The sequence below is a fragment of the Dromiciops gliroides genome, chromosome 1, assembly GCF_019393635.1.
Source record: "Dromiciops gliroides isolate mDroGli1 chromosome 1, mDroGli1.pri, whole genome shotgun sequence".
NCBI lineage: Eukaryota > Metazoa > Chordata > Mammalia > Microbiotheria > Microbiotheriidae > Dromiciops > Dromiciops gliroides.
Window position 1 is genome coordinate 630,595,620 of NC_057861.1, and position 120,775 is coordinate 630,716,394.

Genomic DNA, 120,775 nt, shown 5'->3' on the forward strand with positions numbered 1-120,775 from the left:
TAAATAAGATTCCGAGTCAATTTTGGAGTAGCTAAATAGTGCAGTGGATAGAACACTAGGCTTGGAATCAGGAAGCCCTAAGTTCAAATCCAGTCTCAAACACTGGATTGCTGTGTGATCCTGGGTAAGTCACTTAACCCTGTTTGACTCAGTTTCCTCCTCTGTAAAATGAGCTGGAGAAGGAAATGGCAAACCACTCTAGTATCTTTGCCAAGAAAACCTCCAAATGGGGGTCACAAAGAGTCAGACACGACCCAACAACAGTCAATTTCACATAAGAGAAAGAATTTTATTTCTGGGAAGGAAGGAAGGAAAGTCAGGCCAATGAATAGGCTCCAGATCTGTAGGCTTCTCCACTAGGACCCCTGAGATGATAGACTTTTCTTGGTCTTCCCTTAGCTAAAAGCTTGAGTAAAATCACTTTCCATTTCAGCCACCTGGCAACAGAAACACAGGCTGATTGCATCCCTTCTGCTTTATTCAGTCCTAAACTCTGCAGCTTCTAATGCCAAATGCTCCTTTTGACCCAGCACGAGGTCACCAAGGCAGCCTCTTCCAGGAGGGCAGCTGGCAACTTTTGATTTTCAATCATTTGGTATCAAAGCTAACACCCCAATCCCCTCTGATCAGAGCATTTGTCTGGGCTCTTTCCCTCTGGAGAAGAGCAGTTTAATTCTGCTTCATGGCCTTTTCTATTTTCTCCTTCTTCCAGTTCCCAAGATCAATCGATTGAGCTCTCTATCTCTCTATATTTCTTTCTTTTTTTTCTTTGCAGGGCAATGAGGGTTAAGTGACTTGCCCAGGGTCACACAGCTAGAAAGTGTCAAGTGTCTGAGGCCGGATTTGAACTCAGGTCCTCCTGAATCCAGGACTGATGCTTTATCCACTGCACTACCTAGCTGCTCTCTTCCCCTCCCCCAGATGTTTCTGTCTTTTGGACAGAGCATGTTATACCCCACCCGGAGTTTAGAGTGTACTTTTTGTCTCCTCTTATTACAATGTAAACTCCTTAAGAGCAGGAACTGTTTCTTTTTTCTCTGCTCACTTCCCCAGTGGCAACAGCAATGTCTGGCCACACTGTAGGTGCTTAATAAATGCTCGGTTCTGTCACCTCCAAGCCTCCCCTTCCCCAAACCCCGCCGGGCCCCCCCCCCCCATCCCATCCCTGTCCCCATCGTCCCCCCCACACACACACACACACTCAGAATTAAAAAGCGGTTCCCACGGGGTTTGGCCCAGGACAGATTCCTTCCTTGTGTGGGGGCCTCTGGGTGCCCTTGACTAGATAAGGGCCCAGGAGTCCCCAACCCAAAGATAGGTAGATGTCTTATCTTAGCACAATGGCATAGTTCTCCTCCCTACCTCACTGCCTGATAAACGCCCCATCTGTTTATCTGGGTGACCTCGTCAGGGCCCACATCCTTGATAAAAAACCGTTGTCTCACAAGGGACATGAGCATTTTTTTGCTACCAAGCGTCAGGGTCCAGGGTCCCTCCTCACTCCACAGCTTCATCACATTCTCCCGGAGGTGAGCGATCTCCTCCACCCTCTGATGGCAGCAGCAGCAGCAGAGAGAAAGAGATTAGGAGATTAGCATGCATGCTGATAGGGCCACCCTGACTAGGCAGGGAGAAGGGGCGGTTGATGGATTAATTAAAGGAATGCCAGGAAACAAACAAAAAGTGGCCAAGATTAGGAAGAAAACCAAACAAACAGTCATTTATCTTCCCCTGAGTAAACTGCTGGACCAGCTGAAAGCCTCTTATCACAGGAGAACATTCTTCTTAGCCAAGATAGCTAAGGTGAGATGCTGACAGACAAGGTGAATGTGCACTCTGGGGCCAATGGGACTGTGAAAGTGGAGGCTAGTTAACCTGGCCACCCCGGCTCAGACCACCCCAGGGGAGGCACAAGGGGGACTGGGGGCCCTGGTTTGTTCTTTCTCCTCAGGGAACCCAGGTGAGAGGACCAAACAAGAAATCCCTGGCCTGCGGCAGGGAGCTCCCATTTGGTCTCCAAGACCAAGGAGCCCCCATCTTCTTACTTCCCTGGGGTACTATGAACCTTGGGCAAACAGGGTTCTGGTGGGTGGTGGGGAGGTTCCAGTTACCAGTTTGGTTTCAGTGTTAAATTTCAGGTTCTGTATGGTCTTGTTGTCTTGTATGTTGTTTTCCATCTTCATTATCTGATTCTGAAACTAGAAAATACCCACCTGAGCTATGATATGAAAAACTCCAAACCCACCCTCAACCAAAGAGCTAAACAGGCACTGCCTGGGTCTTCCAGGGGCACTCTGGGTAAGCTTCTTCCTCTACCTAGACTTCTGCAAAATGAAAGCAAAAATACCAAGTGGAAAACCCTGGGGTCCTGTTGACTTCCTCCTCACTTGGGAAGGTGGGGGTAGAGGTAGGGGTCAGACTGGCTCAGGGGCCTCCAGGATGTAGAATCAGCATGGAGATGAGTGAATCATTCATTTTACGATCCGCTCATCTAGACTCTTGGCATCTGTATGCTCTTCCCACAGGTTAAGTGGCACGCATGACCAGCCAGACCTCCCCTCCTGAACCTGTCTCCTCGACACATTAGGATCTCTTTGTTCTGCAGCCCTCCCTTGGCAGCTGGAGGCCTGATATTGAGGGCCTGAGTGACTGCAGGCCGAGGAGCCTGCTGAAGGCTAGCACTGAGGGTGCTGGGCCCTCTGAAGGGTGCCGTGTCATGTACCGTGGCCAGCTTGCCCTGTATCTCAGCTATCTTCCTGCTGGGATTGTCTTCCTTGAGCAACTGCAAGGCAGACAGCACTACTGCCAACTCCTGCTTCACTATCCCCATCTCATGTTCCCTGTGGACAAAGAAGGAAAGATCAGCTGATCAAACCCAGGGACAGGCCCAGCGCAGACGGGCCAAGCCACACACATCCTACACCTCCCCTCTGCAAGGAGCTGTTCCTGCTCCATCTCAGTGGGGCTGGATTGAAGGGAACAGTCTTGGCTGGAGGGGGAACCAGGCCTGAGGGAGAGTTGCTGCGTCATGTGAGACCAGGAAGAACGCCAGGCAAGGGGCAGCCTTTGTTCTAGGTCCTGGAGGCTGAGCCCAAAACACAGGCAGCCTTAGAGAGAGAGTTCCTTGTTCTGGACTCTTACTGTTACCTCATCAGCATCAGGCTCTAATAGCCTTTACAATCTGACCAATTCCATTTTGATGTGAGAGGTAGTGGTGGAGTGAGCTCTTCGGATAAAGTGAGATGCTCAAGAGCTACAATTGGAGCTCTCCCAAAGGCTCTCACGTCTCCAGTGTCCCATAGCAACCAGGGAGCGGAGGTGGGAGTCTGGAGTCGTGGGTCTATTGGTGACTCACCATGCAGCCCTAGACAAGAGGTTCCAAATTTGGGGGACTCGGTTTCCTCAGTGGGGATGACAATTCCCCCCCTGCCTGTCTGCCTTTCTGAGCTGTAGGATATGAAGCCTTAGAAAGATACAAAGCACTGTTTGAATATAAAGAAGCTTCATGATGGGTTCCGGTTCTCAGGACTCAGTTTAACATCATACCCAAGCCTTTGAGAGGACCGTGGAAGGGGGCCGTCATTTGTTCACCACCACAACCCCAAGAGACAAAAAGCCATGAGTAGACAAAGATAAAAGTGACCCAGGGAATGCTTCCAGTTACTTAAACCTGAGGCAGTTCCCCTTCCATGGCCTGTCCCACTGGAGACCTTTGATGGAGAACAGATCTGGTTGGCTGCAGAGAGGAAACAGCCCTGTACTGATGCTCATCTTTTCTAAGTCAGCATTTCTCAGCTCCTCCATTAGTCTGGACAGAGCAATGGGTTGGGGAGAAAGGACCAAAAAAAAGCAGAGACCTTCTAAGTTTCTCCCCTCTGAAATCAACACTGGACAAGCTAGGAAAGTCTGAGTCAGCCCTCTTTGTGCTGGGAAAGGGGTGGTGCCCAGACAATTGAGAATGGGCAACAGAGGCTAAGCCTGAGTAAGAAGCTGGTTTGGACCCGATGCCACCTCCTACCATCAGCAGTGGTGGGTACACATGCTCATTAGGTGACTGAGGCTGAGTGGGGGTGGTAGAGAGCACCCTGGGAGCCAGGATTTGGACTCCAAACAAGCTGGAGAGAAAATTCAGGGTCATGTACTCACAGGTGAGCTCCAACAGCAGCCAAAACCTCCAAGGAGCAGGAGGAGTCTCTCTTTTCTCCCACTAGAGAACTGTGGGACTACACAACCCAGGGGCTTCCCTGAGTCCAGGGCAGGGATCTGGAAGCTTCCCTTTTGGGGGGGAGGGGCAATAAGGGTTAAGTGACTTGCCCAGGGTCACACAGCTAGTAAGTGTCAAGTATCTGAGGACAGATTTGAACTCAGGTTCTCCTGAATCCAGGGCCAGTGCTTTATCCACTGTGCCACCTAGCTGCCCCACCCCAACCTTTTTTTTTTTTCCTTTGGAAACTTCCTTACCGGACTCGACTCTCAGTGATGATCCTCTGATCAAAGTCACTTCTATGGAGGAGGCACTTGTCATTCACATCTCCTATCTGAAACACAGGAGGAAGAGATCCAGTCAGGGCAGGCCCATAGTCAGTGACAGGCTGCTCTGAGAGGGAGAATTAGCTCAATTTCTAGCTGGAGACACCAAAGTTTGGAGCTCAGGGAGACCCCAGCTATTTTCACATCTCTTCTGAAAATCTCCAGCTCTTAGACATAGTTACTATCTTGCCCACTATCTCCTGACTTGGTTCCCTTTCCAACATTTCTCTCTAGCCCCTGATTCCTCCACTATCACCTCAAGTGTCTGCCTACAGGATAGAAGTACTTTGTAGAGGCAGCATCAGGATTTTTTTTTTCCAGCAGGGACAAATACAGCTGAGGGCAGCGTATCTCAATGGTGGAAGACCAGACAACACAGTCCGACCAGGGGTGTACCAGGAGTATGCGACTGTAGGTCCATCAGAGCAATCTGAGCCCAGAGCCCGCAGGTGTTGTTGGATAAAGTGTGGCATCCTGAGTAACTTACGATGGCCGTCACTCAGGGATAATCCCACCGCACCCCAGTCAGCACCTAGAACCATTTACAGTCATAGATGCTCATGGAAATGAACTGAGGAGTGGAGGAAAAGAGAGAAATGTGGGAGGGGGAGATAGCATCATGAAACCATTAGATTTAGAGCTAGAAGAAGCTTGAGGTCATCTAGTCCAAGCCCTCTCCCCTTCTTTTTTTTTTTTTTTTTTGGTGAGGCAATTGGGGTTACGTGACTTGCCCAGGGTCACACAGCTAGTAAGTGTTAAGCATCTGAGGCTGGATTGAAACTCAGGTCCTCCTGAATCCATGGCCAGTGCTCTATCCACTGTACCACCTAACTGCCCACCCCCCCCCTTCATTTTAAAGATGAGAAAACTGAGCACCAGAAAGGGAAAAATGACTCAAGGTCCTCCAGGTTACAAACTGCAGAGCCAGGATTTACTTTAACTCAGGTCTCCTGACTCCAAATGCAGCGTTCTTTAGTAAGCGGAGAGGGAGAGGGGCAAAAAAGAGGAGAGAGAAGGATGAAGGAGGATTATGAGAGTAAGTAGTGGAGGGAAGGGGTAGCTAGGTGGCACAGTGGATAAAGCACCAGCCCTGGATTCAGGAGAACCTGAGTTTAAATCCAGCCTTAGCCACTTGACACTTACTAGCTGTGTGACCCTGGGCAAGTCACTTAACCCTCATTGCCCCCCCCCCAAAAGTAGTGTAGGGAGATGAGAAAGAGGAGTGAAGACAGGGGACGGGAGGTGATATGGAACAATGATGGAGGAGAGAGGAAAACAAAAGTGTAAAAGTAGCAAAAGAGACACAAATGGCAAGGGGTGGGGAGCCAGGGAGAAAGGGGGAAATGGCAGAGAAGGCCTTGATCCCTTCATCTCCACAAGCTGGCTCTCCTTGAAGGTCAGGCCCAAAGCCACTCAGAGGGGGAGGGAATGTTGGCAAGGGACCACTTCAATGTTCCAGCACCAACCTGCCTGAGGAAGCTTTCCACCTTCTCCTGTAGCTCTTTCAGGTGCACTATGGTCTCATTCTGCCACTGAATGAATTTCTCTAGGGCTTTCTTCTCTTCCTCTGACCACTCCTTCCTTGCCTGAAAAATACCCCCCAACACACACACACACACACACACACACACACACACACACACACACACACACACCCCTCGGGTGAGAGGCAGGGTTCTGGAGGTGTGAAGAACTGGTTTTTGTTTCAGACACAGGGTGGAGTGGTAGATGGGCCCCCAACATGGGCTCAAGTTCAGGGGCCAGGAAGGTACCCCTGGTATTTAGACCACCTCAGTAAAGGGTCTTTCCCCACACAAAATTAGAAAGTTGAAAAGCATTTCTGGGGGTGCTGCCACCCCACCACCTCAATATATATGCAGGTGAGACACCAAAGGGTCCTTCCCATTTCCAGTTGGCTATAAAGAACATCCTTGAATTCATCTCACTTGGACATACAAGTCTTAAGGGCAGGTTTTCTCCTTTTCCCCTCCCTACTGTGAATGGTGATTTATTACATAATCACCCATTTGGAGAAGCATTTGCCACTAAATGTAGGCATTGAAATGGGTAGGGGAAATTGATCAAGTCTGCATGTTTTAAAATGCCTAGAATTCAAGGAAATAGCCCTCATTCAAATTTCTGTATCAAGGGGTCCTTATTTAGGGGGAATATACACAGCAACCCAAAGAACAGTATCCCCTGTTAACTTGACTGACTCAGGGGCATCCATTAAGACTAAAGAGCCAACAGGAGGGGGCAGAGCAGTATCTGCAAAAGATAATTTCCTATTCACCCAAGTGTCAGTAGGGGCATCCCAGTAGACTCCCAAGTCCCTTCCAAGACACTTACCTCAGACATTTTCAGGTTCAAGGTCTGTTCCTGAAGGTCAAATTTCCAGCTCAGAGCTACAAAGTGGTCACTCAGGTCTCTGACCTCCCTGACCAACTGACCAATGGATTCCTCCAAGACCTGACTCTTTTCTTGGATCTGGAATAATATTTGACATGATTGAGCCAAGTCATTTCCCCAAAGGCATCCAGCCACATGGTGATGGGGAATTTATATCGGTTGAGAGAATAGAGGTAGGAGAAGGTGGGAGCGGTTACAGAGCATGACAAAGGCTCTTGGCTCTAGAACTGTCAGGTACCCCTCAGAAGCCATTCAATCTAACACTCTCGCTTTACAGATGGGGAACCTGAGGCTCAGATTACTGAAGAGATTTGCCCAAGGTCATATAGGTATTAAAAATCAAAGGCAGGTGGGGCAGCTAGATGGCGCAGTGGTTAAAGCACCGGCCCTGGATTCAGGAGTACCTGAGTTCAAATCTGGCCTCAGATACTTGACACTTACTAGCTGTGTGACCCTGGGCAAGTCACTTAACCCCAATTGCCTCACTAAAAAAAAAAAAATCAAAGGCAGGGGCAGCTAGGTGGTGCAGTGGATAGAGCACTGGCCCTGGAGTCAGGGAATTCAAATCCAGCCTCAGACACTTAACACTTACTAGCTGTGTGACCTTGGGCAAGTCACTTAACCCCAATTGCCTCACTAAAAAAAAAAAAAAAATCAAAGGCAGGATTTGAACCCAGGTCCTTGAACTCCAGAGCTAGCACTCTTTCCACTGTACTATATCATCTCCTATAGCTTCCTGGGTAAAGCTTTGCACCCCAAAGTTCAGTCAGCATGCTCTCTGATACAGTCTTGCCTGAGCTCTGGAGAAAATAGCATCATAGATTTAGGACTGGAAGAGACTTTGGATCAAGTTCAACCCCCTCATTTTACAGAAAAAGAAACTGAGGCCCAGGAAAGGTTTGAAATTTTGCCCAAAGTTCCACAGTTAGTAAATGGTAGAGGCAGGATTCAAACTCAGCTCCTTTGATGTGTTATTACTTTCTATGTGGCTATCTAAGAGGCCTGCCCTCCTCTTCTTTCTCTACCAGCCTCAGACCAGGAAGGAAGGCCAAAGTTCTAAGATTACTGTGATTGAGCAAGAGAGCAGATCAAGAAAGCCTTGGTTTGGAGAATGCCCTAGAGCTTGCTCTAATTGCTCACCCATCCATGCTCGATCACTCTCGCTCGCTTTCTCTCTCTCTCTCTCTCTCTCTCTCTCTCTCTCTCTCTCTCTCTCTCTCTCTCACACACACACACACACACACACACACATACAGAGGTTCACCCCAACTCACCTTTTCCAGTTCACTGCGAGCCTCCCGGTGGGCACTATCAAAAGACTCCCTGACAGCTGAGATGTCATTCTGCATTTGGGTGGTAAACTTCTCCACGCTCTCCTTCTCATACTTCTCCTGAGCATCTCTGAAGACAACATCACAGTGACGGGGAATCTGAGCACCCCTGGAAATGGTGTCCAAGGGGAAACTCTGGGACTACTGATATCTGCCAGGATGGTGCTAGGGCCCTGGGCCCTGACGCTGACTCAGCTTTATCATAGGATCACAGATTCAGAGCCAGACAGGCTCTAGAATCCACTGTACCACACTGCCTCTCAGGGTGGTCATCACCATTCAGATTTTTATTAATTCATGGGATCAAAGATTTAAAGCTGTAAGATTTCAAGATTTAAATCAAAGACTTAAGGGCCTCAGAGATCATGTATCCCACCCCTTCATTTTACAGAGAAGGAAACTAAGGCAAAGAGAGGTGAAGTGATTTGCCCAGGGTCACATAGTGTATATCTGAGGAGACATTTGGACCCAGTTCTTCCTGACTCCAAATCCGGGATTCCATCCAGTAAACCACATGGCCTCTAGCATTTCTCTAGAACCTTTCTAGGCTTCTGAGTAAGCTCTCCAAGAAATCAGATAGGAAGAGTCCAAGTCTAGGAGTGAAAGGAACTATCAGAAATTAAGCCACATTATCACCAAGAGTCCCCAAATGGAAGTGCTGGTTCTCAGGACAAGATGAAGGGAAGAAGCAGCCACCAAGCTTACTGAGCCTTTCAACACTTAGCTTAGAAGGGCTGCAGACCTGGGGCAGGCAGGGTGGGAGTGGGAGCAAGAGAGTGCTTGGAACAAAAAGACAGAAAGAGCTGAAAAGATGTTGTAGAGCTCCAGCCCTTGGTATGCCCACATTCTGACTGGTGAGGGCTGACTGATGGCCAGCCCCACCTCGTAGGGATGAGGTTGCTAGGTATCCATTCCCTTCACAGAAGGAGCTTGGAACTCCATCCCACACCCACCTATTCTTCTGCTCTGCCTGGAGGATCCTACTGAGTGATGTTTGGTTCTGTCTCACGAACTCAGTCAGCTGGATGACAGCCTTGTCCAGGGCTCGACACTGGTCTAAGAGACGAGACTCTTCCTGCTGTGTTCAATGGATGGAGCTCAGAGTGGGGACCTAAGGCCCAGTACTTTGGACCAGCTCCCTGGCAACCTCACTAACCTGGCTGCTGTGGAGGCCTCTGCAAAAGCTCCCATCTCCCAGGCCTGCCTTGATGCTTAGGGCATAACTACCCTCCTCCCCAGAGGACACTGGAATTTAGGGATATTGTCTGGGCAGGGACACTTGACCTGGTCCAGATGTGACCTGGTAATGTGGCTTCTGGGGCTCTGCCCTGAGTGTCAGGTACAGATAACAAACCTCTTGCTGGTGCTTCAGGCTTCGGAAATGGTCTTCATTTAGCACCTGGATTTTCTGCCACTTGACCTCCAGTTCTTCCCAGAGGTTCTTCTCAGATTTGAGTCTTGTGTTCTCAGAAACTTTCATTTTCTGCAGCGAGACATTACCATCCCTCCCACTCTGTGAGGAGCCTGAGGACTCCTGTGTCATTAAGACGCTGCTCTCACCCCTGCTGGCCATGTCCCATAGCTTGCTCTTCCTGGGGGAAAGCCTTTGGGTCAGTGCCTTCACTTCTCACCTAGTCCTGTACCTATTGCTTCTCGAATGCCAGCCTATTTAGATCCTGGCTGAGGGGGACATCTCACTGCTTCTAATATTATATTCAGAGGAGTGCCCTCCAACATCACCCCCATGGGCCCAATCTTCCTGGCCCTAGGGTGACCAGACTGCTGTCTGGGGAGGGATTTGGGCAGGTAGCTGGTAGCACTCCTGGTTCCAAACCCAACTCTGGCAAAGATGCGGGTCTAGGGAAGGAGCACGGAAGCCTAGAAGCTGCTCTGGGCTGCTTCTTGGGAATGCCTTCTGATGAGATTGCCAGTCCCCAGGGGTACCCACAGGGCCAGGAGCAGCTCCCACCCACCTTCTCAATGGCCACGAAGTTTTTCTGAAGGTGGCCACAAAGCTTGGCCTCTCTCTTCAGGAATTTGAGACTCATTTCCTCTCCAAGCTGAAGTGCCTGAGCCTACGGGGAAACGCTGCCATGAGTGTCAAGCCCAGGAGAGCAGGAAGTGTAGGGCATCAGTGAGGGCCTTGGGAACCACCTCCTTCTGGGACATCAGAACCCTCGGGCTGGGAGATCATAGGGTCCAGAGATAGAAGGGCTCTTGGAAGGTACCAATAAGACAAGGAGGACTAGGACTCTTAGCTTGCTAGGGGGCATTTAAAAAACCTAAATTAACATCTTGTGTCTATGGAGTGCACACCCAAAGTATAAACTCAAAAGGCAAGAAGAAATGCAGTGAAATCAGAAGCCCTGGGTTTTAATCCCAAATCTGCTCCTCTGGAATCTTGGGCAAATCATTTCCCATCTCTGGGTCTCACTTTTATAATAACCCAATCTGCCCTTGGAGAAGAGGTGAGAAAATACAACTGTAAAATGAGGTGAGTGGCCCATCGCCAAGTTTCTATCAGCTTTTGGTCCTCTGACCAGCATATCCTGATAACAATAACCTAGAATACAGGGATGATCCATGAAACACAAAACAAATTTGGAGCAAGCTAATCATAACCAAGATTAAGAGGGAGTTGTGGGACAACACTACTGGTAAAGACTGAAGCACAGACAATGTTGGCTGCCTATCAGACTAACAAACTGGTGACTCCCACAGCCCAGTCTCTACATGCTCTGTTGTACCATAACCTTTTGGCCTCCAGGGGACAGGCACCTCACCTGTATAACAACCTAGGAGTCCAGTATGCTTCTCCATCCTTCCAGGTAAAAGCCCTTTGTCGCAGTACAGAAACTAAGGTAAGAACTCAATGGGAAACTGGTAGGGAGCAGGGGGAAGAAGGGATCCCAAAAGCTTGAGCACTGGATCCCTTGGCATCCCTTGACCTGAGATCTGAGGATATAAAAGCTAGAAAAATGGCCTTAAAGATCAATGGAGGGGCAGCTAGGTGGCACAATGGAAGGAGCACTGGCCCTGGATTCAGGAGGATCTGAGTTCAAATCCAGCCTCAGACATTTGACACTTATTAGCTGTGTGACCCTAGGCAAGTCACTTAACCCCAATTGCCTCACCAAAAAAAAAAAAAAAAAAAAGATCAATGGAGCACTGGCCCTGGATTCAGGAAGAGCTGAGTTCAAGTCCGGCCTCAGACACTTGACACTTACTAGCTGTGTGACCCTGGGCAAGTCACTTAACCCTCATTGCCCCCCCCACAAAAAAGAGCAATCAACCTTTTTCACAGTATAGCAACTTAGTACTAGAACTGAAGTGTAGTCTTCCTGACTCCCAAGTTCAGAGCTCTTTCCTCCTCAGATCAGTATGTGCTAACTGTATGATACTCACCATCAAAAAGCAAAATGCAGGAGTGACAGTGACAGGATCAGGAGGGAAATGGGAGCAGATGCCATTGTTTGATGTGGTAAAGGGAAGGGACGATGCCTATTCCCTATCTTGCTGAGCCTGAGTGCTATATCTATCTTGCCTCTACTTCTCTAAACAGTGCCTGGCTATAATGCTAGCCTTCATTGTCCAGGGTCAAGGGGGCACTGCTACATGCTAGGAATGCTATGCGCCAAGTCCAAAATCATGCTGGGCCTGGAGTCAGGAAGACTCATCTTCCTGAGTTCAAATCTGGCCTCCGGTACTTCCTAGCTCTGTGACCCTAAGTAAATCACTTAACCCTGTTTATCTCAGTTTGCTCATCTGTAAAATGAGCTGGAGAAGGAAATGGCAAACCACTCCATTATATCAGACAAGAAAAGCCCAAAAGGGGCCATAGAGAGTTGGACGCGACTGAGAAACAACTAAACAACAGGAACAACAAAGTCCAGAAATCAGAACAGCTTCTTGAGAAAGTCTCAGATCTGGGCCCAGGACTGAGGCCCCTTTAGAAAAGTGAGCAGCTCAGCAGCCCCTCCCAATATGCAACACTGACACAGTTGCTGGGTCTCACTGTCCATCCCCAGGGCTTCACCGACTTCTCAAAGGGCAATGAGAAAGGAACACCACTGATACTTGGCAGCTGAACTATCGGTAAACAAGAGCTGTATCTTTTAGAATCATCGGGGACAGCTGAAAGCTCACCCCGTTGCATAGTTCTTTAGACAAAGCCTAGATCTGGCTACCTGAAGTCCAGGATCACTATTTGCAGAACTGAAGAGGCCGTATTACAAAAACTCACCTCTCTGTTCTCTATCACACTCCTCTCTAGGGGAAGCTCGAGCAGAACAGGTTGCTTCTCATTGCCCAAGGTCCCCTGTAAAGAACACTAAGCAGAAACAACTCCCCCAGATCTAGAGCGAGTTGGGCTCCTTGGCTTCCCCTATATCTGGCACTTCTTCTGTAAAACTATTCCCATTTCGGGGCAGCTAGGTGGCACAGTGGATAGAGTACCGGCCCTGGAGTCAGGAGGACCTGAGTTCAAATTTGGCCTCAAACACTTGACACTTACTAGCTGTGTGACCCTGGGCAAGTCACCAAAAAAAACCCCAAAACAAAATTATTCCCATTTCACAGGTGGGGAAAATAATGTACAGAGAGCTTATATGATTTGGCAAGTTTATGATAAGACCGAAAAGATATCCTTTTGGCTTGGCACCTGGGACCACAATTCAATTCAATTCAAGAAGCATTCCTTAAGTTCTCACATCTGGCAGGCTGTTGTGTCAGGTCCTAGAGATACAAGGACAAAATAAAGTCTCTGCTGCAGGAGATTGCTTGAGGTATAAGAAACCCAGGGCAAGGGCCAGTGAGACCCAGCAGTTCTGTGGTTTCCCAACCAATTTTGGGGGGGATTGGGAAAGGCTTTTCCTCCAATCTGGTCCTTGAACTGACCTTTGGAGGGAGCCACAGATTGGAAGAGGCAGGAGAACCTCAAATGCCCAGGGGACAGCATGTATGCAGAAGCATATAGGGCCAGTGGTTACTTGACTAATTTGACTGATGTATGTGACAATGGGGATTAATGCAAAATGAGTATGGAATGAGCCAGACTGTGCAGCTTTAAAAGTCAAATAAAGGAATTTTTATTCTTTCTTAGAGGAAACAGGGAACCAGTGAAACTCCTTATCCAGGCAATAGAACTGTGCTTTAGGAAAATCAGTTGATAGCCATATGGATGACTGGAGAGGGAAAGAGAGTTGAGTCAGGGAAACTAACTAGGAGGTAACTGAAATAGTCCAGGTGAAAAGAAAGGAGGACCTAAAATTGGGTACTAGTTGTGAAGAAAGGAGAGATGAAAGAGTTAAAGAGAAATGGCCATTAATTGGATGAGAATGAGAGAATAGTGGAGAGCAACCTCAAGCTTAAGAACCGCAGTGCGTGCTTAGATAGTGGTCTTGGCCCACTGAAAAAGTTAGGAGTGGTAAGTTGAGAGGGGAAGGCAATGAGTACTATTTTGGACACAGTGTGTTCAAAATGTCTATGGAATATCCAGGTGTAACTATCCAACAGGCATTTGGGACTAGAAAATGAGAGAAATGAGGTCTGAATATTTAGATGGGGGAGTGATCTGCATTGAGAAAACAGTTCACCCCATTTGAGCTGAGGACATGAGCAAGAGAGTGTTCAGGCCAGGGATATAGGAGTATAACCAAGAAGAAAGCACTGTCATGAAAACCCCCAAAGCAGAGGGTATCAAGGAGGAAGGACACCAGATAACTGAAGTCTGGAGGAACTAGCAAACTTCTTAGAGAAGCACGTCTAGTTTTGGTCACTACACATTGGAATGCTAATGAAGAAATCGGGCGCTTTGAGAAGGCACACTAAAATGGTGAAAGCTGTAAGAGAATTGGTTCTTAAAAGGAAAAAACTACAGGCACTGGAAAGGGTTGAAAGCTGTTGCTTTTACGAGTATATGATGGGTTTTTGTGAGGTAAAGACAATAGTATTTGTGTCTCCATGTTCTCGGGGAGAGTTGAGTCAATAAGACCATGTTTCAACTAAAGCAGGTGAGATTTTGGTTGAATATAAGAAATATATTTTTTTCAAGGCAATGAGGGGTTAAGTGACTTGCCCAGGGTCACACAGCTACTAAATGTCAAGTGTCTGAGGCTGGATTTGAACTCAGGTACTCCTGAATTCAGGGCTGGTACTTTATCCACTGTGCCACCTAGCTGCCCCCAGAAATATTTTTTTAATGGTCAAAAGGATCAAATAATAAAGGAGATCTCCATCCTTTAAGAGCTTTAAGAAGAGAAGACAACACAATTATGTATCCTGAATAATAGCTGACATTCAGTCACCTTAAGGTGAGTTTGGGGGAGAGGGATGGGACTGGCTGCTCTAAGCCCCTTCTAGCTTGGGCATTTTATGAACTTTATAATCAAACAATCACAGAATCTTAAGGCCTGGAAGCTGCCTTCCGGATCATATAGTAAGCCATACCTGAATAGGAATCCCTTCAACAATATATAAACAGGTGGCCTAAAGCTATTCCTTATAGCCAATCATAAAAATAGAAAGAAAAAAAGGACGAGTGGTTTAGGAATATCAACACACTAAACACGTCTGACAGTATCTACAATATTCCACACCCATAGTCCCCCACCTCTGCAATGGAGGAAGGTGCATTTTCTCAACTATTCTCCAGGGGCCAGTTTGGTCATTATAATTACACAGTGTTCAATTTCATTTTATTGCTCTTTCCATTTACATTTTTGTAGCTAACAGGTATATTGTTTCCTTGGCTCTGTTTACTTCACTCTGAATCAATTCCTGTAAGTCTTCTCATAATCCTCTGGATTTTTTCATATTCATTATTCACACAGTATAGTAATATTCATTTACATTCATGGACTAGTTCATCTAGTCATGCCCCAAATAGTGGGCACTTGCTCTGTTTCCAATTCTTTGGTACCACAAAAAGTGCTGCTATGAATATTTAAGTACATACTCCTCATCTCTTTTTTCTCAAGTTGTCTGTAATCTTCCCTGTGGTGCCCCACTTCTATAAATCTGGCTCTCCTCAACTTCTGGGTTCAAAGCAGTCATCTCCTCAGGCTAATCAATTCCCTAAGGAGTGCTTGAGAAGAGAGAGGCTTCTGACTGACCTGTATCCCAGCAATGTCCCGACTAGTTCGGCAGGCATTCTCTTCCTGGCTCTGCCGCAGGGCATTGCAGGCTGTTTCCCGCCCCTCAGATTCTTCCTTTAGGTCCCCATTCAGCCTGTCCAACCTATGGGCAACAAGCATGGTGTATAGAAGAAAGAGCATTTGGGTGGATAGGATAAAGCAGCAGCCCTGGATTCAGGAGGACCTGAGTTCAAATCCAGCCTCAGACACTTGACACTTACTAGCTGTGTGACCCTGGGCAAGTCACTTAATCCTCATTGCCCCTGGGGGGCGGGGGGGGGGGGAGCTTTTGGGTGAGGAAATCCCAGAGGCCTGACTCTGATACTTACTGGCTCTGAAAGTACAGACAGGAGTGACAGCTAGGTGGCCCAGTGGATAGAGCACTGGCCCTGGAGTGAGAAGGACCTGAGTTCAAATTCGACCTCAGGCACTTGACACTTACTAGCTGTGTGACCCTGGGCAAGTCACTTAACCCCAATTGCCTCACATAAAAACAAAATAAAAGCTTTAAAAAAAATGGTTCATGAAAGCACAGACAAACACTTTAACTCTCTGAACCTGTTTCCTCATCTGTAAAATGGGGCTGGCACTACTTCCACTACTTGCCTCAGGGTTGTTTAAAAGGAAAATGCTCACTAGTCCTGAGGTGGGATAGTAAATATAAGATTGATAGGGTTAACAAGTTTTCAGTCTTTCAAGGAACACGTCTTCCCCACTGCCTTATCCATTTGGGCTTGGCAACCCTAAACAAGAGGCCTGTCTATAAACAGGGCCATTCCACACAAAAGCTAGGGGTTTCAGTGTGGGTAATCTATGGGTCTTTCTCTGATTGGGATGGATAAGGACAGAACTTGGATGGATCCAAACCTCCAATGTTGTAGAGTCTACGGGCATCACGTTAACCCTGAATACAAAGATAAAAAAGAAAACCAGGCCCCAGCCTGCTTTAAAGGACTTGTCTCTATGGCATAAGCCAGCATCAAGATCCATTAGAGAAAAGGCAAAGCTTTGCCCTCCTTCTCTGGCATCCAGTGATGAGATCAACTGCAAGCACTCAAATTTCCTAGAGCCTCTTCCCTATTATCACCCACCTGGACTATTACAATAGCCTCTGACCAGGTTGTTGAGCCTCCATTCTCTGCCCTTCCAATTTACCCTGAACTCACTGCCAGACTGCTTCCGTATCCACTATTCTTTTTTTTTTTTAATTTTTTTGCAGGGCAGTGGGGGTTAAGTGACTTGCCCAGGGTCACACGGCTAGTAAGTGTCAAGTGTCTGAGGCCAGATTTGAACTCAGGTACTCTTGAATCCAGGGCTGGTGCTTTATCCACTGCGCCACCTAGCCGCCCCCAAATCCACTATTCTAGTCATGTCCCTCCTTAATTCAGAACCCCTGAATGTATCCTCTTTACCTATGGGATCCTTAGTCTGGTATTCATGGCCTTCCTCAGTCTGGATCCAATTAACCTTTCCAACCTCAACTGTCTTTTACACTTATTCTCCACATCCTAATTCAACTGGTGAAGGTTCTTATTTCTCTTTCCCTTGTTGTGGTTCGGTCATTTTTCAGTCATGCCCCCACTTAACCCTCATTGCCCTGCCCTCACCCCCCCCAAAAAAAAGAGTTACTTGTATACTCATCTTCCCTTCATCACCTATTGTAGGCTCCTTGACAATTGGGTCTCTTCTGTATTAATTTTGGAATCCTGAGCAGCTAGCAGAATGCCTTGCATATAGTTGGAGCTTCATAACTATTTAAATGAAACTCAATCTGGTTATCACCCGACTATTTTATCCTTATCTCACACAACTCCCTTTTGTGCAAGTCTGCTTTCAGTGCAACTATAACACACTTATCCACAAAAAGAAGACCAAAGATAGAGAAGGCATGGTCCTTGGTCTCAAAGAGCTAATGGTCTAGCTGGAGAGATATAATGTAAAATGTGAAAAGTAAAACAATAAGTGATTTATGTACCAGTTCAAGTCGACACTAGATGAAATGCTCACTGCAAGGACATACACAGAAAATGATGGAATGAGGCAGACAGGTCCGTAACTACTATAGGAACTCAGAGGGGAGAGAGCTCATGATGGATCAGCAGATCGATATATCAGATAGGGAAAGGGCGCAGAGAAGGGAAAGAGGAGGACAGAGACATACATACCTGAGGCTTAGTTCTGCCTCAAAGTTCTTCTTCTCTGTATCCTGGAGAGCCTGTTTCCGTCTAATTTGGGCTAGCGCCTCTCGGACCTCCACCAACCTGAGATATAAATGATCCTCTACTCCTGAGCAGCCCTGACTCCCTCTTCCCACCTGGCAGGTGGCAGAGGTCTGAGAGTGAGATTGGGCAGGGCTCTACCCATTTGGAGACAGAAAGGCCCAAGACTTTCCTTGCAGAGTTTGAATGTCACTGGCTATTCTAGAGAAACCAGCCAGAGGCCTTCATCTTGGGCAATGAAAACCTCTGAACCAGCTGGGGACCCGAAGACCTCTCCCTTCCTCCCAGACTCGTCAGTAGGATGGATGTGTCAGTAGATGACATTACTTAGGCCACAACTTTTCTTAGAGGATAGACCATCTGAGGGGCGGCTAGGTGGCGCAGTGGATAAAGCAGGAGGACTTGAGTTCAAATTCGGCCTCAGACACTTGACACTTACTAGCTGTGTGACCCTGGGCAAGTCACTTAACCCTCATTGCCCCCCCCCACAAAAAAAATCAAACAAATGAGTAATCAGAGTCCATCTGTTTCTAATAAAACTCAGAATGCAATGAAAATCAACTTATCTTTATCTAGAAATAAAATCCATTATAAGAGAATAGACCATCTGAGCAGGCCGATAGGGGAAGCCCTGGAATACTTTCTCCCTTCTGGCTTTCTCCCTTCTTCAAGGGAGCATCTCTGCTGTCAGAGGGTAGCTACTGGAAATGTCCCTGAACCAAAAACAGTAGGTTCTGCCCCACTATCCTTCTTGGGTGCCAAAATCCTTGGCCTGGAGCTGTTTAGGAACATCATGTTGCTCCCAAATCTACTCCAATGCCTACATGGAATGGTCGAGTAAATGATTTCTGGACATGAGGAGAACACGTACCTTTTCTCCATTGACTCCATCTGGCTCCGACTTGTAGCACTGGAGAGCTACAAAGAGAAGGATTTGGGCTTTGGCATTTTTTTTTCACTTTATTTAGCCAGGCATTCTACTATGATCCATGGTGACTGACAGCTGGATGATGGGACCAGAGCTTTATATCCCAGACAGCTAGGAGTGCCTGAGGTGGGAACAACTCATGGGGAAGATGGGCTCTAAGGTTGGACAAGTCACTTAATCTGACCCTGGGGAAGATATGATGCCAGTGAGCCAGAGTTTCCTCATTTGTACAATGAAGGGGTTGGAGTAGATGAGCTCAAAACTTCCATTGAATTCTAAAGTTTGATTTCTATCACCATTTATTGACTGGAAGGGCCAGGGATAGGTATAAAGTAGTATGAAGAGAAAGCAGGATTCCCAAGAGGGTAAGTTCACTTTAGGAAGGCCTGAAAGGAGGGCACAGAAGTGAGAGGAAGGAAGCAATTTACTTTCCAGCAAAACATTCTACAACATGCCAAAATCCTGGGGCTGTGATGGCAAAGGAAGGACCAACAAGAGATAAACAAAAAAGAGATGGCTCCAGGACATGCTGTGGCCAGTTTGCCAGCCCACAGTGGCTCACACAAAAAGCAAGCATCTTCAAAAGGAGTTGACAGTGGGCAGCAAGCTCACCTCACAAGCTTCCTTCTCAGGTATCCGGGTAAGCTGCTTCACCTCATCACGGATCAGCTCCAACTCTGAGTCTTGAATCTGTATCCGGGCCCGGATCTGGAGCAGCTCCCGCAACAAGCTCAGGACAGCTTGGTCTGAACGTTCCTTGTGTCCTCGAAGGCAGACCACCTCAGCCTGCAGATCTGCCACCCTTTGATATAGCAGCAGAGTGGTCAGACCATAGGTCAGGGAGAGAGACACTCAGAGGTAGGGGAACAAAGCTGAGGAGACAGGCTGATAATCCTGTTATTTACCCATAAGTAGACCTAACCAGGAAGGGAAAACATGGCCATTAAAACCATAGTGCCTAGGGGCAGCTAGGTGGTGCAGTGGATAGAGCACCGGCCCTAGATTCAGGAGTACCTGAGTTCAAATCTGGCCTCAGACACTTAACACTTACTAGCTGTGTGACCCTGGGCAAGTCATTTAACCCCAATTGCCTCACCAAAAAAAATAATAATAATAATAAATGAATGAATAAAATTTAAAAAAAAATTTTAAAAACCATAGTGCCCCACATCTACCCAGAAAAGGTATGAGGGACATATCAGGAGTGTACCACTTTGCAGAATCCCACATCCTAAAGGGAAAGGGTAATTTTGTGCTCAGACACCTCAAGGAAGTTGAAAAGTGATTCTGGATTCACAAAGCTGTCCTATCTGGAGTTAGATTTAAGGGAAATTGGGGCAGCTAGATGGCACAGTGGATAAATCACTGGCCCTGGATTCAGAAGGACTTGAGTTCAAATCTGACCTCAGACACTTGAAACTTACTAGCTATGTGACCCTGGGTAAGTCACTTAACCCTCATTGCCCTGCAAAAAAAAAAGAAAGAAAGAAAAGAAAAGAAAGAGAAATCATACACTAAGTGATGAAACATACTTCAGGTACCTACCACTGTTCTAGCTGCTTCCAGCGTTTTGGAGTGTCTTGCTCAGGGGCCAGGTTGGAAGACCCTCGGAGACTATACTCAGAACAATCAGAGATCTCATCTAGGATCAAGGGTTCTGAGACCTTCAGATTATCTTCAAGGAGGAGCCCCAGGTCCTCCAGAGTGATTGAGCTGCTCATAGTGGCAATGAGGACTCAGGTCTGGCTCTGTGCTGATAGTCAATGCTATGGTAAGAGAGAAATACAAACAAGGTCTCGAATTCAGGAATACAACAAATGGGTTAGCGTACCTCATCCCCTTGCTCTTCCTGATTCACTGTAAGACCTTGGGTCTAGTGGGTTTCCTCCCCAATCAATGCAGGTCTTCCAGAAAAAGGCTGATTTATCACTTATTGGATATGTTGGAGTGAGATTCATTTTCAGATATAATTTGGACCAGATGGCTCCTACGGTCAATTCCTAATATGAAATTCTGTAATTGATAGGGAGATTCCTGAAAGCCAAGACGTATTCTGAACTTTGTAGCCCCCGTGGAAAGAAAGCAGCTCACTCTAGCCTGCTAAGACTAAACTCTCAGAAAAGGGATCCCCTCAAACCATTGCCTTCAACTCTAATAAAAAAAAAAAGAATAAGAGCACTTTTTATGGTTTACAGAGCATTTTTTGTACCTGCGTTATCTTATCTGATCTTATAAGTGTGTGAAATAGGTAGTGCGTTATCTTTATTTTCAGATGAGGAAAACTGAGGTTTAGAAATTAACTTGTGTCAGGTTACCTAGGCTGGGGCTCAAGACTAACGCTTGATACCAAATTCTATTCCCAAAGTTGGATCATAGTTGCTGCTGACTCCCAGTTGGCACTGGATACAGAAGACCTAATTAAACCTGGACTCTGGTGTTTACTGCTTAAAAGACATTAGGTGGGGCAGCTAGATGGCGCAGTGGTAAAGCACCAGCCCTGGAGTCAGGAGTACCTGAGTTCAAATTTGGCCTCAGAAACTTAACACTTACTAGCTGTGTGACCCTGGGCAAGTCACTTAACCCCAACTGCCTCACTAAAAAAAAAAAAAAAAAGACATTAGGCAAGATACTTAGCCTCCCTTTATAAAACTAAATGTCTTCTAAGGTCCCTCCCAGCTCCAGATTTAGTATCTCTAGACCAAAGCTTCTTCAACTGTGGGTCGAGACCCCATATGGGGTCACATAACAGTGTGAGGGTTGTGAAAAATTTGGCAATGTGTGATCTGTATGCCTACTTTATATACCTATATACCTGGGGTTGTATAAAAATTTCTTGGGCAAAAAAGGGTGGGTGGAAAAAGTTTAAGAAGCCCTGCTCTAGACTAAAGGTAACCTTTAGCCCTCCCTACTAAGTTCCAGATACTGAACTGAATTCCATCTAAAATATTTAAAGACAAAGAGCAGAAAGCTGAAACTTCGTTGGCACGTCTTCTTCATCCAGGCTTTAGACTCTTGAAGCTTGATCCACAATACCCAATGCCTTTCATACCCTACATAGATGGCGCTGGGTCAATTGGTCTTTCCTTGTAGCTTCCTAGCCTCACGCTGGGTGCCTCTTTGCTCTGAACCAGCTGCACTCTAGGGTAAACTGTGAGGGAGGGGAGGGAACCCTAGCACTTTAAAAGAAATACCCCATTCTCCCCCTCCCACTGCATCCCTCAGGGGTTTACCAGGTCTGGGGGGGAGGGGAGGGGAGGATGGCTGAGGCAGCTGGGAGAGCCTGCTGTTGACAGATAAGTTAGTGTCCTTACATCTTGCCTTCACAGGAAACCTATCTAAGTAGTGGGAACTGATGTGAACTTGTTCCGGAACCTTACCTTCAACTAGAAACTTATGACCTCACTGCCCAACTGTCACTCTTAGAACCAAACCTCCTTCAGCCTTTCTCTAGCCTTGCACAGAATAAAAAACAAAAACTGGTAGACAAGTCAAGGACCAGAGCCAAGAGCTCTAACACATTGGCTGTCCCTTTTTGGGAAGTAGATAAAGAAACATGGTGTAATCCAGTCTTACCCAGCTTTCTCCTCCCTTCCCCTCCCTCCAGGTCTCACAACTGAAAGGAAAGATACAGGAATGGAAAAATAGGTCTACTTCCATCACACCTAAAGTAGCAGTCAAGTCAAGCCTAGCTGTGGGAAATATACCCACAGTTTTTAGTGTCTAAACTGGAGACGTTATATCATGTAATGGAAATAGTGCAGATAGCTGTGCCTATTCTCTCAGCCCCTCTGTAGGAACCTATGGGATCAATTTAATAGAGACTTAGACTTACCTGATTTGATACCCAGGCCACCCTTGGAAAGGATCCTGGGATAGGGGAGGCATGAAGTGCCTACTTGATCAAAGGGTCCTGCTGAGTTATGCTTATTGCCAACTGTCTAGAAGGTTGAATGCTCAGGACAAACTCTTATTGTCCGAGATCATTAACCATAGGGCCATGGAAACCAACTTAGAGATTCCCTGTCAGGTGAAGCTTCCCAACTTCCAGCTACCTTTGCAAATTCATGATCCAAAATCACTATTGTTTAGAAAGCTAGCCTTCCCCTAAGAGCTAGAGGAAAAGGTAGAAATTTTAGGACTTGAAGTAACAAGTTAATCGATGTCACCAATATCAAGGTAGGCCTTAGTATCAGCCACTTCCATGGCGAAGGAACCTTAATATAACCAATAGGAATGAGAGAGAATAGGGCCTCTGGTGAGTAGCAAGAGAAACTTGGGGTGGGAGGAGGGAGCTATTCCTTAATTATCAATAGTTATATTGTGAATAGATGGTTCAGCAATTGCATCAAGGACTAACTTCCAACAGGAGGGAACTAAATTTGCTCCCACATTATAGGATTAGTTCTAAAAACAAAATCCTACCTGTGAATTGTTAGATCTTAGACTGAAGTGGGTGAATCAAGAGGACAAGACCTCCAATTTTTTAGAGGCTTTTTACAAGCCTCATGATCAAAGAAAGGTGTTATGTGGAAGGCAGTTTGATAAAAATAGATGCCCAACCCCGAGAAGGTATGTTTTGGTCCCATCTCTGTCCCTAAATCACTTCCTGCCTTGAAGCTATAGATTACTCTGCAGACAGGCACAGAAATCCTTGATTCCTTGCACCTCAGTTGTGGTGAGTACAAGAATGTTTGAAAGGTCTATGAGGGAAACACTAAGCAAAGGGAACACAGATTTGAAGCAAAGGGAACACAGATTTGAATTGAGACTGGTTGGATGAGTCTGTTCTTCCAAGTGTCTCCACTTGGTGGAAGCAGTAAGCTTGGAGATGAAAGTACTATCACAATACCACAAAAGTAAAAATTAACTTTTTATTGAAGTTCAGAAACATCTCATGGTTCACGGGTCTTATAATTACGACTTCAATGCTCCCCAAAGATACATTTTTTTAGTTCCTCAGTAAAATTACTATTTTATCATTAAGAATGAAAATTGTGCTGCAGCATAAAATTCATCAGCTGCTCTCTTTACTGAGAAGCTGGCGCACAGCTCTTACCAATTGCACCAAGTACAAAGAATGCAATCATCTGCTGTGTTACAGATGTCTCCTCTCCCCCAAGCTGATCCTGGAGGCTGAGGACAAGTGCAGGCTACCTGACTACCTGACGTAACAGGCTGAGACTTGGTTATCAGAGTCCCAGGACTTCAGTAATAATGGTTTTACTCAAGGCACAGGTTTTCCTGTGCTGTTACTGAACAAATACCTTATTCTGGTGGTCTGTTCAGTAGGACTGATGCTAATGTTCACAACTGTAAAAAAAACCCCAATCACTCATCTTCACGCCTCACCTCCCACAGGAAATGGGGAGAAATTCTAGCCTCGGGCATTCACAGGTCATTCTCCTATGAGAAATGCATCTATCCTGCTAACAGGGAAGCACTGAGCTATTAGCCCAAAGTGCTTGGCATTTATGAGTACTTTGTTCATCCTTCCCCAAACTCATCGGAGCTTCACCATATTCCCAGAAAGCAGGTGCTATGATCCTAATCTTACAGATGTGGCTCAGCAAGGGTACATGACATGCCCAGGGTCACAAGGCTACTAGTTGTGTTCTCCAGTGTCTCTACTATGCCAGGATGCCTCCTCTAAAACAATGGAAATGACTGCTTGTGGCCTCAGGACATTTGTCTCTGACCAGGATACTATTTCCTCTGTTCATCTAGAGCAAGAGGAAGAAATGATCGGAAAGCCCCCTGCTGCAGATGTGATTTTTCCATGAGGCTCAGAATGGGTTCCTCTGCAGACAAGATGCCTCACGTGACCAGAAGGGTTGCAGGAGGTGACGAGGACCCTGGGGAGGAGGGAATTTATTTTTCCTTTCTTCCTTTCTGCTGAGTGTTTTACAGCACTGGCAAAAGAAATCTGAGGCCCAAGTCGCATTGACAACTCAGAACTAAAGCCATGCCCACTCCCTAGGCTGGGCTTCAAAAGGCAGCTTGCCCTGGAGTTAGAACACAGTGAGGCCAGTCAGAGAGAGGCTCAGGAGGGTCATGACTCCCTTCTAGTGACGGGGCCTGTCACGTGGCCACTGTACGGATGTTTCTTAGATTCTGCAGAAGCGGCGGGGACAAGAGGGCACTCACTGTGAGCATGTTTGGGAGTCAAGAGCTGCCGTCAGTCTTGTTCATCAGGGCTAATGATAATGCTCACAGCTGCAAAGGTTAAAGCAATCTCACCTGTCCACAGACCCCTGATCAGAGGACTATGGGTCAGCACATCAACTTCAAAAACTGGATATCATGCCCCAGGCAGCTTTGGCTCAAGGTCACAGTCCAGACTGAGAAGGAAAAACACCCAGCACCAGAAGTTTGACTTCAATCCCTTTATTTCTTATATTCATACATAATCTGACCCCTGCCCACCTCCAGACTTCCCACTTCCTTCTTGGCACATGATCTGGGTGAGGGTTTAAAGGGTTGCAGTGACATGCTTTTCAGGAAGGTGCAAAGTCCAGGGTCCCTTGCTCTTCACTCATTATTTCAAGAGAGAAAATAAAACAGCAACATCAAACTGCCCAAAGTGCTTCTTTCCCACAACAAATAGTAGCAGGACCATGGGAGCACTTAAAACATTTTTTAAAGGACTACCTGAAGCTCGGGGAACTAATCTGTTTAGGTGTCAGTGACAGAAGGAATCCTCAAACCCAAACTTCATCAAAGGAGGTCTCTCTCCCTACAGATAAACAGTAACACACACAAGGGTGAGTATGGGGAAGAAGAGAGTCAGCCCCAGGAGGCTGTGGCAGTGGGGGAGGCTGCAGAGAGCTGCCAGCCAGGTTTGGACCAAAGTGGCAAGAATACACACCAAGGCCAATGAGCAGTGGGTGGAAGGCAGGTAGAAAGAACCTGGTACCACCCAAGACATTATGGGCAAAGCTGCTCTTCACCTACTAATGAAGGAATTACTAACCAGATACGTGTAAGAAGCCCCCAGGGACCTCCAACCAGTTGTTAAAAGATATGACAAAGCTGTTCCCTTAAGATGAACCACAGGCCACAGGCCCTACAGAGCTGTCAAGGGGATAGCATGAACGATGAGTGAGGGAATCAAAGATAGGCCTCTCAGATCCTGCTTTTAAAAAGCTCAGTATAAGGGGGCAGCTAGGTGGTGCAGTGGATAAAGCACTGGCCCTGGATTCAGGAGGACCTGAGTTCAAATCCAACCTCAGACACTTGACACTTACTAGCTGTGTGACCCTGGACAAGTCACTTAACCCTCACTGCTACACACACACACACACACACACACACACACACACACACACACACACACGCGCGCGCGCGCACAAAAAGAAGCTCAGTATAACTCCCAGCAAGCATATGCAGAACAAAGTATGCTTTGCATTTATGCCCAGCTCTAAAAGACAGGAAAAACAAGTACACATTAAGAGGAGTCATATGTCAATACCTGAAGGAGTCATCACATGGCTACCTTTCCTTGACATAAATACAGTGTGTCAAACCCCTAAGAAACTGTGCTTAAAAGGAATATTTCTGACTGGCCAACTTTTTGAAGACTCAAACTTGCACAGCTGGGAAGGTGGAGCAGAGGAAGGTTCAGGGAGGATGGAGTGATGCCACAACCACCAACACAGGATGGCAGGAGACGTTGTGACCACCACCAAGGAGAGCTTCCACGCTCTATGACTCCACAGCGAGGATGCTCTGATTCTCGTGCTCACTGACCAGAGACGTTGGGGGCGGGGGAGGGGGGGGGCGGCGGCGATGGGAGGAGGAACAAGGCCCGCCAACCTCAGACCATAGGGACAGACGTGGAAGCTGCAGAGCCACAGCAGATTACCCATCTGTCTAGTGTTGCCCAGTCAGAAGCCACTTCAGTAAGGATGGGACATGTCTCACATTCCCACTGTTGCCTTGTTTGGCTCTGAAGTCTGCCCTTGGAGGAGGGAGAGAACAGATTCGAGGTCCCCTAGACCCACAAGAAGCCAATGCTACAAGAAAGGTGGCAGGAACACCTTGAGCTGCTCCCTAAAGGGCAGGGAAGGTTTTTCATAAGCCCAGTGCCAGGAAAAATTTAGGATTGTCAGAGTGTGTGGCTCTCCTTGTCCTCAGGCCACCTGCCCGACCTGATTCAAACTCAACCATCAGCCTGGAGACTGGGTAGTCAGGCCTCCTCATGCCATGCTGAGACAGGAGCGGCACAGGCTGGTGATGGGGAATATACAGGGGGGGGAGAAGCAGCAGCATCTACTGCGGCCTCAGGTCTCTTTCAGGAAATCCCGAGAAATTCCTGAGCGTGGTGTTGGGCTGTGCTAAACGAATAAGCCTGCTGTGGCCACAGCAGGTGTGACAGACTCTAGGAGTCTCCTCAGTGCAGCAGGACTAGCCCCCCCGCATCCCCTCAACATGGGTATGCTTGGACACATGCTCCCTCACCCATTTGTTCTCAGACAAGGAGCACAGCTAGAAAGGAAAGTTAAACTCATTTGATCCTTTCAGGTAAGGAAACGTAAAAGGATAGAATAAAAATTGAATCCAATGGCAACAAACCAGAGAGAAAAATATTAAAATGTAAACAAATCTACCCACAATGTACGTCAAATTAAAACACTGAACTGGAACCTGGAGCAGCCAGGTTTGCGCTTGGAAGTCTGGGAAGACTTTTCACTTCCACGGCCTCCAGAGAAACAAGGCCTCAGATGAGAGTGCTAAAGAACATGAGGAGGCAGAGGGTTTCCAATGGGCAGTAACGCTTGCCCTGCAGAGACGTGATACCAATCCCCTCACGTCTGGGCCAAGGACAGCTCTTCCAACCCTCCTTTTCCTAATCTGTATCTTGCAAGGTCTTTTCTCGTCACCATCCCAACCACCTGTAAGGAGAGAATTAAACGAGATAAGTCAAACGACCAAATGTTAGAACCCAACTTCTGTATCATGTCCAAGGACTAGTGACATATTTTTTTTCTTCTATCTTTTTGTGGGGCAAGGAGGGTTAAGTGACTTGCCCAGGGTCACACAGCTAGTAAGTATCAAGTGTCTGAGTCCAGATTTGAACTCAGGTCCTCCTGAATCCAGGGCCGGTGCTTTATCCACTGTGCCACCTAGTTGCCTAGAACCCAACTTCTGATCATGTCACTAGAATATCTGCAGTGAAATGTTTGGTCATCTCTCCCTCTGAACTGCATAATGAAATGGTACAGAAGACCCAACAGAGTCAACAGTTTTTGCTCTCTCACTCTTGGCTCTAACAAGAGAACCAGATGCTTGGTTTTATAGTACAATTGCCGCACTGGACACACTTGTGTTCTGGTGAAACAGAGTGGCCACCCTCAATAACAAAAACAGGCAGGGCCTTTATAGACAACAGCCTGTGAGGTTAAGGGAGCCAGATCTATCTGAAATCTGTTCCTGTTGCAGTCACTTTTATGCCAAAGGAAAAAGTCAGGAGACAGGATTTAAGGAAAGAGGTAAGAGAAACTTCACTATTCTAGTCAGTGATGACCTAACACTATATTAATGTAGAGTGAGCATTTTTTCCCCAAGAACCCAAACTCACCTGATTATGATTATCTACCACCACCAAATGCCTGAGTCCCAGTGCTCGGAACAGCTTGAATACTCTTGGAAGGGATGCCTCCTGGAAATCAAACTTTTATTTAGTCTTTAGGTCATCTTGCCAATTCTCGGTTTTCCCTAAGAGTAAACTGGCTGCCCACAGGAGGCATTTAACTGCAGAGAGACAACTTGTACAGAGCTCATCGGGTCCTGGATGTCACAGCCCTGCCTGGTCAACTCTGAAGGAAAGTCATGAAGCATTGCTGACCCCTGACAGAACTGACATAGAAGACTTCAGAGGGTTACCTCACCTCCTCGTTCTCTCATGTTGGAGCAGGCTGGGCATTTCCCACAGCCACAGAACTAATATAGAACCTAAGTTCTAAATGGGAAGCCATCTCCTCTACAGAAATTGGTTTTCCACATTAGCTCGATTCTTGGAGTTCAAAAAACATTTATTAATGTCCACTAAATATAAGGTACTATGCTAAGGACTGAGGATACAAGGGCAAAAATCAAAGTTCCTGCCCTTGAGGAGTTTAAAGTCTCCTGGGTTGACCAACTGCAGCTTTTTCTTCCTGAGGGAATGCTCTCTGGACTAGTTTTGGTTTTTAAAAAAAATTGGGGGGGTGGGGTGGGGAAATGAGGGTTAAGTGACTTGCCCAGGGTCACACAGCTAGTACATGCCAAGTGTCTGAGGCCAGATTTGAACTCAGGTCCTCCTGAGTCCGGGGCTGGTGCTTTATCCACTGAGCCACCTAGCTGCTCTCTGGACTAGTTTTAATGTCTGGAAATGGATTCAAAAGAGGCCTTTGTTATTGACTTTATTAACGTACTGAATTTGAAATATTCTCTCAGTCATTTAAGTTTTCCCTTATGTGACTGGAGTAGACACTGACTGTATACTTTGTGAAAGGCAGCAGAGTCCAGATGGCTCCTGTTTCAGCCTCTCAGGAAGTTCTCCATGGTCTGAGAGATGTAATCACTATGTACTCACTACCTACAGAGGGGTCCTTTCGTTTCTCAGTCTCTTGCACTGGTCAGAGGAGTTCTGGTGGCAAACCCTTCCCATCTTGGAGCATCCTGGCCAATTACCTGAGGCACTGTGTATGGGGAGGGGTTCATGAACTCTGTGAGGTCCATCATGCATTCCCGTTCATCCTGAGACACATGAATTGACTGGATGGGCGGGAATCGGGGGTAGGCGTCTCGAAAGTCCTTTAGTTTCAGTCTCCTCTGGACCAGGTTCAGACTGGCCCTTTCCACAAACACCTAAAATGGAGGACAGAGAAAAGGAAAAAGCACCCTTTGATCTCACAGGATCTCCCTTAGACACTGCACCTGGGACAGCACTTAGTTCTTGTTTTTAATTTTATTTTCAGTTCCAAATTCTCTCCTTCCTTTTCCCCCCACCCACTGAGAAGGCAAGAAAAACAAAGCCCATTACAAATATGTATGGTTATACACAACAAATTACTGTATGTCATGTCCCACTCCCTTTCCCCTCCAAAAAAAAAAAAAGAAGGAAAAGAACATAAGCTTCCATCTGCATTGAGTCCATCACTTCTGTCTCTGGAGGTGAGTAACACATTTCATTAGGAGTCCTTTGGAACTGTGGTGGGTCACTTTGCTGATCAGTTACAAAGTCTTTCACAGCTGATTATTTTTACAATATTGTTATTGTACAAGTTATTCTCCTAGTTCTGCTCCCTTCATTCTGCATCTGTTTATACAAGTCTTCCCAGGTTTCTCTGAAATTGTCCTTTTCATCATTTGTTACCACACAATAATATTCCATCACATTCATATACCATAACTCATTCAGACATTCTCCAGTTGACAGAGACCTCCTCAGTTTTCAATTTTTTGCCAGCACAACAACACTGTTATAAATATTTTGGTACACATGGGTCCTTTCCCACTTTTTCAGAGCTGTAGACCCACTAGTGGTATCACTAGGGCAAAGAGCCTTTTGGGCATCATTCCAAATTGCTCTCCAGAACAGTAGTGATGGGACACTTTGCAGGGGATACTCAGAATCTTGGCATTTCTGTTGCTTGTGTTGTAGTCTTTGAAATTTGAACTCTAGATGGAAAGGCAAAAACTACCACCAAATGTAAGGGAAACTACCACAGCAGAGAATGGGGGATCATCTGCAAGGTCTGGGCATGTCTACACAAGGCCTTAGGGCTCTGACGGCCTTTTAAAAAAGTTGGGGTTTTTTGTTTGTTTGGGTGGAGTTTTTTTGGTGGGGCAATGAGGGTTAAGTGACTTGCCCAGGGTCACACAGCTAGTAAGTGTCAAGTGTCTGAATGTGGATTTGAACTCAGGTCCTCCTGAATCCAGGGCTGATGCTTTATCCACTACACCACCTAGCTGCCCCCAAAAAGTCTTTATGAATTAGCATACCTTATGCTTCAAGAGGACAATCAACTGGGAGCGCAGGATCAAGCCCTGTAGTCTTGCTGGCTGCAAAAAAGATAATGCCTTTTAGTCCACATGTGATGCTCCGAAGCATGACTTAGAGCCTGGATGATTTTCAAACTTCTGTTTCAGGAAGCAATGCACCCAGGCTTTAGGAACTTAAAGGAATGGCCCTGACATCTTTCATGATCTCCTCTCCCACTCCTGGTACATGAGCCACGGCAGAATAGTTAAAGGCTATGGTAATGAGCTGTCTGGGAAAATACAGAAATGAAAACCCTGGTTTCAGCTTCCGATCAACCTCTGTCTGTCTGCCATAATTAGCTGAGGCTGCCTGTTCCCTTTCCCACCAGGAGGTAGCCAAACTGTGAAGAGAAGACAGTTTGTCTGACTACTCATCCAATATAAACTTGTCTTCTCTCTAGGGGGAAGGGGTTGAAGAGAGATGGTTATTTATAAGGTTGGATGCCATTTCTTTCTCTTTTCCCTCTCCATGGTAAAATCTGTCCTCTACCTGGGCATCGTCAAAGGACTCCACCACTGGGAAGCCATTGTGATTGGAGGAAGTGTCACTGAGGACATCCACTATAACTCCAACTTTCTCTTTTCTCCGGAGACAGGTAACGGGTGTGCTCATCACCTCTCTGTTAGGAAAGCAAATATAAGAAGGAAGAGCAGGGATACTTAGCATGCAGCTGTGGGAAAAGCCATTACTTAGACCGGTGCTTTCTCAATAACACCTCAATTTCAGAATATTTAGGGGAAAAAGACACTCCTTTTAGTTACTGTCAAGTTATTGAATGGTAATTTATAGACCAGTTTCAATCTACAGCTATAGACTCAGTAACTCTCAGTTGGACAACAATGACGTTTTCAGTATTTCTCTGAATTCTAAGTGGCTGGAAACAGGACTGCAAATCCCTCCTAGAAATGTCATGTCTCCCACTCCCCACTGTAAAGAGGCAGATTCTGCAACACCAGGACTTAGTAACTCTTTTCTGATAGAAGTCAGAAGAGATAGTGGAAAACACACACACACACACACATTTTTGCTAGCAGAGGTAAGCAACTCACTTCCTTGGGAAGTGTGCATTACCAAGCATGGTCTAGTCACTGATATCTTGGTCATTTTGTTCTAGGCTAAGACCTGTAGAGAAAGCCCAGGAGGCAGATCTTGGGGGTGAGGGTGCCAGAAAGAGGGTCATTACCTGGCAGTAAGTGAATGTGATGTAACTGGAGCTTCCCAGTGGAGGAAGGGGACACTCTGCAGCTGGATATGCATGTCATAAAGGCCCTGGAAAGAACAAGCAGGACAAAGCTTATATACGTCTGAACCTTCTTCCAAAGGGGAAGCCAGACTTAAGAGTCAGCCTCTCGCTGCTGATGACAATCTCTACTCCTGTTCGCTGATGGACTCTGTATTCTTCTTGTTACTCCTCTGAAGTTCCAGCCAAAATCTCACCTTCTGCAAGAAGTCTCTCCTGGTCTTCCTTAATGCTGGTGCATCCCTTCCTCTGAGATGAATACCAATTTATCCTGTCTATGTCTTGTTTATTTACAGTTGTTTGAATGTTCTCCCCCACTGGACTGTAAGCTACTTGAGGCCAAGGACAGTTTCCACCTCCCTTTGTCTCCCCAGGGCTTGGCAGAGTACTGGCACATAACTGGTGCTCAATAAATGCTGGACTGATCGACTGGCTCCATCCCATCCTCTTAATCCTGGCCGTTTACTACACATCATCTTCAGGACAAGAATCACTAGAGTATGTTTAAATATTATTAATCTTTAAGGTACCACAATAATCACCTACTTCACCTGCATTTTACCCTGTGAGGTGAAGGGGTGGGGTGGAATCATCTTTATTCCCACCAAAAAAAACTTAGAAGAGAGAAAGATTCAGTGATTCCTCTGACCAGAGGCAGAAATGAAATGGAGCAGCCTTTGGGTCCATGCACTGCTGCTTCCTAAAGGCTAGTGAAAACTACCAGGGAGCAGACAGGAGGGCCTCTTCATTAGAATATTCGGGATGCCTCAGACACTTAACACTTACTAGCTGTGTGACCCTGGGCAAGTCACTTAACCCTAATTGCCTCACTAAAAAAAAAAAGAATATTCGGGATGAAGACCCTTTCTCCACTAGATCTATCATTTCTACTCCACAGGGAAGGAGAATACACTGCCCTGCTGTGAAAAAGATGCCAATGTTATCTCCTATACTCAGGACACTTGACTCATGAGAATTCCCCAAATTATGAGGGATTGGAAAGGAACGTCTTTCTTCCTTGAGTCATACAACACGGTCCCCAAATGCCAATTCTCCTCGCTTTTCCCCTCCCACGTCAAACCTCAATAAAGAAGTCTCCAACAATTTTTGCCGTCATCAAAACCAACATGATGGGGAAACCGTAAGTCACATTGCTCGTAGCCTCCATCATGATGACAGTCAGGCTCAGAGTCATTCTCACAATGCCACCTGAGGAAAAGAAAAGGGAGTTAGAGCAGCTCTACATTTTCAGGTCAAAATCAGTTCTTCTGGGGGCAGCTAGGTAGTACAGTGGATAAAGCACTGGCCCTGGATTCAGGAGGACCCGAGTTCAAATCCAACCTCAGACACTTGACACGTACTAGCTGTGTGACCTTCGGCAAGTCACTTAACCCTCATTGCTCTGCCCCCTGCTCCCCCCCAATCAATTCTTCTGAATCTTTTTACTCTTCCAGGCCAGCCTTGCAATAGTTTTAGTAAATCAAGTCTCAGGTGTCTCCTCAATATGTGTCTGAGTTAAGCTAAGTTACTCCCTCCTGACCCGTAGAGCTAAGAGCTCCATCCCACCTTCCCTCCTTGGAACGCACTCCTGTTATGGCAAAAGACAGGACTTACCAAGCTGGGCAGCAGCCCCCATCAGGGCATACTTGCCAGGATCGGCCCATATCTACGGTTAGAGGAAACAAACACAAGAGATGTCAGAGCAATGATAACTAAGACCACCAAGTCAAAAACAGAGGCTTCACGACTCTGGCTTCCTAACAACTGGCATGAAAGCAGAATGAATGACAAATCCAAACTTTGGAGCCTCTTGTCTGAGATAAGAAGAATGGATTCCCCAGGCTAGGAGGACTAGATCACACACACACACACACACACACACACACACACACACACACATTTAATTTTTATACTCAAAGTCATGCCCTTTCTGTTTTCCCAGACGTTGATAATTTAAACAGCTCTCCCGGGTAGCTGCAAAAATATTAACCCATATCTATAAAGAAGCATTGCTTACCCAATCTGCTTACCCAGACTGGGCTAACCCAGACCCAGCTAACAGAGGCTTTTAGCCAAAAGATGCCACTGTAAGGAATATGAAGAATACATAGAAACATGGGTAGGCCCAAAACTCAGCTCAAATGTCACTTTCTGCAGGGGAGACCTTTCCTGCTCCTCTCAGATGCTAGACCCTTTCCCTCCAAGGTCATCTTCTGTCTGCTGTGTACGGGTCTAATTATTTATATACCATCTCCCATGCTAGCATATAAATTCCTTGAGATGGGGCAGCTAGGTGGCACAGTGAATAAAGCACTGGCCCTGGATTCAAGAGGATCTGAGTTCAAATCTGAACTCAGATACTAGACACTTACTAGCTGTGTGACCCTGGGCAAGTCACAACCCTCATTGCCTCAGGAAAACTAAATAATAAATAAATAGAGGGCAGGAATCCTTTTTCTTTTCTTTGTATCCCCAGGGGCTGACAAACTGAAGGTATTAAATATTAACTGGCTGAAGGCAGAGATAAAATGATACACACGATGACTTTTTTTGGGTGAGGGGTGTCAGGACAGGGTGGGTAAGGGAAAACCAGATCTGTGAGTTCTTCAGTTTGTGGGGACTCCTGGTATAGACTCCCTCTACTTATGCAAATCTTCAACTAATTTGTATCTGTATTTGCTTGGAGGCCCTGAGAGATGAAGTGATTTGCCCCTATTTATACAGAGGCAAGCCTTGAACCCAGGTTTGTCTGAATTTAAAGGCAGCCTTCTACCCATTGTGCCATAATGCCTCTCCTGTAATTGCCATAACAATAAAAATAAAATCAGCATGGAGAGGCAACAAATGCTGGTCAAATACAAAGGTCAATTTCAGTGCCAGCTGTCAAAGTTAAGGAACACATCCCACATTTCTATGAACATCGATGAACAATCCTGGGGATTACACTTTGTAGGGATGAGAAGCGGGTTGGACATTTGTTGGGAAGTTACTGGTCAAAGACAACAAAACATATTGATTCATTTAAAAAAAAAAAAGATGTCACTCTATGCTATACACCAAGTGTTCATCTGAGATCCCAGTCTTTCTTTGGGTAGTGTAAGAGGACATTTCAAAATGTATATATTTAGGGGGCAGCTAGATGGCACAGTAGATAAAGCACAGGCCCTGGATTCAGGAGGACCTGAATTCAAATCCGGCCTCAGACACTTAACACTTACTTAGCTATGTGACCCTGGGCAAGTCACTTAACCCACACTGCCCACCAAAAAAAAAAAAAAAAAAAAAAAAAAAAAAGGCTGAGCTCTCCAGACCCTGTCAGCTAGTAGGATAAAGTATATACTCACTGCAGCACTGGTAAGGTAGGACAGTGAGATGCCGAAGAGTCTTCCCCAAGCAGCACCAATGAGGAGGGAGGGAATGAAGACTCCAGCAGACACAGTGAGCCCATAAGTCCAACATGCCAGCAGGAAATAGACCAGAGTGAACAGTCCCAGGGTCAAGGGGTTGTAGGAACCTAGGGAGGGCAGGAGATGCAGAAATCAGGGGGCTGTACTATCTGCCTCCCCCGAGATTCCATGGCTCTGATCAGCACTGGCTCTAGCTGTTCCTAACAAAACAAAAAAACCCAAAATACCACACTGCCCCCAAAAAGGAAGCAGTGAAAACTTTTGTGTGAATATTGCTAACCCTGAAAGGGTAAATAGCATGACGAACACTGAAATCCTACTACTTCTTGCTTTTTTTGTTTGTTTGTTTTTATCCTACAACTTCTTGGCTCATCTTAAATCCTGTTCTGATCATCCTGATTAAGAGCTGATGAGAAAGGCTTGATCCCTAACCACATTCTGATAGTTACTTCATCTGCTTTCATGGCAAACCCTAGGGCTTTGTCTAGGATGTTTACTCTTTTTCAGCATTTTTGGGAGGAGAAAGGATGCTAAGACAAATCCCTCTTCCTGTCTTAGAGATAGAAAAGCTGAGGCAGAAGACAGGGGAAGCCATTTATGAAGCAAGAAGTCAGTATTGTAGGAAGACAAACTCAAGCTACCCAAGTTTCAGTCCCCTCCTTTCCTGATGCTTTTCCCTTATTTCAACTACCATATCTTAACATTAACCAAATCCTGATCCATGTTAACAAGTAGTTTTCTTGATTATTCTTGAAAAGTACTGAGTAAATACCAGACAGAGGTAGCCTAAGGATATGGCCACCAAGACTATACTCACAAGCTGTTTTTGAGGTAGGGAAAGTTTCTGCTTACAATGATATGTTCCAGAGTGTGTGGTTAGGGGAGTGGGGGGGGTGTGTGTGAGACTTCTTCCATCACAAAGGCAGCAAGAGGCAGCCTCAGCCCCTGCTCAGTACACAAAAAAGAGCATGACTAAAAGTTAGCACAAAGGGAACTATACCAAGGCTACTTTTCTCTGTTCCTTCCACACTGGTGAACTAGAACTCAGGAAGTTGATACAGAGACCCCAATTAGGAACCTGCCAAGGCTCAGGTAAAAACACAAGCTTTCAAAATGCTTCCAGATGCAGACATCTGGAATTACAGCCTGGCTGCTGGCAGCAACAGAAGAGATTTTCCCAGAGCTTCTAGAGGAATGTCATAGCTGAAAACATATGGGAAACATCCTACAACACTCAGGCTTGCTTTTTGGGATCTTAATGAGGACAAGAGAGGGCTGAAGACGGGTCCTACAAGTAAAGATGAAATTGGGCAGGTGACAGACTTCAAGATCCACTGAATCCTGATGACATTTGCCAGCCACATAGAACTGAAAGAGATGTGGCACTGAGTAAATCACAGGCAGGAAAGCTTAGGCACAGAAAAGAAAGGACTCACCAAGGACACATCTCAGATTGGGACAGAGTCTGGGCTGGGATCGTTTTAACCACTGAATGCCCAACTTGATTTCTCAATGAATATTTCAGGAAAAGTAAATATTTTGTATTTATAAATGGATAGGATTTACATGAAACACTTTACAAGGGAAAAAAAGCAGAGAGATGAGAAGCCGTGTGGCATAGGGGGAAAACTAAACTTTGCAACTAACTTACTTTTCCCTCCCCTGGGCCAGAGTTTTCTCCTCTCTTGTATATGGTCTCCAAGAGCCCTTCCAGCTCTAGTCCTATGAGTCTCTGAATCATTTTGTCCAAAGTCACAGAGCAAGTCAGAGGCAGCTGCCCTGCCATCTTCCCTCCTTCTGCCTCATGTCCACAGTCCTAATGAAGCTCAACAGAGACATCGTGATTTTTCATTAAATGCTCTGTTGTCAGAGAAAACAAGACAAAGTCTCATGACTTCGACTTGGGGAATGCGCTTAGTATTCTGACCAAAATGAAAATTCCAGAAACAATTCACAGAAGGTAAAGTCATTCAGGAAAATGAAATCCTAGTAAATGATGGAAAGACCTAAGAGCCTCCCAAAGCAGATCACTCCCCAGGAAGGAAGGAAGACAGAGTCTGTTAAGCTGACCGAGCCTATCACTCTTTCAATAAACACAAAAATCCAAGCCTGCACTTCTTCCTCCCTGCTCCTGCCCAACTCCATCTCCCTGTGTACCAATGCCTTTCGATGTTTTTACTTTCCTATGTGATGGACAAAACCCCCTATGTTATCAAGTGGAATAACCTGAGTATTTTCACTGTGAGTCACAGTACTGGATCTACCGTGAGGATACCTAAGGACAATGACTCGATTCCCCATGAAGAAGACTGGATTTGAGGACCATTGTAGCAGCCTTCTGTTATGTCCTTCTACTTCTAAGGGCCAGTGCCAAGAATGTGAACATCTGAGAAGGCTTCATATAAAGCCCAACACCCTCCCCTATCCTCCAACTCAGTTCCCACCATGGGAACAAGTGCAGGCCAAATTCTGATTCTAGCTTGATGCCATGTGGATCAAAGTAACAGACCTGGGGGATCGTGAAAAAGGCTGACAACACTCTTCTCTGGGGTGTTGAAGAAGGCTGCAGCCATCGAATTATATTCTCCATCTGCACAGAACAGCTGTGGGATTGAAGGAAAGAAAGGCAAATGAGATCTCTGTTAGAATATCCTAAGTAAACACAGACTTGGTGTCTTGTCTAATAAAGGTCGACCAATAGTTTCCTCAGCAAGAACAAATACAATGTCATCAGATCTTCCTACTTTGAAGATCAGTGAAGAAACAAGGCCCATAGCCAGCATACATCTATACCTTCAACCAAGAATTCAGGAAACTGAATGAGGCTCACATGAATATCCTGAATACTTTTTGGAGGGCTGGGTAAAACCTGATTCCTTACCTAATTCAGTTTCATGAGGCCACATCCTTGAGCCTAGATAAGCCAGGGAGAAAATGGTTTTCTAATAGCTCATAACTATAAGGAGTATCTCTAAATCACTAGTGTCTGATGCTACTTTCAAAAAATTCAATATGGTAAAGGCAGGGATCACAGGCTTAAAGGCAAACTGACCTGGGTTCTATACTTGGCAGAGTTAGCCTGCTGCTGGGCACATTTACTCTCACAAGTGAGAGCTAAGCATGTTCCTGGAGCCTTGAAACACTTACTTTTTCTACTTATTTTAGAAGATCAAAGAGAACAGTACTCTCAGGGTATCGGTATCTATAACGTACTCACTCTAAGCCTTCCCAACCCTGGTTAATGAAGTGATTTCTCATCCAAAACAAAACCAGCCAAATCCTAAGAAGTAAGCTCTTAGAGGAATGCCTTTTGATGGGAAAATGAGTATCTGCCTTATATGAGATAAAAAATAAGAACACATAAGAAGGGAGAGGGAAAGTCCCTGGGAATGTCCACCCTAATTTAGACTCTGTCTCTTGGGGGGATCCCACCAGTGCCATGTTGGATTCCTCTAGCCCATGGCGCAAGCCTCCTACCTGAAGAGGGTAAGACATGGAGTTCCCTTGAAGTGGCTGGCAATCCCGAGAGGAGTAAATCAATACAAATGCAACTGTGGCAGTGACTGCAGCCACAAGCATGGCTTCAATCACCTGGAGGCAAGGACGATGTATGTATCTGTAGAATCAGAACAGCTTAAGGTGAGCCTTTCTATATCAATGCCAGAATCGCACCAATGACAAATAAGAAATCATCACTTGGTCACTCAGAGAAGTATCCCTGAGGGAAACATCATCTTTATGGAGTACAGACGAATGAATCATTCGATGGCCTGGTCTTCCTGCCCTCCCCATCAGTGATATTGACCAAGATAGATCTTTACACAAGCAGAGGATATATGAATGTAAAATGGGTATCTCACAATATCCAAAAGCCAAATATGAATTATTTTGTAATTATCTGTATCTCTTCTTCCCTAAATTAATGAGTATGCTGGGGTGTTGACCACAGGAACTCTACAACAATGCTAAAATATATGGCACACTGTAGCAATCCCCACCAGCCTTCTTAGTCACTGGCCTTTGTTCCCTGAAGAAACTGTGACAATGCAACATTAAGCAGTAACTACACCATTCCCTTTCTCAAAGTTACAGACTGGTTAATATGCAAACTGTGAAAGTCCCCATGCTATACTGCTCGTCTTAATTAATGTAGCCCAAATATCAATAAGGAGATACACTCTCTGAAACTGGTAGGAAACAATTTATCTTCTTATCTGAGTAGTACTGTATTCAACCAGTCCAGGAAGAGAAAGCATCACCACCCTTCTTAAATACATCTAGACAAAAGAAGACTTGTAGGCCCTAGGTTCCCCCTCCTAGGTTGGATTCAGTTCAATATAAAAGAGAAATTGAGAGGGTACTGCTTAGGTGTCATTCCATTTCTCACGGCCTGTCATCCCTCTCCCAGGTCCCTAATTACTCTGTATTGTTCTCCCCCCCCCCAATAAATAAAGCAACCTTAGTTACTAAAGAAGACATAAATGCTAATGAAAAGTAAGATCCAATCTAAGATATATAGTTCAAAACCCATGATCACATGGCAAATCCTGAAATCCCCTTCTCTGTGTCATTCTTTGGATGAATACAATGCCAATGGAGCCTTTTACCTGATTCGAAACATTGTCAGCCAATAATTCAAGGCATTGAACACTGCTCCAAGAATACCACCTATTGCCAGAAAGAGACAAGTAAGAAGAAAGGTCAGCTTTGAAATCTGAATTCCCTATGCTACTAACAATTTGGGAGAGCTGGCTGATTCACATCTTCTCAGTTAAGTAACCATTTCCCAGAAGCTTAGTAAAGAAGGGACTAAGATGGAATAAGACAAACAGCATTCTCTACAGTACCATGTTCTGACAGATAGATTTGTTGAATCTTCCAAGTCCTTTAATTAAATGGAAGATAATTCTTAGCATATGTTAAATTTAGGTGAGGATAAGACTATCCTCCCTCTTAGCAAGGGGGAGAGAGTTCTATATTAACAACAAACACCTACATTCATTTCTCTGAATTTTTATTTTTCTTCAATAAAAATTTAAATACAAAAATGAACAGCCCCAGTGACATAGGAACGTAAATTCTGCTGCCACAAAGATGAATATATAAGTGGCCCTTCTAGAACATAGATCTCAAGCATCAGGAAAAATAAGTGACAGCAGTTGTGGTGTGTTAGTGCACTGCTGAATAACTGACTGGTTCATTCCAGGGTTTTTATGGAGAATCCTTAAAAGCTGCTTCACAAAGCTAACCTGTGTCTCAGACCGTGGCAACCTCCCAGGCTTTAGCACATTCTTATTCAGGCCAAAAGATACAGAAAGAGTCTCCAGAGAATTAACTGGGGTTCCTGCCATTTCAAAAGCCATGTTTAGAAAGGCTCTTTCCATAAATCTTTAACAAAAGTGGGATGGCCTTTGGTAAAAATGAGAAAAAAAGACAGGCTGGGGTGGGAAGGATTAAACTAGATTTTTTTAATGAAGTCAACAGAAATTCTCCTTACCCACCACACCCATGGCAATGAAGATGGGGATCTCATGGATTGTGTATACCATTTTCTGCACAGAGAAAGGAGAGAAAAGTGGTTTACTTATAAGACCTACTGGCGTAAACCTTGAGTATTTATCTCCAAATGTTCTCCCCCACCCCCCCACCCCCCACCTACTGCAACAAAAATGGAAAGCACAATTATCTCCCTAGTTTTCAGAGTCAAGGAGATGCATCAGCTAGCATCTTTGGTGAAGCACAGAACTATGATATCTAAACTCCTGAACTGCTGAGGACATCAAACATACTCCATTTGGTCAATGCGATCCCTGACAGAATGTGAGAAATCTAGCAAGAGGAGAGTCCAACTTTTCATTTTAACAGTTGAAAAACCCGTGATGCAGAAAAGCTTCAGGACTTTTCCATGGCCACAACCTAGTCAGTGGGAGAACTGTGACAAGTATCCAGGTCTCCTGCCCCCTGTTCATCATGCTCTTTTTGCTGCACTGGTGGGTGACAACAGAATCCCATTAAGACACTGGATTTTGCACAGAGGAATGCTCTGCTTCCAGAGTTCTATTTTTAAAAATCTAGAATCTCAAAAGTGGAAGCTCCTACTATCCAGGAGCCCCGGGAGGTAAGGAGACAAGGTGTCTGTGTGATTGAAGGTTTTACATATTAATGGTTACCTCAGTGTCAAATCTTCCAAAATTGATGAGACCGGGGCTAGAGAGATCCCATATGTTTCCATGGTAAATACTCAGAACAAAATTCAGGGTGAATGTGGAAATCATGGAGGCAAAGAACTGTGGGGTAAACAGAAAAACAGGCATGTTGCTAGGAAGCAACACTTCAAACAAAGCAGGCTACTCTCTTGTGTCCAACACACAGAGCAAAGTATTTCTAATTAAGGAGCTAAGTGGATAAGATCAGGAAGAAAGTGAGTCCCAGGAGTTGCCAGTTTAAACAGGGTGAGGTCACAAGAAATTTTGGCACTTCTCTTCAGGTCAGGGGAGGCGTCTTAGAGCTGGTGCTTCAGAAGCTATCCAAAGGAACAAGGAGAAGGGTCTTAGGGAGTTGAGCACAGAGGTGCTTTCTCTCTGAGAGAAGGCTCAGAAAGAAGTATGTGAAAGCCAAATGAAGGGTATACCAAGTCCTGGAAAGCAGAAGAAAGACAGCATGGGCAAATGGGAGGAAAGAGTTCAAGGTGGGCTGCTGAAGGACCCTGAAGCAAACTGTGGTTCTTCTACCTGATCCGAAGAGTAACAAAAGTTACTTAAGGAGAGGCATGATATAGTCATAGGAATGAGAAGAAGAAATATGAAGGTTGCAGCAACTGACTAGAAAGCAAACAATGTTGAAGCCTGATGAGAAAATAGACAACTCTATTTTAAAAGTTAAATGACACAGTAAGTGGAGCCCTGTATAGTTAATGGACACATTCAGGGTACTCCCACCAACTGACAATAAGCCAAGTACATCCTCATTTGTTTCTCCCAGAAATCTGTGGTAACAAGGGACATCAGTTTATGGAACCAAAGCAGGAGTGAAAATGCTCATAAATTAACCCACAACAACCGCTGAAGACAAAAGGTTCCTCAAAAAAAGGAAGCACCAAGAAACACTTCTTAAGGCACTCTGTAAAAGGCGTACTTGTCTTGTTGGAAATGAAAAAGAAGCCCAATAATCCAAGGGAACCCTGGGCTTCCACAGAATCTATTTCACTTACAATTCTCCATGTCAGGAACTGATTCCAGAAGGAAGCACCTTCTTCCAAGCTGAACAGGACACCCCCTGCAAGAACAAAAATCTCCTAATTCCTTGGGCAGACCCCAGTGGAGGTGGCTATTGTTAAGGCAACAAATTCCAAGGGAATTCTAAGATCTACTGCAATTTTCTGGCTCAGACCCAAGGAGTGTGCTATATAGAATATTTCCCAAATAACACTGAAGACAGGGAAATGGACAAAAACTGACCGATGGGAAAAGGCCCATCAATTTGTCCAGGCTTCCCTCACTGAGGGCTCTGGAGAATAGGGTCACATGAAGTCAGGTCAAAAGACATTTATCAAGTGCCTACCATGTAGCAGGCACTATTCTAAGTGCTGGGAATAGGAAAAAAAAGACAAAAGGAGGTTCTTGCTCTCAAGACGCTCAACATTCTACTGGAGGAAATATGCAAACAACTAGGCATAAACAAGATATAAAAAGGATAAATTACAGCATCTAGTTTTTTGTAAAATTTCTGATTTCTTGTCAAAGATAGAGAAAGGAAGGAAGGGAACCCAATATGCATGGAACAACTAATTTTAAAATATTCTTTTTTTTAATTATAAAAGTATTTTATTATTTTCCAGTTACATGTAGAGATAGTTTTCAACATTTGTTTTTATAAGATTTCTAGTTTCGAATTTTTCTCCCTCCCTCCTCTCCCTCCCCTCCCTCCCCTCCCTCCCAATTTTAAAATATTGTTGACTTCTACCATGTAAGTAAGTGGTACACAGGAATGGGTTTTCCACATCACAATGTACTTCACCAAGGAGAAGTTTCTGGGGGTCACTGACAGAAGACCATTTGGCTATCCACAATGCATGACATATCTAGGATGTGACAGGGACTAAACAAAAGGATTTGAACCAAAGATAGAGAATCTTACCTACAGGGGCTCCAAAAGCAGCTGAGACACCAGCTGCTGCTCCAGCTGAAACAAAGTCTCGCTTCTCTGTGTCTCTTCGGAAGTATTCAAAGATCTGACATAATAGGGAAAAGGTTATAGATTATCTCTTCAGGTTTTCTTAGAGCAGCCCTCTCAGGCAAACAAGGAAAGGCAAGGTAGCCAAAGAGTCCCTACCTGCTACCTCACCCAGTCAGTTTCTTGAAAATTTCAGAAATAAACACTCAGTACTGACTGTGAAGTACTCTATCTATGCCTGGGCCTTTTTAAAAGAGGGGTGGGGGGCAGCTAGATGGCACAGTGGATAAGCACCGGCCCTGGATTCAGGAGTACCTGAGTTCGGATCCGGCCTTAGACACTTACTGGCTGTGTGACCCTGGGCAAGTCACTTAACCCCAATTGCCTCACCAAAAAACAAAAAAAACAAACAAAAAAAAAGAGGGGTGGGCCTTCCACAAAGTGATTCTAGGCTGGTGGTCATTTGCTTTACCAGGCATTTTCCCATTTCTAAGTGGCATAAGTCAAAATCAGATCACTACCCCCAAATGCTTCACTTTTTTTTAAAGTAATAAACATCTGCAAAGAAAGTGGAAGGTACCTTCTTATTTTTCTTCTTTGTAGTCAAACTTTATCATAAGTTAACAGTATTTAGTTTCAATTGTTTTGTGGTTGTTCTTTCAATTTACATTGTTGTGGTCATTGTGTATATTGTTTTCCCAGTTCTGCTTGCTTTACTTTGCATCGTTTCCTAAGTCTTCCCATATTTTTCTATATTCATATTTGTTGTCTCTTGGAAGTACAATATTATTCTATTAAATTCATAAACCACAATCTGTTTAGCCATTCCCCAAAGGACAATTATTTTGTTTCCAGATCTTTGATACTATAAAAAATGGAGCTATAAGTATTTTGGGAAGTTAGGTGGTGAAGTTGAGTGCTGGGACTTGAGTCAGGAAGACTCATCTTCCTGAGTTCAAATCTAGTCTCAGACACTTACTAGCTGTGTGACCCTGGACAAGTCACTTAACCCTGTTTGCCTCTGTCTCCTCATCTGTAAAATGAACTGGAGAAGGAAATGGCAAACAACTCCAGCACCTTTGTCAAGAAAACCCTGAATGGAGTCTATATATAGAGTCACATGACTGAAATGATTCAACAATAATATCTGTATGCAAATGAGACAGTTTTTTAATTACTACTTAAGATACCTGTTTAGCAGTGAGATCACTGGGTCAAAGGGTATAGGTATTTTTAGCCACTTTCTTAGCTTAATTCCAAACTGTTTTCCAAAATGTTTGGACCATCTTTGATAGCTAAGATTTACAGGGAGTGTGTGTGTGTATGTGTGTTTGTGTGTGTGTGTGTGTGGTATTATAAATATGATCACTGAAACCCAGGGAGGAAATAAGGCTATCGAGGAGGGGAGGAGAGAGGAAAAAAAATCTGATAGAACGTTGGTGGTCACCTACACTTAAGGGGCAGGATGAAGGTGAGGAAGGGACAATCAGAATGTGAGGAAAGAAGAAGAAATAAACCAAGAAGTAGTTGGGGAACCAAAAGAGATTAAAGTGTTACAGAAAGAAAAAGAAAACATCAAGGAAACAGTATGGTTTTTAAAAAATGCCCCTGAAAAGTTAAGGAAGCTGATGACTGAGAAAAGGTCACCAGATTTCCTAATTAGATCAGTCATAATTAGACAATAATTAGTCACTGGCAACCTCTGAAACAGCCATTTCTATGGAAGGGTAGGGACAGAAGCTAGATTGCATTGGGCTGAGGTACAAGGAAATGGGGCCAATATGGACAAGCCATTCTTTCTAGAAGTCTGGCAGGGAAGGGGAAGAGACAAATAAGATTATAATCTTGAGGGGATCGAAGGGTCAAATAAGGTGTTCTTAAGTTAGAGGAGGCATGAGCAAGGCTGAAGACAGAAGAAAAAGAGCCAAAGACTGGGAGACAAGTCCCACTTTGCTGGAGCACCATCTAGCACTTACTGGGCCTGGCAATCTAAGGTTCTATAGCAGTAACAAGGTCACTGCCAAGGCAGGATAAACACTGCTCCAATAAAACTGACACTGAAAGCCTATACCTACATACCTAATTCTCCTATATGATATACACCAATCAACTTTTCAATCCTTCACATTTTGACAACCAAAGTTACTTCACAAAATGATTCATTTCCATTCGGATTTAAGGAAGACTACTGTTTTTCTTTGGAAACCAATAAAAAGGTATAAATAGAGCCTCCCAAGGGGGACACTGAAAAAACCAGAAGTCAACTAGGTGACAGACCAGGATGCTGAGGGATTTGAAAACAATGTCACAAAGAACAACTGAATGAATTGGGGATATTTAGCCAATGGAAGAAATAGGGTGGAGCAGCATAGGATCACTCTTTTTCCTCATATAGGATAAGTGGATCATTATGGCTTAAAAGAATAGAATTAGAATCAATGGGTAGACATTACAACAAAGCGGATTTTATATGAGTTGAATTAACAATGGATTATACCACCTCATGGGGGTAGTTAGCTACTATTATTAGTGTTCAAGCAGAAGCTGGATGACTATCTATTGGAGATACTGGATTAGAAATAATTCTGAGTGAGGCAGCTAGGTGGCGCAGTGGATAGAGCACCAGCCCTGAAGTCAGGAGGAGCTGAGTTCAAATATGGCCTCAGACACTTAACACTTACTAGCTGTGTGACCCTAGACAAGTCACTTAACCCCAATTGCCTCACCAAAAAAAATAAGATGTAAGAAATAATTCTGAGGTCCCTACCAATTCTGCCAGCCCATGGGATCCCTATTAAACATAATGCTAATCTCCTGCTCCTTCATTTTGCATTTTAGATTATAGGTGAGCTGCTCACCTTGAAGTCTTTCTTCAGTGAGGTTGATCTTCCTTGAGAAATACCAGCTGCAATCACAGCTCCAGAGTGAATCATTGGTCCTTCCTACAACACAGAGGAGCACAGAGTTGAGGACAGGAACTGAGTTTTAGATACATAATGCCTTTGAGTGGCTCTTAGAGGGGTAACAAAATTACACAACAGAACAATATTCATATTTATAACACAGAGGAGCACAGAGTTGAGGACAGGAACTGAGTTTTAGATACATAATGCCTTTAAGTGGCTCTTAGAGGGGTAACAAAATTACACAACAGAACAATATTCATATTTATTCTTCTAAATATTCCTTTACCTTTCCAACAGCCAGCCCTCCAACCACAGATAAAATGACACCACATACTTTAATCGCCAATGTCTAAAATAGAAAGAGAACATCATTAAGTAGAAAGGAAAAAAAAAAGTTAATTCAATCCAAATTAACTAGAGCTGAATAAACACCCCCATTGGTCAAGCACCATTAAAGAAGTAATTTACTTCTCCTGATTGGGAAGACAGATCAAAAAAAGATTCAGATAAAGGGGTTTCCTTCAACATCTAAGCTCCATTCCCATCTTCTTCAGTAACTTTCCTGCAAGGACTTCAGCCTACCCTGATTTCTTCCTCTTCTGAAATTTAATTGCACTCAAGGCTTGAACAACATCATTTAGCACTTAATCCTGTTCTTAGTCTCTCTGGGAAGATGGCGACTATGCTCCATTTTGTCTGACTCATATCTGGTCACCAGAGTCAGCTGATTCTTCCTCCATAATGTCTCTTTTTCTCTTTTTTGTGTGTGTGGGGCAATGAGGGTTAAGTGACTTGCCCAGGGTCACACAGCTAGTAAGTGTAAAATGTCTGAGGCCGGATTTGAACTCAGGTCCTCCTGAATCCAGGGCCAGTGCTCTATCCACTGCACCACCTAGCTGCCCCCACAATGTCTCTTGCATTCAACTCTCTTCTTTTTCAATCTAACTGGCTCTACTCTAGTCCAAGCATTTTCAATCCAAAAAGTGCTGGTTTTGGAGTCAGATGACTTGGGTTCAAATCCTGCCTCTGGCACTTACTACCTGTGTGACCCTGGACAAGCCACTTCACCTCTCTAAGCTTCATTTTACTCATCTGTAGAATGGAGGGGGTTGGACTAAATGGGCTCTAAGGCCCCACCTTCCAGATCTAGATGTAATCCTATCCTTCTTCTGGATTATTGCAGAAAATATTCTGCCTCTGGGCTGTCCCCAGTTCAAATCTTGGATACCACTACAGGATGATTGTCCTAAAAACATCATTTTCGATAAATCACTTCCCCATTCACAACCCTTCATCATTTCCCACTATCTATATGAGCTGTAGTACAAGGTCCTACCATGGTGGGCCCTTCACAATCCGATCCCAACCTGAATTCCCTTTACTCTCCAAGGGACCCTCTCCTATCGCCATGCTATTCTCCTGGCTACCTTCTGTACATGCTCATTCTTGTCTCTATGCCTCTGTTCATACTTTCTCTTTTCTGACTAGCCCTTTATCCTCTTCTCTATGTATGGAAAGTTCTAAACTACTTTCAAAGCCTGGTTCAAGACCCACTCCCCGCCTTTCCCGTGAAACCTTCCCTGGTCCTCTGGCCCACTCTAAACACCTATGGTATTCTCTCACTTTCCACATTAATATTTATTTTCTAATAGAGAGCTTAAATTCTATGCCTTGTTACAAAGTCTTAATCCCCACTATACTAAGGAGTTTAATCCACATTAGATATACAATACATTTTTTGAATTAAAAAATCATTCTTTCATAGTCCTCAATACAGGTATAAGGCACAAAATAGATGTTCAATAAATATATATGGCTATCCAGGTGTTCTCCTAGACTCTCCCCAACCTTTCTACTCAGGTATGTAATGATTGGAATGATGCCACCTACTGGAGACTTACTATAGGAAAGCTTCACCATGAGGAAAATGCCTCAGAGAGCAAGGCCATGTGGCTTTTCCTTGGCATCAGGAAGTGACGTTTGCTCATGGGTGCTGTCTATCAAGGCTACCAGCCAATCAACTTGAGGACCCTCCTATTTTCTGGGAGGAGACAGGAAGGAGGAAAGAGGGCCTGCGCGGAGAGCGCTCTTTCTTTTGGGTTCCTGACTTGATGGTGGTGGTGGCGGCAGAGGACTTCACAGGAAATTTGAGGAAAGATAGGAATGCCAGGCTGTTGGAATTCTGTTCTCAATCTTTCTCTTTCTATTTTTTCAATAAACCCTTAAAAACCTAAACTCGTTTTATCAGTGATTTTAGTCAGTTTCCCCCAAAACTGGGGGAACAGATTAGAATCCACATTTAGAATCTTAAATGACACAGGTATAGAACCTAATCAGGAGACATGTAAGACAGGGACAATCTTATGTTGAAACCCCCCATCCTGGCTGATCCCAAAGAGCCATCTGGTAAATCCAATTAAAGTCTCTACCCCAATAGCATTGTTCTTTTTTTTTTTTCTCCTTAGAATTTTATTTTATTTTTCCAATTACATGCCAGCAAGCAATCTAATGTAGGTTATACATTGCGCTCATAGCATCGTTCTTAAACACTGATAGAACACCCTGGACTAGGAGCAGTCTTTTTGTTGACTGGAACAGCAATGAGAAGAAAGGAAACGGTTCATTTTCATTCATATGCAAAATAAGTGGGTCCTTTGCCAAGCCTCAAAAGTCTGAAGTGGCATTTGCTTTAACAGAATGTGACCAATTTGAGCCATGATTCCTTTAGTCATAAGGAATTCTATAACCTCGGTCTGACAGGTTCTTTAGGGAAACTCGACCTTTTAAAGGCTGTACTTAAATAAGCATAATGGAACATGTTCCTGTCTCCTTGGCTGATAATGGAAGGGAAAAGCCAAGGAAGACGCCTCACTCTTCAGGGTTATCTCAGAGGATAAGGAATATAGACTAAAGAGGAGGCCTATGGGTAGAATCATGGGCTGCCCTAATTCAAAGGTATTAATTTTTTCTCTTTCTTTACTTATTTTTATTTTACTAATACTTTATACAGTATTAATCTCTCCATGAAATTTCAGGATTTTCACTTTGTTGTTTTAATTGGAGATTGTTATTATGTTCTTTTTCTAGTTTGTTTTAGTTGCTCGCACAATTCATTTATCTGCCCTTTCTCTATTTTATTGATGTATGCATTTAGAGATATAAGGTAAGGAAATTTCCTGTTCAGAAAGGAAACAGCATAACGTATAAAGTGAATCAAGTTCTTTCCTTAGGCCATGCCAAGGTCATCCTGTGTGAAACCCTTGCTAGATTAGTTATATTCAAAAGGCTCCAGTGTGGATTCTCAAATATCAAAAACTTGGTATTCTGTGTGAGAGCCTTTCCACAAAAGGTATTACTTTTAATAAAGCAACCAAAACCCCTACTCCACACATCCCAGAAGACTGGTAAAACCAACCACCTCTAGGCACTTTACCTTGAGTCGAACCACATGAGGAATCTTGACACCATTGAGGAAGCATTTAATCTGGGGAATTCCACTGCCAGCAGCAACAGGCTTCAAGAAAAGAAGAAATTGCATAAGGAGTATTTCCAACAAAAGAACTGGTTGACCCAAATGAAACCAGAGTAGGATCACCAAAATCTGTGAAATGTTTTAACTCGTGGTTAACCCAAGAGAGCAAAACTGCTGCCTAAATAACAGGGGAAAAGATACTGGCTTTATAAGAACTAGGGTCTGAATGTCATTAGAATAGTAAATTACTAGAATGTAATCTCTTTGAGGTAATGCTCAGTTTGGCATTTCCAGGGTATAAACGGGAGTCTCAGAGAATTCTGCAGTTATTTGTATACCTCACTCTCATCCCTCACTGACTAGCACAGCATGTGGTATATAGCAGGCCTAATAAATGTTATTAAATGAACAAATACTTAACTTGAAAAAGCTAAATACTAAGATTAATTGCCAGGGGTATGTAATTAAGTGGTGAAAGCACTTAAAACGGAGCCATGAAGCACAGCTTCCAGTCTTCATCCTGCCACTAACAAGGGCAGTCACTTAACCCCTTGGTTCCTCAGTTTTCCCATTTGTGAAATGGGAATCATGTTTGTTCCTCTGTAGTTCAGAAAAACATCAATAAACAAACGTTTATTAAGTGCCCACTATATGCCGGGGAACAAAGACAAAAATGAAACCATTCCAGCCCTCAAGGAATTTGCATTCTATCCAAGAAGACACATACGTAAATAAGCAAACACAAAGTAGACACAAAGTACATTGGTGGGAAGGGGCACATCACCAGAATAACGGGAAGTAAGTACATGGAGTTCCTTGGAGAAAGAGGATTAAAGACTTTCAAGGGCTTATCTCCTCACTAAGGAGAACTTTTTCCATTCTAAAAACACTCAGAAGCTCCTATGTGAAGGATCTGTGATTCTGTCAGAATAGGGAAATTCTAGTGTGGGAACCCCTTCCACCCATGCAGCCTGAAGCCTGTAGATGCCATGGCAGACAAATCTTAGGGCTCAATAATTTGCCAATGTTTGTGGAGCTAAGAAGTGGCAGAGGAAGGATGTAGACTGAGGGCTTCCTCACCCCTTGCTTAGCACATTGTCCACTAGACCACACTGCCTCTCCACTAATGCTAACTTATTATCATCTACCCATTGGCCCTGGAGCCTTCCCAGTCTCACCTAAAGTAGGCGTGGGCAGAGATCCCAGGCTAGCTCGGTGTACTTTTTAAACCATACCTCTATAAAGGCAACAATCACGGAGCCGACGATCACAAAGGCCGAATTCAGTGTTGCCCAGAGTAACAGGGAGAAAGACAAACCCCCCTTTTCTGTAAACTTGTCAATATCTGGAGGACTAGTTAAGAGAATTGGCAATGTCACTGTCTGGACAAGATCCACTTCCCTTCAGCACTGTCTGGTAAACAACACATGCACAGACTCACCTCATTTGACAACCCCTCTCCTCCCCCAGGTCCTGACTTTGTGATTAATCAAGTCAATGAAAAGCTTCCAAACTGTTCTCCTGGGGGTGGGGGCGTGGTTTCTGAAGACCAGAGAAGACGCCAACAGTGACCATCAAGTTTTCTGAGCTGTCTAAACAGTAAAATACTAGAAGACCATGGTAGATTTGTACTCTAGCTAGATTACATACAATCCCCAAATAGCCTATATATTTTGAGGCTCCCCGTGGAGGATGCCCTGCAGGCGCTCAACAGACACTGACTGATCATACAGGCCTGCACACAACTATCGCTTGCTGCACATCCATGGGAGCCCTCAAATTCGGGTTAGACCAGGATTTCCTAAATTCGAAGAAGCTCTCGCCACTTTGCCCTCCTCATCCCCTGCATCCCGCACACACTACCGGACAACCAGAGCCAAAGGATACTGTCTTTTACTACTCGGTATTTCAGTCCTGCCAAGTTCTCCACCACGATGTCAATGAAGCAGGCAACTAAGCCAGTCAGAATTCCGATCATGGCACAGATGACCCAGCGTTTGATCTCTACAGTCCGGAAAGCCTGTGCAGAAGAAAGATAACTATCAGAATTAGGCAGTGATGGGGAACCCCCCCCCCTGCAGAAATGTAATTCTAGTAGAGGCTACTTTGAGACAAATGCCACTGACAACCCCAAATGAAGCTTATCCCTGAACCCCAATCCTATGAGTGAGAGATTATTCACAGTATGCTTTGGACGATTATTTTCAGAGCCACATTTGGAAAGCAGCCTGCCATAAATACCTATCTCAACAAAGAAACACAGCAGGCTCTGGCTGGGTCATTGCACCTACAGGAATGTATATTGTCATCTTATAAACATTCATCCCAATGAATGCAAAATTATTGTAGTTCATCTCATCTGACTTTTCTAGATAAATCTATGGCAGAAGAGTTTTTCTGTTTGTCCTCCCTTTGAAAATGATGCTACACCCAAACTGGCCACATATTTTTATTTTGGTGCTTAAGACAGAAAACACTATGCTCATTGTTTCTGCAGGAAGATCAAATTTTCCATCCCGCAAAGGACTATGCTATTGAGAACAGAATATGTGAGAATGCCAATAGCTTCAGAACTTAGAAACATGACTATGAAGAATGCTGGAAGTCCCACTATTGTACAGACAAGGAAACAGTGTGAAGGTAATCTGATATAAGATCTGAAAAATAACTCAAGGACAGATGAGATTCCATGCCCCAGAATGCCCCCTCTCTGCTGTTATGTGATGGATGGATTCTATTTCAGGTTCATTAGTCTATCTAGGTGCTAGTCAGCTTCTTGGCCCACCCAACTCTTGAACCCAAACTCACTGTGTGGTTTATTCTTCTCTCTTCTTCCAGGAACAACTGGTTTTCACTATTGTCATAATCCAAACTCTGTAGGGAACAGTAAAGAAAAAAGCAATTTGCTTAAAAACCTCAGTTTTTTAGGCTAAACCTGGAAAGAAAGAGTAGCCACAGGGAACAGGGATGGGAAAAAGTCATAGCTAGCTTCTCAGGGGCAGAGGGATACATTCCCAGGCACTATCTGATAAAACAGAAAGAGAGCAATGGGGACCCAATGTGACCTCTCTGAAGTTGGCACCTTTCCAAGTAACCCAGGAAAATAACAAACAGATATGGGGAGATAACAGATGATTCAACTTTGTGAGAAGGCCAGAAATCAGCTTTGTTAGCATCAAGAATGGTACATGTGGTACAATTTCCCACCAGCCGCAAATGGGTAATCCTGGAAACAGCTTTTCAGGGTTGTTCCCATACCCACCCCTACATGCCCAAGTGGACTGAGTTGGAGTTGGTCCACTACAAGGTTTTACTTCCTCGCAAGGCTATACACATTATTTTCTTCAGGTGCACAAAGTCTGTTCCATATTGGTAGCTATTCTAAGCAGGAAGATGGTGGACTACAAGGAGCCTCCTTAAAGAAGGCAGAGACCAGGGGTGGCTAGGTGGCGCAGTGGATAAAGCACCGGCCCTGGATTCAGGAGTTCCTGAGTTCAAATCCGGCCTTAGACACTTACTGGCTGTGTGACCCTGGGCAAGTCACTTAACCCCCATTGCCCTGCAAAAAAAAAAAAAAAAAAAAAGAAGGCAGAGACCTTTAGACATGATTTACCATTATGGAGTAGGGAGTAAAGGGAAGCTTTGTAGTTAAATCTGAAATTCCCAAAGGGAATGCTTACCTCATACTTCAGGGACAGGAGTTTCTCATTATGTGGAATCTCCCGGGGGAAATGATGAGGTGCATCCATCTCCTGGGGAAGAAAGGTGAGATCATAGATATGCATGATGATAAAAACACTTTGAGTACACATAAAACTCCTAGCCTTTCATTCAATCTCTAACACTGCTTTAGCTGCCTCTGTCCCATCATCTAAGCTCTCTTAAATGTCCTGTCCATACCACAAAAAAGTTGAATATTCCCTTGAATAAGATTGCAAACAAAGCACCACCTCACTTCTCTGGAGAGGTGGACTATCCTTTGTCCATTAAGAAAATAGCAGGGGGCGGCTAGGTGGCGCAGTGGATAGAGCACCAGCCCTGGAGTCAGGAGTACCTGAGTTCAAATGCGGCCTCAGACACTTAACACGTACTAGCTGTGTGACCCTGGGCAAGTCACTTAACCCTCATTGCCCTGAAAAAAAAAAAAAAGAAAATAGCAACCCATTTTTAACTGGAAAAAAATCAATTTTAAAATATAGCAGCCTCTACCACTGAACAAAACTGAGCTAACTGGTCTGTGAACAGAATGCACTTATAAACGCTCTTGTCAACCCCGTGGTACAACAAATCAAGCCAATGTAAAAATGTTATCTGCACATCTACAAATGGTATTACTAACCTAACAACTATTTGATTTAGGTTATTTTCTGAATGTTGAGGATAGATTTAAGTTAATTCATTCACTCTCTTATTTGGAACATATTTAAGAATGAATGAAGTAGGATCAGAGCCATGATAGCAGAGTACAGGCAGCAACCCAGCTGAACTCTCCCAACATTCGCCTCCAAACAACTTTAAAATAACTCCTCAAATCAAATTGTGGAGCAGCAGGGCCAACCAAAGGTCAGAGTGAGACACTTTTCCAGCCCAAGATAAATTAGGTCAGCAGGACAGGTCTGTGACACTAGGGTGAGAGACAGCCCAGAGCATGAAGCAGCAGTGCCAGCAGTAGGCCTAGGAGGCAGCTGCAACAGTAGTGAAAACAGCTGCTGCTGCAACAGCTCTCAGCCTAGAGCTAGTAACGATGTTGGACAATTGGTCAAAGAGATTACAGGGCATCCTTTGCTGGTACTGATTGGCAATTCTGGGTCACAGTTCAAAGGTGGCAAGGAATCGCTCTGATCAGTCACAAGCAACCATAGGCCCTGGTCACAATTACCCGGCAGTGAGGAATGTTAAGGGCAATGCAATGGAGGGGTGCCCTCAAGGACATGACATTTTCCAGGCTGCCCCAAGGAACTGCATGGGATGTCTGAGACCCAGGAGGCACTGTGTTGATTAAATGGTCATTGGGCAGAAGTACTGGATTGCAGGGAGACAATGTCTCTTGTTATTACTGTCCATTGTACAACCCTTTGGCTTTTGTTTTCTGTATCTCTGTACTATGTTGTCTTGATTATCTTTTTTTATATCAATTATTTTATTTTATTTTTAAAATAATAAACATTTTTATTTATAGTTTTGAGTTCTCAATTTTAACTTCCTCCCCTCCTCGCCTCCTTCCTGAGTTGGTAAACACTGGTTATCTTGATATTATGTTTCCCCTGTGAATCAGTCCCTAATTTTGGTCATTCTTACTATGGCTTGTACTATGCTTAGTTAATGGTTCTGGTCCCACGTGGGGCTGTTCTAGGTAGTACCACAGTACTGTTTTACCCAGTGTGTTTTCTGTTGGTCATCAGCCTACCCAGGGGTTGCCTTTGACCAACGCAGGGAATGTTAAGGGTTGTTAAGGGGATTCCCTGAACTTGTTTTCTTGAGTTGCTATATTTTTCAGAAACCCTGGACTCAAACCAGGAGGCCCTCACTGTGTCAAGGATGAAGTTCCCCCTGAGCTGACATAATTTGTTGTAATCCAAGCTGGACTCCCTGTGTCTCCTTGGGAGGCAAGACAGGCACCAGGTGTCTGTTAGGCTGGGATACTGCTTGTGCTGCTAGGGATAAGAGGACCCTCCTATCTTCATAATTTAGTAGTTCTTAAGGGAAAAGAATTATCCTGTTCCTCCCCATGGGGAGTGGTTTTGGTGTCTTCTGCTTCTGATGCACTGTTTCCCCTCCCATGTTACACCCCTTCCTGGTATTCCCTCCTCCCTTTGTCCTGCTATTATAAAAGTGTAAACTTCTGTAAAACCTTTGAGCCCATTGGGTTCCCATGCATGTTCATTTCTCTTGTAATAAACCTGGTTTTCACATAAGTCTCATGAGGTTGTGATTGCTTTTTGACAGCTGCACTAGTGTTGGTAGCCACAGGGGAGCAAGGGACCTGGTCAAAGTTCCAGAGCCAAGAGGAGAGCTAGCACTTGCTGCTGCAGAGGAAAAGGGATGCTTCCTGGGTAAAGACCGAAGTGCAGACCAGAAGATCGGTGACCACACCTCTCCCCAGATCATATCACCCTGGATTGCAATGAAAACTTGCAGACCCCAAAAACTAGCTCTGAAAATAGCAGCATGTTGCTTTCATAAGGGGAGGGGTGGAGGGAGAACATTTGGAACACAAAGTTTTAAAAATGGATGTTTAAAATTGTTTTTACATGTAACTGGTGAAAAATAAAATGCTAAATAAACAACAAAAAAATAAAATTAAAAGGTTGGACCAAAAAAAAAGAAATTACACAGTAACTCCAATGATTCTCCTCCCCCCTCACCCCCCCAAAAAAGGAAGAAAAAGCAGTATGAAAAAGCTTGGGACAGTACAACTGTTATCATTTTGCTAGCCTTCTCAGCGGGTGGGAAGGAGTGAGAGAATCTGGAATTCAAAATTTAAAAAGGAAAAGACATGCTAAAAATAAATATATAATTTTTAAAAAATGAATGAGGCTGTCTATGATAAAGAAAAGAAGCATGCTAAGTGTAGTGGGGCAGCTAGGTGGCGAAGTAGATAGAGTACCGCCCCTGGACTCAGGAGGACCTGAGTTCAAATCTGGCCTCAGACACTTGATACTTACTAGCTGTGTGACTCTGGGCAGGTCACTTAACCTCAATTGCCTCACCAAAAAAAAAAACAAAAACAAAAACAAAATCTTGGGGCAGCTAGGTGGTGCAGTAGATAAAGCACTGGCCCTGGATTCAGGAGGACCTGAGTTCAAATCTGGCCTCAGACACTTGACACTTACTAGCTGTGTGACCCTGGGCAAGTCACTTAACCTCAATTGCCTCACCAAAAACAAAACAAAACAAAACAAAAAATCTTGGGGCAGCTAGGTGGTGCAGTGGATAAAGCACTGGCCCTGGATTCAGGAGGACCTGAGTTCAAATCTGGCCTCAGACACTTGACACTTACTAGCTGTGTGACCATGGGCAAGTCACTTAGATACAAACCCATAACCCTCAGTGACAAGTGGTCCAAGTAGTTCTAACTAGTGAGATATACCACTTTCTCCTTCAGCTCTTTCTGCTGTCCTACCTCTGCTCCCCAAAACTGTATATGTGTTAGTTTCTTTTTTCTTTAAGGATTTAAATTTTATGGGTTTTTAAAATTCTTTTTGTAAACAAATGATCAGTGAAATAATGCAAAGTGTTAGTTTCTTTAAATGTGGTGGGTTAAACTTTTAAAAATAGTTTCAATGAGAGAACAGGTATTGTATCCCAGCTACATTACTTAGTTTCTAAAATTCTCAGGAGCTAAAAACATTCTCTCTATAACTTTTGCTCAGTCTATACGGAACAGAGGGTCAGATCAGCCCCTCAATTCTGTCACCAAAATAATTTTAATTAACCAATATTAATTTAGTGTATACTATGTACAAGTAATGATGGGGAAATCTATGTTACTTCCTTCCTAGCAGCGAACATGAGAAACATTTTATTTGAGGGTTCCCTAAATGGTTTCAAAGCAAAAGGTAACAGGGAATTAGATTGAGAATTCACATTAACAGGAAGAATGTTTTTTAAAATGTATATTCTGCTAAAATCATTCATATCAATTCAAATTTAGCCAAGGATAGCCTACTAACCAAGAGCACACAATTCTAGAAAAATCTCCTAATGATGGGGGAATGGAGGATTTGAATTTTAAATTGCAGTTTAATTCAACTCAAAGGAACTGTGGTAAAATTAATTTGAAATTGACCCTAAGGAGTCATTACTTGCCAATCCCACTGGGTTTGTGAGTACAGGACAGTTAAGTAAGCAGGGGACCAGAGATAAAGCAAAAAGGTCTTTATTTGGCTAGTCCAGTAGATATTTACATAGAAGCATCTATCCTGACCCTAAGGCAAGAGAGCTTTTTAAACACAGCTTTCAGCTAGTTTTTCTGTAACACATACCAACCAATTCTGGTTGGGTTAAGCCTTGAAGTGGAGAGGTTTTCAGGGAAGCAAAAGAATGGCACATTTTGAAGAAATTAGATAGCAATAATAACATGAGGCATGTTTTTGTAAAAGGATGAGGCTCAGGGAATTGAATAAGGAGACAGAGGAACGTGTAACCTTGACCTACTGTGTGGAAGCAAGCAAGGAGACAGAGAGGGGAGGGGGGCGAACCTTAATTCAGTTACTGGAAACAATCGGCCTTGAGATAGAGTGGCAAGAAACTATTAGGTTCTCTAAGTTCAATGCAGCTTTCTTGGTTTTCTTCCTTGTCCTTAAGATGCAAAGCCAAGGGGCAGCTAGGTGGCGCAGTGGATAGAGCACTGGCCCTGGATTCAGGAGGACCTGAGTTCAAATCAGGCCTCAGACACTTGACACTTACTAGCTGTGTGACCCTGGGCAAGTCACTTAACCCCAATTGCCCCACCAAAAAAAAAAACAAAAAAGATGCAAAGCCAAGCCAAACTCAATCAGGTAGGAAGAAAGGATACCTACGCCGCTGATTCTCAGATTTATTTATCCAGCTGTAACCTCTCACATTGCCAACTACCTACTGGATATCTTGAATTGATTGTCCCACAGACATTTAAAATGTCTAAAAGTGAACTCATTTTCTTTCCTCGAAACCCTCCCCCCTCCTGATCTTCCCTATTTCTGTTGAGGGGACCACCATCCTCCCAGTTCCCCAGGCTTGCTACACCCAAGTGTTATCTTTGAGTCCTCACTTGCATTCACCCCACAGACCCAATCTGTTGCCAAGTCCCATTGTTTCCACCTTTTCACATTTCACATATCTCTCCTTTTCTCCACTCACACAGTCACAACTCTGGTGTAGTTACTCACCACTTCATCCCTCTGATATTGCAGTTGCCTGATTGTCATTTCTTATAGCACAATAATATTCCATCATCATCATATACCACAACTTGTTTAGCCATTCCTCAATTGATGGGCATTACTCTGATTTCCAATTCTTAGCCACCACAAAAAGAGCTGCTATAAATATTTTTGTGTAAATAGGTCTTTTTCTCTTTTTGGGGATGTCTTTGGGATATAGCAAAGCAGTGGTATTACTGGATTAAAGGGTATGCACAGTTCTATAGCCCTTTGGGCACAGTTCCAAATTGCTCTCCAGAATGGTTGGATCTTTTCACAACTCCAACAACAGTGAATTAGTGTCCCAGTTTTCTCATATCTCCTCCAACATCCAATATTTTGCTTTTTTGTCATATTTGCCACTCTGATAGGTGTGAGGTGATACCTCAGAGTTGTTTAAATTTGCATTTCTATGATCAATAGTGATCTAGAGCATTTTCCATATGATTATAGATAGCTTTGATTTCTTTGTCTGAAAACTGCATGTTCCATATCCTTTGACCATTTACCAACTGGGGAAAGACTTGTATTTTTATAAATTTGACTCAGTTCTCTATATAATTGAGAAATGAGGCCTTTATCAGAGATATTTATTTCAAAAATTCTTTCCGAGTTTTCTGCTTTTCTTATAATTTTAGTTAAATTAGTTTTGTTTGTGCAGAAACTTTTTAATTTTATATAATCAAAATGACCTTTTTTATATTTTGTTTTGCTTTCTCTATCTTCTGTGACCCTAAATTTTTCCTCTGCCCATAAATCTGACAGATAAACAATTCCATGCTCTCTTAATTTGCTTATGATATAATCCTTTATGTGTAAATCATGTACCCATTTTGACCTTATTTTAGTATATGGTGTGAGATGTTGGTCTAAACCTAATTTCTGCCATACTGTTTTCCAGTCTTCGCAGAAGTTTTTGTTAAATGATGAGTTTTTGTTCCAAAAACTTGGATCTTTCATTTATCATAGATGAGATTACTATAGTTATTTACTATAGTGTAATTTCTACCTATTCTATTCCACTAATCCACCTCTCTATTTCTTAATACCAGATTATTTTGATAATTACCACTTTATAATACGGTTTGAGATCTGGTACTGCTATACCACCTTCTTTCATATTTTTTTATTCCTGTGAAATCCTTGAGCTTTTGTTTTCCCAGATGAATTATGTTATTATTTTTTCTAGATCTGTAAAATATTTTTGATAGTTTTATTGGTATAGCACTAAACAAATATATTAACTTAGGTAGGATTGTCATTTTTATTGTATTGGCTCAGTTTGCCCATGAGCAATTAATATTTTTCCAGTTGTTTAGATCTGACTTTATTTGTTTGAAAAGTGTTTTGTATTTCTAGTCATACAGTTATAGACTCCCAAGTATTTTATATTGTCCAGTTATTTTAAATAGAATTTCTCTTTCTATATGTTGTTGCTGGACTTTGTTGCTAATATATAGAAAAAAATGTTGATTTATGTGGGGTTTTTTGTATCCTGCAACTTTTCTAAGGTTATAAACAACTTCAAGTAGCTTTTTAGTTGATTCTCTGGGATTTTCTAAGTATAACTTCATATCATCTGTAAAGAATGATAGTTTTGTTTCCTTATTTCCTATTCTAATTCCTTTAATTTCTTTTCTTCTCTTATTGCTATAGCTAGCATTTCTAGTACAATATTAAATAAAAGAGGTAATAATGGGCATCCTTGCTTCACCCCTAATTGTACTGGGAAGGCTTCTAGCTTATCCCCATTATAGATAATGCTTGCTCATGGCTTTAGATAAATATTACTTAACATTTTAAGGAAAGCTTTTATTCCTATGCTCTCTGGTGTTTTTAATAGGAATGGGTGTTGCATTTTGTCAAAGGTCTTTTCTGCATCTATTGAGATAATCATATGATTTCTGTTGGGTTTGTTGCGGATATGGTCAATTATGCTGATAGTTTTCCTAATATTGAACCAGCCCAGCATTCCTGGTATAAATCCCACCTGGTCATAGTGTATGATCCTTGTGATGTATTGCTATAATCTTTTTGTTCGTATTTTATTTAAAACTTTTGCATCAATATTCATTAGGGAGATTGGCCTATAATTTTCTTTCTCTGTTTTAGCTCTTCCTGGTTTGGGTTATCAGCACCATATTTGTCTCATAAAAAGAATTTGGTAGGACTCCTTCACTTATTTTCTCAAATAATTTATATAGCATTGAGATTAATTGTTCTTTAAATGTTTGGATTCACTTGTGAATCCATCTGTTCCTGAGGATTTTTTCTTAGGAAGTTCATTGATGGCTTGTTCAATTTCTTTTTCTAAAATCTAATTTATTTATGATAAATCCTTTATATCTAGGTCATGTATACATTTTGATCATCTTGGTAAATGGTATAATATATTAGTCTATACCCAATTTCTACCAGACTGTTTTCCAGATTTCCCAGCAATTTTTATCAATTAGTGAATTCTTATCCCCAAAGCTTAAATCTTTATATTTGAAAACACAAGGTTATTATATTCATTTACTACTATATATTGTGTGTCTACTCTGCTCCACTGATCCACCCTTCTATCTCTTAGCCAGTATCAGATAGTTATCATAATTACAGCCTTATACTGTAGTTTAAGATCTGCTACTAAACCTCTTTCCTTTACATTTTTTCATTTATTGCTTCAATTTTCTTGACCTTTTCTTTTTCCAAATAAATTTTGTTATTTTTTCTAGCTCAATAAAATAAATTTTTGGTAATTTAATTAGGATGACATTGAATAAATAGATGAAGGAGAATTGTCATTTTTTATTATATTGGTTCTGTCCATCCATGAACAATTAAAATTATTACTTCAATAATTTTAATCTGACTTTATTTGTATAAAAATGTTTTATAATTATGTTAATGTAGTTCCTGGGTTTATCTTGGCAGGTATATTCCTAGGTATTTTATGCTATCTACAGGTATTTTAATTGGGGTTTATTTTACATTCTGCTGCTTAGCTAAAATTATCATTTCAACTAGCTTTTTAGTTGAATAGGACTTTCGAAATATATCATACTGACAAAAAGAAAAACAAATATATCATATTTTTTGCAAAAAGAGATAGTTTTATTACCTCATTGCCCATTCTGATTCTTTTAATTTCTTTTTCTTCTCTTATTGCTATTGCTAGCATTTCTAATACAATACTGAATAATACTGATGATAATGGGCATCCTTATTTCATTCCTGATCTTACTGGGAAGGCGTCTAGCTTCTCCCCATTGCAAATAATGCTCAGGGATGGTTTTAGGTAGATGCTTCTTATTATTTTAAGAAAAAAATTATTTATAACCATGCTTTCAAGTATTTTTAATAGGAATGAGTGTTGTATTTTGTCAAAAGCTTTTTCTGCATCCACTGATATGATTTATGTTACTTTTGGTTTTATATAATCAATTATGTTAATAGTTTTCCTTATGTTAAGGCATCCCTGCATTCCTAGCATAAATCCCACTTGGTCACAATGCATAAACTTTGTGATATATTATTGTAATCTCCTAGCTAGTATTTTATGTAGGATTTTTGAATCTGTATCCATTAGTGAAATCAGTCTACATTTTTCTTTCTCTGTTTTTGCTCTTCTTGGTTTAGGTATCAGCACCTTATTTGTTTCATCAAGGGAGTTTGGTTGGACTCTTTTTTTAACCTATTATTCCAAATAATTTATTTAATGTTGGAATTAGTTATCTTTAAATGTTTGGTAGAATTCACTTGTAAATCCATCTGGTCCTGATGCTTTTTTCTTAGGAAGCTCACTTATGGCCTACTTATTTTCTTTTCCCAAAGAAGATTTATTTAAATACTCTACTTCCTCTTCTGTTAATCTAGACAATTTACATTTTTTTGAAGTATTCTTCCATTTCACTTAAATTGTTAAGTTTATTGGCATATAATTGAGCAAAATAACTCCTACTAATTGCCTTGATTTCATCTTCAGTGCTATATGCACTTTTCATTTTTGATACTAGTGACTTGGTTTTCTTTTCTCTTTTTAAAAAATCATATTAAGCAGGGCAGCCAGGTGGCGCAGTAGACAGAGCACCAGCCCTGGAATCAGAAGGACCTTAGTTCAAATCTGGCCTCAGACACTTGATACTTACTAGCCATGTGATCCTGGGCAAGTCACTTAACCCCAATTGCCTCACTAAAAAAAAAAAATTATATTAAGCAAAGATTTATCTATTTTATTGATTTTTTTCATAAAACCAACTGCTAGTTTTATTTATATAGCGAATGTATTATATGTAGTAACCTTATTTCTGTTCCAAGTTTAGGGAAAATTAGCTGGGGTTTCTAATATATTGCTACTAGAAAAATTAGAAGCTTTAGCACCAGTGTTGGGCATTAAACATTTATTAAAGCAGACTAAATATTAGTAAAGAGAGGAGAGAGGGGCAGCTAGGTGGCATAGTGGATAGAGCACCAGCCCAGGAGTCAGGAGGACCTGAGTTCAAATCCGGCCTCAGACACTTAACACTTACTAGCTGTGTGACCCTGGGCAAGTCACTTAATCCCAATTGCCTCACCAAAAAAAATAAAATAATTTTTTTAAACTAAAAAAATTTAAAAAGTAAAGAGAGAACACGTGGCTCAGAAAGTTAAGAAGGCCTAACTAGCCTAGAGGAGAGACAGAACTCAGCCTGGCTTCCTTCTTTCTCCAAGTCCTCCTCCATGAGCCTGCTGAGAGGCTCTCTGAAGAAGCTTCCTGTGGGTCCAGAGGAGAGGTAGCCCTTCCACACTGCTCCAAGCTAATTGACTAGTATCATTCAAATCTATTGGTTTACTGGACTTGAGGGTGGCCCATGAGCAGAACATGCTGAGGTCAGAGTTCAGAGAACACACCCTCTGAGGGTCAGGCCCTCTGGGCATTATTTTCTCACAAACTCCCTGTGCTTCATTAAGAAACATGGTTTCCTTAAATGAAGCAATAGTATTACAAATACTTATAAAGAATTATATACTGACTAACAATATAAAGGGAAATGAAAAGAGAGAAGAGAATTTAAGCAAGGAATTGACAAAAAAACTTAAGGGGGCAGTCCCCTTTAGGAGGTGGATATTACAGGGGCATCTGGTGGCGCAGTGGATAGAGCGCCAGCCCTGGATTCAGGAATACCTGAGTTCAAATCCGGCCTCAGACACTTAACACTTACTAGCTGTGTGACCCTGGGCAAGTCAAATACCCCAACTGCCTCACTTAAAAAAAAAAAAAGAAAAGGAGGTGGATATTACAAATAGTGTATGCAATAGGAAAAGGAAAACAGGTTTTTTTTTTTCCTCCCTAAGTACCTTCTTTTAAGTACCTGTTTTCTTTTTCACTTTAATACAATTAACTTTAATTCAATTAACAGGCAAATCGGCAGATAACAGGAAAAGTTTTTTGAGACAATTTTAAGCCATAATTTCATAAGATCATGTTAGGGCTTTGTTTTTGTCCATTTTCTATTCTATTTTTATTTTTGTCTTAGTGAGGGAAATTTTGAATTACAGGATGGGGATTAGACAAAGCATAATACCCCATGAAATTCCCTAGGACTCTCCATTAGGAAAGTTACTCATGGATGAGGGTAAATTAACAGTGAGATCAGACAAGACTAAGAGAAAGTTTATCAGACTGTGTTTTAGGTAGCATAGTTTATTAGAGGAACAATGGCCACAATTTGGGTCATTTGATCCTCAAACACTGAGGAATTTGCAAATAATCCTGTGCCATTCTTACCCAAATGTTGAATTTATTGGGAACTCTGGAGTAGGGTGAGTCAGGAGCTCACACAAGGGGATACACCAATTTCTATCCTCTCTCCCTCTATTTCCTCTGTGTCAACCCCAGAAGAAAATTCACTTTTAAAGGAGACAGAAAAGCCCAAGATTCTTCCCCTCCAAGAGATCCTCACCCATAATCAAAAGGGTTCTGTAGTGAGGCTCAGACAATACACACGATTTGGTCCCAAAGATATGAGTTCATGGAAATGAGATACTCCTAAATTTGATGAAGATCCCACAACAGTTATAAGCCAGTTTAGGGCAATTTTTAGAGGATCAGCCCACTTGGGGTGATGTTACTGATCTCGTGAAAATGATATTATCCCCAGGTGAAAGAGCTGATATAATAGTGGCATCGAACTCCTTAGCCACATCAGGAAAAGCTGCTACACGATGGCCTTTAGAAGACCCTAACTGGGACCTCAATTACCCTGAGCATTTTGATAATCTGCAGGAGGCAAGGGAAACACTGTTAAAGGCAATGGAATCCTGTGCTAGCAAAACTGATAACTGTCAAAAATTTGTAGATACCGTTCAGGAACTAAATGAAAGACCTAATATATTATTTTCTCACATTTATCAACTCAAGGTTTTTTATTTATTCAATGGTTTTCTTACATTCAACTTTATTAATCTCACTTTTAATTTTTAGGATTTCCAATTTGGTGTTTAATTGGGGATTTTTAATGTGTACTTTTTCTAGGTTTTTTATTTTTTGATTGCATGTTCAATTCATTGGTCTGTTCTTTTTCTATTTTATTGATGTAAGCATTTAGAGATATAAATTTTCCTCCAATTACTGCTTTTTTGCTGCATCCCACAGGTTTTGGTCTGTTGTCTCATTATTATCATTCTCTTTAATATAATTATTTATTGTTTCTATGACTTGTTCTTTAACCCATTCATTTTTTAAACCCATTCATTCTTTAAAATTAATTTATTTAGTCTCCAATTAATGTGTTAGTATAACACATATAGTTAGTACATATAGTATAAGAAGGTGAGGCAGACATGTTTTTAATGTGTTAGCAATAAAAATTGTTTAAAGAAAAAAAACCCACAAGAAATCTATTTTAATTAGAGCATGACTCGGTTTGGTATTTCCAGGACATAAAAAGGATTCTTAGGGGATTATACATTTGCTTTTTAATTTTTTATGCCTTTTTTTTTAAGGAAGAAATGTGGGGAAAGAGAACCTATTTTTTAAATCTTCCCTACTTCACCTGAGAAGTCATGTAATCTAAACCCCTCATTTTACAGATGATAACACTGAGGACCAAATAGGTTAAGTGAACTTCCTTAGGTCACACAGGTAATGAGTAGCAGAGCCAAGATTATAGCCCAGTCCCCGAACTCCAAACAGTGTATTATCTTCCTTATACCATGATGGTTTTGGACTATAGCTAAAGATTGTTATATATTCTGTCAAATGAAATTTCTGTGTTTGTGGGGGGAAAAATCTTCCCTACTCTAAAAGGAAACATATCTTCAGAAAACTATGAGAGCCAAGGGTAAGGCAAGAGGCTACCTACGAACTTGGAATCATTTAGACAAGACAAGCAGGTACAGATTTTTTTTCTGCTCACAAGTCTTGTAAGCTCAACTTGATTTTGTCCTTGTATTGCCCACTATTTTCTACATCCACATTCACTAGGCCAAGATAATACTCCCAATAAAGTTGTTATAAGTAGTCTTTTCTTTGAGAAAATGTAAACTATTTGGGTATTGAAACATAAAAAAATCCCAGAAGAAAACTTGTAGAAAAAACTATACACTGATATCATACAGCAAAAACAAGTCACTATTGATTAGAGAAATGCAAACTAAAACAACTCTGAGATATCACATCTATAAGATTGACTAACATGACAGAAAAGGAAAAAGACAACTGCTGATGGGGATATGGAAAAACTGGGACACTGATGTGCTGTTACTGGAGCTGTGAACTAGTTCAACCATTCTAGAGTACAATTTGGAACTATGCCCAAAGAGCATATGTACAAAATTGTACATACCCTTTGACCCTGCAATACTACAAGCAGGTCTATATTCCAAAGAAATAAAAGAAAAAAGGTCCTATTTGTACAGAAATATTTATAGCAGCTCTTTTTTGTGGGGGCAAAGAGTTGGGAATGGAAGGGATGACCATCAACTCGGGAATGGTTGAACAAGTTGTGGTATATGATTGTGATGGAGTACTATTGTGCTATAAGAAATGACAAGCAGGATGATTTCAGAAAGCCTTGGAAAGACTTGTATAAACTGATGTATAGTAAAATGAGCAGAACCAAGAGAACACTGTACACGGTAATAGCAATATTGTAAGGATGACCAACTATGAAAGACTAAGTGACTGATCAAGACAATGATCCAAGACGATTCCAAAGGAACCATGATTAAAAATGCTATCCAGGGGGCAGTTAGGTGGTGCAGTGGATAGAGCACCAGTCCTGGATTCAGGGCTGAGCTTGAGTCTGGCCTCAGACACTTGACACTTACTAGCTGTGTGACCCTGGGCAAGTCACTTAACCCCAATTGCCTTACCAAAAAAAAAAAAAATTCTATCCACCTCCAGAGAAAAAACTGATGAACTCTGAGTGCAGATTGAAGCATACTCTTTTTTTTACTTTCTTTTTCTTATTTTGTGCGGGTGTATGGTTTTCTTTTGTAACATGGCTAATCCGGAAATAGTTTTTGCATGACTTCACAAGTATAATTATTCTTCTGCCTGCCTTCTAAAGGGTATGGGGAAGGTGGGAGGGAGAGAGATAATTTAGAACTCAAATTTAAAAAAAAATGAATGTCAAAATTTTTTCACATGTAATTGAGAAATATTTAATGAAATAAATAAAAATATATTTTAAGATATCAACATTACTCCATTCTCAAACATTTTCTTGCAGCCCTATCCAAAGGTACAGGGTTACTTACCATGATAGTCCCTTATTTTTGCAAAACTACATGTAGCAAAATTCTCTCCCCCACTTCAACCAACAGTCCTGCCTCATTTCAGATCACAATGCCCAGCTCAACTTCCTATCAACTCACCGAATCAAGCAGTTCATCATCCAGATCTACATTGCTCAGATGCCCAATGCGGAAAAATGATGAATGGGAGGGCTGAAAAGGGAAGAAACTACAATTTAGAGAGCATGTAAACACGGGAAAGGAAAAAAAAGTCTTCTTCATACGCTGTAGGCTTTATTACAGAAAGCTCTTTCATATTTATTTCATTTATCCTCAATCTAATTCCCAAGATGACATCCCATTCACTCACATGGTCACATAACCTTTTTGTTTTGTTTTGTTTTGTTTGTTTTTTCTTTTTTGGCAGGGCAGTGGGGGTTAAGTGACTTGCCCAGGGTCACACAGCTAGTAAGTGTTAAGTGTCTGAGGCTGGATTTGAACTCAGGTACTCCTGAATCCAGGGCCGGTGCTTTATCCACTGCGCCACCTAGCTGCCCCCGGTCACATAACCTTTTAATTACTGACAATGGATTTATAGACTGCCTTGAACTTTCCAAAGGACTTTTCTCACAGCCCCACGAGGCAGGATATCTTTACATCAGAGGTATAGATAAGGAAACTTAGACTCAGAGGTTAATTGATATCCAGGGCTCTTGACCTCTCAGGCCCATACTCTTTCCCCTAGTTCATTCTGCAAGTTCTAACACAGTTGTGGTTCCCCAGGGCTGGAAACCAGGGGTGCCACACATCTACCCTATAATCTTCCACTAACTAGTGCCTTGAGACAGTGGAGACAAGATTCTACCACCTAAAGAGCTACATGACTTCTTTCCTGTACAATGTGGCTCCACCCTACCTATCCAGTCTCAGCTTCTTTTTTCCCCAACACAACCTTTCTGCTCTAACCAAACCAGTCACTTCTCTTTTCTGTTCATCTTAACCTCAGTGCCTGTTTTGCTCAACATATCTCTTGCCTACAAGGTTCTCCCTAATTCCTTTTTTTTTTTTAATGGGGCAATGAGGGTTAAGTGACTTGCCCAGGGTCACACAGCTAGTAAGTATCAAGTGTCTGCAGCTGGATTTGAACTCAGGTCCTCCTGAATCAAGGGCCAGTGCTTTATCCACTATGCCACCTAACTGTCCCCTCCTTCCCTGATTCTTTAGTGTCTCACTTAGGCTTCCTTGATGGGCTCAGTTCAACAACTTCCCTTCTCTGAACTCCTGCACTTAGTAGCACAGCCGACCACCTAATTTAATTCTTTCCATGTGTTACTTCTGTCTCCCAAAACTGAACAAAATCTTTACAAAAACTGGGGGAGGGGATGAGGAAGTAGATTTCTCTGCTCAAGCAGAATCCTCTTCCCATAGTTTGCTGTCATTGTAATTACAACACAACTACTATTAAGAAAGAAATTGTACTACCATTAAGAAAGAAATAATTATGGAGAGACACCTTGAGATTTTACAGGGTTGATAATACAAAATAATGGAAGCCTATGTTTAAAAGGTACTTACAGTTCATCTAGTTTAGCCTCATTGCCAGTGCAGGAGTACCCTTTATGTCAGCCCTGATAGGTAGTTAACCTGCTCCTTTCTGGAACATTTTCAATAATAAGGCATCCACTATCTTATAAGAATTGTCATTACAGTTTTAGACTCCTCTAACGGTAGGGTAATTCTTCTATCCCTATAATGAGCCCAAATATGCCAATCTATGATTTCTATCTCAATGCTCCCAGTTTTGGCCTCAAAAGTCATAGATGACATCCCTGGAAGGTAGCTGTCATTGTTAGATTCATCCCCGCCCCACCCCCAAACTTATCTTCTAAAAGTATTTGAGTATTTACTCAAGGTTGCTTAAAATATTTTCTAGAAGATATGATTTGGGGGGGGGGGGCAACGAGGGTTAAGTGACTCGCCCAGGGTCACACAGCTAATAAGTGTCAAGTGTCTGAGGCCAACCTTGAACTCAGGTCCTCCTGAATCCAGGGCTGGTGCTTTATCCACTGTGCCACCTAGCTTCCCCCGAAGATATGATTTTAAATCTCCTCACCATCTTGGTTACTTACTCTCTTCTGGAAGCACTCCATTTCAACAATTTCAACTCTTACAATATGGAGTACGATGCTCCAAATGTGATCTGATAAGGACAGAAGGTCACAGAACCACCATTTCATTCGTTCCTGGCACCATACTTTTACTGATAATGCCTAAAATTGTGTTCTTGTTAAGGTGCCACATGAGTTCCATCGCAGGTTCCAGTGCTATCTATTTGGCTTTCTTGACCTCCTTACATTAAAACATCAAGTTCATCTTATTCTGAGTATTTTGCGCATGGGCACACAGACATCTGAGGCTGTAGATCTTTTTCTAAATTTTCTTTAGTTACTGCTTCAGAGAATGACTGGGCATCTCTTCTACTGTTGTCCTTTTTATGGAGTCTGTTTAAGATGGTGATGCAGTGCACAGAGTGCTGGGCTAGGAGTGAGGAAGACGAATTCAAGTCTAGCCTCAGACTGGGGAAGTCACTTAACTTTTCCTTGTCTCAGCTTCCTCAATTGTAATATGGGGATAGTAACAGCATCTACCTTTCAGGGTATCTCATCAAATGAGATATTGGTAAAAAGCACTTAGCACAGTGCCTGGAACATAATGGGTACTATATAAATGCTTATTCCCTTCCTCTTCCAACTTCCTCTAAGATTTTTTTTTAGGGCCCTCACCTGTGATTCATCAGTGTAGTCATGTAAAGAAATACCTACCAGCAAAGCCTATCTGGGAGAACTGAGAAGCTAAGTGATTTACTGGGAGTCACAAAGCTAGTATATAAAGCTAGGTAGTTATCTGACTCTGAGGTGAGCCTTCTACCTACTATGCCCTTCCATCCGTGCCAGCCCATCTTGTGCAACCCTCTTCCTTGTCCTTCTAGCCACAGAAAAGACATTCATAGTAAGAACATTGAAAGCAAGGACTGGGTCCTAGCTAAACCTTGCATTCTGACCATGACTAGTACAGCGATCAGCGCATAGTAGGGATTGTGTCGTTTGAAATACTGGGGGGAAGCCTGTCTCTGTTATGTTATTGGGGAACTTAGTTGGGGTTTCTAATATATTGCTACTTATAAATTAGAGGCTATTGCACCATTCTTTGGCATTAAGCATTTACGTGTAAACCCACCATAGAATCCCGGGGCGGGGGGGGGGGGAACCCCAGGGTAAGGTAAATCAGTATCTGAGAGAGAAGTGATCCCCCTCTCCCCAAGGATTTTTATCCTCTCTCAGGTAGAGGTGGGGTCACTGCACATTGATCCAAGCTAACTGGCTAGTAACATTCAAGTCCACTGATTGACATGACTTGGGGGTCAACAAGGGAAGTTAACTTCCTTTATGTAGTCAGGAAGGTCAATCTACATTTCTTTTGAATTTCTACTGGCTCTGGGAAACGAGCCAGAGTTCCTGGGGGGGGGGCTCTCTGGGACCCCCCAAAACCTGTTATTAATAATTATTTTCTCACAGGATTTAATAAATGTTTGCTGAATTACTGACAACCAAGTCACACCTGAGTTTCCTTATTGCTGTGGAAGTGAACCCCCAAACAAGCTACAGATGGATGAGACAGAATGGATTGCTTACACGGTCTCCAGGGATTTTATTAAGTCTAATCCAAATGAGATTCCTGGGGCTTGGCTGCTCTAGAACTCTACAGAGTATCAGATCCTACAGTTCTGAAACGTTATAATGCTGTGCTTTAAAGGAGTGGTTTAATGCCCCAGCTAAGCAGAAAACAAAGCATTAGGCATAGGAGAAGATGGATAGGGAAAATATGTGTGGGTATATGCATGTGTGTAACAACCTAGATGAAAGCTTACTAGTCAGACAAGTTGCTAAAAGCTAACATCACCTCCTAAGGGACAAGGTTGGTCCCTCATGGAGGGTCTGCTTAAAGAGGATCTGCTTAAGTGCAAAGACCTCTAAGCTAGTGATTCCTTCAAGCTGGTGTGGCTGCCAGTTATAAAATCTACCCTGTGCCTAACATCCAACGTGAACTGAACACAATCATTTTTTCTAAAGCCTAGGAAAATATATCTGGGAATATTTCTGTTCTGGGTTCTCTTTTAATTCAGTGAAGGTCAAATTATTTCTCAGTTTCCTCAAATTGTGGTATCCATGCCATTTGCAGTTCCTTACAATCAATCAACAAGTATTTATTATGTGCCTGGCTCAGGGAATACAAAGGGGAAAACAATCCCTAACCTCGAGAAGCTTACAGTCGACCAGGGGCAACAATACATACATGTAAGCAAACGCAAGATATACATTTAGTAATTTACAGTTGGGAGAGGGTATCACTACAAGCCTCAGGCAGGAAGTGGTCCTTGACCTGAACTTTAAAGGAAGGGAGGTATTCTAAGAGGCAGACATGAGCAAGGGGTGCCTTCCTTCCTGGGCAGCCTGGCAAAGGCGTGGATGTGGGAGGAGGCATGCTGGTTAGCTGGGGTGACTACAAAGTAGACCCCATAAAAGGAACTAACATGGAATGAGAACCTAGGAACGGTATGATTGGAAGCCTGATTGTGAAAAGCTTTGAATGCAAAACAGAGGAGTTTATGTTTTATCTTAGAGGCAATAGGAAGCACTGGAACTTCGCGTGAAGGGGAGTGACATGGTCATCCCTAAACTTCAGGAATGTCATTTTAGCAGCGGTGTGGAAGATAAACTAGGTAAGGAGGACATGTGAAGCAGGAAGAACAATTAGGAGGCTAATGCAATAGTCTGTGTAAGAAGTGAAAAGGCCCTGAGCTAGGGTGGTGGTGGAGTTTCCTCACATTCTCTCCAAAGTAATCATGTTTACTGGACCAATGAATGAGCATAAGAAAATTAAGTGCACTCTAGCTTTATTTGGCAGGATAATGAAAGGTAAAAATAGAGTCCTTGATATACCACAGGCTCTGAGCTTCATTGAAAAGTAGAATTAATGTCCACATCCCCTCCCAATCAAGGATCTCCACCAGTTTGCAGTAGTCCTCAGACCCATTTACTGCCCAAATTTCAGAGAACATGTGATTTGTACACCTACAGCTATATTAACTAGATATTCTATAGCCACAGTCACCTAGAAGGTTTAAGAAATGTTTAGTATAGAACCCAAGCACTGATAACCACCTTTGTCCCAAAAAATACAGTCCTGGCTTAAGTCACATTGATGGGCCACCCATTTTTATAACCCAAGACTCACTCAACATGGTCTAGGAAAAGGAGCTGAGGAACAAGCTGAGTGTTTTGACTGTAGTTACTTTAACTTTCAGTGATTGGTTCTTGACAAAAACCATGTGAAAACACACAACAGAGAAGTTAAGTGCTACAGGAGCACCCCAGCCCCTTGAGATGCAGGTGGTAGATGGTTATGACCTCCCAGACTATCTGGTAGGCAGAAAAACAAAACAAAACACAAAAAAACCAACTGGCAGGGTTCAACAGGCAGCACCACAGACTTGAGTGAAAGAAAAGCAGAGAGATTGCCAAAGCCTACAGAGACACCCAACAATGACCTAATGGAATGACTAAGAATGCAAATCTTGCAATTTGGCAAGAATTCAAGGATAAAACTGATTTACAACAGACTAAGAAGGTGAGGGCAAATAGGTAACTCTGCCTTGTTCTTGGCAGAGTTAGAAAGAGCACACATTCGGGGACAGCTAGGTGGTGCAGTGGATAAAGCACTGGCCCTGGATTCAGGAGGACCTGAGTTCAAATCCAGCCTCAGACACTTGACACTTACTAACTGTGTGCCTCTGGGCAAGTCACTTAACCCTGATTGCCCTGCAAAAAAAAAAAAAGAGCACACATTCTAAGTCACTAAACTACCTTGCTGCTTGCTCTCCATATTCTCAGCAGGTCATATTGGAATATTTTCTTCAGGCAGTTCTTGTAAGAATGTAAGCAAACACTATAGATATATGACAGGAAGTAAATGTACTTTCATGCTTATAAAACCAAGTTTTCTGACCACAACACTGAGGACTGGAAAGCCCTCCAGCGACAGCAAGCCCACACCAACAGAACAGCCTGTGTACTTGGTGCTGGATTGCCAAAGTAGGAAGGAAGACACGGCTCAAACACGGACATGGCTGAACCACATAAAAAAGAACGTGATTGTGTGAAAGGAAGTAGAGAGAGAATCCTGCATTTTCCAGACTCTCAGATGAGGCAAGACAGCCTGAGGCAGTGGTAAGTATGCTGGATTTGGGGTTCAAGTTCTGACTCTGCCATTTATTTCATGTGTGATTTTGGAAAAGTCACATCATCTCTCTAGGGCCTATTTTCCTCAAATGTAAAATGAAAAGATTAGAACGCATAAATGAAGCATTTATTAAACACTTTCTATGTGCAGGCACAAGGATATGAATAGTAAAATAAGATAATTCCTGCTCTGATGGAGCTCACATTCGATTGGGGAAGACAGCACATGTGGAAGGTTTCAGCTTCAAGTCAGATAAAAAGATGTCCTGGTTGGGAATCAATAGGAGGGAGAAAAGGAGGAAGGAAGGGGGCCTAGCAGTACCAGATCCCAAACTAGACTACAAAGCTGTTGGTGGAGTTGTGAATGAGTCCCATCATTCTGCAAAGCAATCTGGAACTATGCCAGAAAAGCTATTGAACTGTGAATTCCCTTTGACCCAGCAATACACCTACTAGATCTATACTTCTCAAAAGGCTTTAAAAAAAAGAAAGAGGGGCAACTAGATGGTGCAGTGGATAAAACACCGGCCCTGGAGTCAGGAGTACCTGAGTTCAAATCCAGCCTCAGACACTTAACACTTACTAGCTGTGTGACCCTGGGCAAGTCACTTAACCCCAATTGCCTCACTTAAAAAAAAAAAAAAGAAAAGGCTTTATATGTACAAATAGCAGCTCTTTTTGTTGTAGCAAAGCAACTGATGACAAGCCCACTAATTGAGATATGGCTAAACAAGTAATAGGATATGAATGTGACACAATACTATTTGTGCTATAAGAAATGATGACAGGGATGGTTTCAGAAAAACCTGGGAGGACGTGTATGAACTGATACAAAATGAAATGAGCAGAACCAGGAGAACAATTTGCACAATAACAGCAATTATGTAAAGATAATCAACTATAAAAGATATAGTCATTCTTATCAACACAATAACTCACCAGTTCCAAAGGACTCATGGTCAAAAACACTGCCCCACTCCTGAGGATTGATGGGAAGAGAGTGTGGACTGAAGCATTTTTTCCCCTTTCTTCTTTTTCATGTTTTTTGGGGGTGGGTGAGGGGGACATAAATAATGCAGAAAATTGTTTCATATGACTTAGTTGTAATGAGTTTTGTATTGTTTTGCCTTTTCAATAGGTGGAGATGAGGTTTAGGGGAGGGAGAGAATCTGGAATTGAAAATAAAATAAGCTTGAATTTTTTTTTTAAAAAGAAAGATCCCTTGGTCCTTAAGGTACAGCAGCAAAGCAGATATAAATACATCATCAGTTTCTGGTGTTCAATCATTTGACAGTCCCAAGGACTCTGGTGGCCAGAACCTTCTTTTCTGGAGACTGTAGCACCTACAGGAGCAGCTACCAGGGGTTGCTTCTCAGGATTATGGCTGAGAGCCCTGTGCCACAAATGCTGCTTTTCCTCAGCTTCTTTGATTCGGGGTCCTAGGTTGTCTCCATCAGAGTCTGAGGGAAGATGGTGGTCAAGGTGGTGGTGGTAGGTAGACTTTACCTGGCATATACTGCCTCTCTGTCTCTTCCTCAAGGTTCCTGGCTGGCCTGCCCATATTGTGTATAGCAGGTGGTTGGCAACTGGTGGGGCTGGATGGTCCCTTCTCCAAAGTATTTGCTTCCCAACATGGTGACTATGAAGGCTAGACTGGAAACAGCAGGCACTGCCACTCCCAGGACTCCTGTGCCCATTGGTGGCAATTGATCACCAGTGGTGGTGCTGATAAGGAAGGCTGGCTCCTTTCCCACAGTGATTTATTTATCCCCTTAGTGATTAATTTTTTTTTAAGTGAGGCAATTGGGGTTAAGTGACTTGCCCAGGGTCACACAGCTAGTAAGTGTTAAGTGTCTGAGGCCAGATTTGAACTCAGGTACTCCTGACTCCAGGGCCGGTGCTCTATCCACTGCGCCACCTAGCCGCCCCCCCCCCACACACACCCCTTAGTGATTATTGTAGGGGCTAGGCTGGAAGCAGGGCTGATAATTTAGAATGTATGTTGTTCCCAAGGTCTTGTAATCCAAGTCTTGGGTAGTCTGAAGATAGATGGTGGTCAAGGTCCTGGTGGTGGTTTCATTTGTCTGACACTGCAGCCTGTCTCTCTTCAGGGTGTCTTGATGCTCAAAAAATGACATCTTTATTTTTGGGGAGGTGAGGCAATTAAGTGACTTGCCGAGGGTCACACAGCTAGTAAGTGTCAAGTGTCTGAGATCAGATTTGAACTCAGGACATTCTGAATCCAGGACTGGTTCTATGTCCACTTCGACACCTAGCTGCCCAAAATGACTTCTCTAAGGTCCTTGATAGCACTAAATTAGTGATCCTGTGGGTTCAAGAGTCCATCTATCCTAGCTATAAGTTATCTATCATTAACCATTAGATAAAAGTACTTTTGTTACATTGGATAACCACCCACCTCATATATCACAGTAATCCCAAAATTATGTGAAACAAGTTTTTCCTAGAAAAGAGTATAAATACCCCTGTGGGGAAAAAACCACGGAACTCTGGCCTCAGGGGTTTTGTGCAATAAACTTCAGTCCTGCAGAATCTTCTGCTACTTACATTTCCAAAACTGAAATTAGAAACAAGCAATAGAGCAGTAAAATGGACCGCAGAGTGGGGCAGCTAGGTGGTACAGTGGATAAAGCACCGGCCCTGGATTCAGGAGGACCTGAGTTCAAATCTGGCTTCAGACACTTGACACTTACTAGCTGTGAGACCCTGGGCAAGTCACTTAACCCTCATTGCCCTGCACCTCCCCCACCCCAAAAAAGATGGACAACAGAGGAAAGACTGTATATGCCCATGGTCAGAAGCACATGGCAACAGTGGTACTTGGACCACCATAGACGTTGCATCAAACAGCCTGGGTTCAGCTTCAACCCCAACCCTTACCAGCCATATCAAGTGATCAAGTCACTTTTCATCATTCAGCCTCAGTTTCCTCAATTGAAAAATGTGGCTACAGTGTTATTTCGTGAATGAACTAAGGGGTTTGCCATGGAGAAAAAACTTTGTAAACTACACAGCTCAATCCAAATGTGAAAACAATACAACTTAATTTTTCTTATTTTGAACTTAAACACCAAATAAAATGAACATTTCTATATAGGAAGTAAAACAGAAAGAGAAAGTTGCACATGAAATTGCGCATCTCTATTACGGACAGTTTGCTTTTCCTTTTAAGCAGATGATAAAATGCCATCAATAAAAATAATGCTACAGTATCAGTTGGGTTTTCTGGCCAGGAAGGAGCTTTACCAATAAAAGGTGTTCAGCCTACCTATAATGCTAAAGGGGAAGATGACCTGTTACAGGAGCTCAATCTATGTAGCTTAATTTGATTTCTATTGTGTGAATACCCAAAAGGCACATGGAACTGGCTGAGAACTCCCTCAGTTCCTTCTCTTCTTCACAGTAACAGAGGAGCTGCTTCAAGTTCGTTTATCCAGTCCTTTCTACCTCTCCAAATGACTGACTCTTTCAGCCTCCAAGCCCCAGTCTACATGCTGCCCCCACCTCCTCCACCAAGGCTCCTTTAACCCATACCCAAAGTGTGTGGCAGCTTTCCTTACACTTGGTGCCTTTCTAATGCACTGAGCTTGTACTACTTTGTATCACAGTTCCAAGGCCATTTATGTAGGATTCATGTCCTGCTACCAAAACGCAAGCTCAAGAGGACAAGGAGCCTTTTTCTTTATATCCCTCCCAGTGACCACCAACCACAGTGCTCTGTACATAACTGGAGCTTAATAAGAGGTCTCCAATCCTCTGTGTTGTGGGCAGACCTCATACTGGGAGACTAGACATACACTCACTTCCCACCATCTACCTATAGTGTTTGCTTACACTGAATATACACACGAAAGCATCTTCCACACACTTATCTCCTACACAGTAGCAGACTTATCTGCCTCAGCTATTTGACTGGAATATTCTTCAGAAGGGAAAAAATTCCCTGAGTCATTCCAAATAGACAGCTTAAGCTGTTTTTTTCTTTTAAGTGTTAGGTCACAGAATTAGGCTTAAAGCTGGAAAAGACCCTTCAAGGACACCTAGTTCGACAACCTTCCCTTCCCCCCACTCCCACTCAGGTCAATGAGGGTTAAGTGACTTGCCCAGGGTCACACAGCTAGTGTCAAGTGTCTGATGCCACATATGAACGTAGGTCCTCCTGACTCCAGGGCCAGTACTCTATCCATTGCGCCACCTAGTTGCCCCAACAACCTCTTTTTATAGATTAGGACACTTAGGCCCTGGGAGGTTGTCACTTGCTCGAAGGCACAAAGATACTGAGCAGCAGAACTGAGATTTGAACTCAGGTCCCCTGCCTCCAAATCCAGTCCTCTTTCCCCTTCACCATGTTTCCTCTCTAAAATGCAGATTTACAACTATCAGGAATCTTTGAGGTCATAGAATACAACCCACCTCTTTTTTTTTGTTTTTTGGTGAGGCAATTGGGGTTAAGTGACTTGCCCAGGGTCACACAGCTAGTAAGTGTAAAGTGTCTGAGGCCGCATTTGAACTCAGGTCTTCCTGACTCCAGAGCCGGTGCTCTATCCACTGTGCCACCTAGCTGCCCCCAACCCACCTTTTTTTTTTTTTTGCAGGGCAATTGGGGTTAAGTGACTTGCCCAGGGTCACACAGCTAGTAAGTGTCACATGTCTGAGGCCGGATTTGAACTCAGGTCTTCCTGACTCCAGGGCCGGTGCTCTATCCACTGTGCCACCTAGCTGCCCCCAACCCACCTCTTTTTGCTGATGAGACAATGGGGGTTCAGAGAAGGAGAGAGATGGGACCAAACTCACACAGCGCATGGCAAGGCCAGAATTTGAACTCAAGTCCCATTCTCTAGCTCTGGTATTCTTTCCACTGCAAGATATGCTTTCCCAAGCTTCACTGAAACTAAACCATGTGTTTTAGTTCTAGCATTTCCTGCATTAGAAAAACAGCACAGATGCCAACCTCCTTTTGGCCTTTTTTTTGTTAAATACAAAGTGTTTACTCTCCTTGTTTCCTACTTTTTGATGCACATGATGGTTAATGCTCCTTCTTTCCTAGTGATCTGGGTTGTTCATTTTCAAGGGAGGGAGGAGCGATCTCCAAGCCATTCTTCCCTTTTCTAGTCTAACACAATCATGGTGCTATTGCCACAAAGCCAGGCAAGCGATCTTCACAAGGCATGCCCTGCTTTACCCTCCCAAGGCATAAAGCTGGGGATGAAGTCAGAAATGGTATTGGAGGCGATTCTATTCCGTTCAAGTTTTCTCTCCTTTTCTCCTCATTGACCATGCCAGACAGCATAGCACTCCCCGGCTGTCTTGAGCAACAGGCCTCCCAGAAAACTTACACTGTCAGGGCTGATTCTGAAGCTTCCCTTTCTGGTAATATACGAATTGCCACAGCCATTAGATTCAATGACTGGCTAGCTCAGAAAGTAGTTGTCACTGCAAGACTTCTCCAGCTGAAAGCAGGTATGCTTTCAAAATGTAAAATTATGGGGGCAGCTAGGTGGCGCAGTGGATAGAGCACTGGCCCTGGAGTCAGGAGGACCTGAGTTCAAATCCAGACCTCAGACACGTGACACTTACTAGTAGCTGTGTGACCCTGGGCAAGTCACTTAACCCCAATTGCCTCACTAAAAAAAAAAAAAACACAACAAAAAACAAACAAACAAACAAAAAATGTAAAATTATGCTGCTCAGAATAGGAATCAAGACTGGATCTGAGATTACACTGTATGGGGAAGCGCTAGGGGAAGAAAACTCCAACAACTGAAGGTCAGCAACTTACAGATTTAGGGAGATGCTCAGGGCACTGAGGGGTCAATTCACACAGGGTGGAACAGATGAACTGTGTCAGGGCAGGCCATAAAGCCCTGCCTTCCTGGTTGGGGGCCAGCCCTCTAACCATTCAGCTACACTGTCTCTCATGTTTGAACATTAGCCTAAAAATCATTTAATATGCTGCCTTTAAAATGGATGTGTAGAGGCAGCTAGGTGGCACAGTGGATAAAGCACCGGCCCTGGATTCAGGAGGACCTGAGTTCAAATCCTGCCTCAGACACTTGACACTTACTAGCTGTATAACCCTGGATAAGTCACTTAACCCTCATTGCCCTGACATCCCCCCCCCCAACACGAAAGGAGGTGTCAATTGCCAAAATAAATGACTTGAGCGTCCTTCTATCCGAGCAGATGACTGAGAGAAAATTCATTACCATGTGCAAAAATAAGTTTGCAGAGCTTCACCAGGGAACTATTGAGATCAGGCTCTTTCAAAACCAGCCAATTTCTGTTTTTCTCTGCTAAAGGAAAGGGAGAGCAGGAAGCAAATGGAGTTCAAGTAGAAATACAGCTTTCACTTCAGCCATGAATTTCAACCAGCTCCCACATCAGCTGTTGTACAAACTTTCCACTTTAATACTGGATATTTCCCATCACTTATCCAGAAAAACAACAGCTGGAGAAGTTAATTGCTTAATTCAGAGAATATGAACTTCCTACCAACACAAAGAACAAAGGGTAAAGAGGGTTTTAGAAAAGGCTTTACTAATAAACTTTAAATGTAAATTATGGTATTAAAAAGCACTCCCATGAAGCCCTTAATTCTGTTATCATAAAATATCTGTGATAGTGTGTATATGATCAAATTTCTAGTTACCTGAGAAAATTGTCACTCTTCCAAAGAATAAGTAGGCTGAATGATTTTTCCCCTCTTTGGTTTTGGTCTTCGATCAAAACCAGTTTAAAAGCAAATATAGGAGGTGGCACAGTCAATGGAACACTGGCCCTGGAGTCAGGAGGACCTGAGTTCAAATCCAGCCTCAGACACTTGACACTTACTAGCTGTGTGACCCTGGGCAAGTCATTTAACCCCAATTGCCCCCCCACACACCCACACACACACAAATAGAAAGCAGCAGGAGAGATAAAGGCAGGGCACTGATAATTATAATCTGGTATGCCAGAATCAAGCTACCAACTATTGCTAAACTTGTTAGCTCAAAATCTTGTTAGCCAGACCCAATCAAAAAGTGCTACCAAACCAAGTCAGAGAAAGAACCATTCTATGATATTAGTTGAGTGACTCTCCAATCCTTCGCTATAGACACTGAAACAAGGACATGCTAGGGCATCCTCAAAGCTCCTGACAAGGTTTTCTTATTTTTTGCCCTACATAATCCAAAGGAAGAGAACTGTGTGCCAATGTGTATTGTTGACATAAACACCCTGCATTTCTGTACCTATCCCTGTGGAAATATTTGTTTTTGTTTTTGTTTTTTGAGGGGCAATGGGGGTTAAGTGACTTGCCCAGGGTCACACAGCTAGTACGTGTCAAGTGTCTAAGGCCGGATTTGAACTCAGGTACTTCTGAATCCAGGGCCGGTGCTTTATTCACTGCGCCACCTAGCCGTCCCTCCCTGTGGAAATATAACAAAAAATTTAATTCCAGTGAGTCATTTTCTTTTTCAAATGTTTATTTTTATCTCATTTTTACATAACCTTTATTTCCAAATACTCCCCCACTCACCCACCACCTTGAAACAAAAAAGGGGGCAGCTAGGTGTTGAAGTGGATAAAGCACTGGCCCTGGATTCAGGAGGACCTGAGTTCAAATCCAGCCTCAGACACTTGACACTTAATACCTGTGTGATCCTGGGCAAGTCACTTTACCCTCATGAAAGAAAGAAAGAAAGGGGGGGGAAGGAAGGAAGGGAGGAAAGAAGGGAGGGAGAGAAAGAGAGAAAGAAAGGAAAAGAGAGAGAGAAAGAAGAAAAAAAGAAAGCATTTCAGCAAAACTAAACAAACACACCAACTGACTCTAATAATATATGGAATGTACCACACCTTTGTAAAGCAGGAAGGGAAATGAATTTTCTCATCTCCACTAAGTAATTTTCATTAAAATAAAAACTTCTCAATTTCAAACTGTTACTCTCACCTGTCATTATTTCTTTTGGAACCAGATTCTAGCAATGTCAGTAAGTCAATCACCAGATATATTTATTAAGGGCTAACTATGTGCCAGTTACTGTGATGAGTAATTCAGATACAGAGAAAGATACGGAATCCACAATCCAGTGCAGGAGACAACAGGTAAACAAACAGTACAAACAAGATCCGTACAGCATAGATTGGAGACAATCAACAAAGGGAAAGTACTAGAAGTAAGAAGGACTGTGAAAGGCCTTCTAGAGAGAGAGGGATTCTAAGTGGGACTTGAAGGAGGCCAGGAGGCAAGATGAAGAGGAAGCACCTTCCACACATGACAGTAAGCCAGTGAAAATGCTCCAGTCAGAAGATACAGTGTTTTGTTCAAGATGCTGCAAAAAGGCCAGTGGCACTGAATCAAACAGTATGTATTGAGGGGTAAGAGTGGAAAGGGAGAGGAGGTGAAGGTTATGAAGCACTTTGAATGTCAAACAGTACTTTCTATTTTATACTGGAGGTGACTGATAGAGAGCCACTGGAGTTGATTTGAGTTGGGGGTAGGTGGGCAATGTGGTCAGACCTGCACTTTAGGAAAATCATTTCAGTGGCTGAGTGGAAAATGGAGTGGAGTAGAGAGAGACTTGTGACAGACAGACCAACCAGCAGGCTTCTGCAAGTGGATGAGGGACTGAAGCAAGGTGGTGGCAGTATCAGAGGAGAGAGAAGGGGGTGGTTTTGAGAGATGCAACAGAGGTAAAATTGAAAGATTTTGACAACAGATTGGATATGGGATGAGAGAGCGAAAAGCTGAGGATGGCATCCTAGATTGTAAGTCTGAGGGACTGGAAAGTTAGTTCCACCCTCAATAATGAAAGAGAAGTTTGGAAAAGTGGGGAAGGTTTGGAGGGAGCAATTATGATTTTCATTTTGGACATACCAAGTTTAAAATGTCTACAGGCAGGGGCCAGCTAAGTGGTGCAGTGGATAAAGCACCAGCCCTAGATTCAGGAGGACCTGAGTTCAAATCCGGCCTCAGACACTTGACCCTTACTAGCTGTGTGACCCTGGGCAAGTCACTTAACCCTCATTGTCCTGCAAAAAAAAAAAAAAATGTCTACAGGCAAGTCAAGATGTCTAATAGGCAGGTGAAGATGTGAGCCTAGAGGCCAGCAGAAAGGTTTGAGGTTGGATAAGTAGATCAGAGTGTCATCTGTATAAATATGACATTTGACTGCATGGGAGCTAATAAGATCACCAAGTGAAAATATAGAGGGAGAAAAGTAATGTCTAGGACGGGGCCCTGTAGAGCAGGAGCTGAGGAGCAGTCAGATAGGTAAGAGGAAGGGCAACTAGGTGGCGCAGTGGATTCAGGAGGACCTGAATTCAAATCCAGCTTCAGACACTTGACACTTACTAGCTGTGTGACCCTGGCCAAGTCACTTAACCCTCATTGCGGGGGGGGGGGGGGGGGGGGGGGGGGGATAAAAAAAAGACAACCAAAAACAGATAGGTAGGAGGAAAGCCAGGAGAAAGTAATGTCCCAAAAAACTTGAGAGATGAGAGTATAAAAGAGAAGAGGGTGACCAACAGTGCCAAAGGCTCTGGAGAGGCCAAAAAGGGTGAGGATGGAAAAAAGGCCATTGAATTTGGCAATTAAAAGATGAATGCTAAGTTTGGAGAGAGCAGTTTCAGCTGAATGATGAGGTCAAGAGTCAAAGTGTAAAATGAGAACAAAAGGAGAAAAACACCTATTGTTGGTGGCCCTTTCAAGGAATTTAGCCACAAAAGGCAGGATGGAGGAGAGACATGGGTATATTTTTAGGCAGTAGGGATGCTGCCAACAGAAAAAAAACAAAGAGAAGTGAGAGAATGGAGATAATAGAGAAGGCAATATGCTGGAGAAAGAGGAATGGAATGGGATCATGTGTACATGTAGAAGGGTTGGTCTTGCCAAGGAGAAGGGCTACCTCATTTTGTGAGACAAGGGTGAAGGAGGAGATAGTGGCAGAAGGCATCTGGGTGACTTGAAATAAGGAGAAGGGGAGAAAAGCGAGCTCTTCTCTTTTTTTCAGTAAAATATGAGGGAAGGTTATCTGAGAGGGCTTGGGGAGGACCACCCATGGGAAGTATGAGGAGAGATGAAAAGGTTTGGAAGAGCAGCTGTGATGAATGGGATAGTGAGTTAATCATTATTTATTTGTTGTTTATTATTATTATTTTATTTTTTGGTGAGGCAACTGGGGTTAAGTGACTTGCCCAGGGTCACACAGCTAGTAAGTGTCAAGTGTCTGAGGCTGGATTTGAACTCTGGTCCTCCTGACTCCAGGGCAGGTGCTCTATCTACTGTGCCACCTAGCTGCCCCTTGTGAGCTACTTATTGAGGTGTAAGGATTGCTTAGCATCTGTGAGGCCCAATTGAGGTTATGTAACATAAATCTGAAGTGGACCCTGACAGAACTGTTGCATGATTTTCTCCGATTCCATTTAACAGCACATGTGTGGGAGCAAAGGTATGGATGGTGGGAATGATACATGGTGCAGGTTTGGAAGGGCCCAAACCAGATGGATCTTATAAGGGAGCAAGGGACTCCAGAGAAGACAATGTCAATATGAAGAAAAGAGAAAAATGTAGCTAGTGCAGGGGTAGTGGCCTGGGAGAGAACTAAGGCAAGCATCTGCTCTACAACTTAAGTTTTAAGAGAGCCAGAATTGACTAGCTAATTTTTGTCTGAGGCTGGACCTGATCCCAAGACTCTCTAGTCGCTATACCACAGCATTCTCAAAAAAATGCAATACCCCTCCAAAAAATTATGAACATCCCAGGGGCAGCTCGGTGGTGCAGCTGATAGAGCACCAGTCCTGGAGTCAGGAGGACCTGAGTTCAAATCGGGCCTCAGACACTTAACACTTACTAGCTGTGTGACCCTGGGCAAGTCACTTAACCCCAATTGCCTACCGCCCCCCCCCCAAAATGATGAACATCCCCATATAGCAACTGTCCAAGGAAAGAAAAATCACTTAGTTGGAAGCCACCTGACAAGACCACTCAAAGCCACTTTAGGTCCTAATTAGTAAAACTTCAAGGAAGGAAATTTGATCCATGACATAATTAGAAGACCAGAGAATAATCATAAGTGCAAGCCAACTTTACACTCTGATAAAAGCCAAATATTGATGACTCTCCTAGCTATGAATGTCTCCTTTTGCTTCAACTGTTACAGAAATCACATAAAATCAATCTCCCCAAGAGTTTTCACACCACCTCCCCCATTTTGCCAACTCAATAAAGAGGGGCACAGAAAAGGGAAGTGACTTTCCCAAAATTACACAATGAATTATTAGTTAAACCAAAACCAAGGTCTCCTGACCTCCGGTTTGGTGTTCTTTTCACCACACTCTATTTGCCTCCATTCAGGGCACTACAACCATACCATCTTCTGAACCCTTTACCCTATCTTCCTTAAAATATCTGGTTAAGAAGTATGTCTAGTTATGTGTCAAAGGTCCTAGCACCAGTTTGAGAAGGCAGCATGTTTAATATAGTCAACAGGCATATATTGGCCCCTATGAGTCGGTCAAAAAACATTTATTAAATACCTACTGTGTGTCAGGCACTGGCAGATACAAAGATAGGCGATGTAAAGAAAGGCCAAGAGAGAGAGAGAGAGAGAGAGAGAGAGAGAGAGAGAGAGAGAGAGAGAGAGAGAGAGAGAGAAAGCGCCCTGCCCTTAAAGAGAGAGACAACGGGAAACTCATAAAGGATAAATAGGGAGCTATCTCAAGGGAAAGCCCCTGGGGGAAGAGGGGGGGAGGGGGAGGAGGACACTGGGAAAATCCTCTGGAAGAAGGCGGAAGGTGGGCTTTGAGCTGAGTCTTGAAAGAAGCCAGGGATGCCAGGAGTAGAGGAGATAAGGGACAGCCTTTACAGGCATGAGGGGGAGCTATGAGCCAAGCGCTGCACGGGAAAAAGCCCTAGATGAGCAGCCGGAATAGGTGAGTTCTAGAACCAGTTCTGCCACTAATTCACTGTGTGACCCCGAGCAAGTCACCTCCTCTCTCTTTGCCTTGTTTCCTGTGAAATGAAGCAGTTGAGCTAAATATTCGAGACGTGGCTGTGGTGGAGCTAAAAGGGCAGGAGATACGCAGTCAGGGGTCCTAGGCTAAAATCCTCATCCTGTTTCTTCCCACATGGTCTCCTGTAGCAGTAAGTCAACCTCGCTGGTCCTCAGGTCCGAATCTGTAAATCGGACATTACGTCTCAGGTACCTTCCTATTCTAATGAGGTTAAAGTCGGAAACGTCACTTGGCCAGGCGGAAGGGGGTAAAGAGGAGGGGAGGGGAAGGGGAAGGGGAAGGGGTAGGGGTAGGGAGTGGGGATCTTAGCTTCAGGGTCAGTCATTCCAGCCCAAGCTCTTCTGCTTCCCCAGCAGTCAAGCGGGCAGCCATCCCGCTCACCCTCAGTCCCTAAGGAGAAACCAGTCCCCCACCCCCTGCCCTGTGCGAGAGGACTAAAAGCGCAGTGAAAAAGAGGCTGGGGTCCTGGCCGCCCCCAAGCCGCCTGCGTTCAGGGCTCTCCGGGGCGACCCGGGCGGCGTCCTCACCTGCTGGGCTGCCGCCGGCCCAGCCCCGTTCAACAGCGGTGTGCTCTCCCCGTGCAGATCCGCGAGCGGTGGCCGCGGCCTCCGAGGCACCGTCGCTTCCGCCTCCTCGTGGTCGCGTCCAGACCATGACACCTTCTTAGAGACGTTGGCCATGCCGAGAATGAAATCGGCAGCCCCGGAGAGGCCCGGGGAAGCTGGTGGCCGGGAAAGCCGGCAGGAGAACCCTACTCCAGCAGCTGTTTGTTCACATGACCCGGCAGGGTTAAAGAATCCCGTGACCGCGCTACGGTGGTCGATTTGAGGACGAGCAGCAGCAGATCCTTCTGGGAGTTGTAGTCCAAATGCAGGCACACCTTTTCTTCCCTGAACCCCCATGCGCCTGAGCAATCCTAGAAGCTTCTTTGAAAAATGGTTCCCATCATTAAGTCATCCAGTTATTCACAATTAATATACACATTTATTTTTTTGTACCAGTTTTGTGATTTCATCTAGTATAGAGATTCCCTATGTAGGGACCAATGTAGATCCATACCTTTCCTGAAACTTAAAGTCTTATACACAATTTCTTGGGACACCAGGAAAGTGAAGTGACTTACCCAGAGTCACTAAGTCTGTATATGTCAGAGTCAGCACATGAACCTATATCTTCTTAATTCTGAAGTTAGTTCTCTATTCCACCAAAGCCTTTAGAAGTAAATATACCAAAAAAAAAGTAAATATACCATTTAAATATATACAATCTTGCATTATTATATATGTCCAAATGACATAATGTATAATGTAAAGTACTTTGTGAGAACTCAGAGGGGTATTTAAAATGCTACCTATGGGGCAGCTAGGTGGTGCAGTGGATAAAACACCGGCCCTGGAGTCAGGAGTACCTGAGTTCAAATCCAGCCTCAGACATTTGACACTAGCTGTGTGACCCTGGGCAAGTCACTTAACCCCCATTGCCCCGCAAAAACAACAACAACAAAAAAAACAAATAAAATGCTGCCTATTATTATTCGTATAAAGCACATCTTGTTTTTACAACTAGATGGTAAGATCCTACAAGGTAGAAGCCATGTCTTTTCTATTTCCTTCAGCACCTAATACATAGTAGGGGCTCAATAAGTACCTGCTAAATTAATAAATAGGGAGGCATTCAAAACTATATATTGTGTTTATTTATTTTTGGCATTCATTTAACAAAATTTGAGTTTGGGCGCAACTAGATGGCACAGTGGATAAAGCACTGGCCCTGGATTCAGAAGGACCTAAGTTCAAATGCAGTCTCAGACACTTGACCCTTACTAGCTGTGTGACCCTTGGCAAGTCACTTAACCCTCATTGCCCCACCAAAAAAAACAGGAAAAGAAAAAAAAAATTTGAGTTCCAAATTCTCTCCCTTCCTTCCACACTAACTGAGCAATATGATATTAATAATACATGTGAAATAATACAAAACATATTTCTGTATTAGCCATGTTGTTAAAAAAGCATGAAAAATAAAGAAATTATGCTTCAATCAGTCCTCTCTCTTTCTCTGTCTCATTCTTATGATGTTGCTATTCCTGTGTACAATGTTCTCCACTTCAGTTTTTATCAGTTCATTTAAGTCTTCCCAGGTTTTTCTGAATGCATGTTGTTCATCATTTTTATAGCACAATTGTTTCCCCTAGCAATCATATACCACAACTTGTTTAGCTATTCCCCCAACTGATGGGCATTCCTTCAGGTTCCCATTCTTTGCCCCCACAAAAAAAGCTGCTATAAATATTTTTGTACAAATAGGTCCTTTTCCTGTAATGTCTTTGGGATATAGATCTAGTAGTGGTGTTACTGGGTCAAAGTGCATGCATAATTGTATAGCCATTGGGAACCAGTTCCAAAATGTTCTCTAGAATAGTTGGACCAATTCACTCTACCAGCAATGCATTAGTGTCCCAATTTTTCCACATCCCCTTCAGCATTTATCATTTTTAGAGGGTCATTTTTAATCTAAGATCACAGGGGCAGATAGGTAGTACAGTAGGTAAAGCACCAGCCCTGGATTCAGAAGGACCTGAGTTCAAATCCAGCCTCAGACACTTGACACTTAACTAGCTGTGTGACCCTGAGCAAGTCACTTAACCCCAATTGCCTCACCAAAAAGAAACCAACGAATGAATGAATGAATGAATGAACAAACTAAGGTCACAAATATGATCTATGGACTCTTAGAAGTATAAATTTTTAGGTGCAGATAGGTGGCGCAGTGGATAGAGCACCAGCCCTGGAGTCAGGAGGACCTGAGTTCAAATCCGACCTCAGACACTTGACATGTACTAGCTGTGCGACCCTGGGCAAGTCACTTAACCCCCATTGCCTCACCAAAAAATAAAAGTATAAATTCTTGCTCTCAGGATTTTGAATTGAAATACTTGCCAAGCATATCATTAAAACCTATAGTTGACAAACATAAGAGCCAAGAACTGTAAGCCAACATTCCAAGGTATAATAAATAAAAGATCTCATAGGCATGTTTCTACTTTTGGTTTAAAAAAGAAAAAAAAACTTCATTAACTGTATTCTGAGTTTAAATGACTAATTGGAAAGATTGGTATAGTCTATGGTAGCAGAAATAGCAAAAATTTATGTTTTGGAGTTCAGAAAGTCAATCAACACTGCTACCTTTGCAGAAATCATATTGGGGATTTGTATGCTTTCTATCATATATTTATTATTTTGTTTTGTTTTGGTGGGGCAATGGGGCTTAAGTGACTTGCCTAGGATCACACCACTAGTAAGTATCGAGTGGCTGAGGCTGAATTTGAACTCAGGTCCTCCTGAATCCAGGGCTGGTGTTTTATCCACTGCGCCACCTAGCTGCCTCTCATACATTTGTTATTGATGAAAACAGGTCTTTCTGTCAGTAATAAAATTTACATTAAATTTAGTAATGATATATCTGTACTACACAGGATCATTTTTTGAAAGTGCAATGGGAGACTCACAAGTGAGCCTTTAGTCCTGGATACAAAAACGCCAGGTTCTGCCTGCTATCCATTCACTTAGGAGAGTTTGTTGAGCCTACTTCTGGAAATGCACAATGACATGCACTGGAGGGGCCCTGCTCCAGGATTCAGAGTGTGGGCAGGTATTATATGACTGCTTCCTTTCTGCTTACTGGTGAAGAGTGGTGAAGAAAAGCTTTTTGATTGGCTATTGAACTAGAAATGAGTGTGTTCATAGAAAAGGTACTAACCAGCCAAATTTATCTCTTTTCCAGTAGTGAATGAAGAAAGAAATACAAGTGAGGAGAGGGGTCATGGAAGAAACCTTATCCATATATCTGGGCTAACCTGTGGGGCTCAGCACAACAGTGAATCAGCCTAATTGAAAGAGAGCAACTCACCCAGAAGCCACCACTCACTTTCTTTCTTTCTTTTTTTTTTTTGGTGAGGCAATTGGGGTTAAGTGACTTTCCTAGGGTCAAACAGCTAGTAAGGGTCTGAGGCTGAATTGAACTCAGTCAGGTCCTCCTGAATCCAGGGCCGGTGCTCTATCCACTGCGCCACCTAGCTGCCCCACCACTCACTTTCTTCCTAGACTATGCTCCTTAAGGATTGAACAGAGTTCCTTCCTGTTGTCAATATCCTAACTTTGAATACGTTAGCTGACACTGCCCCAAATGCATTAAAGTGCCAATTACTTTAGATTGGTGGGGAGGGAATGATCTTACCTACACAACAGTTAAGTTTAGTATTTGTCATTAATTCATTTCCCCAGGAAAGACCTTAGTTCTTGCTTTATCTACTTTCCTGAGAGGAAAAAAAAAATTACAAAGGGTTTTAAACTGGAGAAATATGTTTTTATTGGAGGGGAGGGGGCATGGGGCAATGAAGATTAAGTGACTTGCCCAGGGTCACACAGCTAGTAAGTGTTAAATGTCTGATACTGGATTTGAACTCACGTCCTCCTGAAGCCAGGGCTGGTGCTTTATCCTCTTCACCACCTAGCTGCCCCTCTGTTGACACTTTCTGATTGAGATCTAGCTAATAAGGACCTAAGCTCTTAAATTTCATCTTCTCAGTGTGGTCTTCAGAAAAAAATCTTTGCTAAGGTTATAGATACAAAATCTTATGTAGCAACACTAATCTTTTCTACCTAAAAAAAAATTAGCATGCCCTCTTTTCATAAAAGTCTATTCAAATAACTTTCTGAACACATTTTATTCAAATAAAATTGGGAATTTATTATAATTTTATAACACAAATCTTAGACATACAATAAAAATAGTGTAAAACACAAATATCGATTTCTAAATTCCTTCGCAATTTTTGTTTGTTCAGTGCAGTTTCAAAAAAGGAATATTATTAATGATATTACCATTCATAATTCTTTTTTTCAAGCACTAATCAGGATTGATGTTTTGACTTTCTATCAGCCACAGAGCAAACCTTGTTGTGAGTGGTAGTAAAACTTCTATCATTTTGTTTGAATTCCCTTGTCACCTATATTCAAATCATAATAAGATTTTCAGGTTTCAATATACTATTACAAAACAAGTCTATTATAAAGTAAGATGAAATACATTCATATTTATCCTTGGTAAATGGACTCTTATTCTTCATCGTAAGAAATATCTAGGTATTTGAAATAAAATGATAATTCTTTCTACAGACTGGTCAAGTTGTTAATAAATAGGTCTTTTTTGTTTAATTTTCAGGGCTGATATTTTAAAATTAAGAAACATAAAACATCATTTCACAAATTTATCATTCATAGTTCTAACTTTTAAAAAAATGTAGTTACCTTATCATTCTGAGCTAGCATATTATGAATTTTAAGACCTTGCAATAATGTATTTAGAGGGCTCAGTTCTTCAAAATTACCAACCAAATACAAAAGTTTCATGAGAAGATTTTTGTTATGAAATTAATTTGCTTTATCACTAAGAAAAATGGCAACTTCTTTTTATTTTTTTTTTGCAGGGCTATGGGGGTTAAATGACTTGCCCAGGGTCACACAGCTAGTAAGTGTCAAGTGTCTGAGGTCAGATTTGAACTCAGGTTCTCCTAAATCCAGGGCCGGTGCTTTATCCACTTCACCACTTAGCTGCCCCCAGCAACTTCTTTTAATTTAGGCTTCCTTCAAAATTCTTTGGCATGAGAAAATCACTATCTTTTACAGTAATACAGATGTGGCCCATCTTTTGCTTCCATGCTGTCAGACCATTTTGCAAATAGCTTTCCTTTTAGCAGATTTTTTTTTTGTGGGGCAATAAGGATTAAGTGACTTGCCCAGGGTCACACAGCTAGTAAGTGTGAAGTGTCTGAGGCCGGATTTGAACTGGTCTTCCTGAATCCAGGGCCAGTGCTTTATCCACTGCACCACCTAAATTCCCTTAGCAGACTTTTTAAAATAAAGTTTTTTAACTTTGCTACAATTTGAAACACAGCTCATATTATTGTTTAGTCATTTTCTATTGTGTCTGATTCTTCGTAACCCCATTTGGGGTTTTCTTGGCAAAAATACTGGAGTACTTTGCCATTTCCTTCTACAGCTCATTTTACAGATAGGGAAATTGAGGCAAACAGGGGTAAGTGACTTTTCTAGGTCAAATAGCTAGTAAGTGTCTGAGGTTGGATTTGAACTTAGCATCTTAGTTGCCCAAACACAGTACATAGATTTTCACTAATACTTCATACCAATGTTTGAAGTCTGTGACATACACAATGTATCCAAATTGCATGAGGGACCTTATTTTAAAATAGTGTTTGTATGCTGCATTATTACATCCTGACATCCGTTGAGCTCTATCAATGCAGAATTCAATATAATTTTCCAACATTATATAATTTTCATTTTAAAAATTCTTAATAAAACTAATTTTTTTTCTTGATGTAAATAGCCATTAATAGATTTGCACTGTAACAAATCTTCTCTATCAGTTTCAACAAGTATATGTGTAAGCAAATAAGCATTTTCATCTACAGTTGTTGCTTCATCTGCTTGGAATTGTAAAACAGGAAGATTTTAGTTTCTCAACTAATTGATCACAAAGATCAGATATAGCTCCTTGCTACCACATTTTCTAAAAGTGAGACCATTAGAAGCTGCTTTGCATAGGACCAGCCAAGCACTGTTTTGATAATGTCAGTAGTGTTAGGCAGGGCCAACATTACTCATATCAAATGAGGCTTTTTTCTTAGTAGTTCTGTAAACAATATTATATATTATAAGAAATCCTTTTGATCCTTTTTATGCAGCAGACATTTTTTGGGGGAAAGTCTGGTTTTGGTAAAAGTATATATGTATATATACATATATACACATAGATATATGCATAGATGCATTTATGTGTATATAAATCTGGAGATTTCTTGCTAACGTCTTTCACACATACACTTTCAAGATGTCATTTAAATTTGTTAGGTTTCATTGCCAACTGAAGCTGAAGCAGTTGTACAAAGTAAACACATCAGTCTTTCCTCTTCATTAATAATTGTATCTGTGAATGCCAGTGATAAATCTATCAGACCATATTTTCTAGATGTGGGCTTGGTACTTTCTGTATTTCTATTATTTATTTAAATTGTCTTTATTGTTTTTGCTTGAACTAGTTTCAGCTATTTCACTGGAATTTCTCCTTAAGCTGGTTATTTATTTGTCTATCATAGAAGAGTATCATTTAACTTTTTAAAAAATTCTAGAGAATAAAAAAATTTATAACTGTCACCTGTGGCCCAGGTGACCCAGAAGGGATCCTGACTCTAGGTTCAAAAATACTAGGTTCAGTCTGGGGGACCCTGATTCCAGAGAGAGGAGATTAAGATTTTTTTTCTCACACTCTCTGGCTCATTATGACCTGTAAGGAAATGGGTAATGGTCTCCTCTTAATAAGGATATAATAGTCACCATTTCAATTATACTCCTTTGGACCTATATGAGGACAAAGGTCTCAGTCCCCCTCCTTCCACTCCAGCAAACAGATCACATGGTTCAAGGAGCCCTGAGCTGGTCTCCATAAGGTCCTCTTCTGGGCTGTGTCCATATAAGGGAAGATTGAAGATATGTCCCTGTGTCACCTCCCCCATTGGCTAAAAACCCAAAGAATAATTATGGAAATTAGGGTTAGGAATACTTCTAGGGGGCAGCTAAGTGGTGCAGTGGATAGAGCACTGGCCCTGGATTCAGGAGGACCTGAGTTCAAATCCAGCCTCAGACACTTGACCCTTACTAGCTGTGTGACCTTGGGCAAGTCACTTAACCCCCATAGCCCTGCCCCACCCCCCCAAAGGAATACTTCATTCTGGTTAGTTAGGGTTTTTTTGTGTGTGGTTTTTTGTTGTTGTTGTTTTGGGTTTTTTTTTGGTGGGGCAATGGGAGTTAAGTGACTTACCCAGGGTCACACAGCTAGTGTCAAGTGTCTGAGGCTGGATTTGAACTCAGGTACTCCTGAATCCAGGGCCAGCGCTTTAACCACTTCACCATCTAGCTACCCCCTGGTTAGTCAGTTTTTGTGCATAGCTTGTAAGCCTCGAGTAATTGACAAGTGATGAAAAAGGAGAGGGACCATTGGAGTTAGGGACTAGGGGTTAAAATGGGGCCTTTGAGCCCCCATTCTTTGTGCCCACCAGCCGCACAATGGGGTGCCCTTTGTCCCATTGCCACTGCTGAGTTCCAGAGAATTATCGAGCAGGAGTTGTTTTCCTCTCAGACCTGACTTGGACTTATTCCAAAAAAATCTCCTTAAACAGAATTTATGTGGTCTTCCTGAAAAAGGGATTATGAGAAATTAGTATTTCTCTCTTACAATTAATAATTAATTATTGTAGTAGTGTTGTGGAACCCTGAGAAATGCAGAAGATTCTAACTCCCTAGGCCAAGGGGAAAACAGCTCTCTCCCATCTCAGGTATGAGATGTGGTAGGGCATGGCCCCATGCTGATGAGCAATGCTAAGGTTTGCAAGATGATATGCAATATCTTGTTATGGGGAAATAGGGTGGGGGTTTGGGATAGGGGTTTGGGGTTGGGGTCCTTGGGAATCCCTCTTTAAAGAATTACACCCTCTTACACACAAATCCAATAGAATAAAATAATAGTTTATTTAGGGGCTGGGAAGGGAAACCAAGAGAGAAATCCTTGGACTTCTCATGGGGAGAAGGCATGGCACAGAGTGTGGCTCTGAGATGCCAATCTCCTCCAGCAGGAGACAGGCAGATCCTTTTATAGAGGTCCGATGGTGGTCTGATGAGGTGATCTTCTGACTGTGGACAGTTCCCCTATTGAGGGAGGAACATCCTCCACTGGTGGTGGCTGGGGAAATTGGGTGAGGGGTGGCTCTGGATCTCTCAAGCCATCTCTATTCTCATGCCACAAAGGCAGCAGCCACACCTAATCTTATCTTCCCAGGGGTGGGGGAGACTGGAACAAAGGGTGGTGGTCCTAGAGCTAGCTCAGTCCCATCCTGTGCCACTTATCTCTTTAGGTGTGTCTGTCTTTTGGTTTAGTTTCTCAAGGAGAAGGTTCTTTGATGTACCCCAGAGAGCTTCTGAGGTGCTAGGCTCATAACAATCTGAATGGATGCTGCATACTCTACTGATACCCTATCATCAAAGACCCCCTCTTGGTTATCTGGCCCCAGTTTATTTTGTGTTTCTTCTTGCTTTGTAATTTCCTCCCAGTTCTTTGTCATTCCCCTCCCTCCCTTTTGTCTGGTAAAAATACAAAAGACTAGTCTTCTCTTACTCCAGAGAGAGGGCCACCAAGGTGATGTGTTCCCTGGCCATATATTCCTCTCCTAATAAATCTCTTTTTCTTTTACAAGATTTGTGATGAGCCTCCAGTTCTTTGGGTGGGGTAGTCCCCCATCCAGGTGCCAAGTCCCCCCAAACAGTAGGACCAAGGTTTTTACCCTTATCAACTTCTTCATCCAGAAACTAACCAAAGTAGGAAATCTCTCTTAAAGATTTACCCAGGGGGCAGCTAGGTGGTCCAGTGGATAAAGCAGCAGCTGTGGATTCAGGTAGACCTGAGTTCAAATCCGGTCCCAGACACTTGACACTTACTAGCTGTGTGACCCTGGGCAAGTCACTTAACCCTCATTGCCCTGCCAAAAAAAAAAAAATTTACCCAGGCCAAGAATTAATGAGACAGTAAAAGAAATTCTAAGTTTGGACTAATGGATACATTCCTTTTTTTTTTTTAAAGTGAGGCGATTGGGGTTAAGTGACTTGCCCAGGGTAACACAGCCAGTAAGTGTTAAGTGTCCGAGGCAGGATTTGAACTCAGGTACTCCCGACTCCAGGGCCGGTGCTCTATCCACTTCACCACCTAGCTGTCCCCATAACGGATACATTCCTGCTCATTGTGTTTGCTCAGATAGGTCTGGGGAAGTGTTGAAGTCTCTTTGACCAAGATTTGGATGACCCAAATCACATACCCCAAGACGCTCCTTTCAATATAGCCCACTTCCCATTGTGCTAACCAATCAGAGTTGATTGGTACCCCTCAGGAACACATACTCTTTGAAGGGCATATAAACTGTGAGCCCACTGCCATGAGGGGTCTCTGGACCAAGAAATATGGCCAAATGACCATCCTTTTGTTTTGTTTTTTGTTGTTGTTGTTTTGGGGGTTTTTTGTGAGGTAATTGGGGTTAAGTGATTTGCCCAGGGTCACACAGCTAGTAAGTGTCAAGTGCCTGAGACTGGATTTGAACTCAGGTCCTCATTAATCCAGGGCCAGTACTTTATCCATTGCACCACCTAGCTGCCCTACCCCATCCTTTTATTAATAAACATTCTAGGCTTATCAATAAAATGATTAAATTACCTAGAAACTATGTCTGAATTTTTTTAATCACAGGATTAACATAGTCACTTTTAGAAAAGTCAAAATGTAAAAATAGTTGCAATCACATTTATAGTAGTAGAAAAAGCATTTTTTTGCTTTGCCACTAAAAATGTTTAAACGTTAGATTCATAAGCGTACAATGACAAATATTTGAAACATGAAACTAACCCATCACAAAGGACTCCCAGGAGCCCATAAACAGATACAGAAAGACATTCAAAGGATCCATGGAAGCACATAAACAATTCAGAAATTTGAAATGTTATCCATTCCTGATGTGGGATGGATTTTGGGTCAGATTGATCATGAGTTGTCCCAAAAGAATTACTAGACTCATTGACTCAGTTTCCCAGGTTTTATTGCAATACTGTGAGTGAACACGGGGAGAGAACTAGAAAAGTGGAAAGGTATCTCTCAAATAAGGAAAGAAAAGACAGTTATATTTATAGTATGGATAAATTGATTATCAGTCTCATCATAATAATCTCTACCTTAAGGAGGTACAGGGGAAGGCTTGTCATGGGGTCCCAGAAGTTCTCTGGGGCACACCAAGGAATCTTCTCCTTGAGAAACTAAACCAGAGGACAGATAAAGCCTAGAGAGATAAGCTGAACCAAACCGGACTGAGCTAGCTTGGGATTCCTACCCTTCATTCTGGTCTCCCTTACTCTGGGGAGATAAATTTGGGTGTGGCTTCGGCCTTTGTGTTCTGAAGAGGGATCCGTAGCCACCCCTCACCCAATTCCCCCAGCTACCACCAGTGGGGGATGGTCCTCTCTCACTAAAGGAACTTTTCACGGGCAGATGGTCCACCCCCATCAGTCCTCTATAAAAGTACCTTCCACTGTCCTGTTCGAGGAGATTTGGTACCTCTGAGCCATGTGCCTTGTGCCTGTCTCCCCATGAGAAGTCCAAGGATTTCTTTCATGGTTTCCCTCCCCCCACCCTTCCCTTCCCTTGCTCCTAAATAAACTATCACCTTATTGTAACTACGTTTTGTGTGCAAGAGGGTGTAATTCTTTAAAGAGGAATTCCTAAGAACCCCAACCCGTACCCCATTTCCCACCATATCAGGCTTATCCTAATTTGGAGTTTCTGGGGGCTTGAGCTAACCCCCAGGCAGGTACCTTTTTCCATGGAGGTGTGTTTTGGGGGTTTATGCATCATAAGGTGAATCTGGAGACAAATTTGGCCTTTTTTGCCCATGCCACCTTTTGATTCCCATGCTTAGTTTCAAAATATTTTTCATTTATCAGTTTGAATTTCTATGCCCTGTCTGTGCATCATTGTTATAGTTAAGGTCTCTATGACCTGCCTTTTTATGTTCTTGTTATGGGTGCTGATTTATGTGGTAACAGAGAAACTAGGCCCTGACTTGTATTAATGAAGACTCAAGTCTTAATTTATCCTTTAACTGGGGTCTGAATCCCTTTCAGAACTGGGGCCTGTAAATTATAGCCCTCCTTGGAGCTCAGATCTAAATTAGAGCTTGGGTCTTAGGTTTTTCTGTTAACCCCTTTTTTGCCTCCTACATCATTCCTTCTATGATGTCCCTATTATACATTTCTATTACATATACCAAGACATAAGGGTTCTTAAGAGACTTGTAGATTTTTCATTCCTCTCATCTGCATTGTATAAGCAGCAACTCAAGGTCTAGATCTTGTGGCCTGCTAGGTGTTTGGGACAAACCAAAAAACTTGAGGAGACCACCACGTCAAGCAGAGACAGATTTATTACATTCTCATGAGAACGGGCAAACTCAATGACTGAGACTGAGTTGCAATAATAGGCTCATGCTTTGGATTTTTATAGGAATTTTGAGGGGGGGTGAAGCCCCCACGTGCACTGGGTGAGCTCACAATCTAACATCCAATCCTGTCTCACCCAGGGTGCATGCTTAGCTTGTGATCAATGTATAGAGACATGTATATGTGTTCCAGGAACAAGGGAGGGAAAGGGGGAAAGGGGAGGGGGAACAATGTCAAACCGAGGGAAGAGGGAAGGGGTGGGGTAATGAGTACCAGGGGCTGATATCAGGCTTAAGAATGTGAAAAGGGGGAGGCAGGAATCATTACCCTATCTGATTGCAATTAATCCATTACAGGGACTGGGGTCTGACATGTAAGGGGGCAGGGTGCAGACTGGTCGGAGACCCAATTTTTATTACAGGCCATAAAACTAAGATGTAGCTGACAAGTGAGCAGGGGCTAATTGAGCAATAAAACTTAAACCGAGACAGTAAGAACTGAGACAGTAAGAACTGATAAACAATAAAACTTCAGCAGAGACAGAGAAACTAACTATACTGGGGGGGGTGGGGGTGGGGCTGGGTATCTTCCAGACCCCATCCTCAGAGTTTAATCTGACTCAAATCCATTATTTTGTCACGGGAGGATTATGGGCCCCGGTTACCCCAACAGTTCTCTGGGGGATTCAAGGAACTTTTTCCTTGAAACCTCAGGGGTTTTCCCTTGAAATCAAGTAGGCCTCTCCTTGAACTCAATCAAGGAGACACACACACACACACACACACACACCAGATCGAACTGAGCATGCTCCAGGACCACCACCCTACATACCAGTCCTCCTAAGCACCTGGATGAGTTCCAGGAGAAGACCACCTGGAACTGCCCATCAGCAGGCTGCTTAGACCCATCAGGACAAAGTTGACACCCACCACCAGATTGCTCAAGAGGTATTCCTCCTACCCCAGCGCAACTCAGGAAGACCACCAGCCCCTCCCCCAATAAGAGACTCTTACCCACCCCATCTAAACCCTATAAAATGGCACTCCGCAAGCTAGTCAGGGAGGAAAGCGTTTTGTTCAGGCAAAACCTTCCTCCCGGCCATTTTCTCTTGTACCCCAATAAACCTGTTCTTTTATTCCTAATTAGGTCTTGTGCGAGAGTGTAATTCTTTACAGAGGAATCCTAAGGACCCACGTGCTTTCTCCTATCGGTTTCTCCCCCGTATCAATTTCATACAGAACTGACTCAAGTCCACCCTCATCTCATACATAGGTAGGCATGGTTCATCCTCCTAAAAATGATGATTATCTCTTCCTTTGAGAAGACTATAATTACAGAAAGCACTTCCCACTGGTTTTAATAAGCATTCAGATCTCTCAATGACTCCAGACCACTTTAAGCTCATAAGACTAAAAACACCTCTCAGGATCACTACTCAGTTACCTGTACTCAGGAAAAGAAACACAGAGCAGAAAAGGCAGATGGGTACTGTAGGTCCTAGAGTGTCAGACTCATTTATGCAAGCGCATAGACTTATTGCCATAAGGCTGCCTTAGCTACTGCTGGGAAGTGTAGAAGAAAGAGAGATATCTCCACCCCTTTTTCTGGAAGTTCAAGGGAGAATTGACAAAGTTCTGACATGCTCAAGGTGGGAGAAGGAAAAAAGTAAAGTGGAGATGTCGGGTTCCCTTTTAAAGTGTCATGGGATGCAGAGCACCCCAGAAGTTCTCTGGGGCACATCAAGGAACCTTCTTCTTGAGAAACTAAACCAGAGGACAGATAACGCCTAGAGAGATAAACTGAACCAAATTGGACTGAGCTACCTTGGGATTCCTAGCCTTCATTCTGGTCTCCCTTACCCGGGAGAGATAAATTTGGGTGTGGCTGCGGCCTTTGCGTTCTGAAGAGGGATCCGTAGCCACCCCTCACCCAATTCCCCTAGTCACTACCAGTGGGGGATGGTCCTCCACTCCTCACCCAATTCCCCCAGCTACCACCAGTGGGGGATGGTCCTCTCTCACTAGAGGAACTTTTCAAGGGCAAATGGTCCACCCCCATCAGTCCTCTATCAGACCTTCCAGTCTCCTGTTCGAGGTGATTTGGTACCTCTGAGCCATGTCCTTTATGCCAATATCCCCATGAAAAGTCCAAAGATTTCTTTCATGGTTTCCCTCCCCCCACCCTTCCCTTCCCTTGCTCCTAAATAAACTATCACCTTATTCTAACTACTTTTGTGTGCAAGAGGGTGTAATTCTTTAAAGAGGAATTCCTAAGAACCCCAACCCCTAACCCAACCTGTACCCCATTTCCCACCATATCAAAAGTCTACTAAGTAAGTGAGCAGCTGCTCTTGTCTCAGTTGCCAATCCTCTTTGCTACAAATCCTAGTGATGGGGACTAATAAGAGCCTGCTAGGCTATTCCAAAATAAAAGTCCTTCATCACCGAGCCAGAACACGGGAGCACAATTTCATGGAAGGTACCCCATTCCAGCACTTCAAGGACTCCTTTGATCACCCTCTACTATAAAACAGTATCATTTACATTTAATTTTGGAAAATTTCAACTGATGATCTATAACCACTCTCAAGTTATTTTAATTTTTAAAGTTGATATTTTGGGGGTGATAAAGACAATTTCCTGAGAACTGACTAATCCCCACCTACTCCCCATTTCCAGGCCAATGAATTGCCTGGGGCTAACCAATCTTTGTCGATGCCATATTCTTGATGGTCTTGTGGATCTCCCCCAAACAAACATCTCCTCCCAAAGATTCCCACCTTACTCCTTGGACTTTAGGTTGTTATGTAAAAGGATTCATTTACATTCATTAGTTTCTATTTAGTGCTAAGTAGCTTCTATACTTTACTCAAGGGCAGTCTCATAATTCCCTTTGTTCTGTTACCCCATATAAACCCTGTCCGCAATTCCAATCTTAGGGTATTCCTAGTGTTCTCTTGCTTTGAGATACCTGAGTTATGAGTTATAACTCCTCTGCCCTGATTAAAGACTTTATTTTTCCTATATTGATTCATTAATTTCCAGGTTAACAGGGGGAAAAGTTTTTATATTTCACTTAACAAATGAATAACTGAGAAATATGAGGTCTTATGATATTTTAAATTTTATAGAAACATTATTTTATTACCTACCTCATGTTCAAATGTAGCAACAGGCTCATCTGTGTAATGAACCTACACCAATTGATGTGTTTCAGTCATTTTTTCAGTTGTATCTGACTCTTCATGACCTGATTTGGGGTTTTCTTGGCAAAGATACTGGAAGGATTTATCATCTCCTTCTCCAGATCATTTTACAGTTGAGGAAACCAAAGCAGAGAGAGGTTAAGTGACTTGCCCAGAGTCACACAGCTAGTAAGTGTCTGAGACTGGATTCGAACTCAGGAAGTTTAGTCTTCCTGAATCTAGGTCCAGTGCTCTAGCCACTGTACCCACCTAACTGCCCCAGACAATAAATAAATACTATTCTGTTGGGGCAACACGTAGTCCAGAGATGAGTTCAAATCCAGCCTCAGATGTTTACTAGCTGTGTGACCTTAGACAAGTCACTTAGCCTCTGCCTTGGTTTCCTCAACTTGTAAAATGGGGATAGAAATATCACTTACCTTCCAGGGTTGTTGTGAGAATCAAATGAGATAATATTTATAAAGCAATTGGCATAGTTCTTGGCACATACTAGGCACTATATAAATACTAGCTATTATTACTCTTGATTTTGTTGACTTTGATTTCAACTTTGCTTTCATTTTGAAAGTGTGTGTATTTATGCAGGAGTTGTCCTCAAAAATACCCAGTAATTTTGGTCATTGCTTCATACCACATCCCTTCACAAGATCTTACATTTCCCCACTGAGGGGGAGGTGATCCCCACAGTTTGGAAAACTGTAAAGAAACAATGAAAGAGCAGAATTTAACTTTTCCTCACTCTCATCACTTTTAAAGGGTTGGGGATGGAGATGGATTTATCACTGAAAATATCTTTCATTAGCTAGCTGAAAAATCCAGAAACACTTTTGCAATTAGTTGAGTGAAACCATATGGATGAGGAGGAGCTAGAGAGGAGTGATGACAAATATGTGTAACTACAGAGAAACATTAAGCCTGTCTGATGGAAGGGGAGGGGCGAGAACTTGTGACCGTCTGCATACAGAATACAGAAAGGTGATATTGTTTCACAACTGCTGAGCATATGCCTAGTGTTTCAAGTTTCCAGGGCCGACTGTAAATGGGTCTTTGCTTTTCTGAATGTTCAATTGTTTTTCAGTTGTGTCTGACTCTTCTTCATGACCCCATTTGGGTTTTCTTGGGAAAGATACTGGAGTGGTTTGCCATTTGCTTCTCCAGTTCATTTTACAGATGAGGAAACTGAGGCAAACATGGTTAAGTGACTTGCCCAGGATCACACAGCTTGTATACATCTGAAACCAGATTTGAACTCAGGGAGATGGGAGTTCTTGACTCTAGAACTGGCATTTTATTCACTATGCCAACCTAGCTTGCTTTTCTGAATATTATCAATTCAAAACTCATTTATTGGAAGAAAAATATGCTAATAAGTATCTCATTTCACATTCCCAAAGGGGAAAAGTAAATCCTTGTTTAATACTGGAAGAATGGCAATGATTATGAAAAAAGGTTTGTGGGATCTTAAATGTCCAACAATAAGGAGAAAGGTTAAATAAATTGTGGTAATCAACTTAATAGAATACAGTATAGCCACTAATATTTTTAAGTATCAAGAAAAGGGAGGACTCTGAAAAGACCTTTAGGGAATAATGTAGTCATACAGCCAGTGAATGTCTCAGGTCAAATTTGAATTCAGGGGGGCAGCTAGGTGGCACAGTGAATAAAGCACTGGCCCTGGATTCAGGAGGACCTGAGTTCAAATTCGACCTCAGACACTTGACACTTACTAGCTGTGTGACCCTGGGAAAGTCATTTAACCCTCATTGCCCAGCAAAATTAAAACAAAACAAACAAACAAAACAAAACAAAAAAACCCCAACAAATTTGAATTCAGGTCCTCCTGACTCCAGACATAGACTCCAGATCTACTAAACAAGTAGCTGAAGGGAAAAAAAGCATAACCAGAAGAACAAGAGGAAAAATGAAATTAAATGAATGGATGAACAAAAATACCTGCTACCATCAGAATGAAATTTAAACTATGATGGGATTTAATGGGGTGAATTTCATTTATTTAAATTAATTTAAATTAATTAATTTAAATGTAAACACTTACAAAGCAAGTTTAATAGATTCTATCAATGCTCAATATTATTTATAGTAAATCAATTGTAAAATTTAAATGGTTTTTGTTCCAACCAATGGCACACTATTTAGCTCCCATATATGCCTGTTCCATCATTTAGCCTACCTTAAAATTTCACTTCAAATGTGTTATTGATCAAGTAAATATTTCAATACTCCAACAGGCTTGCTTATTTCAGAGGCAAGAGCACAGTCCTCTCCTCTCTCACTCACTCAGATTACAACTCCCCAGATTTTCATTGATGAGCTAATCAAATTAATTGGTTATTGTTTTCAAGTGTGAAGTAAAAGCACAAATTTTAAGTGTCACAGCATTAAGGAACAGATATTTTTGCATACATAATAAGATACTAAACAGAACACATTTCATTTATCTAATAAGAAATATACTCAGTTAAGCATATTGAAAAACATTTGTTTTCATGCATCTATATTAATGGAAAAATATTTAGTTTTTTAAAATTCTACTTCTTGTTTGATACTCTCCTTGCTCATATTTTGACTCAGTCATCTTATGAGTGTTGTATTCAGACATTCTAGTGCACAGGTAAGAAATGAAATTCTTCACATCAAATGCTTTGTAAACCTTAAAGCACTGAGTAAATGTCAACTATAATTATGCATTCACTATGTATAAACCTTTGTCCATTCCACCCAGAATAGAAATTAAAATAATAAGTGGCAATACTGTCTGGGTAAAATGGTTTGAAATTCATATTAAGATCTTTGTAAAGCTTACTAGTTGGTTAAGATGAGGAATGATAATGAGAAAACAAGCTTTAGGAGTTCACTATATATAAAGAGAACAGAGAGTGCATTATTTTTTCATGCATTCATTCAACAAACATTTCTTTTTCTTTTTTTTCCGGGGGGGGGGGAGTTAAGTGACTTGCCCAGAGTCACACAGCCAGTGTCAAATGTCTGAGGTTGGATTTTTAACTCAGGTCCTTCTGAATCCAGGGCCAGCCCTTTATCCACTGCACCAACTAGCTGCCCCAGGGGTCACATTTATACAGATTAGTAAATACAAAATAAAGACAAAATGAAAATCCAAGCTTGAAACAGTGCCAAACAAGAATTGGAAATCAAAGGAATGCCCATCAATTATGGAAAGGCTAAACAGGCTGTGGTATATGATGGTGATGGAATATTATTGTGCCATAAGAAATGACAAGCAGAATGGTTTCAAAAAGGCCTGGAAAGACTTGTATGACTGGATATATAGTGAAGTGAGCAGAACCAAGAGAACATTTTGCACAGAGACAAGCAATATTATCTGATGAAGTACTGTGAATGACTTAACTATTCTCAACAATACAATGATCCAAGACAATCCCAAAGGACTACTGATAAAACATACTATCCACCTCCAAAGAAAGAACTGATAATTGATGGAACACAGACTGAAGCATGCTATTTTTCACTTTCTTTCATTTTTTGTCTTTTATTCAAGTTTTCTTATACAAGATATCTAATATAGCAATGTTTTACATAACCATACATGCATAACCCATATCTGATTGCTTACTGCCTCAGGGAAGAGGCAGTTTATTACTTTTTTTTTAAATGGTAAAATTTTTTAAAAAAAGAAACAGTGCCAAAATTATTCCCCCCCACCCCATTTAAATTCTATCTTATTTATTGCCTATATTATGGAGTCACAAAAGAAGTCAGGAATCTCTATTATAGCTATGAAATGAATCAACATTGCTTGTTAATGAATAATAACTAGGTCTATTTACCATCAACTCAAAAAAGCTTATGTCATGAGCACAACTGGAGGAAGAATCCATTAGCATAAGGATATGAACATTTTTCTTATTTGATATGGGTTGAAGTAGGTGGCCTCTGAGGTTCCTTCCAGCTCTGAAATATTTTCCCCATTTTTTTCTCTACTCTTATCAAACATCCTTTAATTTCTCTGTGTGGGCCTATCAGATTGCTAATATGACAAAAAAGGAAAATAATAAATGTTGGAGAAGCTGTGGGGAAAAATGGAACACTGATGCATTGTTGGTGGAGCTGTGAACTAATCCAACCATTCTGGAGAGCAATTTGGAACTATGCCCAAAGGGCTATAAAACTGTGCATACCTACTGTGAGAAAATGGGTAGTTGTCTCCTTTCAATGAGGATATAACAGTCAATCATACTCCTCCTGACCTGTTTGTAGGACAAAGGTCTCAGATCCTCTCCTCCCACTCTGGCTAACAAAATCACATGGTTCAAGGAGCCCTGGTGTCAATAAGGTCTGCTCTGGAGTTGTGTCCATATAAGGAAGAGGGGTGGGAATGCTGCATTCTGATTAGCTAGTTTTTGCACGTAGATTGTAACCCTTGAGTAATTGGGCCAATGATGAAAAAAGGAAGGGTCCATTCACATTAGGGACTAGGGTATAAAACAGGGCCTGTGAGCCCCCTTTCTTTGCACTCACTAGCTGTATACTAGGGTCCCTCCTTCTCATGAGAAGGAAATAAAAGAGCCTTTGTCACATGGCTGCTGAGTTCCCAAGAATTATTGAGAAGAGGATTGTTTTCCCTCACACCTACCCTTTGATCCAGCAATACCACTATTAGGTCTTTTTCCCAAAGAGATCATAAAAAAGGGAAAAGGACCCACATGTACAAAATGATCAAAGAAAATTGGACTCATTATAATTAAGAGCAAAGAAGATAAAGAGTGTTGAATGAATACTGAATTACATTTTTTTGGTCTGTATCTGTGATTTCCTTTGTGTGGGGAACTCCTCACCTTGAAAGTTGTTTCATTGGGGGCAGCTAGATGGCACAGTGCTTAAAGCACCGGCCCTGGATTCAGGAGTACCTGAGTTCAAATCCGGCCTCAGACACTTGACACTTACTAGCTGTGTGACCCTGGGCAAGTCACTTAACCCCCATTGCCTAAATAAATAAATAAACAAACAAATAAATTTTAAAAAATACTTATAAAAAAAAAGAAAGTTGTTTCATTAATGCAAATAAACAACTATCTAGCATATAGAGTTTTAGAAGCTTGGGGAAATGAGAGATTAAGTAACTGGCCCGTGGTCTGCAGAGAAAGATATTACTGAAGGAGACTTCCAAATAGAAATGATAGGATAGAGAGCTGGAAGGGATATTAGAGATTATAAATGTATGTGATTGTTCAAGATCACACAAATAGTAACTAACACAGTCTGTATGGAAACCCAGGTCCTCTGACTCCAAATATGATGTTGGATGTCAACTATGGCACACTACCTCTAATGAGAATGAGATTCTGGACTTATTTATATATTTAAGGTTCTTGAACCAAGTTGGTCCCTGTGGGTCTGCTGCTTTTTTGCTCTTTCAAAGTCTTGCTGCTTGGGGCAGGTAGGTGGCACAGTGGATAAAACACCGGCCCTGGATTCAGGGGAACCTGAGTTCAGATCCAACCTCAGATGCTTGAAACTTACTAGCTGTGTGACCCTGGGCAAGTCACTTAACCCTCATTGCCCCGCAAAAACAAAAACAAAAAAAGAATCTAAGTGTGATGACTCGACTGTCCTTAGTGGTAAAAAATATTCATTTTGATAAAAAAAGAATCTTAGCCAAGTTTTGCTGCTTAAATGGGACAAATCTCTTTCTCTATGACTATGGGAAACTAGATAAATGCCTACTGGTTTGAAAGACCTCTTTTAGGTCATGACCCATACTTGCCATTTTTTCCAAAGTTTAAAGGTTTATGATAAAGAAAAAAAGGGGAAGTACAGTAAAAGAGGAAGACACAAGGCTAAAATCACCAGAGGACACCTAAATGTTGCCAGTAACGAATGAAAAAAAGCAGGGGGAAATTGCCCCAACCCTATAGATGAGCTGGCTAGTTCTGAAGGAAAAAGGGAAGTTGGTAATGTTCAATACTGAAATCTGGAGAGTACAGACTTCCTCCTTTTTTTCTAATAAGATCATAGATTTAGATCCATAAGAGACTACAGAAGCCAAGGACTCCAAAACTCTCATTTTAAAGGTGAGGAAACTGAAACACAGGGAAGCCAAGTGATTTGCTCAAAGTCAAATTTGTTTTGTTTTAGAGGCACTTTAATTTTTTTAAATTCCAGAAAATCTCCCTCTCTCCCTCTCTCTCTCTCTCTCTCTCTCTCTCTCTCTCTCTCTCTCTCTCTCTCTCTTTCTCTCTCTTTTGTGGGGTTTTTTTCATTAAGGTATAGAATCAAAGAGAAATAGGGCATTACTATGCTAAATGGATTTAAATAAAAGTTTAATGCCATTTTGGAAATCTGATATTGATGATTATATAAATTGAAGCTATAAGGATAAGGCAAAGATTGCAGAAGAAACTTTCCAGGTTTCCCCTTTACTCTCATCCCAGGATCAGGAGCAACCTAACTTGCTCACAGCTGGAGGCTAGTTCTCAAGTGGCTCACTTTGATCCTCTTATAATATTCGAGTTGGTCCTGGAATTGAACAGTTGAAGCACAGAAGGCTGGATGGCCCTCAGGAAATTGTTAAGCTCCTTTAATGACTTCACAAGCTTTCCATGGAAACAAAGGCCCATCTTTTTAATACCAACATTCCATTGGTATTGATGTTAGGGCAGCTAGAAAGGGAGTGCAACAATTTCAAAAGAATTAAAAATTAATCTCGGGGCAGCTAGATGGCACAATGGATAGAGCACTGGCCCAGGAGTCAGGAGTACCTGAGTTCAAATCCGGCCTCAGATACTTAACACTTACTAGCTGTGTGACCCTGGGCAAGTCACTGAACCCCAATTGCCTCACTAAAAAAAAAAAAATGAATCTCACACAGTGGGCAATGGAGAGGTGTGAGTAGGCTGTGTGAATTTCCTTGATATAGAAAAAGAGTAAAAGATATCATTAAGGAATAAGAGGGAGGAGTGGATAAGGCTGCTCACATGGCAAGTGCAAAGGATGATAGATGGAAAATCAGTGTGGTCCACTGGCACCCTTGGAATGTTCTCCTGTGGAGAATTTATGGGAGGACATGAACAAGAGTCACTAAGTACTTAGCACCATGTCCAGTACATAGTAGGAGCCTAATAAATGTTTGTTGACTAACGATGAATTGTCTGGATAATATCCATACACATTAAAAATTAGAAAGTATTTTTTAGGTTGTTGTCCCAGTGAAATTAGGTTTTCTAAACAATCCTTGGTCTCCTTTTATGAAAGAGAAACATGTACTTCAGTGATAGCTAGGTCACTAGAATGATAAATTAAAAACTTGAGAGACAAGTACCAGAAGGATAATTTGACCTTTTGATTAAATAAAATGCTAATCGAATGTAACAAGTATGGATCCACCCAGATTTTGAATGACACAAGAATGGTTAGACACAAGTACAATATTAATTTGGGTGCTTTAAATGTTAATTTGTCACTATTTCTAGAAGCTGGGGTCATGGTGAAGTTTGGAGGAGGGGTGTGGAGAAGAGCTTCAGATGGCACAACAGCTGTTTGTGCTGTTAAGATGGCTCATTAGGATACTACATATAACAAAAATAATAATTGCAGTAACTGTCCTTTATGTGGTCTTTTTTGAATGGATTTTTTTGTGTGTGAGGCAATTGGGGTTAAGTGACTTGCCCAGGGTCACATAGCTAGTAAGTGTTAAGTGTCTGAGGCTGGATTTGAATTCAGGTCCTCCTGAATCCAAGACCAGTGCTCTATCCACTGTGCCACCTAGCTGCCCTATATGGTCTTTATATGGTCTTTAGGGTTTGCATATATAGACATGATCTTATTTATGCTCATAGCATTGCTCTGTGATGGAACCAAAATGGGTGCCCATTGACCAAGAAATGGCTGAACAAACTCTGTAGTATATAAATGTAATTGAATATTATTGCAACACAAAAAGCAACATATATGAGGAATTGTCCTAGAAAATTAATAAGGAAACACACCTTGCTCCTCTCAGTAGAGGTAAGAACTATGGACATGAAATGATATAGACTTAGCACACACAGTCAGATAACATTCATGTGTCAATTGATGGCTTAAATGCTTATCTTTATTCTAAGAGAAGGTTCAATGATTGGGATGGTCTGGGTGGTTAAAAGAAAATGACTCTGCTATAAGAATGAAAGGCAACAATAAAACAAACAAACAAAAAAGACTCATTAACTACAGCTCCCTAGCTACTTTATTCCCGTGTAATTCAGCCAGTGAGTAATATCATCTGGTCTCCAGCACCTCAGTCTCACTCTACAACCAAATCATTTCAGGAATGGGTTAAACTAAAGAAAGATGTTATTAATCTTTAAGGCTCACTTCAAGTTCCTTTTCTTCCTCTAACAGCTGCTGCAATGATAATGACCTTCCCTTTCCTGATCTCTAATAGCCCTTATGACCTGGAGAATACATTTAGTACTGATTTGCATACTAATATTAGTCCCTTATTGATTCATGTGAGAAAGCATCTCAATCAGATTGTAAACTCCTTGAGGGCAGTGAGTGACCCAGTCATATTTTGCATCCCCCTTTCAGTGCCTGCCCCTAATTGAATTATTGTGGAAAGATATTATCAGTGTTCTCAGCTTTTCAACAGAATGGAAATTCTACCAGAGATTTATTTTATTTTGGTGGAAGGGTGATGTGGGAGCAAGAAGACTTCAGAGGAATCTGAGAATGAAAATGTTTGAGAAGCCACAGTTTATCACAGCATGAAAAAGCTGTGGAAAGAAGGGGCCAAGCAGGGGCATGTGATGATTAAAGGACTTAATCATGTTCTTATGCTCGCACTGGCTGTTTCCAACCTTAAAATATTTCTTTCTGATCTTGACTCACTAACAAATGGAGCCCAAATGGAAGCTAAGTAGGGCAACTCACTAATGTGTATGGGAGAATGGGCCTTTATCAGAGAAGGGAACATAAGGGAAAGCCCTACAGGTTCATAAAACCAGTTAATCAAATGCATTCCTGTTAAAAAAGGAAATATTAATTAGGAAACAATGGCAAGAACAAGCAAGTATGCAAGGTAACTACCTTCCTTGGGTCACAGGCTCACAGATGTAGAGTATTAAGGGATCTTAGAGCCTATCTAGTCCAACCCTTTCATTTTACAGATGAGCAAACTGAGGCCCAGGGAAGATAAGTGACTTGTCCTTTCCTTTCTTCCTTTCTTCCTTTCTTCCTTTCTTCCTTTCTTCCTTTCTTCCTTTCTTCCTTCCTTCCTTTCTTCCTTCCTTCCTTTCTTCCTTCCTTCCTTCCTTCCTTCTTTCTTCCTTCCTTCCTTGCTTCTTTCTTGCTTTCTTTCCTTCCTTCCTTTCTTTCTTTCTTGCTTTCCTTCCTTCCCTTCCTCCCCCCTTCTTCCTCCTCCTTCCTTCCATCCTTTCTCTTTCTTTCTTTTTAATTAAGGAAAGACAAATGAGTGTAACAGAGAGAATAAGTAATGAGGAGACTTGTCCCTAACATCAGCTTTCCTTCTGTAACTTTAATTGAACAAGCTTTAGATGACCTCCTATGTCCCTTCCTTCAGTTCTAACAGATTCTAACTCTCTCTGCCAGAAGGGCTAAGGGTTTCTTAATGTCTTTTTTTAGTCTTTCTTATTTGCAACACTGAAACAGTCCACTAAGCTTTCATTTTCACTGCAGGGGATCTCATTCACTAGGACCTTGAGATCTTGCCTTTTCATTATTCTTTGGAAATCTCCTGTGCTGTAAAAGAAGATTTTAATTTTTATTGAGGGAAACCCCTCATTGAAATTTCAGAAAAGAAAAGAGGAAAAAAGAAATGAGATTGGATATTTTTTTTAATTGACTTAGATTTGTGCTTGGATTGGTTTTTCTTTCTCTTTTTTAAAACCTCTAAAATGGGGGAGGGGAAGCTGTCATTATGTTAATATGCCTATAATTTTTTATTATTACAAAAGAGATAATTGAGGAATGTGGAAAACAATCTCGGCTGGATCAGCAGATATAGAGGCCTCTCTTTTGCTCTAGGGTAGGTTCATTTTATCATTCCATGTTTGTAGAATTTTCTGATATCTTGGGCCTACCAAGCTGACACAGGCCTGGCTGGTCAGAATTTGACTGGATGACACAGGGAAACCCTTTGTTCTGTAAAAGAAATAATTATTCACTAGCTAATCTAACCTGGAAAATTTATATAATTGGATTTATTAAAAATTATGATTATATGAAAAATTATAGGTTTAGAGAAATTATAATTGGGCTGTAATTCCTGCCGCAGTCGCTATTCAAATGTAGAAATATTTTTGATGACTAGCTGGGCCTAATTTTGGGGGGACTAAACTGTGGATGACTAATCTGGGGACTTTTGACTGTTTGGCTATCTGACTGTTATTAATTTGATGTGGGCCATTTATAAAATTCTACCACACTGCTCCCAAATTGATAACCTAAAGAGGCTCTTAACTAAGTAATCAAAGCAGAGTTTATTTATGAGATACTATTTAAAATTAAGAATACAGGGAAATAAAATGTACAACCTGACTGCATTGCAGCACTTCTCTTTCCACTGCATCTCTTTGGAACTTCTTGAATACAATAAGGGCCTTAGCCATCTCTCACCTCAGGGTATGTTACACTTTCCCTGCTCAGCTACTTTCTTCTAACTCCTCTTAATCTTCACTTTCTCCAACCTGTACCCTGTGCTGACCTGCTTCTGTGCTCTCTGCTGCCTCCTGGTCAGTCTGCCCTTCAGCCTCTCTTTTCCCTGCTCCTAGTCCTTCTCGTCGTTCTTGTAGCCTCCTGTCTGTCTTCTCCAACCTTTACCGTCTCATCAGCCAGCCTCCAGTAATCTTCTCAGCCCCCTGTCTCCTTGTCCGAACCCCCTTCTTAGCCTCTCTTGTCCCTCCCCCTGAGTCTAACCCCCAGGTATGTATATGTATGTATGTATATGTATATATGTATGTGTATATATATATATATATATATATATATATATATATATATATATCTTTCTTTTCTCCACTCAAATCTCAGGGCTTCCTGCGCCCCCACAGACCAAGCTAATCTGCCAGTCAGGGCTGCGGCTCGAGCCTCACGTGCCCAGAGCCTGGCCTGAATGAGGCCGGGCTTTTGGGCTCAGCTGAAGCAGAGGGGGAGGGGCACCAGCACCTCCCACACAGAAGAGACCCTGAGGGCCTAAGGCTTTCTAATCTCAGCCTAAAGGTAGGGTCCCCAAATCAAAATAAATTTCTACAGTTCCCGGATGAAATAGAGCCATGAGCTATTAATTCTAGGTAGTAGTAGAGTGGAAAATGTCAGGACAATAATTATTTGTCATGAAATCCTTCAAATAGCATTTTTCCTAAATCAAACTCTAGTTAGGCTGTTGACAACCCAATACCTTTAGTTTCAAATGGAATTTGAAGGGGGCCACTAGGTGGCACGGTGGATAAAGCACACCCCCTGGATTCAGGAGGACCCAAGTTCAAATTTAGTCTCAGACATTTAACACTTACTAGCTGAGTGACCCTGGGCAAGTCACTTAGCCCCAATTGTCTCACCAAAAAAAAAAAAAAAAGATGTAAATATATTTCAGGTCAGCATAAGAAATTAAAATGGAATTTTGGGGGAGTTTTTCAGGGTGATACATGAAGTCCAACAGGTGATACAGAAAAAGTTTAGAAACTCAGAGATACATATACTATATGTGTAGTATTGTATGATTTCAACAAATTTTATCTTTTAATACCATAATAATTCAGACTTCTTCTCTGGTATAAAGGGAGGGCCAAAAAATTTTACATTGATTTTCCAGATGGGGGGGCCACCATGCCCCTAACTCCCCCCTCCACCACCCACCCTACCCCCAGTGTGGAAGGGATAACTGTATAGTAGTTCCGAATTGTAATCTGAAAGACTTGTATTCAAATTCTGCCTTCTAGGCTTAGTTATTTAATCTCTCTGAGCCTTGGTTCCTCATATGTAAAATGAGGATAATAATACCTACCTCATAGGTTTATTATGAGAATTAAATGAGATAATGTATGTAAAGTATTGGCAAACCATAAAGTATGGGTAATACATTTTTAATATCATGGAAATGTCATCTGCCCTAATGGAGATTTTCTTTCTGTGTTAGAGTGTTGCCATGTCCTACAGGGAAAGGTAGGAAGAGCTTTGACCCTCTTCTCCTAGGTCCCCTACCGACCAGATGAGTGTGGCCAAAGTCCATAACTAGATGTATGAGTGTACTGGCTTAAACAGAAAAGGGAATAGACAAACTCGCTTATCTCTGAATAATCATACATAGGATTTAACTGTTTAGATGTTGGATCTGAATACATGTTATATTCTCCTTGAGGGTAGAGATAGTTCTTTTTTTGTCTTTTCATCCCCAGTACCTAACACATGCTTGGCACATAGTAGGTACACCATAGATGCTTATTGGATTAGATTGGAGGTAGAAAAGCTATAGGATGAAGAAGGCATGGTCCATTGTTGGTTTTAGCTTAGTTGTCTTATGAACAGTGCTCCAGGCAGGTACACATTTCCCTCTTCACGAATCCATGCAAAGAGGAGGCATTGGCCAAGGTCAAGAGTATGCTCCTAGGCAATTCCTTTCCGGTGGCAATGCTTGAGACCTCGCCTGGTGCCAGGGCCCGGTCCCACACAGTCAGACCTGCCAGGCTTCCCACAAAGGCTTCAGAGCTGTCAAAGCCTCCGCCCACTGTATCTTGCTCCTGTCCCAACACCAGTGTTCCTCCAGGAGGGATTTCATAGCCCTCCCTGAACCTGGAGCCAGTGGCTACCAGCCTCCGGTCCACATAGAACCAGTATTTCCCTTGGATAGAAGACCATATCACACACATATGGTGCCACCTGCTGTCCAGAAGCCGTTCCACTGGCAGCTCCCTGAAGGCTGGGTCTCCTATCACAAAGTGGATAGTGCCGTAGACTAGAGTGTCCCTACCATGCAGCACCAGCTTGTTGTCATTTTCTTCAGTGGCATAGGAGAGTAAGGTACCCAGGTAGCTGGAGGATGTCCGGACCCAGGTGCAGAAGGATAGTTCCTGGAGCCCAGTGAGCAAACCTGGGCTGAAGATGACCACATTCTCGGTAGAAATGTTGGGGAAAACAAGCATGGACCCTACATTGCAAACTGGAGATAGAGAAAAGAAGGAAGCATCATATCAGGACTGGTACTATGTATTCCCTTTCCCCTTCCCAAAGATTATCCATGAAGTAAACCATTTTCCTAATTGGAGCATTCAAGGTCTTCCAGGGCCTGATCCTCCTTTTCTAAATTCATTTCATGTGACTCTCCCAGGTTTCTTTCATAGTAATACTCTTTCATTCATTTTAGGGTCTAGTCAAGCCAGATTGTTCCCTATGTTCAGCTCTTGTCTCACCCTCTAAACCTTTATACATGCCATGTCCCATGTCTGGAATAGACTGTATCTAAGAACCTATAATCCAGCTGAACCCAGAATTCTTTGCTTCTTTCAAGGCACAGTTCAGGGGTTACCTTCTCCATGAGTTCCTCCCTGATCTCCCAGCCAGAGGTGAAGCTTCCCCAACCTGATCCTACTCTCCCAGGCACTGAGGGTATAGGATTAAAGGACTCCAAGCTAGAAGGAACCTCAAAGATCATCTACTCCTCCATGCACATTCTAAATATAGAAGAGGAAACAGTGAGGTGTAAAGTGACTGGCCCAGGGTAACACAACACACCTGGTTCTTGTCAGGGCTAGTAGTCAAACCCAAGTCCTTTAACAATGAGTCCTGGCTCCTTTTGTTACATCAGGCTGCCTTTCTGGTTTGGACCAAAAGGTCTAGAGCTGTGCTCTCATGTGGTTAGAAGTCTAACTTCACTAATGCAGAGAGGCAATTGTTTGTCAATTTATAGTCTTGGAGAGTTGACCAGGACACTGTGATTTGCTCCTGGTCACACAACAAGTATGGGTCAGAAATATTCCTAGAACCAGTTTTCATGAATCCAAAAACAAGCCTCTATTCTCTGTGCCATGCTGCCTTTCACCAGCTCTCTCATTGTATTCTAACTTATATTGTGCTTATTTCATGGCTATGTCTCTGCCCCTACTAGAATGGAAGTTTCTTGACATGAGAGATTTATGCTTTTCTTCCCCCTTTCATGTCCTGGGGCAGCTAGATGGCACAGTGGATGAAGCACTGGCCCTGGATTCAGGAGGACCTGAGTTCAAATCTGACCTCAAGATACTTGATGCTTACTAGCTGTGTGACCCTGGGGAAGTCACTTAACCCTCATTGCCCCACAAAAAAAAAGCAAAAACAAAACGATCATGCATCACTTTTGTGTCCCTAGAACAGGGTCTTGCACAGTGTAGGCATTCATAAATGTTTATTAAATTGAATTAAATTTCAGTTGTTCTTCTGGTAACTAACTGGCTAGGACTCTAACAAGGGAAGGCAGAAGTAGCATCCCCAGGTATCAGGGAATCCAACCACACAATGGAAGCATCACCAGAAGCATTGATACACTTTCCTCCAGGAAGAGGTGAAACAATTGGCTACTGGTTCAGAGACCCACCACATCAAACAGACTTAGGTGGTGAGCATGGGTGCAAATTCCAGTTGAGAATACACATTATCTTGGAGCAGGGGCCATTGGTGGAAAACATGTCTCTGTGCCCATACTCCCATTTTCTTCTCTGACTTTGCTCACATTGTGTCGTTTGAAAGAGATTAACAGAGAGTAGGGGAATCCTATTATTAGTTAAGAGCTTAGAAATAATAGACAAAAACTCCAGTTGTTTCTGAAGGCCTCAAGGAATTCCAGGGAATGCAGACATATCCACATGAAAGTGCAGAATACCTGCATCAACTTCTTCCCAGCAGGGAACTGAGAAGTGGAAAAATAACTCTGGCAAGGATAAGGGGGCATCTGTGGGCAAAGAGAGGTAAAGAGTTCCATAGGACTTAGAACTAAGGAAACTGTGGTCTGATTTTGATGATGTGGTTACAAAGAAGCAGCTTTGAATACTGGACACCAGTTTTCTGTGGGCAGGAAGAAGGCATGTATTGTATGGAAAGAGAATAGTGTCCCAGCTGGCAGAGTAGGGACTCTTGTCCTTGACTAGGAGGTTCTTCTATGAAGCTTGATGAGTCATAAGAGATGTGGCCCAAAATATGGGAAATGGTGTAAGTGGCACCTTTTTAGCCACACTTGCACATCCGATTCAATATCCATTGCAAACAACAAGCATGTGGTAAATACAATGCATTTACTGTGCTAGGCATGGGAATACAAAGGCAAAATAAGACAGTCTTGTCCTCAAGGAGCTTATACTTCTCCCTTCAGAAAAATGACACACATAACTGATATATATATATACATATATACACATACATGTATATATATATATATATATACATACATACACACACACACACACACACACACACATATATATATATATATATATATATATATATATATATATATATATATATATATACACACACACCTATGGAAATTTAAAAGGGAGAGAGAGAGAACCAGCAATGAAGGGGATCAAGTTGCTTTAACTCTGCCCTTTCTCCTTTCCTGGAATAAAGTACCACATTTACTCTATTGATACTTCTCATAGGTGTTGGCTCATAAGCTGAGCCTTGAAACATATATGTGAAAAAAAAAAGCCTGAATGCAGCTACTTACTTTCTCCTGTCTTTTGGGAAGCCTGGGATTGCTGTGGCTCCTTCAGGATCTCATCTATGCTGGGGAGCGTCTGTCTGCCAGATTGTGTGTTTGGTTCCTTCTCTTCCACAGGAGATCTCCTCAAATCCTGAAACAATTTCTGGGTTTCTATTTGGGCTCCCAGCTCTAGCCTGTCCTGCTGCAGTTTTTTCCTGTGTCTGTGCTTGGCATGGAGCAGCTGCTGGCCTGGTTGCTGCTTCTCCTTCAGAGGTTGAGGTAGGAGTGGAGCAGTGGTGACTGAGCCTGGAGAGAAGGCTGCATGTTGCAAGACTCTCTGCAGCTGCTCCTCTACAGCATTCAGTCTGGCCCCTTGGCCTTGAATCACATTCTGGAGTTTCTCCATTTCTGTCTGCACATGGATTTGGCTAGTCTGAAGGGTACTAATGTCCTGTGTGATGGTCCCAGTGAGGTTGGCAAGGAGGATGCTCTGCTCCTTCTGTTTCATCTTCTCCTGGGAGCTCTGCTTACTCTTTTCATTTAAGGATCTTCCAAAGGCCAGGAGCTTAGAGTCCACCTTCCTGGATCTTCTCTGAATCTTCTTCATCCAGTCCTTCAGCTGGTTCAGATCCATTTGCAATGCTGCCTGGGACTCATTGACAGACATAGCCATGGTGTGATACTCATCTGTCAGGTTTTGAAATCTGGTGTTGATATTATAGGAAACATTATAGTTTTCCGCAATCCCCTGGAGACGTACTAGGGTCACTTCTTGAAATCTCCGAAACTGCAAACAACAAACAGAACTCTTACCTATTTATGGTATGAAGAGAGTGGGCCAAATTGTTTAAGGGTTGAATGAACTTCCCATACCATCTGTGTTTTTAAAGAAAGCATCTTTCACCTGGGATAGCTTATGATGTCAGTTGTTCTTAAGCTTTCATACCACCCCAACAGTGACGAAAATGTCCAAATCCTTTAATGCAGAGAGATCCTATGCCTAGACACATACCCCAAGGAGATCAAAGATAGAAAGAAATATCCTGTATACACCAAAATATTAATAGCAACACCTTTTATGGAAGCAAATAACTAGAAACAGATTAGATTCCCAATTGAGGCATGACCGAACATATTGTGGTACATGAAAGTAATGGAATATTACTCTGTCATAATACCATGAAGAATTCAGAGAAGCATGGGAAGACACATAAACTGATGCAAAATGAAGTCAATAAATCCAGGAAATTATAAACAAGATGAATATAACAATGGAAATGTAAAGAACAAAACAACCTGAAACTGAATTGTAATTACCAAGCTTGTGCCTGAAGAAAAGATGAGGGAAAAAATGTACCTCATCTATTTACTGAGGTGAGACACAATGGATGTGAAACATTGCATATACCGTCACGCTCAGTGTGTTGGTAAGTTTTATTGAACTTTTTCTTTTCTTTTTTGTTACAAGAGATGGCTCTCTGGGGATAGGAGAGAGAGAGGATTTAGAAATAAAAAAAGAATCAATCACCCCCAATGAACTATGTAATATTTACCTGTTCTTCTAGTCTTCGGAGCCTCTCATAAAAAGGTTTTCTTTGTCCTGCTTCAACAGCTTTCTGCAAAGAGGTTCCCTGTAGACAGAAAGATATAAGAATGAAGAAAAGAGACATACATTTAGCCTCCCAGCAGCCCATGCTGAAAAAGGAGTTTGATTTCTGCAGTCTCTTCAGTAGCCCTTGAATGAGCCCCAAAGAGGAGTCTGATTAGGAGTCTGTTTTTATATATTTCACTCCACACCACTCTCCACCCACCTCCTTATTTTGGCTTGTTTTTCTCACTCTTCATTCTCAAATTCTGGCTAAGATTGGCTTCTTCCTGCTACCTTAAAGGAAATCAGTGATTTGCCTTCAAACAAATGGAATCTGCAGACTCTAACATTCCCCAAGGAGAAAAGTTTAAAACACAAGCAAATTCTTTCCTTTCCTTCTTTCCTTGGGAAAGAATTAGCTTGGTTGTAAGCCCTTGTCTAGCTCACACTCACTTAGGGTCATTCATTCTGGGACCTTTCAGTGTTAATAGCAACCATATTGTGTCTGTTTCTGCTTTCTTTTCTACTCTATGAAGTTACTGATTCACCCTACGCTTTTCTAAATTACAAATCTGAAAAACATTGTCTCTATCCAGTTTCTCTGCTTCCTAACTACCCATTCTCTCCTTATTCTGTGAAGCTGGATGGTATGGTATTATTTTTATGGGGGTCGGAACTGTAGTGGAGATGAGCTTGGAAGGCTAGTAAAAGCTGAGTGAGAAGAGAAGGAAGGCATTCCAAGGAACATGCATGAGCAAAAGCACAAAAGTGAAGGAAAAACCAGGTTTCTTTCAGAGTGGTAGAGAGTAATTCACTTTGGCTAGAATATAGCAGAAGTGATAGGTCTGAAAAGGTAGGGTGATTACCAGATTATGGAGGACTTTGAATGACAGAGAAAAGAATGTGAAATATACTCATTAGACAGTGTCAGTGAAGATTTTGAACTGAAAACTGTTGTTGTTGTTGTCGTCATTGTTGTAGTTTGTGTTGTTAATCTTTCAATCTCAAAGAGGACAATGATATCAGGGTGATGTCATGACTTGCACTGAATTGGATGTAAGTGAAGGAAGGCTGTGCAAGGTCACCAACCTCACTCCTCCAGAGCCATCTAGGTCCAGTGGCAAGACACATATCAGGACAACTGGAGATGGCTCCAGATGTTTGAGGTAATCGGGCTCAAGTGACTTGCCCAGGGTCACACAGCTAGTAAGTGTCTGAGGTGAGATTTGAACTCAGGTTCTCTCAACTTCAGGACTAGTGCTATATTCCACTGCACCACCTAACTGCCCCAACTGAGAAGTGACATGACTATAAGTGGCACAAAAATAATAATAACAGGGGCAGCTAGGTGGTGCAGTGGATAGAGCGCCGGCCCTGGATCCAGGAGGACCTGAGCTCAAATCCAACCTTAGACACTTAACACTTACTAGCTGTGTGACCCTGGGCAAGTCACTTAACCCCCACTGCCTGGCAAAAAAACAAAAACAAAAATAATAATATCAGCCCACATTTCTCTCATTTCCTCAAATGACCCTGAAGGTGAGTAATACCAATACTACTATCCTCACCCCATCTCCTTTAAGGACATTGAGTCTCAGAGAAGGGACTCGCTCATTGTCATATAGTCAGTAAGTGTCAGAGTTGAGATTCAAACTTTTCTTTTCTGCAGGTCCTGCAAACTTTCCACGGTATAACATCAGTGTAAAGCTTCATATGCAGATGGAAGCTAGTCTAGCAGTGGAATTATGGGTATATTAGCTCCTCTTCACGGGTCCCTTTTCTTCTCCCTCAAGAGATCCTTAAAAACCCTGGTGGAAGTAGCCCTAATCTCAGTTTCCCCTTTTCACCATTTCAAGGCAGTCAGGCCATGCCTTGTCAGAAGCACTGTTACATCATGAAGATGTTAAAGATAACACCAAAGTTTCAAATACCATGAATTCAATTTTCCACATTTGAAATCTTGGCATTGTTCTTTAAACCTCAACTCAAATATCACCTAGTCCAAAGCTTCTTTTTTTTTTAGTGAGGCAGTTGGGGTTAAGTGACTTGCCCAGGGTCACACAGCTAGTAAGTGTTAGGTGTCTGAGGCCAGATTTGAACTCAGATACTCCTGACTCCAGGGCCAGTGCTCTATCCACTGTGCCACCTAGCTGTCCATAGTCCAAAGCTTCTTAAACTGTGGGTCATGTAACTGAATGTGGGGGTCACAAAAATTTGGCAACAGTTGAAGGTCATATATATCTATTTTATATACCTATAACTGGGGGTCCCGCAAAAATTTCTCAGGCAAAAAGGGGTCGGGAGTGGAAAAAGTTAAAGAAGCTCTTACCTAGTTCATGAAGTTTTCCTTGAAGCCATTCATTATTAATATGATCTCTCTTATGCATTTACCACCTTTTTCTTTGTATTATAGTTATTTGTCTATGGGTCATATTCCTCTGGTAGGCTATAAGGTTCCAGAGGGCAGGGATTGCAACTTCTAATCTTTGTATCTATTCTTTGTCCAAGAATAGTACTCT

The 120,775-nt window shown here is 42.5% G+C and overlaps 3 protein-coding genes across 4 annotated transcripts; all 3 read right to left on the reverse strand.

Moving 5' to 3' along the window:
• Positions 1-316: 316 nt before the first annotated feature.
• On the reverse strand, positions 317-20,302 carry CCDC154 (coiled-coil domain containing 154). Its single transcript, XM_043978459.1, has 16 exons — positions 20,096-20,302; positions 19,163-19,352; positions 18,494-18,540; positions 17,569-17,664; positions 15,383-15,506; positions 10,244-10,345; positions 9,625-9,753; positions 9,224-9,348; positions 8,214-8,340; positions 6,880-7,017; positions 5,997-6,116; positions 4,462-4,538; positions 2,723-2,840; positions 2,112-2,198; positions 1,363-1,550; positions 317-437 (listed from the first exon to the last, which is right to left on the reverse strand). Exons 1-16 carry the CDS (start codon positions 20,269-20,271, stop codon positions 317-319), a joined length of 1,965 nt encoding a protein of 654 aa, XP_043834394.1. The 5' UTR covers positions 20,272-20,302.
• A 3,145-nt stretch (positions 20,303-23,447) lies between these two features.
• Positions 23,448-86,462, reverse strand: CLCN7 (chloride voltage-gated channel 7). Of its 2 annotated transcripts, XM_043975306.1 has the most exons (25): positions 86,220-86,462; positions 67,520-67,591; positions 53,453-53,524; positions 52,581-52,646; positions 51,660-51,792; positions 51,008-51,117; positions 49,734-49,814; positions 46,587-46,649; positions 46,253-46,336; positions 43,359-43,452; positions 42,433-42,497; positions 41,393-41,509; positions 40,720-40,774; positions 39,830-39,890; positions 38,700-38,838; positions 37,732-37,825; positions 35,160-35,329; positions 33,430-33,481; positions 32,897-33,024; positions 31,759-31,844; positions 31,065-31,194; positions 30,536-30,595; positions 29,222-29,398; positions 28,128-28,208; positions 23,448-27,441 (listed from the first exon to the last, which is right to left on the reverse strand). In XM_043975306.1, exons 1-25 carry the CDS (start codon positions 86,370-86,372, stop codon positions 27,355-27,357), a joined length of 2,430 nt encoding a protein of 809 aa, XP_043831241.1. In that variant the 5' UTR covers positions 86,373-86,462; the 3' UTR covers positions 23,448-27,354. The 2 variants fall into 2 exon arrangements, with proteins under 2 accessions (XP_043831241.1, XP_043831242.1); XM_043975307.1 differs by lacking the exon at positions 67,520-67,591.
• A 27,051-nt stretch (positions 86,463-113,513) lies between these two features.
• On the reverse strand, positions 113,514-118,362 carry PTX4 (pentraxin 4). The gene is made up of 3 exons (XM_043972286.1): positions 118,222-118,362; positions 116,693-117,455; positions 113,514-114,154 (listed from the first exon to the last, which is right to left on the reverse strand). Exons 1-3 carry the CDS (start codon positions 118,360-118,362, stop codon positions 113,514-113,516), a joined length of 1,545 nt encoding a protein of 514 aa, XP_043828221.1.
• Between the last annotated feature and the right edge of the window lie 2,413 nt (positions 118,363-120,775).

Excerpts from the sequence above, each read along its gene's own strand:
- PTX4 (XM_043972286.1), bottom strand. The coding sequence starts at position 118,362 with ATGGGCTGCTGGGAGGCTAAATGTATGTCTCTTTTCTTCATTCTTATA. Across the intron at positions 117,456-118,221 it reads TCCGAAGACTAGAAGAACAG|TTTCGGAGATTTCAAGAAGT; the intron begins GTAAATATTACA and ends TGTTGTTTGCAG. Across the intron at positions 114,155-116,692 it reads TTCCCAAAAGACAGGAGAAA|TTTGCAATGTAGGGTCCATG; the intron begins GTAAGTAGCTGC and ends CTCTATCTCCAG.
- CCDC154 (XM_043978459.1), bottom strand. The coding sequence starts at position 20,271 with ATGAGCAGCTCAATCACTCTGGAGGACCTGGGGCTCCTCCTTGAAGAT. Across the intron at positions 18,541-19,162 it reads CTGAGAAGGAAGCTTGTGAG|CTCTCCAGTGCTACAAGTCG; the intron begins GTGAGCTTGCTG and ends TTCTCTTTGTAG. Across the intron at positions 2,841-4,461 it reads ATCACTGAGAGTCGAGTCCG|GGAACATGAGATGGGGATAG; the intron begins GTAAGGAAGTTT and ends CTTTGTCCACAG.
- CLCN7 (XM_043975306.1), bottom strand. The coding sequence starts at position 86,372 with ATGGCCAACGTCTCTAAGAAGGTGTCATGGTCTGGACGCGACCACGAG. Across the intron at positions 42,498-43,358 it reads TGCTTTTGGAGCCCCTGTAG|GGGGTGTCCTGTTCAGCTTG; the intron begins GTAAGATTCTCT and ends TTGTTCTTGCAG. Across the intron at positions 27,442-28,127 it reads TGGTAGATAATCATAATCAG|GTGGTTGGGATGGTGACGAG; the intron begins GTGAGTTTGGGT and ends CTCTCCTTACAG.